The sequence below is a fragment of the Patagioenas fasciata genome, unplaced genomic scaffold (assembly GCF_037038585.1).
Source record: "Patagioenas fasciata isolate bPatFas1 unplaced genomic scaffold, bPatFas1.hap1 Unplaced_5, whole genome shotgun sequence".
NCBI classification, from domain to species: domain Eukaryota; kingdom Metazoa; phylum Chordata; class Aves; order Columbiformes; family Columbidae; genus Patagioenas; species Patagioenas fasciata.
The window spans coordinates 1,828,268-1,970,553 of record NW_027288767.1 but is presented as its reverse complement, the minus strand read 5'-3'; the positions used below and the strand labels follow the sequence as shown (position 1 = coordinate 1,970,553).

General features: G+C 54.8%; 3 protein-coding genes across 5 annotated transcripts; all 3 read left to right on the top strand.

Moving 5' to 3' along the window:
* The first annotated feature begins 22,487 nt into the window (after nt 1–22,487).
* On the top strand, nt 22,488–60,646 carry LOC139826875 (dynein axonemal heavy chain 9-like). The gene is made up of 6 exons (XM_071803267.1): nt 22,488–22,520; nt 55,736–55,932; nt 56,586–56,744; nt 58,227–58,357; nt 59,990–60,201; nt 60,395–60,646. Exons 1-6 carry the CDS (start codon nt 22,488–22,490, stop codon nt 60,644–60,646), a joined length of 984 nt encoding a protein of 327 aa, XP_071659368.1.
* Nucleotides 60,647–66,191: 5,545 nt separating this feature from the next.
* Nucleotides 66,192–108,051, top strand: LOC139826874 (dynein axonemal heavy chain 9-like). The gene is made up of 23 exons (XM_071803266.1): nt 66,192–66,271; nt 67,251–67,364; nt 69,192–69,260; nt 70,208–70,334; nt 72,223–72,492; nt 78,774–79,192; nt 81,183–81,405; nt 83,673–83,839; nt 84,206–85,076; nt 88,107–88,237; nt 89,349–89,475; nt 92,869–93,021; nt 94,233–94,358; nt 94,990–95,229; nt 96,320–96,480; nt 97,513–97,669; nt 99,072–99,176; nt 101,826–101,983; nt 102,288–102,426; nt 103,631–103,918; nt 104,394–104,604; nt 106,875–107,002; nt 107,477–108,051. The coding sequence occupies exons 2-23, from the start codon at nt 67,273–67,275 to the stop codon at nt 107,648–107,650; spliced, it is 4,536 nt and encodes a 1,511-aa protein (XP_071659367.1). The 5' UTR covers nt 66,192–66,271; nt 67,251–67,272; the 3' UTR covers nt 107,651–108,051.
* A 5,320-nt stretch (nt 108,052–113,371) lies between these two features.
* On the top strand, nt 113,372–119,634 carry LOC139826878 (uncharacterized). Of its 3 annotated transcripts, none has more exons than XM_071803269.1 (3): nt 113,372–113,487; nt 115,329–115,575; nt 119,531–119,634. In XM_071803269.1, the coding sequence occupies exons 1-3, from the start codon at nt 113,431–113,433 to the stop codon at nt 119,563–119,565; spliced, it is 339 nt and encodes a 112-aa protein (XP_071659370.1). In that variant the 5' UTR covers nt 113,372–113,430; the 3' UTR covers nt 119,566–119,634. The 3 variants fall into 3 exon arrangements, with proteins under 3 accessions (XP_071659370.1, XP_071659369.1, XP_071659371.1); XM_071803268.1 differs by having other exon boundaries at nt 115,329–115,578; XM_071803270.1 differs by lacking the exon at nt 119,531–119,634 and adding an exon at nt 117,242–117,363.
* The last annotated feature ends 22,652 nt before the right edge of the window (nt 119,635–142,286 follow it).

Sequence of the window (142,286 nt, the reverse complement as noted above, 5' to 3'; positions counted from 1 at the left end):
AGGGCTGGGGGTGCAGGATTTGGGGGTGAAGGGGTTGTGGGGTGCAGGGTTGTGGGGTGCAGGGTTTGGGAGATCGGGACGTGGGGCTGGAGGATTTGGGGGTGCAGGGTTTGGAGCAGCAGAATCTGGGGGTGCAGAGTTGGGGGGTGCAAGATTGGGGGTAGCAGGGTTTTGGGGAGCAGGGTTTCGGGGTCAGGCTTTAGGGGGACAGGGTTTGGGGGGCAGGGTTGGGAGGGATGATTTTGGGGTGCAGGGTTTAGGGCAGCAGGATCTTGGGGTGAAGGGGTTTGGGGTGAAGGGTTGGGTAGGACAGGATTTGGGGTGCAGGTTTTTAGGGTGCAACTTGTGGGGGTCAGGATTTGGGGTACAGGGTTTGGGGGTGCAGGGTTTAGTGGTGCAGGGTTTGGGGGTGCAGGTCTTGGGGAGGCAGAATTAGGGTGCAAGACTTGAGGGTGCAGGGTTTGGGGGTTTGGGACATGGGGCTGGAGGATTTGGGGGTGCAGGATTTGGGGTGCAGTGTGTGGGGGTGTGTCCTGGTTTTGTTAAAAACAAGTTTCTCTTTTAGTGAATTTGCCTGTCAGCTCAAGCCTTCATGTCAGCTGCATTTTCCTGGAGAACCAGACACATGTTTTGGCAAACCCAGCAATGGAATGAAAACTTATTGATAAGCACGGATGGACATCTCGCGAGAGGGGCAACGAGAAAACTGATGTCCGAGAGACTGACCAACGGTGAATAACATTCCATTCACGTGAATACTTCATATAAAAGTGGGAGATCACGAGGATCTCGTCCCCTTTGCCTTTTCCCTTTTCTCCTCATGGCTGACATTAGGAGAGGACCTTGCTGGTCGTCCCTGCGAACGGAGGCCAGTGAGAGACTGAATCCAGCTCCGGTTGGCTGCAGAGTCTGATCCAGGACTTTGGGTGCTGGCTCTGCAGTTGCTGAGACTTACAAGATTGGTTTTGTATATTTTGTATTATTTTCTCGATTCTCATCAGTAGCATCAGTAAAACATCTTGAACTTTTCCAGCTCTCTCCCCTCTGTGCTTCTTCCCCTCCCGATCGCCTGTGCTGAGTGGGAAGGGGGGAGAGGGAGGGGCAAAAGGGGGAAGTGGGGGGGAGAAGAGGTTGACAACACATCTGCCAGGGTTTGATTGTCACCCCGCAATCCTAACCCTCGACAGATAATTGGCGCCCAACGTGGGGCCAGAGAACGGGGTAAATTTGGAGATTTTTGGCTTTTCTACTGCTCTGACGTACCTTTCAATTTTCTTGGCACGGTGCTAGCTCATAGAGTTGTGATACTCGCGCGTCTGTTTGATTCGGATATTATTTAGTCGTGATGATGATCCTGTGTGGTTTGGCACTGGTTTATTTCATTATACTGCAGCCGCTAATGTATTTTTACTCGTTTTTGCTTTACCTTGAAAAACCTCCAGGAGAGATTAAAGAGCAGAATGGCTCTATATTTGCTAATTGGTCAAGCGAATCTTTAGAAAGGCTGACTAACAATACTTTTGTGATTTCGCTGGGACAGTTTGCAAATGTGTTAGAGAACTTTGAATATCCTTGGAGCTTTGATAGAACTGTGATGGTGTTATCTGGTTTGCTGAATGTGTGTCAGTTTGTGTTATTGTTAAGAGAAATAAGGTTCAATAGGAGGTTTGCGTCTCTTCTTAGTCCTGAGATTTGCGGTGCGCCTTCGGAAGCTTTAGCAAAAAGCACTCCTGGCCGCTCGAGAAAAGGCAAAACAGCCAAAGCTGCTGCTGCAGCCACTGCCCCCCCAACCGCGGCTTCGCAGGCTGAAGCTCCAGCTCCTCCGCATTGCTCCTCTGCCAAGGGCGCTGCAGATAACGTTACTTCTCCAGCCTCAAAGGCTGACAAGGCAGCCCCCCCGCCTTCACACACTGGGCACTGTTGCTGCTGTAACCACAGCAATCACTGTGACAGTCATTCAGACTCTGGAAATGAATCAGATGATGGTGAACCCATATCAGCATCAGTTGCTGGTTGTAAGAAAGTCACTAGAAAGACCACCCGTGCAGCAGGTGATGGCACAGGGCCAACATCAACCCAAGAGGCATCATCACCAGGACAGGGTGGAGATGAAGTGACCACCACTCGGTCCTTTTCTCCAGGTGAGCTGAGAGATCTGCGAAAAGACTTCAGTCGTCGTGAAGGCGAGAATATTTTAACCTGGCTGCTGCGATGCTGGGACAATGGGGCAGAAACAATTGAATTAGAAGGTGGTGAAGCCAGGCAGCTGGGATCTCTGTCAAAAGATTCCACCATTGATAGGGCAATTTCAAGAGAGTCTAATGCCGCTACTCTCTGGACCCGACTCCTGCAGCTATGAAAGTCAGATTTCCCTACAAGGAAGATTGTATATCCAAGTTAGGGAAATGGAATACAATGGAGAGAGGTATCCAGTTCCTGAGAGAATGAGCTGTGCGAGAGATCATCTATCTAGGACCAAACAGCCAAGAGGGGACAGACCCAGATAGAATCAATTGTACACGATCTATGTGGCGCAGATTTGTACAAAGTGCACCACCTGCATATGCTAAGTCATTGGCAGGAATGGTCTGGTCAGCTAGAGGTGTACAAGAAATTAATGAAGTGATTGAGCAGCTCCAGTACTTTGAGGACAGCCTTGCTGGTTCTCTACGGGCTTGTGTCTCCGCTGTGGAGAAACTGTGTGAAAAATCTGATGACCGGTTTGAAAAGCTGTTGCAAGAAATCCAAGAGCTCAGAGCAGACTCGTACCGTTCACGACCTGCACAAACCTATGTTTCAGCTGTTAGGAGAAGGCGTTTCCAATCTCGAGAGAGAGGGCAGAGGCAGCCCACAAAAAGAGGTTCACTGTGGTTCTTCCTACATGAGCAGGGAGAAAACATGAACAAGTGGCATGGAAGGCCGACCTCAGAACTTCAGGAACGAGTACGTGAGATAAAAGGAAAAACTCCTAGGAAGGTGGCTGCTCCAGTTTACAAAAGGAGCAGAAGAGATTCTGATGCTCTTGAAGGAACCTCTAATTCACACCCAGAGACTGTGCAAAACAGGAATTAGAGGTGCCCTGCCTCCAACCAGGTGGAGGAAAGGGATAACAGAGTTTATTGGACTGTACAAATACTATGGCCTGGTACAACACAACCCCAGGAGTACAAAGCTTTAGTGGACACTGGTGCTCAGTGCACAATAATTCCTTCTGATTATAAAGGAACACAATCCATCAATATTGTTGGAGTGACTGGGGGATCCCAGGAGCTGACTGTTGTAGAGGCTGAAATGAGCCTAACTGGAAAAAACTGGCAAAAGCATCCCATTGTGACTGGTCCAGATGCTCCGTGCATCCTTGGCATAGACCACCTCAGGAGAGGGTATTTTAAGGACCCAAAAGGGTATAGGTGGGCATTTGGTATAGCAGCTGTGGACACTGAGAAAATTGAACAACTGTCTCATTTACCGGGTCTTTCAGATGACCCCTCTGTTGTAGGACTGCTGAGGGTTGACGATCAGCAGGTGCCAATTGCTACCACGAGGGTGCATCGCCGGCAATATCGCACCAGTCGAGACTCTTTGATTCCTATACAGAAGCCGATCCGTCAATTGGAAAGCCAGGGTGTGATCAGTAAGACCCGCTCACCTTTTAACAGCCCAGTCTGGCCAGTGCGTAAGTCTGGTGATGAGTGGAGACCAACTGTAGGCTATCGTGGCCTGAATGAAGTTACAGCACACTGAATGCTGCTGTGCCTGACATGCTAGAACTGCAATTTGAACTGGAGTCAAAGGCAGTGAAGTGCGATGCTACAATTGACATTGCTCATGCATTTTCTCTATTCCTGCAGCAGCAGAGTGCAGGCCGCAGTTTGCTTTCACCTGGAGGGGCATCCAGTACACATGGAATCGCTTGCCCCAGGGGTGGAAACACAGTGCTACCATCTGCCATGGGCTGATCCAGACCACGCTGGAGCAAGGTGAAGCTCCAGAACACTTGCAATACATTGATGACATCATCGTATGGGGCGACACAGCGAAAGAAGTCTTCAAAAAAGGTGAGAGAATAATTCAGATTATTTGGGATGCTGGTTTTGCCATAAAACGAAGCAAGGTCAAGGGACCTGCACGGGAGATCCAGTTTTTAGGAATAAAATGGCAAGATGGCCGTCGTCAGATCCCAATGGAGGTGATCAACAAAACTGCAGCAATGTCTCCACCTACTAATAAAAAGGAGACACAGACTTTCTTGGGCGTTGTAGGTTTTTGGAGAATGCACATTCCTGACTACAGCCACATTGTGAGCCTCTCTATCGAGTGACTCGTAAAAAGAACCAATTTGAGTGGGGCCCTGAACGCCAAGCCTTTGAACAAATGAAGCGTGAGATAACTCATGCGGTGGCCCTTGGACCAGTCCGAACTGGACTAGATGTTAAAAATGTGCTCTACACCGCAGCCGGAGATAATGGACTTACCTGGAGCCTCTGGCACAAAGCACCAGGAGAAACCTGAGGTCGACCCTTAGGTTTTTGGAGTCAAGGATACAAAGGATATGAGGCCAACTGTACTGCAACTGAAAAGGAGAGACTGGCAGCATATGAAGGAGTTCGAGCTGCTTCAGAAGTGATGGGCACTGAAGCACAGCTCCTCCTGCACCTCGACTGCCGGTGCTGAGCTGGGTGTGCAAAGGGACGGTTCCCTCTCCACATCATGGCACCGAAGTTACATGGAGTAAATGGATTGCACTGATCACGCAATGAGCTCGGATTGGAAGTCCCAACCGTCCAGGGATATTAGAAGTGATTACAGACTGGCCAGAAAGCAAAGACTTTGGGATGTCTGCAGATGAGGAGGAAGTAAAACGTGCTGAAGAAGCACCACCATATAATCCGCTTTCAGAGACTGATAAGCAGTGTGCACTGTTCACAGGTGGATCCTGTCGTCTGTAGGAAAACATCGAAGGTGAAAGCTGCTGTGTGGAGTCCCACACGACAAGTTACAGAAGCCACTGAAGGACAAGGTGAATCCAGTCAGTTTGCAGCAGTGAAAGCCATCCAGCTGGCTTTGGACATTGCCGAACGAGAGAAGTGGCCAATGCTTTGTCTCTATACTGACTCATGGATGGGAGCAAATGCCTTGTGGGGGTGGCTACGGCAATGGAAGAAAAGCAACTGGCAGCGCAGAGGTGAAACCATTGAGAACCACGCTGTGGGAAGACATTGCTGCTCGGCTGGAGAGCCTGCCTGGGGAAGTTGGTCATGTAGATGCTCATGTGCCTAAAAGTCGAGCCACCGAGGAACATCGAAACAACCAACAAGCAGATCAAGCTGCTAAGATTAAAGTAGCTGAGGTGGACTTGGACTGGCAACATAAAGGTGAACTTTTCCTAGCTCGGTGGGCCTATGGTGCTTCAGGGCATCAAGGTAGAGATGCAACATACAAATGGGCTCGTGATCGAGGGGTGCATTTAACTATGGACACTGTTTCACAGGTTATTCATGAATGTGAAACTTGCGCCGAAATCAAACAAGCAAAACGGTTAAAACCTGTATGGTATGGGGGGCGATGGTTAAAGTATAAGTATGGAGAAGCTTGGCAGATTGATTATATTACACTTCCACAAACACGTCAAGGTAAGCGTTATGTACTTACAATGGTGGAAGCAACCACTGGATGGTTGGAAACATCTGCCGTACCTCCTGCTACAGCCCGAAATACCATCTTGGGCCTTGAGAAGCAAGTCCTTTGGTGGCCGGGTACGCCAGAAAGAATTGAATCAGACAATGGTACTCATTTCAAAACCACTATTATAGACAACTGGGCCAAAGAACATGGTATTGAGTGGGTGTATCATATTCCATATCATGCACCAGCCTCTGGGAAAACTGAAAGGTGCAATGGTTTGTTAAAAACTACACTAAAGGCACTTGGTGGTGGAGCCTTTAAAAACTGGGATTCACATTTAGCAAAAGCCACTTGGTTGGTCAACACTAGGGGATCAACCAATCGAGCCGGGCCTGCCCAATCAGAAATTCTATGGACTGTAGAAGGAGATAAAGTCCCTGTAGTACACATGAAAAATATCTTAGGAAAGGCAGTCTGGGTTCCTCCTGCCTCAGGCACAGGCAAACCTATTCGTGGGATTGTTTTTGCCCAGGGACCTGGCAGCACCTGGTGGGTGATGCTTAAGGATGGAGAAGTTCGGTGTGCACCTCAAGGGGATTTGATTTTAGGTGAAAATGTGCAATGCTGAACTGTACGATGTGAATTGCCGCACTAACAATGTTTAATAAGTGTCTTTCAGATCAAGACAATGGTGATGAAACCAGCGCTGGCTTCTTCGAGTGGCGCCCGACACCTTCTTGGAAGTTGGTGTCCTTAACCCACCAACAGGGGTCATGAGATGCACTTGGACCATTTTCCCTGCCCTGGGAGACTGTGGTGACAAAATGAACTTAATGAACTTTTCAAAGGATGGTCCACTGATTAATTACTCCTGTGTATATATGTACATATATATATATATATATATATATATATATATATATAGTAGTGATTAATTAGATTGTATTGATAGATTGTATTGATAAGGTTTAAGTATTCAGTGAATGTCATATGATAAGGGGTGGAATGTCCTGGTTTTGTTAAAAACAAGTTTCTCTTTTAGCGAATTTTTGCCTGTCAGCTAAAGCCTTCATGTCAGCTGCATTTTCCTGGAGAACCCAACACATGTTTTGGTTAAACCCAGCAAGGGAATGCAAACTTATTGATAAGCACGGATGGACATCTCGCGAGAGGGGCAACGAGAAACTGGTGATCGAGAGACTGACCAACGGTGAATAACATTCCATTCACGTGAATACTTCATATAAAAGTGGGAGATCACGAGGATCTCGTCCCTTTTTCCCTTCCCTTTTGCCTTTTTCCTTCCCTTCTGCTCATGGCCGACATCAGGAGAGGACCTTGCTGGTCGTCCCTGCGAACGGAGGCCAGTGAGAGACTGAATCCAGCTCCGGTTGGCTGCAGAGTCTGATCCAGGACTTTGGGTGCTGGCTCTGCAGTTGCTCAGACTTACAAGATGGGTTTTGTATACTTGTATTATTTTCTCTGTTCTTATCAGTAGCATCAGTAAAACATCTTGAACTTTTCCAACTCTCTCCCCTCTGTGCTTCTTCCCCTCCCGATCGCCTGTGCTGAGTGGGAAGGGGGGAGAGGGAGGGGCAAAAGGGGGAGTGGGGGGGAGAGGAGGTTGACAACACATCTGGCAGGGTTTGATTGTCACCCCGCAATCCTAACCCTCGACAGGGACAAAGGGGGTCCTGGGATGTCACAATGGGCCCTGGGGACAAAGGGCGGTCGCCAGGATATCACAATGGGCTCTGGTGACAATGGGGTCCCCAGGATGTCACAATGGGCCCTGGGGACAAGTTGGGGTCCCCTGAATTTCACAATGGGCCCTGGGGACAAAGAGGGCTCCCCAGCATATCACAATGGGCCCTGGGGACAATGGGGGGTCCTGGGACGTCACAATGGGCCCTGGGGACAAGGGGGGGTCCCCAGGATGTCACAATGGGCCCTGGGGACAAAGAGCGTCCCCAGCATGTCACAATGGGCCCTGGGGACAAAGGGGGTCCCCACGGTATCAGAATGGGCCCTGGGGACAAAGGGGGGTCCCCTGAATGTCACAATGGGCCCTGGGGACAATGGGGGGTCCTGGGATGTCTCAATGAGCCCTGCGGACAAGGGTGGTACCCACGGTGTCACAATGGGCCCTGGGCACAACGGGGGGTCCCCATAGTGTCACAATGGGTCCTGGGGACAATGGGGGGTCCTGGGACGTCACAACGGGCCCTGGGGACAAGGGGGGGTCCCCAGGATGTCACAATGGGCCCTGGGGAAAAAGAGGGGTCCCCTGAATGTCACAATGGGCCCTGGGGACAAGGGGGTGCCGAGGATGTCACAATGGGCCCTGGGGACAATGGGGGGTCCTGGGATGTCACAATGGGCCCTGGGGACAATGGGAGTCCCCAGGGTGTCACAATGGGCCTTGGGAACAAGGGGGTCCCCCAGATATCACAATGGGCCCTGGGGACAATGTAAGGTCCTGGGATGTCACAATGGACCCTGAGGACAAGGGGGCTCCCCAGAATGTCACAATGAAGTCTTGGGACAAAGGGGGTCCCCAGGATGTCACAATGGGCCCTGGGGACAAAGCGGGGGTCCTGGAATCTCACAATGGGCCCCAGTGACAAAGGGGGTCCCTATGGTGCCACAATGGGCCCTGGGGACAAAGGGGGTCCCCTGGATGTCAAAATGGGCTCTGGGGACAAGGAGGGTCCCCAGGATGTCACAATGGGCCCTGGGGACAAAGGGGGTCCCCACGGTATCAGAATGGGCCCTGGGGACAAGGGGGGTCCCCTGAATGTCACAATGGGCCCTGGGGACAATGGGGGGTCCTGGGATGTCACAATGAGCCCTGCAGACAAGGGTGGTACCCACAGTGTCACAATGGGCCCTGGGCACAAGGGGGGGTCCCCATAGTGTCACAATGGACCCTGGGGACAAGGGGGTGCCGAGGATGTCACAATGGGCCCTGGGGACAATGGGGGGTCCTGGGACCGCACAATGGGCCCTGAGGACAATGGTGGGTCCCCTGAATGTCAAAATGGGCCCTGGGGACAAAGGGGGGTCCCCAGGATGTCACAATGGGCCCCGGGGACAATGTGGGGTCCTGGGATTTCACAATGGGCCCCAGTGACAAAGGGGGTCCCCTGAATGTCACAATGGGTCCTGGGGACAATGGGGGGTCCTGGGACGTCACAATGGGCCCTGGGGACAAGGGGGGGTCCCCAGGATGTCACAATGGGCCCTGGGGACAAAGAGGGGTCCCCTGAATGTCACAATGGGCCCTGGGGACAATGGGGGGCATCCAGGATGTCAGAATGAGTCATGAGGACAAGGGGGGGTCCCCATGGTGTCACAATGGGTCCCCAGTGACAAGGAGGGGTCCCCATGGTGTCACAATAGGCCCTGGGGACAAAGTGGGGTCCAAGAATGTCACAATGGGCCCTGGGGACAAAAGGGGTTGCCATAGTGCCACAATGGGCCCTGGGGTCAAAGGGGGTCCCCATGGTGCTACAATGGGCCCTGGGGACAAAGGGGGGTCCTGGAATGTCACAATGAGCCCTGGGGACAAAGTGGGTGTCCCCATGGTGCCACAACGGGCCCTGGGAGGAAGGGGATGGCCAGGATGTCACAATGGGTCCTGGGGAAAATGGGGGGTGCCCAGGATGTCACAATGGACCCTGAGGACAAGCGGGGGTCTCCATGGTGTCACAATGGGCCCCAGTGACAAAGGGGGTCCCCTGAATGTCACAATAGGTCGTGGGGACAATAGGGGGTCCTGGGACGTCACAATGGGCCCTGGGGACAAGGAGGGATCCCCAGGATGTCACAATGGGCCCTGGGGACAATGGGGGGTCCTGGGACGTCACAATGGGCCCTGGGGACAAGGGGGGGTCCCCAGGATGTCACAATGGGCCCTGGGGACAAAGAGGGGTCCCCTGAATGTCACAATGGGCCCTGGGAACAAGGGGGTGCAGAGGATGTCACGATGGGCCCTGGAGACAAAGGGGGGTCCTGGGACATCACAATGGGCCCTGGGGACAAGGAGGGATCCCCAGGATGTCACAATGGGCCCTGGGGACAATGGGGGGTCCTGGGACGTCACAATGGGCCCTGGGGACAAGGGGGGGTCCCCAGGATGTCACAATGGGCCCTGGGGACAAGGGCGTGCCGAGGATGTCACAATGGGCCCTGGGGACAATGGGGGGTCCTGGGATCTCACAATGGGCCCTGGGGACAAGGTGGGGTCCCCAGGATGTCACAATGGGCCTTGGGAACAAGGGGGTCCCCCAGATATCACAATGGGCCCTGGGGACAATGTAAGGTCCTGGGCTGTCACAATGGACCCTGAGGACAAGGGGGGACCCCAGGATGTCACAATGAAATCTTGGGACAAAGGGGGTCCCCAGGATGTCACAATGGGCCCTGGGGACAAAGGGGGTCCCCAAGATATCACAATGGGCCCTGGGGACAAGGGGGGTCCCCTGAATGTCACAATGGGCCCTGGGGACAATGGGGGGTCCTGGGATGTCACAATGAGCCCTGGGGACAAGGGTGGTACCCACGGTGTCACAATGGGCCCTGGGCACAAGGGGGGGTCCCCATAGTGTCACAATGGACCCTGGGGACAAGGGGGTGCCGAGGATGTCACAATGGGCCCTGGGGACAATGGGGGGTCCTGGGACCTCACAATGGGCCCTGAGGACAATGGTGGGTCCCCTGAATGTCAAAATGGGCCCTGGGGACAAAGGGGGGTCCGCAGGATGTCACAATGGGCACTGGGATAAAGGGGGGGTCCCCATGGTGTCACAATGGGCCCAAGTGACAAGGAGGGTCCCCACGGTGCCACGATGGGTCCTGGGGACAAGGGCGTCCCCCAGATGTCACAATGGGCCCTGGGGACAATGGGAGGCCCCAAGGTGTTCAGAACGAGCCCTGGGGACAAAGTGGAATCCTGGAATGTCACAATGGCCCCCAGTGACAAAGGGGTTCCCCATGGTCCCACAATGGGCCGTGGGGACAAAAGGGGTCCCCAGGATTTCACAATAGCACTGGGGACAAAGGGGGGTCATGGGATGTCACAATGGGCTCCAGTGACAAAGAGGGTCCTCATGGTGCCACAATGGGCCCTGGGGACAAAGGGGGTCCCCTGGATGTCACAATGGGCCCTGGGGACAAGGAGTGTCCCCAGCATGTCACAATGGGCCCTGGGGACAAAGGGGGTCCCCACGGTATCAGTATGGGCCCTGGGGACAAAGGGGGGTCCTGGGACGTCACAATGGGCCCTGGGGACAAGGAGGGATCCCCAGGATGTCACAATGGGCCCTGGGGACAATGGGGGGTCCCCCAGATGTCACAATGAGCCCTGGGGACCAGGGGGGGTCCTGGGATGTCACAATGGGCCCCAGTGACAAAGAGGGTCCTCATGGTGCCACAATGGGCCCCAGTGACAAAGGGGGTCCCCTGGATGTCACAATGGGCTCTGGGGACAATGGGGGGTCCTGGGACGTCACAATGGGCCCTGGGGACAGGGAGGGCACCCCAGGATGTCACACAGGGCCCTGGGGACAATGGCGGGTCCTGGGACGTCACAGTGGGCCCTGGGAAGAAGGGGGGGTCCCCAGGATGTCACAATGGGCCCTGGGGACAAAGAGGGGTCCCCTGAATGTCACAATGGGCCCTGGGGACAAGGGGGTGCCGAGGATGTCACAATGGGCCCTGGGGAAAATGGGGGTCCTGGCACGTCACGATGGGCCCTGGGGACAAGGAGGGATTCCCAGGATGTCACAATGGGCCCTGGGGACAAGGGGGTGTCCCCAGGATGTCACAATGGGCCCTGCGGACAAGGGTGGTACCCACGGTGTCACAATGGTCACTGGGACAAGGGGGGGTCCCTATAGTGTCACAATGGGTCCTGGGGACAAGTGGGGTCCCCTGAAAGTCACAATGGGCCCTGGGGACAATGTGGGGTCCTGGGATGTCACAATGGGCCCCAGTGACAAACGGGGGCCCCTGAATGTCACAATGGGCCCTGGGGACAATGGGGGGTCCTGGGACGTCACAATGGGCCCTGGGGACAATGGCGGGTCCTGGGATGTCACAATGGGCCCTGGGGACAAGGGGGGGTCCCCAGGACGTCACAATGGGCCCTGGGGACAAAGAGGGGTCCCCTGAATGTCACAATGGGCCCTGGGCACAAGGGGGTGCCGAGGATGTAACAATGGGCCCTGGGGACAATGGGGGGTCCTGGGATGTCACAATGGGCCCTGAGGACAATGGTGGGTCCCCTGAATGTCACAATGGGCCCTGGGGACAAAGGGGGGTCCGCAGGATGTCACAATGGGCACTGGGGACAAAGGGGGGCGTCCCCATGGTGTCACAATGGGCCCAAGTGACAAGGAGGGTCCCCACGGTGCCACGATGGGTCCTGGGGACAAGGGCGTCCCCCAGATGTCACAATGGGCCCTGGGGACAATGGGGTTGCCCAGGATGTCACAATGGGCCCTGGGGACAATGGGAGTCCCCAAGGTGTCAGAACGAGCCCTGGGGACAAAGTGGAATCCTGGAATGTCACAATGGCCCCCAGTGACAAAGGGGTTCCCCATGGTGTCACAATGGGCCGTGGGGACAAAAGGGGTCCCCAGGATTTCACAATAGCACTGGGGACAAAGGGGGGTCATGGGATGTCACAATGGGCTCCAGTGACAAAGAGGGTCCTCATGGTGCCACAATGGGCCCTGGGGACAAAGGGGGTCCCCTGGATGTCACAATGGGCCCTGGGGACAAAGGGGGTCCCCACGGTATCAGTATGGGCCCTGGGGACAAAGGGGGGTCCTGGGACGTCACAATGGGCCCTGGGGACAAGGGGGGGTCCTGGGACGTCACAATGGGCCCTGGGGACAAGGGGGTGCAGAGGATGTCACAATGGGCCCTGGGGACAATGTCGGGTCCTGGGACGTCACAATGGGCCCTGGGGACAAGGGGGGGTCCCCAGGATGTCACAATGGGCCCTGGGGACAAAGAGGGGTCCCCTGAATGTCACAATGGGCCCTGGGGACAAGGGGGTGCAGTGGATGTTACAATGGGCCCTGGGGACCATGGGGGGTGTCCAGGATGTGAGAATGAGTCCTGAGGACAAGGGGGGGTCCCCATGGTGTCACAATGGGTCCCCAGTGACAAGGAGGGGTCCCCATGGTGTCACAATAGGCCCTGGGGACAAAGTGGGGTCCAAGAATGTCACAATGGGCCCTGGGGACAAAAGGGGTTGCCATGGTGCCACAATGGGCCCTGGGGTCAAAGGGGGTCCCCATGGTGCTACAATGGGCCCTGGGGACAAAGGGGGGTCCTGGCATGTCACAATGGGCCCTGGGGACAAAGGGGGTGTCCCCATGGTGCCACAACGGGCCCTGGGAGCAAGGGGGTGGCCAGGATGTCACAATGGGTCCTGGGGAAAATGGGGGGTGCCTAGGATGTCACAATGGACCCTGAGGACAAGCGGGGGTCTCCATGGTGTCACAATGGGCCCCAGTGACAAAGGGGGTCCCCTGAATGTCACAATAGGTCCTGGGGACAATGGGGGGTCCTGGGACGTCACAATGGGCCCTGGGGACAAGGGGGGGTCCCCAGGATGTCACAATGGGCCCTGGGGACAAAGAGGGGTCCCCTGAATGTCACAATGGGCCCTGGGGACAAGGGGGTGCAGAGGATGTCACAATGGGCCCTGGGGACAATGGGGGGTCCTGGGACATCACAATGGGCCCTGGGGACAAGGAGGGATCCCCAGGATGTCACAATGGGCCCTGGGGACAATGGGGGGTCCTGGGACGTCACAATGGGCCCTGGGAAGAAGTGGGGGTCCCCAGGATGTCACAATGGGCCCTGGGGACAAGGGGGTGCCGAGGATGTCACAATGGGCTCTGGGGACAATGGGGGGTCCTGGGATGTCACAATGGGCCCTGGGGACAAGGGTGGGTCCCCAGGATGTCACAATGGGCCTTGGGAACAAGGGGGTCCCCCAGATATCACAATGGGCCCTTGGGACAATGTAAGGTCCTGGGCTGTCACAATGGACCCTGAGGACAAGGGGGGTCCCTAGGATGTCACAATGAAGTCTTGGGACAAAGGGGGTCCCCAGGATGTCACAATGGGCCCTGGGGACAAAGGGGGTCCCCACGGTATCAGAATGGGCCCTGGGGACAAGGGGGGTCCCCTGAATGTCACAATGGGCCCTGGGGACAATGGGGGGTCCTGGGATGTCACAATGAGCCCTGGGGACAAGGGTGGTACCCACAGTGTCACAATGGGCCCTGGGGACAATGGGGGGGTCCCCATAGTGTCACAATGGACCCTGGGGACAAGGGGGTGCCGAGGATGTCACAATGGGCCCTGGGGACAATGGGGGGTCCTGGGACCGCACAATGGGCCCTGAGGACAATGGTGGGTCCCCTGAATGTCAAAATGGGCCCTGGGGACAAAGGGGGGTCCCCAGGATGTCACAATGGGCCCTGGGGACAATGTGGGGTCCTGGGATTTCACAATGGGCCCCAGTGACAAAGGGGGTCCCCTGAATGTCACAATGGGTCCTGGGGACAATGGGGGGTCCTGGGACGTCACAATGGGCCCTGGGGACAAGGGGGGGTCCCCAGGATGTCACAATGGGCCCTGGGGACAAAGAGGGGTCCCCTGAATGTCACAATGGGCCCTGGGGACAGGGGGGTGCAGTGGATGTCACAATGGGCCCTGGGGACAATGGGGGGCATCCAGGATGTCAGAATGAGTCATGAGGACAAGGGGGGGTCCCCATGGTGTCACAATGGGTCCCCAGTGACAAGGAGGGGTCCCCATGGTGTCACAATAGGCCCTGGGGACAAAGTGGGGTCCAAGAATGTCACAATGGGCCCTGGGGACAAAAGGGGTTGCCATAGTGCCACAATGGGCCCTGGGGTCAAAGGGGGTCCCCATGGTGCTACAATGGGCCCTGGGGACAAAGGGGGGTCCTGGGATGTCACAATGGGCCCTGGGGACAAGCGGGGGTCCCCAGGATGTCACAATGGGCCCTGGGGACAAAGAGGGGTCCCCTGAATGTCACAATGGGCCCTGGGGACAAGGGGGTGCAGAGGATGTCACGATGGGCCCTGGAGACAATGGGGGGTCCTGTGACATCACAATGGGCCCTGGGGACAAGGAGGGATCCCCAGGATGTCACAATGGGCCCTGGGGACAATGGGGGGTCCTGGGACGTCACAATGGGCCCTGGGGACAAGGGGGGGTCCCCAGGATGTCACAATGGGCCCTGGGGACAAGGGCGTACCGAGGATGTCACAATGGGCCCTGGGGACAATGGGGGGTCCTGGGATGTCACAATGGGCCCTGGGGACAAGGTGGGGTCCCCAGGATGTCACAATGGGCATTGGGAACAAGGGGGTCCCCCAGATATCACAATGGGCCCTGGGGACAATGTAAGGTCCTGGGCTGTCACAATGGACCCTGAGGACAAGGGGGGACCCCAGGATGTCACAATGAAATCTTGGGACAAAGGGGGTCCCCAGGATGTCACAATGGGCCCTGGGGACAAAGGGGGTCCCCAAGATATCACAATGGGCCCTGGGGACAAGGGGGGTCCCCTGAATGTCACAATGGGCCCTGGGGACAATGGGGGGTCCTGGGATGTCACAATGAGCCCTGGGGACAAGGGTGGTACCCACGGTGTCACAATGGGCCCTGGGCACAAGGGGGGGTCCCCATAGTGTCACAATGGACCCTGGGGACAAGGGGGTGCCGAGGATGTCACAATGGGCCCTGGGGACAATGGGGGGTCCTGGGACCTCACAATGGGCCCTGAGGACAATGGTGGGTCCCCTGAATGTCAAAATGGGCCCTGGGGACAAAGGGGGGTCCGCAGGATGTCACAATGGGCACTGGGGATAAAGGGGGGGTCCCCATGGTGTCACAATGGGCCCAAGTGACAAGGAGGGTCCCCACGGTGCCACGATGGGTCCTGGGGACAAGGGCGTCCCCCAGATGTCACAATGGGCCCTGGGGACAATGGGGTTGCCCAGGATGTCACAATGGGCCCTGGGGACAATGGGGTTGCCCAGGATGTCACAATGGGCCTTGGGAACAAGGGGGTCCCCCAGATATCGCAATGGGCCCTGGGGACAAAGTAAGGTCCTGGGCTGTCACAATGGACCCTGAGGACAAGGGGGGTCCCCCAGATGTCACAATGGGCCCTGGGGACCAGGGGGAGTCCTGGGATGTCACAATGGGCCCCAGTGACAAAGAGGGTCCTCATGGTGCCACAATGGGCCCCAGTGACAAAGGGGGTCCCCTGGATGTCACAATGGGCTCTGGGGACAATGGGGGGTCCTGGGACGTCACAATGGGCCCTGGGGACAAGGAGGGCACCCCAGGATGTCACACAGGGCCCTGGGGACAATGGCGGGTCCTGGGACGTCACAGTGGGCCCTGGGAACAAGGTGGGGTCCCCAGGATGTCACAATGGGCCCTGGGGACAAAGAGGGGTCCCCTGAATGTCACAATGGGCCCTGGGGACAAGGGGGTGCCGAGGATGTCACAATGGGCCCTGGGGAAAATGGGGGTCCTGGCACGTCACGATGGGCCCTGGGGACAAGGAGGGATTCCCAGGATTTCACAATGGGCCCTGCGGACAAGGGTGGTACCCACGGTGTCACAATGGTCACTGGGACAAGGGGGGGGTCCCTATAGTGTCACAATAAGTCCTGGGGACAAGTGGGGTCCCCTGAAAGTCACAATGGGCCCTGGGGACAATGTGGGGTCCTGGGATGTCACAATGGGCCCCAGTGACAAACGGGGGCCCCTGAATGTCACAATGGGCCCTGGGGACAATGGGGGGTCCCCAGGATGTCACAATGGGCCCTGGGGACAATGGCGGGTCCTGGGACGTCACAATGGGCCCTGGGGACAAGGGGGGGTCCCCAGGACGTCACAATGGGCCCTGGGGACAAAGAGGGGTCCCCTGAATGTCACAATGGGCCCTGGGCACAAGGGGGTGTCGAGGATGTCACAATGGGCCCTAGGGACAATGGGGGGTCCTGGGATGTCACAATGGGCCCTGAGGACAATGGTGGGTCCCCTGAATGTCACAATGGGCCCTGGGGACAAAGGGGGGTCCGCAGGATGTCACAATGGGCACTGGGGACAAAGGGGGGCGTCCCCATGGTGTCACAATGGGCCCAAGTGACAAGGAGGGTCCCCACGGTGCCACGATGGGTCCTGGGGACAAGGGCGTCCCCCAGATGTCACAATGGGCCCTGGGGACAAAGGGGGGTGGGCAGGATGTCACAATGGGCCCTGGGGACAATGGGAGTCCCCAAGGTGTCAGAACGAGCCCTGGGGACAAAGTGGAATCCTGGAATGTCACAATGGCCCCCAGTGACAAAGGGGTTCCCCATGGTGTCACAATGGGCCGTGGGGACAAAAGGGGTCCCCAGGATTTCACAACAGCACTGGGGACAAAGGGGGGTCATGGGATGTCACAATGGGCTCCAGTGACAAAGAGGGTCCTCATGGTACCACAATGGGCCCTGGGGACAAAGGGGGTCCCCTGGATGTCACAATGGGCCCTGGGGACAAGGAGGGTCCCCAGCATGTCACAATGGGCCCTGGGGACAAAGGGGGTCCCCACGGTATCAGTATGGGCCCTGGGGACAAAGGGGGGTCCTGGGACGTCACAATGGGCCCTGGGGACAAGGGGGGGTCCTGGGACGTCACAATGGGCCCTGGGGACAAGGGGGTGCAGAGGATGTCACAATGGGCCCTGGGGACAATGTCGGGTCCTGGGACGTCACAATGGGCCCTGGGGACAAGGGGGGGTCCCCAGGATGTCACAATGGGCCCTGGGGACAAAGAGGGGTCCCCTGAATGTCACAATGGGCCCTGGGGACAAGGGGGTGCAGTGGATGTTACAATGGGCCCTGGGGACAATGGGGGGTGTCCAGGATGTGAGAATGAGTCCTGAGGACAAGGGGGGGTCCCCATGGTGTCACAATGGGTCCCCAGTGACAAGGAGGGGTCCCCATGGTGTCACAATAGGCCCTGGGGACAAAGTGGGGTCCAAGAATGTCACAATGGGCCCTGGGGACAAAAGGGGTTGCCATGGTGCCACAATGGGCCCTGGGGTCAAAGGGGGTCCCCATGGTGCTACAATGGGCCCTGGGGACAAAGGGGGGTCCTGGGATGTCACAATGGGCCCTGGGGACAAAGGGGGTCCCCATGGTGCTACAATGGGCCCTGGGGACAAAGGGGGGTCCTGGGACGTCACAATGGGCCCTGGGGACAAGGAGGGATCCCCAGGATGTCAGAATGGGCCCTGGGGACAAAGAGGGGTCCCCTGAATGTCACAATGGGCCCTGGGGACAAGGGGGTGCAGAGGATGTCACAATGGGCCCTGGGGACAATGGGGGGTCCTGGGACATCACAATGGGCCCTGGAGACAAGGAGGGATCCCCAGGATGTCACAATGGGCCCTGGGGACAAGGAGGGATCCCCAGGATGTCACAATGGGCCCTGGGGACAATGGGGGGTCCTGGGATGTCACAATGGGCCCTGGGGACAAGGGTGGGTCCCCAGGATGTCACAATGGGCCTTGGGAACAAGGGGGTCCCCCAGATATCACAATGGGCCCTGGGGACAATGTAAGGTCCTGGGCTGTCACAATGGACCCTGAGGACAAGGGGGGTCCCTAGGATGTCACAATGAAGTCTTGGGACAAAGGGGGTCCCCAGGATGTCACAATGGGGCCTGGGGACCAGGGGGGGTCCCCAGGATGTCACAATGGGCCCCAGTGACAAAGGGGGTCCTTATGGTGCCACAATGGGCCCTGGGGACAAAGGGGGTCCCCTGGATGTCACAATGGGCTCTGGGGACAAGGAGGGTCCCCAGGATGTCACAATGGGCCCTGGGGACAAAGAGCGTCCCCAGGATGTCACAATGGGCCCTGGGGACTAGGGGGGGTCCTGGGATGTCACAATGGGCCCTAGTGACAAAGGGGGTCCCTATGGTGCCACAATGGGCCCTGGGGACAAAGGGGGTCCCCTGGATGTCACAATGGGCTCTGGGGATAAGGAGGGTCCCCAGGATGTCACAATGGGCCCTGGGGACAAAGAGCGTCCCTAGCATGTCACAATGGGCCCTGGGGACAAAGGGGGTCCCCATGGTATCAGAATGGGCCCTGGGGACAAAGGGGGGTCCCCTGAATGTCACAATGGGCCCTGGGGACAATGGGGGGTCCTGGGATGTCACAATGAGCCCTGCAGACAAGTGTGGTACCCACGGTGTCACAATGGGCCCTGGGCACAAGGGGGGGTCCCCATAGTGTCACAATGGGTCCTGGGGACAAGTGGGGTCCCCAGGATGTCACAATGGGCCCTGGGGACAATGTGGGGTCCCCTGAATGTCACAATGGGCCCTGGGGACAATGGGGGGTCCTGGGACCTCACAATGGGCCCTGAGGACAATGGTGGGTCCCCTGAATTTCAAAATGGGCCCTGGGGACAAAGGGGGGTCCGCAGGATGTCACAATGGGCACTGGGGACAAAGGGGGTGTCCCCAGGATGTCACAATGGGCCCTGGGGACAATGTGGGGTCCTGGGATTTCACAATGGGCCCCAGTGACAAAGGGGGGCCCCTGAATGTCACAATGGGCCCTGGGGACAATGGGGGGTCCCGGGACGTCACAATGGGCCTTGGGGTCAAGGAGGGATCCCCAGGATGTCACAATGGGCCCTGGGGACAATGGCGGGTCCTGGGACGTCACAATGGGCCCTGGGGACAAGGGGGGGTCCCCTGGATGTCACAATGGGCCCTGGGGACAAGGAGGGATTCCCAGGACGTCACAATGGGCCCTGGGGACAAGGGGGTGTCCCCAGGATGTCACAATGGGCCCTGCGGACAAGGGTGGTACCCACGGTGTCACAATGGGCACTGGGCACAAGGTGGGGTCCCTATAGTGTCACAACGGGTCCTGGGGACAAGTGGGGTCCCCTGAAAGTCACAATGGGCCCTGGGGACAATGTGGGGTCCTGGGATGTCACAATGGGCGCCAGTGACAAACGGGGGCCCCTGAATGTAACAATGGGACCTGGGGACAATGGGGGGTCCCGGGACGTCACAATGGGCCCTGGGGACAAGGAGGGATCCCCAGGATGTCACAATGGGCCCTGGGGACAAGGAGGGATTCCCAGGACGTCACAATGGGCCCTGGGGACAAGGGGGTGTCCCCAGGATGTCACAATGGGCCCTGGGGACAAGGGGTTCCGAGGATGTCACAATGGGCCCTGGGGACAAGGGAGATCCCCATGGTGTCACAATAAGCCCTGGGGACAAAGTGGGGTCCTGGGATGTCACAATGGGCCCTGGGGACAATGTGGGTCCTGGGACGTCACAATGGGCCCTGGGGACAATGGGGGTCCCCACGGTGCCACGATGGGTCCTGGGGACAAGGGCGTCCCCCTAGATGTCACAATGGGCCCTGGGGACAATGGGGTTGCCCAGGATGTCACAATGGACCCTGGGGACAAAGGGGGGGTCCCCATGGTGTCACAATGGGTCCCCAGTGACAAGGAGGGTTCCCCATGGTGTCACAATAGGCCCTGGGGACAAAGTGGGGTCCTAGAATGTCACAATGAGCCCTGGGGATAAAGGGGGGTCCTGGGATGTCACAATGGGCCCTGGGGACAAGAGGGGATTCCTAGGATGTCACAATGGGCCCTGGGGACAAATGTGGTCCCCACGGTGTCACAATATGTCCTGGAGACAAAGAGGGGTCCCCAGGATGTCACAATGGGCCCTTGGGACAATGGGGTTCCTGGGATGTCACAATGGGTCCCCAGTGACAAAGGGGGTCCCCAGGATGTCTCAATGGGCCCTGAGGACAATGGGAGGTCCCCATGGTGTCACAATGGGTCCCCAGTGACAAGGGAGGTCTCCACGGTGCCAGGATGGGTCCTGGGGACAAGGAGGTCCCCAGGATGTCACAATGGGCCGTGGGGACAAAGAGGCTCCCCAGGATGTCACAATGGGACCTGGGGACAAGGGGGTCTCCAGGAACTCACAATGGGCTCTGGGGACAATGGAGGTTCCCCAGGATGTTCACAATAGGCCCTGAGGACAAGGGGTGGTCCCCATGCTGTCACAATGGGTCTCCAGTGACAAGGGGGTCCCCAAGGTGTCACAATGGGCCCTGGGGACAATGGGGGGTCCTGGGACGTAACAATAGGCCCTGGGGACAAGGGGGTTCCCCACAGTGTCACAATGGGCCCTGGGGACAAAGGGGGTCCGCACGGTGTTACAATGGTCCCGGGGGACAAAGGGGGATGCCCAGGATGTCACAATGGGCCCTGAGGACAAGGGGGGGTCCCCATGGTGTCACAATGGGTCCCCAGTGACAAGGAGGGTCCCCATGGTGTCACGATGGGTCCTGGGGACAAGGGGGTCCCCAGGATGTAACAATGGACCCTGGGGACAATGGGGGGTCCTGGGACGTCACAATGGGTCCCAGTGACATGGGGGTCCCCAGGATGTCACAATGGGCCCTGGGGACAATGTGGGGTCCTGGGATGTCACAATGGGCCCCAGTGACAAAGGGGGTCCCCTGAATGTCACAATGGGCCCTGGGGACAATGGGGGGTCCTGGGACGTCACAATGGGCCCTGGGGACAAGGAGGGATCCCCAGGATGTCACAATGGGCCCTGGGGACAAGGGGGGGTCGCCAGGATGTCACAATGGGCCCTGGGGACAAAGTAAGGTCCTGGGATGTCACAATGGGCCCTGGGGACAAGGGGGGGTCCCCAGGATGTCACAATGGGCCTTGGGAACAAAGGGGTCCCCCAGATATCACAATGGGCCCTGGGGACAATGTAAGGTCCTGGGCTGTCACAATGGACCCTGAGGACAAGGGGGGTCCCCAGGATGTCACAATGAAGTCTTGGGACAAAGGGGGTCCCCAGGATGTTCACAATGGGCCCTGGGGACCAGGGGGGGTCCTAGGATGTCACAATGGGCCCCAGTGACAAAGGGGGTCCCTATGGTGCCACAATGGGCCCTGGGGACAAAGGGGGTCCCCTGGATGTCACAATGGGCTCTGGGGACAAGGAGGGTCCCCAGGATGTCACAATGGGCCCTGGGGACAAAGAGGATCCCCAGCATGTCACAATGGGCCCTGGGGACAAAGGGGGTCCCCACGGTATCAGAATGGGCCCTGGGGACAAGGGGGGTCCCCTGAATGTCACAATAGGCCCTGGGGACAATGGGGGGTCCTGGGATGTCACAATGAGCCCTGCAGACAAGGGTGGTACCCACAGTGTCACAATGGGCCCTGGGCACAAGGGGGGGTCCCCATAGTGTCACAATGGACCCTGGGGACAAGGGGGTGCCGAGGATGTCACAATGGGCCCTGGGGACAATGGGGGGTCCTGGGACCTCACAATGGGCCCTGAGGACAATGGTGGGTCCCCTGAATGTCAAAATGGGCCCTGGGGACAAAGGGGGGTCCGCAGGATGTCACAATGGGCACTGGGGACAAAGGGGGGGTCCCCAGGATGTCACAATGGGCCCTGGGGACAGTGTGGGGTCCTGGGATTTCACAATGGGCCCCAGTGACAAAGGGGGTCCCCTGAATGTCACAATGGGTCCTGGGGACAATGGGGGCTCCTGGGACGTCACAATGGGCCCTGGGGACAAGGAGGGATTCCCAAAATGTCACAATGGGCCCTGGGGACAAGGGGGTGTCCCCAGGATGTCACAATGGGCCCTGCGGACAAGGGTGGTACCCACGGTGTCACAATGGGCACTCGGCACAAGGGGGGGTCCCTATAGTGTCACAATGGGTCCTGGGGACAAGTGTAGTCCCCTAAAAGTCACAATGGGCCCTTGGGACAATGTGGGGTCCTGGGATCTCACAATGGGCCCCAATGACAAACGGGGGCCCCTGAATGTCACAATGGGCCCTGGGGACAATGGGGGGTCCTGGGACGTCACAATGGGCCCTGGGGACAAAGGGCGGTCCTCAGGATATCACAATGGGCCCTGGGGACAAAAGGTGGTCGCCAGGATATCACAATGGGCTTTGGTGACAATGGGGTCCCCAGGATGTCACAATGGGCCCTGGGGACAAAGAGTGTCCCCAGGATATCAGAATGGGCCCTGAGGACAAGTTGGGGTCCCCTGAATTTCACAATGGGCCCTGGGGACAAAGAGGGCTCCCCAACATATCACAATGGGCCCTGGGGACAATGGGGGGTCCTGGGACGTCACAATGGGCCCTGGGGACAAGGAGGGATCCACAGGATGTCACAATGGGCCCTGGGGACAATGGGGGGTCCTGGGACGTCACAATGGGCCCTGGGGACAAGGGGGGGTCCCCAGGATGTCACAATGGGCCCTGGGGACAAAGAGGGGTCCCCTGAATGTCACAATGGGCCCTGGGGACAAGGGGGTGCAGTGGATGTCACAATGGGCTCTGGGGACAATGGGGGGCGTCCAGGATGTGAGAATGAGTCCTGAGGACAAGGCGGGGTCCCCATGGTATCACAATGGGTCCCCAGTGACAAGGAGGGGTCCCCATGGTGTCACAATAGGCCCTAGGGACAAAGTGGGGTCCATGAATGTCACAATGGGCCCTGGGGACAAAAGCGGTTGCCATGGTGCCACAATGGGCCCTGGGGTCAAAGGGGGTCCCCATGGTGCTACAATGGGCCCTGGGGACAAAGGGGGGTCCTGGGATGTCACAATAGGCCCCAGTGACAAAGAGGGTCCCCAGGATGTCACAATGGGCCCTGGGGACAAAGAGGGGTCCCCTGAATGTCACAATGGGCCCTGGGGACAAGGGGGTGCAGAGGATGTCACAATGGGCCCTGGGGACAAGGGTGGTACCCACGGGGTCACAATGGGCCCTGGGCAAAAGGGGGGGTCCCCATAGTGTCACAATGTGTCCTGGGGACAATGGGGGGTCCTGGGACGTCACAATGGGCTCTGGGGACAAGGGGGGGTCCCCAGGATGTCACAATGGGCCCTGGGGACAAAGAGGGGTCCCCTGAATGTCACAATGGGCCCTGGGGACAAGGGGTTGCAGTGGATGTCACAATGGGCCCTGGGGACAATGCGGGGTGTCCAGGATGTGAGAATGAGTCCTGAGGACAAGGGGGGTCCCCATGGTGTCATAATGGGTCCCCAGTGACAAGGAGGGGTCCCCATGGTGTCACAATGGGCCCCAGTGACAAAGGGGGTCCCCTGAATGTCACAATAGGTCCTGGGGACAATGGGGTGTCCTGGGACGTCACAATGGGCCCTGGCGACAAGGAGGGATCCCCATGATGTCACAATTGGCCCTGGGGACAATGGGGGGTCCTGGGACGTCACAATGGGCCCTGGGGACAAGGGGGGGTCCCCAGGATGTCACAATGGGCCCTGGGGACAGGGGGGTGCAGTGGATGTCACAATGGGCCCTGGGGACAATGGGGGGTGTCTAGGATGTCAGAATGACTCCTGAGGACAAGGGGGAGTCCCCATGGTGTCACAATGGGTCCCCAGTGGCAAGGAGGTGTCCCCATGGTGCCACAATAGGCCCTGGGGACAAAGTGGGGTCCAAGAATGTCACAATGGGCCCTGGGGACAAAAGGGGTTGCCATAGTACCACAATGGGCCCTGGGGTCAAAGGGGCTCCCCATGGTGCTACAATGGGCCCTGGGGACAAAGGGGGGTCCTGGGATGTCACAATGGGCCCTGGGGACAAAGGGGGGTCCTGGGATGTCACAATGGGTCCTGGGGACAAAGGGGGTGTCCCCATGCTGCCACAACGGGCCCTGGAAGCAAGGGGGTGGCCAGGATGTCACAATGGGTCCTGGGGAAAATGGGGGGTGCCCAGGATGTCACAATGGAGCCTGAGGACAAGCGGGGGTCTCCATGGTGTCACAATGGGCCCCAGTGACAAAGGGGGTCCCCTGAATGTCACAATAGGTCCTGGGGACAATGGGGGGTCCTGGGATGTCACAATGGGCCCTGGGGACAAGGAGGGATCCCCAGGATGTCACAATGGGCCCTGGGGACAATGGGGGGACCTGGGACGTCACAATGGGCCCTGGGGACAAGGGGGGGTCCCCAGGATGTCACAATGGGCACTGGGGACAAGGGGGGGTCCCCAGGATGTCACAATGGGCACTGGGGACAAGGGGGGGTCCCCTGAATGTCACAATGGGCCCTGGGGACAAGGGGGTGCAGAGGATGTCACAATGGGCCCTGGGGACAATGGGGGGTCCTGGGACATCACAATGGGCCCTGGGGACAAGGAGGGATCCCCAGGATGTCACAATGGGCCCTGGGGACAATGGGGGGTCCTGGGACGTCACAATGGGCCCTGGGGACAATGGGGGGTCCTGGGACGTCACAATGGGCCCTGGGGACAAAGGGCGGTCCTCAGGATATCACAATGGGCCCTGGGGACAAAAGGTGGTCGCCAGGATATCACAATGGGCTTTGGTGACAATGGGGTCCCCAGGATGTCACAATGGGGCCTGGGGACAAAGAGTGTCCCCAGGATATCAGAATGGGCCCTGAGGACAAGTTGGGGTCCCCTGAATTTCACAATGGGCCCTGGGGACAAAGAGGGCTCCCCAACATATCACAATGGGCCCTGGGGACAATGGGGGGTCCTGGGACGTCACAATGGGCCCTGGGGACAAGGAGGGATCCACAGGATGTCACAATGGGCCCTGGGGACAATGGGGGGTCCTGGGACGTCACAATGGGCCCTGGGGACAAGGGGGGGTCCCCAGGATGTCACAATGGGCCCTGGGGACAAAGAGGGGTCCCCTGAATGTCACAATGGGCCCTGGGGACAAGGGGGTGCAGTGGATGTCACAATGGGCCCTGGGGACAATGGGGGGCGTCCAGGATGTGAGAATGAGTCCTGAGGACAAGGCGGGGTCCCCATGGTATCACAATGGGTCCCCAGTGACAAGGAGGGGTCCCCATGGTGTCACAATAGGCCCTAGGGACAAAGTGGGGTCCAAGAATGTCACAATGGGCCCTGGGGACAAAAGCGGTTGCCATGGTGCCACAATGGGCCCTGGGGTCAAAGGGGGTCCCCATGGTGCTACAATGGGCCCTGGGGACAAAGGGGGGTCCTGGGATGTCACAATAGGCCCCAGTGACAAAGAGGGTCCCCAGGATGTCACAATGGGCCCTGGGGACAAAGAGGGGTCCCCTGAATGTCACAATGGGCCCTGGGGACAAGGGGGTGCAGAGGATGTCACAATGGGCCCTGAGGACAAGGGTGGTACCCACGGGGTCACAATGGGCCCTGGGCAAAAGGGGGGGTCCCCATAGTGTCACAATGTGTCCTGGGGACAATGGGGGGTCCTGGGATGTCACAATGGGCTCTGGGGACAAGGGGGGGTCCCCAGGATGTCACAATGGGCCCTGGGGACAAAGAGGGGTCCCCTGAATGTCACAATGGGCCCTGGGGACAAGGGGTTGCAGTGGATGTCACAATGGGCCCTGGGGACAATGCGGGGTGTCCAGGATGTGAGAATGAGTCCTGAGGACAAGGGGGGTCCCCATGGTGTCATAATGGGTCCCCAGTGACAAGGAGGGGTCCCCATGGTGTCACAATGGGCCCCAGTGACAAAGGGGGTCCCCTGAATGTCACAATAGGTCCTGGGGACAATGGGGTGTCCTGGGACGTCACAATGGGCCCTGGCGACAAGGAGGGATCCCCAGGATGTCACAATTGGCCCTGGGGACAATGGGGGGTCCTGGGACGTCACAATGGGCCCTGGGGACAAGGGGGGGTCCCCAGGATGTCACAATGGGCCCTGGGGACAGGGGGGTGCAGTGGATGTCACAATGGGCCCTGGGGACAATGGGGGGTGTCCAGGATGTCAGAATGACTCCTGAGGACAAGGGGGGGTCCCCATGGTGTCACAATGGGTCCCCAGTGGCAAGGAGGGGTCCCCATGGTGTCACAATAGGCCCTGGGGACAAAGTGGGGTCCAAGAATGTCACAATGGGCCCTGGGGACAAAAGGGGTTGCCATAGTACCACAATGGGCCCTGGGGTCAAAGGGGCTCCCCATGGTGCTACAATGGGCCCTGGGGACAAAGGGGGGTCCTGGGATGTCACAATGGGTCCTGGGGACAAAGGGGGTGTCCCCATGGTGCCACAACGGGCCCTGGAAGCAAGGGGGTGGCCAGGATGTCACAATGGGTCCTGGGGAAAATGGGGGGTGCCCAGGATGTCACAATGGAGCCTGAGGACAAGCGGGGGTCTCCATGGTGTCACAATGGGCCCCAGTGACAAAGGGGGTCCCCTGAATGTCACAATAGGTCCTGGGGACAATGGGGGGTCCTGGGATGTCACAATGGGCCCTGGGGACAAGGAGGGATCCCCAGGATGTCACAATGGGCCCTGGGGACAATGGGGGGACCTGGGACGTCACAATGGGCCCTGGGGACAAGGGGGGGTCCCCAGGATGTCACAATGGGCACTGGGGACAAGGGGGGGTCCCCAGGATGTCACAATGGGCCCTGGGGACAAAGGGGGGTCCCCTGAATGTCACAATAGGCCCTGGGGACAAGGGGGTGCAGAGGATGTCACAATGGGCCCTGGGGACAATGGGGGGTCCTGGGACATCACAATGGGCCCTGGGGACAAGGAGGGATCCCCAGGATGTCACAATGGGCCCTGGGGACAATGGGGGGTCCTGGGACGTCACAATGGGCCCTGGGGACAAGGGGGGGTCCCCAGGATGTCACAATGGGCCCTGGGGACAAGGGCGTGCCGAGGATGTCACAATGGGCCCTGGGGACAATGGGCGGTCCTGGGATGTCACAATGGGCCCTGGGGACAAGGTGGGGTCCCCAGGATGTCACAATGGGCCTTGGGAACAAGGGGGTCCCCAAGATATCACAATGGGCCCTGGGGACAATGTAAGGTCCTGGGCTGTCACAATGGACCCTGAGGACAAGGGGGGACCCCAGGATGTCACAATGAAGTCTTGGGACAAAGGGGGTCCCCACGATGTCATAATGGGCCCTGGGGACAAAGGGGGGTCCCCTGAATGTCACAATGGGCCCTGGGGACAATGGGGGGTCCTTGGATGTCACAATGGACCCTGGGGACAAGGGGGTGCCGAGGATGTCACGATGGGCCCTGGGGACAATGGGGGGTCCTGGGACCTCACAATGGGCCCTGAGGACAATGGTGGGTCCCCTGAATGTCAAAATGGGCCCTGGGGACAAAGAGGGGTCCGCAGGATGTCACAATGGGCACTGGGGATAAAGGGGGGGTCCCCATGGTGTCACAATGGGCCCAAGTGACAAGGAGGGTCCCCACGGTGCCACGATGTGTCCTGGGGACAAGGGCTTCCCCCAGATGTCACAATGGGCCCTGGGGACAATGGGGTTGCCCAGGATGTCACAATGGGCCCTGGGGACAATGGGAGGCCCCAAGGTGTTCAGAACGAGCCCTGGGGACAAAGTGGAATCCTGGAATGTCACAATGGCCCCCAGTGACAAAGGGGTTCCCCATGGTGTCACAATGGGCCCTGGGGACAAAAGGGGTCCCCAGGATTTCACAATAGCACTGGGGACAAAGGGGGGTCATGGGATGTCACAATGGGCTCCAGTGACAAAGAGGGTCCCCATGGTGCCACAATGGGCCCTGGCGACAAAGGGGGTCCCCAGGATGTCACAATGGGCCCTGGGGACAAAGTGGGATCCCCTGAATGTCACAATGGGCCGTGGGGACAATGGGGGGTCCTGGGACGTCACAATGGGCCCTGGGGACAAGGGGGTGCAAAGGATGTCACAATGGGCCCTGGGGACAATGTCGGGTCCTGGGACGTCACAATGGGCCCTGGGGAAAAGGGGGGGTCCCCAGGATGTCACAATGGGCCCTGGGGACAAAGAGGGGTCCCCTGAATGTCACAATGGCCCTGGGGTAAAAGGGGGTCCGCATGGTGCTACAATGGGCCCTGGGGACAAAGGGGGGTCCTGGGATGTCAAAATGGGCCCTGGGGACAAAGGGGGTGTCCCCATGGTGCCACAACGGGCCCTGGGAGCAAGGGGATGGCCAGGATGTCACAATGGGTCCTGGGGAAAATGGGGGATGCCCAGGATGTCACAATGGACCCTGAGGACAAGCGGGGGTCTCCATGGTGTCACAATGGGCCCCAGTGACAAAGGGGGTCCCCTGAATGTCACAATAGGTCCTGGGGACAATGGGGGGTCCTGGGACGTCACAATGGGCCCTGGGGACAAGGAGGGATCCCCAGGATGTCAGAATGGGCCCTGGGGACAAAGAGGGGTCCCCTGAATTTCACAATGGGCCCTGGGGACAAGGGGGTGCAGAGCATGTCACAATGGGCCCTGGGGACAATGGGGGGTCCTGGGACATCACAATGGGCCCTGGGGACAAGGAGGGATCCCCAGGATGTCACAATGGGCCCTGGGGACAATGGGGGGTCCTGAGACGTCACAATGGGCCCTGGGGACAAAGAGGGGTCCCCTGAATGTCACAATGGGCCCTGGGGACAAGGGGGTGCCGAGGATGTCACAATGGGCCCTGGGGACAATGGGGGGTCCTGGGATGTCACAATGGGCCCTGGGGACAAGGGGGTCCCCCAGATATCACAATGGGCCCTGGGGACAATGTAAGGTCCTGGGTTGTCACAATGGACTCTGAGGACAAGGGGGGTCCCCAGGATGTCACAATGAAGTCTTGGGACAAAGGGGGTCCCCAGGATGTCACAATGGGGCCTGGGGACCAGGGGGGGTCCTGGGATGTCACAATGGGCCCTGGGGACAAAGAGGGGTCCCTATGGTGCCACAATGGGCCCTGGGGACAAAGTGGGGTCCAAGAATGTCACAATGGGCCCTGGGGACAATGGGGGGTCCTGGGACGTCACAAGGGGCCCTGGGGACAAGGGGGGGTCCCCAGGATGTCACAATGGGCCCTGGTACCAAGGGGGTGCCGAGGATATCACAATGGGCCCTGGGGACAATGGGGGGTCCTGGGATGTCACAATGGGCCCTGGGGACAAAGGGGGGTCCCCAGGATGTCACAATGGGCCTTGGGAACAAGGGGGTCCCCCAGATATCACAATGGGCCCTGGGGACAATGGGGGGTCCTTGGATGTCACAATGGGCCCCAGTGACAAAGGGGGTCCCTATGGTGCCACAATGGGCCCTGGGGACAAAGGGGGTCCCCTGGATGTCACAATGTGGTCTGGGGACAAGGAGGGTCCCCAGGATGTCACAATGGGCCCTGGGGACAAGGGGGGGGCCCCAGGATGTCACAATGGGCCTTGGGAACAAGGGGGTCCCCCAGATATCACAATGGGCCCTGGGGACAATGGGGGGTCCTTGGATGTCACAATGGGCCCCAGTGACAAAGGGGGTCCCTATGGTGCCACAATGGGCCCTGGGGACAAAGGGGGTCCCCTGGATGTCACAATGTGCTCTGGGGACAAGGAGGGTCCCCAGGATGTCACAATGGGCCCCAGTGACAAAGGGGGTCCCCTGGATGTCACAATGGGCTCTGGGGACAAGGAGGGTCCCCAGGATGTCACAATGGGCCCTGGGGACAAAGAGCGTCCCCAGCATGTCACAATGGGCCCTGGGGACAAAGGGGGTCCCCACGGTATCAGAATGGGCCCTGGGGACAAAGGGGGGTCCCCTGAATGTCACAATGGGCCCTGGGGACAATGGGGGTCCTGGGATGTCACAATCAGCCCTGCAGACAAGGGTGGTACCCACGGTTTCACAATGGGCCCTGGGCACAAGGGGGGGTCCCCTTAGTGTCACAATGGGTCCTCGGGACAAGTGGGGTCCCCAGGATGTCACAATGGGCCCTGGGGACAATGGGGGGTTCTGGGATGTCACAATGGGCTCTGGGGACAAGGGGGTGCCGAGGATGTCACAATGGGCCCTGGGGACAATGGGGGGTCCTGGGATGTCACAATGGGCTCTGGGGACAAGGGGGTGCCGAGGATGTCACAATGGGCCCTGAGGACAATGGTGGGTCCCCTGAATGTCAAAATGGGCCCTGGGGACAAAGGGGGGTCCGCAGGATGTCACAATGGGCACTGGGGACAAAGGGGGGGTCCCCAGGATGTCACAATGGGCCCTGGGGACAATGTGGGGTCCTGGGATTTCACAATGGGCCCTGGGGACAATGGGGGTCCCCAGGATGTGACAATGGGCCCTGGGGACAATGGGGTTGCCCAGGATGTCACAATGGGCCCTGGGGACAATGGGAGTCCCCAAGGTGTCAGAACGAGCCCTGGGGACAAAGTGGAATCCTGGAATGTCACAATGGCCCCCAGTGACAAAGGGGTTCCCCATGGTGTCATAATGGGCCCTGGGGACAAAAGGGGTCCCCAGGATTTCACAATAGCACTGGGGACAAAGGGGGGTCATGGGATGTCACAATGGGCCCTGGGGACAAGGGAGATCCCCATGGTGTCACAATAAGCCCTGGGGACAAAGTGTGGTCCTGGGATGCCACAATGGGCCCTGGAGACAAAGGGGGTCCCCAGGATGTCACAATGGGCTCTGGGGACAAGGAGGGTCCCCAGGATGTCACAATGGGCCCTGTGGACAAAGAGCGTCCCCAGCATGTCACAATGGGCCCTGGGGACAAAGGGGGTCCCCACGGTATCAGAATGGGCCCTGGGGACAAAGGGGGGTCCCCTGAATGTCACAATGGGCCCTGGGGACAGTGGGGGGTCCTGGGACGTCACAATGGGCCCTGGGGACAAAGGGGGGTCCCCAGCATGTCACAATGGGCCCTGGGGACAAAGAGGGGTCCCCTGAATGTCACAATGGGCCCTGGGGACAAGGGGGTGCAGTGGATGTCACAATGGGCCCTGGGGACAATGGGGGGTGTCCAGGATGTGAGAATGAGTCCTGAGGACAAGGGGGGGTCCCCATGGTGTCACAATGGGTCCCCAGTGACAAGGAGGGGTCCCCATGGTGTCACAATAGGCCCTGGGGACAAAGTGGGGTCCAAGAATGTCACAATGGGCCCTGGGGACAAAAGGGGTTGCCATGGTGCCACAATGGGCCATGGGGTCAAAGGGGACCCCATGGTGCTACAATGGCCCTGGGTACAAAGGGGGGTCCTGGGATGTCACAATGGGCCCTGGGGACAAATGGGGTGTCCCCACGGTGCCACAACGGGCCCTGGGAGCAAGGGGGGTCGCCAGGATGTCACAATGGGGCCTGGGGACCAGGGCGGGTCCTGGGATGTCACAATGGGCCCCAGTGACAAAGGGGGTCCCTATGGTGCCACAATGGGCCCTGGGGACAAAGGGGGTCCCCTGGATGTCACAATGGGCTCTGGGGACAAGGAGGGTCCCCAGGATGTCACAATGGGCCCTGTGGACAAAGAGCGTCCCCAGCATGTCACAATGGGCCCTGGGGACAAAGGGGGTCCCCACGGTATCAGAATGGGCCCTGGGGACAAAGGGGGGTCCCCTGAATGTCACAACGGGCCCTGGGGACTAGGGGGGGTCCTGGGATGTCACAATGGGCCCTAGTGACAAAAAGGGTCCCTATGGTGCCACAATGGGTCCTGGGGACAAGTGGGGTCCCCAGGATGTCACAATGGGCCCTGGGGACTAAGAGGGGTCCCCTGAATGTCACAATGGGCCCTGGGGACAAGGGGGTGCAGAGGATGTCACAATGGGCCCTGGGGACAATGGGGGGTCCCCTGAATGTCAAAATGGGCCCCAGTGACAAGGAGGGATTCCCAGGATGTCACAATGGGCCCTGGAGATAAGGGGGTGTCCCCAGGATGTCACAAGGGCCCTGGGGACAATGTGGGGTCCTGGGATGTCACAATGGGCCCCCGTGACAAACGGGGGCCCCTGAATGTCACAATGGGCCCTGGGGACAATGGGGGTCCTGGGACGTCCCAATTGGCCCTGGGGACAAGGAGGGATCCCCAGAATGTCACAATGGGCCCTGGGGACAAAGAGGGGTCCCCTGAATGTCACAATGGGCCCTGGGGACAAGGGGGTGCCGAGGATGTCACAATGGGCCCTGGGGACAATGGGGGTCCTGGGACGTCACAATGGGCCCTGGGGACACAGAGGGGCCCTAGGACGTCACAATCAGTCCTGGGGACAAGGAGGGGTCCCCTGAGAGTCACAATGAGCCCTGGGAAGAGAGGGGGCTCCCAAGGACATCACAATGGGCCCTGGGAACAATGGGGGGTCCTGGGACGTCACAATTGGCCCTGGGGACAAGGGGGGGTACCCATAGTGTCACAATGGGTCCTGGGGAAAATGGGGTCCCCAGGATGTCACAATGGGCCCTGGGGACAACGTGGGGTCCTGGGATGTCACAATGGGCCCCAGTGACAAAGGGGATCCCCTGAATGTTACAATAGGTCCTGAGGACAGTGGGGGGTCCTGGGACGTCACAATGGGCTCTGGGGACAAGGAGGGATCCCCAGGATGTCACAATGGGCCCTGGGGACAACGGGGGGTCCTAAGACGTCACAATGGGCCCTGGGGCCAAGCAGGGATCCCCAGGATGTCACAATGGGCCCTGGACACAATGGGGGGTCCTGGGACATCACAATGGGCCCCGTTGACAAGGGGGCATCCCCAGGATGTCAAAATGCGCCCTGGGGCCCAGGGGGGTCCTGCGATGTCACAATGGGCCCTGGGGACAAAGGGAGTCCCCTGGATGTCACAATGGACTCTGGGGACAAAGGGGATCCCCACGGTATCAGAATGGACCCTGGGGACAAAGGGGGGTCCTGGGATGTCACAATGAGCCCTGCGGACAAGGGTGGTACCCACGGTGTCACAATGGGCCCTGGGAACAAGGGGGGGTCCCCATAGTGTCACAATGGGTCCTGGGGACAAGTGGGGACCCCAGGATGTGACAATGTGTCCTGGGGACAATGTGGGGTCCTGGGATGTCACAATGGGCCCCAGTGACAAAGGGGCCCCCTGAATGTCACAATGGGTCCTAGGGACAATGGGGGGTCCTGGGACGTCACAACGGGCCCTGGGGACAAGCAGGGATCCCCAGGATGTCACAATGGGCCCTGGGGACAATGGGGGGTCCTGGGACGTCACAATGGGCCCCAGTGACAAGGGGGGGTCCCCTGAATGTCACAATGGGCCCTGGGGACAAAGAGGGGTCCCCTGAATGTCACAATGGGCCCTGGGGACAAGGGGGTGCAGTGGATGTCACAATGGGCCCTGGGGACAATGGGGGGTCCTGGAATGTCACAATGGGCCCTGGGGACAATGGGGGTCCCCAGGATGTGACAATGGGCCCTGGGGACAATGGGGTTGCCCAGGATGTCACAATGGGCCCTGGGGACAATGGGAGTCCCCAAGGTGTCAGAACGAGCCCTGGGGACAAAGTGGAATCCTGGAATGTCACAATGGCCCCCAGTGACAAAGGGGTTCCCCATGGTGTCACAATGGGCCCTGGGGACAAAAGGGGTCCCCAGGATTTCACAATAGCACTGGGGACAAAGGGGGGTCATGGGATGTCACAATGGGCCCTGGGGACAAGGGAGATCCCCATGGTGTCACAATAAGCCCTGGGGACAAAGTGTGGTCCTGGGATGTCACAATGGGCCCTGGGGACAAAGGGGGTCCCCAGGATGTCACAATGGGCTCTGGGGACAAGGAGGGTCCCCAGCATGTCACAATGGGCCCTGGGGACAAAGGGGGTCCCCACGGTATCAGAATGGGCCCTGGGGACAAAGGGGGGTCCCCTGAATGTCACAATGGGCCCTGGGGACAGTGGGGGGTCCTGGGACGTCACAATGGGCCCTGGGGACAAGGGGGGTCCCCAGGATGTCACAATGGGCCCTGGGGACAAAGAGGGGTCCCCTGAATGTCACAATGGGCCCTGGGGACAAGGGGGTGCAGTGGATGTCACAATGGGCCCTGGGGACAATGGGGGGTGTCCAGGATGTGAGAATGAGTCCTGAGGACAAGGGGGGGTCCCCATGGTGTCACAATGGGTCCCCAGTGACAAGGAGGGGTCCCCATGGTGTCACAATAGGCCCTGGGGACAAAGTGGGGTCCAAGAATGTCACAATGGGCCCTGGGGACAAAAGGGGTTGCCATGGTGCCACAATGGGCCATGGGGTCAAAGGGGACCCCATGGTGCTACAATGGCCCTGGGTACAAAGGGGGGTCCTGGGATGTCACAATGGGCCCTGGGGACAAACGGGGTGTCCCCACGGTGCCACAACGGGCCCTGGGAGCAAGGGGGTGGCCCCAGGATGTCACAATGGGTCCTGGGGAAAATGGGGGGTGCCCAGGATGTCACAATGGGCCCTGGGGACAATGTAAGGTCCTGGGCTGTCACAATGGACCCTGAGGACAAGGGGGGTCCCCAGGATGTCACAATGGGGCCTGGGGACCAGGGCGGGTCCTGGGATGTCACAATGGGCCCCAGTGACAAAGGGGGTCCCTATGGTGCCACAATGGGCCCTGGGGACAAAGGGGGTCCCCTGGATGTCACAATGGGCTCTGGGGACAATGGGGGTCCCCAAGATGTGACAATGGGCCCTGGGGACAATGGGGTTGCCCAGGATGTCACAATGGGCCCTGGGGACAATGGGAGTCCCCAAGGTGTCAGAACGAGCCCTGGGGACAAAGTGGAATCCTGGAATGTCACAATGGCCCCCAGTGACAAAGGGGTTCCCCATGGTGTCATAATGGGCCCTGGGGACAAAAGGGGTCCCCAGGATTTCACAATAGCACTGGGGACAAAGGGGGGTCATGGGATGTCACAATGGGCCCTGGGGACAAGGGAGATCCCCATGGTGTCACAATAAGCCCTGGGGACAAAGTGTGGTCCTGGGATGCCACAATGGGCCCTGGGGACAAAGGGGGTCCCCAGGATGTCACAATGGGCTCTGGGGACAAGGAGGGTCCCCAGGATGTCACAATGGGCCCTGTGGACAAAGAGCGTCCCCAGCATGTCACAATGGGCCCTGGGGACAAAGGGGGTCCCCACGGTATCAGAATGGGCCCTGGGGACAAAGGGGGGTCCCCTGAATGTCACAATGGGCCCTGGGGACAGTGGGGGGTCCTGGGACGTCACAATGGGCCCTGGGGACAAAGGGGGGTCCCCAGCATGTCACAATGGGCCCTGGGGACAAAGAGGGGTCCCCTGAATGTCACAATGGGCCCTGGGGACAAGGGGGTGCAGTGGATGTCACAATGGGCCCTGGGGACAATGGGGGGTGTCCAGGATGTGAGAATGAGTCCTGAGGACAAGGGGGGGTCCCCATGGTGTCACAATGGGTCCCCAGTGACAAGGAGGGGTCCCCATGGTGTCACAATAGGCCCTGGGGACAAAGTGGGGTCCAAGAATGTCACAATGGGCCCTGGGGACAAAAGGGGTTGCCATGGTGCCACAATGGGCCATGGGGTCAAAGGGGACCCCATGGTGCTACAATGGCCCTGGGTACAAAGGGGGGTCCTGGGATGTCACAATGGGCCCTGGGGACAAATGGGGTGTCCCCACGGTGCCACAACGGGCCCTGGGAGCAAGGGGGGTCCCCAGGATGTCACAATGGGGCCTGGGGACCAGGGCGGGTCCTGGGATGTCACAATGGGCCCCAGTGACAAAGGGGGTCCCTATGGTGCCACAATGGGCCCTGGGGACAAAGGGGGTCCCCTGGATGTCACAATGGGCTCTGGGGACAAGGAGGGTCCCCAGGATGTCACAATGGGCCCTGTGGACAAAGAGCGTCCCCAGCATGTCACAATGGGCCCTGGGGACAAAGGGGGTCCCCACGGTATCAGAATGGGCCCTGGGGACAAAGGGGGGTCCCCTGAATGTCACAACGGGCCCTGGGGACTAGGGGGGGTCCTGGGATGTCACAATGGGCCCTAGTGACAAAAAGGGTCCCTATGGTGCCACAATGGGTCCTGGGGACAAGTGGGGTCCCCAGGATGTCACAATGGGCCCTGGGGACTAAGAGGGGTCCCCTGAATGTCACAATGGGCCCTGGGGACAAGGGGGTGCAGAGGATGTCACAATGGGCCCTGGGGACAATGGGGGGTCCCCTGAATGTCAAAATGGGCCCCAGTGACAAGGAGGGATTCCCAGGATGTCACAATGGGCCCTGGAGATAAGGGGGTGTCCCCAGGATGTCACAAGGGCCCTGGGGACAATGTGGGGTCCTGGGATGTCACAATGGGCCCCCGTGACAAACGGGGGCCCCTGAATGTCACAATGGGCCCTGGGGACAATGGGGGTCCTGGGACGTCCCAATTGGCCCTGGGGACAAGGAGGGATCCCCAGAATGTCACAATGGGCCCTGGGGACAAACGGGGTGTCCCCACGGTGCCACAACGGGCCCTGGGAGCAAGGGGGTGGCCCCAGGATGTCACAATGGGTCCTGGGGAAAATGGGGGGTGCCCAGGATGTCACAATGGGCCCTGGGGACAATGTAAGGTCCTGGGCTGTCACAATGGACCCTGAGGACAAGGGGGGTCCCCAGGATGTCACAATGGGGCCTGGGGACCAGGGCGGGTCCTGGGATGTCACAATGGGCCCCAGTGACAAAGGGGGTCCCTATGGTGCCACAATGGGCCCTGGGGACAAAGGGGGTCCCCTGGATGTCACAATGGGCTCTGGGGACAATGGGGGTCCCCAAGATGTGACAATGGGCCCTGGGGACAATGGGGTTGCCCAGGATGTCACAATGGGCCCTGGGGACAATGGGAGTCCCCAAGGTGTCAGAACGAGCCCTGGGGACAAAGTGGAATCCTGGAATGTCACAATGGCCCCCAGTGACAAAGGGGTTCCCCATGGTGTCATAATGGGCCCTGGGGACAAAAGGGGTCCCCAGGATTTCACAATAGCACTGGGGACAAAGGGGGGTCATGGGATGTCACAATGGGCCCTGGGGACAAGGGAGATCCCCATGGTGTCACAATAAGCCCTGGGGACAAAGTGTGGTCCTGGGATGCCACAATGGGCCCTGGGGACAAAGGGGGTCCCCAGGATGTCACAATGGGCTCTGGGGACAAGGAGGGTCCCCAGGATGTCACAATGGGCCCTGTGGACAAAGAGCGTCCCCAGCATGTCACAATGGGCCCTGGGGACAAAGGGGGTCCCCACGGTATCAGAATGGGCCCTGGGGACAAAGGGGGGTCCCCTGAATGTCACAATGGGCCCTGGGGACAGTGGGGGGTCCTGGGACGTCACAATGGGCCCTGGGGACAAAGGGGGGTCCCCAGCATGTCACAATGGGCCCTGGGGACAAAGAGGGGTCCCCTGAATGTCACAATGGGCCCTGGGGACAAGGGGGTGCAGTGGATGTCACAATGGGCCCTGGGGACAATGGGGGGTGTCCAGGATGTGAGAATGAGTCCTGAGGACAAGGGGGGGTCCCCATGGTGTCACAATGGGTCCCCAGTGACAAGGAGGGGTCCCCATGGTGTCACAATAGGCCCTGGGGACAAAGTGGGGTCCAAGAATGTCACAATGGGCCCTGGGGACAAAAGGGGTTGCCATGGTGCCACAATGGGCCATGGGGTCAAAGGGGACCCCATGGTGCTACAATGGCCCTGGGTACAAAGGGGGGTCCTGGGATGTCACAATGGGCCCTGGGGACAAATGGGGTGTCCCCACGGTGCCACAACGGGCCCTGGGAGCAAGGGGGGTCCCCAGGATGTCACAATGGGGCCTGGGGACCAGGGCGGGTCCTGGGATGTCACAATGGGCCCCAGTGACAAAGGGGGTCCCTATGGTGCCACAATGGGCCCTGGGGACAAAGGGGGTCCCCTGGATGTCACAATGGGCTCTGGGGACAAGGAGGGTCCCCAGGATGTCACAATGGGCCCTGTGGACAAAGAGCGTCCCCAGCATGTCACAATGGGCCCTGGGGACAAAGGGGGTCCCCACGGTATCAGAATGGGCCCTGGGGACAAAGGGGGGTCCCCTGAATGTCACAACGGGCCCTGGGGACTAGGGGGGGTCCTGGGATGTCACAATGGGCCCTAGTGACAAAAAGGGTCCCTATGGTGCCACAATGGGTCCTGGGGACAAGTGGGGTCCCCAGGATGTCACAATGGGCCCTGGGGACTAAGAGGGGTCCCCTGAATGTCACAATGGGCCCTGGGGACAAGGGGGTGCAGAGGATGTCACAATGGGCCCTGGGGACAATGGGGGGTCCCCTGAATGTCAAAATGGGCCCCAGTGACAAGGAGGGATTCCCAGGATGTCACAATGGGCCCTGGAGATAAGGGGGTGTCCCCAGGATGTCACAAGGGCCCTGGGGACAATGTGGGGTCCTGGGATGTCACAATGGGCCCCCGTGACAAACGGGGGCCCCTGAATGTCACAATGGGCCCTGGGGACAATGGGGGTCCTGGGACGTCCCAATTGGCCCTGGGGACAAGGAGGGATCCCCAGAATGTCACAATGGGCCCTGGGGACAAAGAGGGGTCCCCTGAATGTCACAATGGGCCCTGGGGACAAGGGGGTGCCGAGGATGTCACAATGGGCCCTGGGGACAATGGGGGTCCTGGGACGTCACAATGGGCCCTGGGGACACAGAGGGGCCCTAGGACGTCACAATCAGTCCTGGGGACAAGGAGGGGTCCCCTGAGAGTCACAATGAGCCCTGGGAAGAGAGGGGGCTCCCAAGGACATCACAATGGGCCCTGGGAACAATGGGGGGTCCTGGGACGTCACAATTGGCCCTGGGGACAAGGGGGGGTACCCATAGTGTCACAATGGGTCCTGGGGAAAATGGGGTCCCCAGGATGTCACAATGGGCCCTGGGGACAATGTGGGGTCCTGGGATGTCACAATGGGCCCCAGTGACAAAGGGGATCCCCTGAATGTTACAATAGGTCCTGAGGACAGTGGGGGGTCCTGGGACGTCACAATGGGCTCTGGGGACAAGGAGGGATCCCCAGGATGTCACAATGGGCCCTGGGGACAACGGGGGGTCCTAAGACGTCACAATGGGCCCTGGGGCCAAGCAGGGATCCCCAGGATGTCACAATGGGCCCTGGACACAATGGGGGGTCCTGGGACATCACAATGGGCCCCGTTGACAAGGGGGCATCCCCAGGATGTCAAAATGCGCCCTGGGGCCCAGGGGGGTCCTGCGATGTCACAATGGGCCCTGGGGACAAAGGGAGTCCCCTGGATGTCACAATGGACTCTGGGGACAAAGGGGATCCCCACGGTATCAGAATGGACCCTGGGGACAAAGGGGGGTCCTGGGATGTCACAATGAGCCCTGCGGACAAGGGTGGTACCCACGGTGTCACAATGGGCCCTGGGAACAAGGGGGGGTCCCCATAGTGTCACAATGGGTCCTGGGGACAAGTGGGGACCCCAGGATGTGACAATGTGTCCTGGGGACAATGTGGGGTCCTGGGATGTCACAATGGGCCCCAGTGACAAAGGGGCCCCCTGAATGTCACAATGGGTCCTAGGGACAATGGGGGGTCCTGGGACGTCACAACGGGCCCTGGGGACAAGCAGGGATCCCCAGGATGTCACAATGGGCCCTGGGGACAATGGGGGGTCCTGGGACGTCACAATGGGCCCCAGTGACAAGGGGGGGTCCCCTGAATGTCACAATGGGCCCTGGGGACAAAGAGGGGTCCCCTGAATGTCACAATGGGCCCTGGGGACAAGGGGGTGCAGTGGATGTCACAATGGGCCCTGGGGACAATGGGGGGTCCTGGAATGTCACAATGGGCCCTGGGGACAATGGGGGTCCCCAGGATGTGACAATGGGCCCTGGGGACAATGGGGTTGCCCAGGATGTCACAATGGGCCCTGGGGACAATGGGAGTCCCCAAGGTGTCAGAACGAGCCCTGGGGACAAAGTGGAATCCTGGAATGTCACAATGGCCCCCAGTGACAAAGGGGTTCCCCATGGTGTCACAATGGGCCCTGGGGACAAAAGGGGTCCCCAGGATTTCACAATAGCACTGGGGACAAAGGGGGGTCATGGGATGTCACAATGGGCCCTGGGGACAAGGGAGATCCCCATGGTGTCACAATAAGCCCTGGGGACAAAGTGTGGTCCTGGGATGTCACAATGGGCCCTGGGGACAAAGGGGGTCCCCAGGATGTCACAATGGGCTCTGGGGACAAGGAGGGTCCCCAGGATGTCACAATGGGCCCTGGGGACAAAGAGCGTCCCCAGCATGTCACAATGGGCCCTGGGGACAAAGGGGGTCCCCACGGTATCAGAATGGGCCCTGGGGACAAAGGGGGGTCCCCTGAATGTCACAATGGGCCCTGGGGACAGTGGGGGGTCCTGGGACGTCACAATGGGCCCTGGGGACAAGGGGGGTCCCCAGGATGTCACAATGGGCCCTGGGGACAAAGAGGGGTCCCCTGAATGTCACAATGGGCCCTGGGGACAAGGGGGTGCAGTGGATGTCACAATGGGCCCTGGGGACAATGGGGGGTGTCCAGGATGTGAGAATGAGTCCTGAGGACAAGGGGGGGTCCCCATGGTGTCACAATGGGTCCCCAGTGACAAGGAGGGGTCCCCATGGTGTCACAATAGGCCCTGGGGACAAAGTGGGGTCCAAGAATGTCACAATGGGCCCTGGGGACAAAAGGGGTTGCCATGGTGCCACAATGGGCCATGGGGTCAAAGGGGACCCCATGGTGCTACAATGGCCCTGGGTACAAAGGGGGGTCCTGGGATGTCACAATGGGCCCTGGGGACAAACGGGGTGTCCCCACGGTGCCACAACGGGCCCTGGGAGCAAGGGGGTGGCCCCAGGATGTCACAATGGGTCCTGGGGAAAATGGGGGGTGCCCAGGATGTCACAATGGGCCCTGGGGACAATGTAAGGTCCTGGGCTGTCACAATGGACCCTGAGGACAAGGGGGGTCCCCAGGATGTCACAATGGGGCCTGGGGACCAGGGCGGGTCCTGGGATGTCACAATGGGCCCCAGTGACAAAGGGGGTCCCTATGGTGCCACAATGGGCCCTGGGGACAAAGGGGGTCCCCTGGATGTCACAATGGGCTCTGGGGACAAGGAGGGTCCCCAGGATGTCACAATGGGCCCTGTGGACAAAGAGCGTCCCCAGCATGTCACAATGGGCCCTGGGGACAAAGGGGGTCCCCACGGTATCAGAATGGGCCCTGGGGACAAAGGGGGGTCCCCTGAATGTCACAACGGGCCCTGGGGACTAGGGGGGGTCCTGGGATGTCACAATGGGCCCTAGTGACAAAAAGGGTCCCTATGGTGCCACAATGGGCCCTGGGGACAAAGGGGGTCCCCTGAATGTCAAAATGGGCCCCAGTGACAAGGAGGGATTCCCAGGATGTCACAATGGGCCCTGGAGATAAGGGGGTGTCCCCAGGATGTCACAAGGGCCCTGGGGACAATGTGGGGTCCTGGGATGTCACAATGGGCCCCAGTGACAAACGGGGGCCCCTGAATGTCACAATGGGCCCTGGGGACAATGGGGGTCCTGGGACGTCCCAATTGGCCCTGGGGACAAGGAGGGATCCCCAGAATGTCACAATGGGCCCTGGGGACAATGGCGGGTCCTGGGACGTCCCAATGGGCCCTGGGGACAAGCAGGGATCCCCAGGATGTCACAATGGGCCCTGGGGACAATGGCGGGTCCTGGGACGTCACAATGGGCCCTGGGGACAAGGGGGGGTCCCCAGGATGTCACAATGGGCCCTGGGGAAAAAGAGGGGTCCCCTGAATGTCACAATGGGCCCTGGGGACAAGGGGGTGCTGAGGATGTCACAATGGGCCCTAGGGACAATGGGGGGTCCTGGGACGTCACAATGGGCCCTGGGGACAATGGGGGGTCCTGGGATGTCACAATGGGCCCTGGGGACAAAGGGGCCCCCTGAATGTCACAATGGGTCCTGGGGACAATGGTGGGTCCTGGGACGTCACAATGGGCCCTGGGGATAAGGAGGGATCCCCAGGATGTCACAATGGGCCCCGGGGACAATGGGGGGTCCTGGGACGTCACAATGGGCCCCAGTGACAAGGGGGGGTCCCCAGGATGTCACAGTGTGCCCTGGGTACAAAGAGGCGTCCCCGGAATGTCACAATGGGCCCTGGGGACAAGGGGGTGCCCTGAATGTCACAATGGGGCCTGGGGAAAATGGGGGGTCCTAAGACGTCACAATGGGCCCTGGGGACAATGGGAGTCCCCAAGGTGTCAGAACGAGCCCTGGGGACAAAGTGGAATCCTGGGATGTCACAATGGCCCCCAGTGACAAAGGGGTTCCCCATGGTGTCACAATGGGCCCTGGGGACAAAAGGGGTCCCCAGGATTTCGCAATAGCACTGGGGACAAAGGGGGGTCATGGGATGTCACAATGGGCCTTGGGGACACAGAGGGGCCCTAGGACGTCACAATCAGCCCTGGGGACAAGGGGGGGTCCCCTGAAAGTCACAATGAGCCCTGGGAACAGAGGGGGCTCCCCAGGACATCACAATGGGCCCTGGGGACAAGGGGGGGTCTCCAGGATGTCACAATGGGCCCTGGGGACAAAGAGGGGTCCCTAAAGAGTCACAATGGGCCCTGGGGACACAGAGTGGCCCTGGGACGTCACAATCAGCTCTGGGGACAAAGTGGGGTCCTGGGATGTCACAATGGGCCCCAGTGACAAAGGGGGTCCCCATAGTGCCACAATGGGCCGTGGGGACAAAAGGGGTGCCCAGGATGTCACAATGGGCCCTGGGGACCAGGGTGGTCCTGCGATGTCACAATGGGCCCTGGGGACAAAGGGTGTAGTGGCAGAGCCCCCCCCCGCCCCAGGGGGATGGGGTTGTCGCCAGCCTGGCTTAGAGGTGAAGCCAGAGACAAAAGAGACTAAAGGAGCACCATTAGAATGTAATAATGAGTGAGCAATCGCCGGACACATGCGTGCAGAGCGCGTGGACAGTACATGCAGCCTATCATGTTATTGTATAGCACGAGTTACAACCAATCACGTTGTTGTAAGGCGCGTGGACAGGGCAGCTTTGCTATAAAGCCAGCCCGGTCCGACAATAAAGCGAACTCTGTGAACATCACATTGGTGTGTCAGGTTCCGTGGCTCGCATGGATAAAGCAACACTTTGGTGACCCCGACGTGATCCTTCGTATCGAAGCAAGATCGCCGGAAGTGAAGACGCGAGGACGCCACCTGGGGGCGACACCAGCCCAGCGCTCAATCATAGCGGAAAGTAGGCCTACGAAGAAGCAGGTGGCATGGGAAACACGGCATCCGTGGAAGAAAAAATAATAGTGAGAAGTATTCTGCAGCTGGCTGCAAGAACAGGAAGAATTTTGGAAAAAGACGCGGTGGAGCGCCTTTTACTATTCGCCCAGCGTAAGGGCTGTGTTCGTTCGACGGACGAATTTTTTTCTCCCGGTACATGGGAGGACATAGGGACCGAACTATGGGAAGCGGTTACAAGGGGGAGCCGCGAGGCTTGCGATCTCGCCGGACCCTGGCGGGAGGTCAGGCAGCTGATGCAGGAAGTCTCAGAGGAGCCGGAGCTGTGTGCCGTCCCCTCGGAGCCGCCCGCTGCGAGCTGCCCACCCTCCAAGAACTCCGAAGAATCAACACCGCTGGTGTGTCCCGTATCAGATCTGGAGTTCTGGGGCGGAGAGCAAATTCTACCCTCTGCGCCCGTTGAGCCATTGCCTGGCTCCGACAACGAATGGCAGCAACCGGCAAGTTTCAACAAGCCAGGACAAGTTAATCCAGCCGACGTGCCTTTGCCGGAGGACCCGATGGAACACCGGGACGGAGCACCGCAGAATCGCCCTGACTGCCAGGAGGAGAGCCACGTGCAGAGCCTGAAGGACTTACTGAGACGGCAGGAGAGCCAGATGCAAGAAGTTCTAGAAGCTATGAAACGACTAGATGGCGGTAACAGTAAAACTTCGCGGTTAATAGCATATAAAAAGGCGTCAGATGCAATTAAGGACGGGCTGGAGGCAATTGGCAGGGAATGTGAAAAACGGGGAAAACAGGAAAGGGAGGGGGTGGAATTAGACCTCACTCCGGAGGAGCTCCGTATCAAAAGGGAGCGAATACAAAAATGGGCTAGACAATGTGTTGAAGATGGGATGTGGTCTGTAAGAGAAGCAGATGAATATTTGAGAGCGCGATATGGAAAAGGGCTGGAGACTGGGTTAGCAGATCGGTTTGCAAATATGCGTCGACTTACTGATCCACAGGGAAACACAAGGGAATTGTATAGCAGTGATAATAATGATAATTTGGGTGCTGCCCCTGTGCATCAGGGTAGAGATATTCCTCGAGATCATTCTTATAATGCAGGGCAACGTTGGCAAGGGGTAATCAGAGATGCAACTATTGAAGGGATCATGTTACCTGGTAGTATTACAGCAATGCCAGTGCACATAGATAATAGAGGACAAAGGCAGTGATCGCCTTTTGATTGGAAAACGGTTAAGCAATTGCAAAGTGCAGTTATGCAATATGGTATGGATAATAAGCATGTGATGCAGCTAATCAATTCATTTTTCAAGGGGCAAGTACTAACTCAAACAGATATTAGGGCATTGATGGAGTTATTGCTTCCTCCAACGGGGTATTTGCTGTTCTTGGACAAGTGGCAGGGGAAAGTGGAATTGGCAGTATTAGAAAATGTTCGTTTACCAGCTGATGATCCGTTGCGGTTAGCGAGCATGGACCAGTTACTGGGTCGTGGGCAATATGCGGATGGTGCTACTCAGGCAGCACTTCATCCAAGGATTTTGCAGCAAACGCAAGGGCTTGCCTTGGCAGCAGTGAAAGAATTGCCAAATAGAGGTAACCCTGTGCCACCCTATTCTACAATAAAGCAGGATCCTGGGGAACCATATATGAAGTTTGTAGATCGTTTGAAAGAAGCTATAGATGCCTGTCCTAACTTGACTCCAGAGGCAAAAGCTGCTGTGGGGAAAGATTTGGCTATGATGAATGCAAACACCCAATGCCAACAGATACTAGCCGGTTTGGGAAAAAGTGCTTCTTTAGCAGAGATGGTGGAAGCTTGCACACGGGTACCAATTATGCAACAGGAGGTAGAAAAAGCAAAAATACATGCTCAAGCCCACGCTGCGGCCTTGGCTGCAGCACTTAAGCCTGCAATGAAAGGTCGAAGCCCTTCTTCTCGCGGCCTAGCATGTTTTACTTGTGGACAAACAGGACATATTAGAAGAAATTGCCCTCAGTATACTCGGAGAGGGGGACCTAGTAATGGCACTAGTCAGTCACCAGCCCCTCTCAATAATTTGCGCTTTGATGGCACGTGCAGTCGGTGTCATAAGTATGGACACCGAGTAGTGGAGTGTCGATCAAGATTTAAAAAAGATGGGACACCGCTGCCGGGAAACGGGAGGACCAGCGCCAGGGGCTGGGGCGCGATGACACCACAATACCAGCCGAGAGGGGGAACAGCCATGGTTGCTTGTCCGAGCTCAGGGCAGCAACCTCAGGAAGCGCAGGCGTCGATCTGGCCGTGGGAACAGACGTCACAATAACAGACCGGTCTGTACATGTAGTTCCATCTACAGTAACAGGGCCCCTAGGGTATGGATTGAGTGCACTTTTAATAGGTTGTTCTTCTGCTTCAAGACAGGGGTTGTTTGTTTTGCCAGGATTAATAGACTCTGATTATGTTGGACCCATAGGTATTATGTTGCAAGTCTTAACACCCCCTGTGACTATTAAACAGGGGACCCGTATAGCACAATTGGTACCTTTTAAAGCATGTGTTCCAAAGGCTTTAAATACAGAAAGAGGTCAGAAAGGTTTTGGTTCTACTGGAGCCCCTGTGGTTGCTTTCACGGAAAAACTGACTTTGGACAAACCATCTAGGGTAGTTTCCATTATTGGGCCTGGCAGTGAGATTAAGAGGAAAAGAATGCTTTTAGATTCAGGCGCAGATGTGACGATTATCCCTCGCACTGACTGGCCTTTGTGTTGGCCTTTAGAAGCAGTAAATACCATGGTAGTGGGGATAGGGGGGGCCACTCCCACCCACATCAGCACACATATGGTTAAGATAAGGGAGGAGGGCGAGGGCTTAGAGGCATGGGTACGACCTTATGTTCTAAACACAACAATTGCATTATTGGGAAGGGATGTGATGTCTCAGTGGGGAATAGTTATGCAGTCACCTTTTTAATAATGGCCATTGCAGCGAGCGACACCCGGCCATGTATGAAGCTGAGTTGGGAAACAAATGATCCTGTCTGGGTGGATCAATGGCCATTACCAAAAGAAAAGCTCGCACATTTAGAGGAGCTGGTTGAAGAGCAACTCAGTCTCCGACATTTGGTCCCTTCCACCAGCCCGTGGAATACACCTGTTTTTACTATCCAGAAGAAATCAGGGAAGTGGCGTTTGTTACAGGACCTCAGGGCAATTAATGCAGTAATGAAAGATATGGGGGCACTACAACCAGGTCTTCCTACCCCAACCATGCTTCCAAAAGATTGGGATATAACTGTCATTGATCTGAAGGATTGTTTTTTCACGATTCCTTTACACCCAGAGGATTGTGAAAAATTTGCCTTTACTGTTCCAGTGCTTAATCATCAAGCTCCCACAAAAAGATATCATTGGGTAGTGCTACCTCAGGGAATGAAAAATTCTCCTACTATTTGCCAATGGTATGTAGATTTGGCTTTAAAATCATTCAGGCAACAACACCCTCAGATGATCATCTATCATTATATGGATGATATCCTTTTGTGCAATAAAGAGAAAATTAGTAAGGACATAATAACTCAGTTGACAAAGCAATTAGGTCAATGGGGTCTGGTTGTGGCACCAGAAAAGGTACAGCAAACCGCACCATGGAAATATTTAGGATATGAACTAACTCAGGCCATGATTAGACCTCAGAAGCTTACTGTGAAAGCAAAGATAGCAACCCTTCACGATGCAATGAAGTTAGTAGGGGACTTACAGTGGATAAGAAATGTTGTGGGTATTACAAATACAGATTTGCAACCGCTGTTTAGTCTCCTCCGTGGGGGACGAGACCCCCAAGAACCACGGTGCCTCACACCAGAAGCACAGAAAGCGCTTGAGCAGATTGCAAGAAAAGTTTCACAGAATACTGCTCAGCGGGTAAGATCAGAATTGCCTGTTACTCTCTATGTCTATAATACCAATAAGGAAGTGGCAGGACTTTTGGCCCAGTGGAGCACGGAAGAAAAGGATCCATTGGTAATATTAGAATGGATATTTTTAAACAGCCAAAAACAAAAAACCATCATTCAGAGGTGGGAAGCCATTGCCCAAGTGATAGTGAAAGGACTAAGCAGATTTCTGACATTGTCTGGACTATATGTTGCTAAAATTGTGATCCCTATTTCCCTCAATTTGTTTGAACAGATCCTTCTCAAACATGACGATCTTGCCTCAGCTCTTGCCCGGATTCCGGTGCAGGTGGACAATCATTATCCACCACATCCTATATTTAAGACCAACCTCCCCTTAGAGCCTATGTCAATTTTTAGTGAGCATCCACTAGATGCTATAACCATTTTCACAGATGCGAGTAGTCGCTCATGCAAAGGAGGCTTTGTATGGTTTGAGAATGGTCAGTGGCATTCACAGATTGTCATAGCTGAAGGATCGGTTCAAATTTTAGAATTGCGAGCGGTGACAGCAGCATTGCAAAAATGGCATAACTCTCCAGTTAATCTGGTAACAGATTCTCTTTATGTTGTGGGAATTGTACAAAGAATACATAGAGCACTTTTGCAGCGAGTTTCCAATTCCTTATTGTTTGAAGCATTGTTAGATTTGTGGAACGTATTAGATTATAGGACAGCACCAGTATTTATCATGCATATAAAAAGCCATACTAACATACCAGGTGGTCTAGTAGAGGGAAACAGCATCATAGACAAACTTGTGGCAGTAGCAGATATATCCCCTTTTGAACAAGCCAGACAAGCTCACGAATTCTTTCATCAATCCTCAGCAGCACTCCGAAAGCAGTTTACAATTACAAAGGAACAAGCTCGAGCCATTATCGCAGCTTGTCCTGATTGTGCCCGCATAGTCCCTCTCCAACAAAAGGGAGTAAATCCTCGGGGCTTGCAGCCAGGTCAGTTATGGCAAACTGATATTACTGAATTTGCACCATTTGGCAGACAAAAGTACATTCATGTCTCCATAGATACCTGTTCAGGACTGCTGTGGGCTACAGCCTTGACCTCAGCAAATGCAAAGGCAGTAAAACGTCATTTACTACAAGCTTTTGCTGTCATGGGTGTCCCTACACAAATCAAAACAGATAATGGTCCTGCATACCACTCTGACAGACTTGCAGCCTTCCTCACCCAGTGGAAGGTACAGCACCTGTTTGGAATCCCTTATAATTCTACTGGCCAAGCAATTATTGAGCGTGCACACCGTGCATTAAAAATCTCTTGTCTGTTTTGAAAAAACAAGGGGGAATTGGTGTGAGCCCAGAAGAGGTATTGATGAAGGCATTGTAGGTGCTGAACTGGCTTAATCCTAAAAGTGAAACTGAAATGGAACCGGTTGTTATGCACCAAATCAAAAATGTCAAAGATTTTTCCGAAAATGTGCCTAAGGTTAGTGTGTTTAATCCGACAACACAACAATGGGAAGGTCCTATGTCACTAATAACCTGGGGAAGGGGATATGCTTGTGTTTCTACAGGTAACCACAAAAATTCATGGATCCCAGCAAAGTGGGTGAGACCTTGGCTAGCTAACAGAGAAGAAACCGGTTGCAGTGATGACAACCCTTAACCTCAGACTTGTTATCGCTTTAAGCAATGAATGTAGCCAATGTTGAGAATACCACTTTGTAAAACAGAGCAGCAATTAATTTTTTGTTATTGGACATGTTCACAGTTATGAAGAGTTTGATTGTATGTGTTGTTTGAACTTAAAAGATAAAAAGATAGAAGATTTGCAGAACAAGAAAATAACAGAAGATACTGGGTTTTTTGGGGTGAATGCCTTGTTTGGTTAAAAGGAATATTGAAAACAGGTTTGTTCTTGTTAATTGTAATTGTATCAGCCTTAATGTTCTTACCCTGTATTTCACACTGTATTTAAAGCATGATATGGCGTATTGTTAATATTAAATAAAAGAGGGGGAGATGTAGTGGCAGAGCCCCCCCCGCCCCAGGGGGATGGGGTTGTCGCCAGCCTGGCTGAGAGGTGAAGCCAGAGACAAAAGAGACTAAAGGAGCACCATTAGAAGGTAACAATGAGTGAGCAATCGCCGGACACATGCGTGCAGAGCGCGTGGACAGTACATGCAGCCTATCATGTTATTGTATAGCACGAGTTACAACCAATCACGTTGTTGTAAGGCGCGTGGACAGGGCAGCTTTGCTATAAAGCCAGCCCGGTCCGACAATAAAGCGAACTCTGTGAACATCATATTGGTGTGTCAGGTTCCGTGGCTCGCATGGATAAAGCAACACCTGGGCAGTGCCAGGCGGTGTGAGCAGGACAGAGCTGAGCACACAGCGGGTGGGACGGGGTCTGTGACACGGACAGGGAGCAGACCCAGGGACAGAGACACAGCTGCAGGAGCACAGCCATGGGCAGGAAGAGTTAACTGCTACCAGAAATGCTGTGGATGGGATTTAGGAACCTCTCTCACATCCCCTGCAGTGCAGACACATTTCCCAGTGCAACCCCTGATCTCCTCTCCTCTCCATCAGAGCCTCTGCCCCGAAGCCATGGGGTCCAGGTCCTGAGTCTCCACCTCAGCAGCTGGACCTCCAGGGGAAGGGTTCCTGGAACGTGAAACACAAAAAAGGTGCTAAAAGTACTTGCTCTACAGTGTCATTTCATGAGTGGCAGCAGCACAGTCGGGTAAGGAGAAGGTTCCACAGCATGCCCGTCTGCCTTTCTGTCCTTGCTTTATTTCTCAGAAGCACTGCAGTGTCCTTCCCTGTTTCTCCACCTGTTCCTGGAGCTCTTGCTCTCTGGGGTTGGGGTGGGACATGCAGCTGAAATATTCCCATGGTATGCATGGTCTTAGGAGCAAAGCACCGTGACTCAGCCTAAGTAGATCTGCCGCTTATTCTTTTGTACTGCCAGCAGATTGTGGAAGTAGAGTATAAAACCCATCCTTATGGAGAGATCTGTGCATTTTAGGCTTAGTCTAAGTAAGTGGGACCGGCGGGCAAGGACTGAACCGGAACGGCGGGGCGGTTGGTCCTACGCAGGGACAGGAGCTGGACGCGACCGAGCGAGCCTCTCGCGGGTGGCTGCGGGACAGTGTACGCGACTCTACGAGTCGAGCTTTTCGACCCTCGCGATCCGTGCACACGCTCGGCGAGTCCGTGTCTGGAGTTTCGGGGCTCGCGCGTGGCGTGGGGATGCGGGTTTCGTGGCGGTGGTTTTTTTTTTTTTGGTGGGGGTTTATTTCGGCAGGGGCGGCGGGGTCGTGGTGGTGTCGTCGTGCCCCCCACCCGCACCTGCCGCCGCCGCCGCCGTATAATTTCACTTCGTGTTCCGGCTCAGACTGCACGGCGAGCACAAACACCCCCCCCCCCGCCCGCACCCCAAAGCGCGGTCTCTCCCGCCCTCGCCTTGCCCCCCGCCCCCTCCGGCCCACCCGCGGGAAGGGCCGGAGGGGGTCGGCAACTGCGCGCGCCGCGCATGCGCGCTCTCCCCGGCAACCGGCCCCCTGCCCCCCGCCAGGTGCCCAACGGTCAGTCGCTCGGAGTCAAGCCCGTCGGGCGGGCGGTCGCGGGGAGGCCAGCGCGGGAGCGTCTTGCCGATCGGCCGAGGAACCCCGCGCGCGGGTAGGCAGGGAGGCAGGCGGGCCGGGACGGGGACACGGGGACGGGGACGCGGTGTCTCTATGCCTCCCCGGGGGGAGGCAAAGCCGCTGGCGGGGTCGGTTTCTTCTTCAGCCCGCGGCCGGGGCGGGCAGCGGGCCGAGGGACCGAGCGAGCGAGCCACCGAGGAAGAAGCGCGGGAGGCGGCAGCACGGGCAGGTGAGGGGGTTAGGCCTCCGACAGCGGGGCTGAGAAACCGCGGGACGCCCGCGTGCCCCCCCCCCCCCCCCCGTCCACCCCCCCCCGCCGTCCACCCCCGTCCACCCCGGGCACGGAGCCGGCAGGGACGCCCCGGCTTCGCGGGGGGGAGGCGAACTCGCTGGCGGGGGGTGGGGAGGACTTGGACTACTGAATGTATTAACTGAACAAAGCGCGGGGTCGTACGTGGCACAAACAGTAAACCCAGAAATGCACATACTATCATGAAGCCTATTTTCTTCCACCAGGCTCCCCCAAATAAGTTACCCCACCAATGGCTAGTAAGTATAGAATTGCATTTCTGTACTGGTACATGTGCAACGCGTTTTATCTCCTCTGCTATTTTCATTATGGCTTCCCCATCGTTATCTCTTTCCAAACAACACTCCGAAGTATTCAGTTTCCCACAGACGCCCCCCTCTCTTCAGCTAAAAGCCAATCTCACGCTCCCTGATTTTGGTACACTGCAGCTCTGGTCTGAGACAATTGTCTCGCTATGAGATTCGGTGCCTCAGCCGTCTGGTTGCTTATTATTTCAACCACTGCTTGCAACCGAATAATTTGGTTTAGCATATATATAGGGGTACGGGATCCCCAGTTTCCACCCCCCGCAGTGAATCACTCCCTGACAGCCGGGCAGGATGGGGGTCTCGGGCCCGGTCCCACTGCCCTGGGCGCTGAGCAGGCAGCAGCTGCAATAAATGGTGATGGGCAACCAAGCACTGGTGTGGTCTGAGTGGGGTTCCATGGGGCAGGATGGGAGAAAGCCCCACTGTGTTTGCTTTTTCAGGAGAAAAATAAGTGCTAAAAAGCCACTTTGGGGGTGCCCAGGTGGATCCAGTGGTATCCAGACCCCCCCCAGAGGGAGCATCCCCCAGCACCCCCAAGTCCTTCGCAGGGCTGCTCTCAGGCCCTCCATCCCCAGCTTGTGTTGATAGCCGTGGTTGCCCGGGGCAGCTGCGTCTCCCAGGCGAGCTGGGTCCCGCCCCGGCCCGCCCCCGGCTCCTCGCAGTGTCCCTTCCCCCGGGCAACGCGGCTCTTCCCCGCAAACACCCGCCGGTGCCGGCCGGATGGAGCAGGCGGTGGAGCCGGTGCCCGGCGCCGAGCGGCTGTGCCGGTGCGCGGCGCGGGGGCTGGGGGTGCCGGCGGAGCGCTGGGAGCGCTGGGCAGGCGGGGAGGCGGCGGGGCCGCTGCTGCAGAGCTTCCTGGCGGGGCCGGCGGGGCCGGCGCTGCTGCTCTGGCGGGGCCCGGCCGGGGAGCTGGAGCTGGGGCCGCCCCCGCCGCCCCCCGCCGCCCGCCGCAAGGGGCTGTTCTTCCTGCGGGCCCCCGGCGCCGGCCCCGGGGAGCTGCTCTGCGGGGACCTGCCCGCCGATGCCCTGCGGCACTTTGCCGCCCTCGTGGAGGAGGTGAGGATGAGGGGCCACGGGGGCAGGCTCAACATGAGGAGAAATTTGTTTGCTAGGAGGTGCCAGAGCCTGGCCCAGGCTGCCCAGGGCGGGTGTGGAGTCTCCTTCTCTGAGACATTGAAACTCGCCTGGACCCACCTGTGTGATCTGCTCTGTGACCCTGCGTGAGCAGGGCTTGGACTGGGGGATCTGCAGAGATCCCTTCAACCTAACCAGGCTGGGATCCTGTGAGGCCTGGGCAGCCCCGGAGGTGCAGAGGGAGCCCTGGCACCCATGAGTACCGGGTGCCCCTCGCACATGGCAGCGGGGAAGGTGTCCCCTCCTACAGACAGGCTCCTTGGCCTCCCTCCCTTCTCTGCTGATGCACTTGTACCCTTAACTCTGCCCTTTGCAGTACCATGGACGGCTTTAGAACTCATATAAACCACCTGAATGCTGATCCACATCAGCTCTGTCTATCAGTGGGGTCCTTGTGGGACTGATGTACCCACAGGTGCTGGAGGGGACATCTGCAGGTCACCTACTCCAAACCCCTGCTCAAGCAGGGCCATCCAGAGCCAGTTGCCCAGGGCCATGTCCAGGTAGCTCTTCATTATCTCTAAGGATGGAGACTTCACAACCTCTTTGAGCAACCTGGGCCAGTGCTCGATTACTCTCATAGTGAAAAAGTGTTTTGTGATGTTCAGGAGCCTCCTGTAGCTCAGTGTCGGGTTATCTCAGGTGGGCTGATGTTTTCTTAAAGAGATCGTCAAGAGGTTCGAGTGCTTTTGCTTTGCTGTGTTATTAGCCTGAACTAGACAATGTTGTTTCGGTTTATTCCTGATGGCTCCTCGCCTGGAGAAGTCTCAGGAATGAGGCTGTAATGGGAAAGCAGAGGAGCTGCTGGATTTGAGAAGCTCTGATCATGATGTTTGGTATATTAAGATGGTGACTGATAGATTGGATTCCCAAGAGCAGGCTGCCAGACTGGTTATCCTGGTTTTGTGAGAAAACACATTATTTATACGGGGAGCTTTTGTTTTGATGAGCCCCGTGGTCTTGCGAAGTCTGCACAAACAGTGGTTTTGCATCACGGCTGGCCAATAGCATTGCAAGCACCGTCTGCTATGGGTAGATGGTGGGGTAGGAACACTTTGGCAGATCCTGTTAAATCCTGTTTTCTGAATGCCTTTGGGAGCCGGGATTGTGCGTCCCAGCTGCGTGTTTGCAGGCTTTGCTCTCCCCTGTGCAGACATGCAGTATTTCTGCAGGGAGCAGATTGTGCCTGGTTTTCATCCTATTTTCCTCTCAAGCTTCACTTGAAGGCAAAAGCAGCGGTGGTGCTGGGTCAGGCAGATGGGGTGGGTCTGCGTGAAGGTGAAAAAGGTCTTGAATTTCCTGGGGTTGGGGTCGTGTGTTCCTCTGCCCACACTTTGTCTTTATTCGGTGAGGGGTCACAGCTGGTGACCTTGTCCACTTGTTGCTTCACTCCTGCGGTGCCGAAGGGAACACACCTGCTCTGTGGGCTGGGGCTTCATCCTGAGTCCAGTTATCATTTTAACAGTCAGAAAGAAAATGAACGGCTATCATTTGCCTGGTTACAACATCACTGGCATTAGCAGTCCACGTGCTTTAAGTAATAGAGACACATCTTGCTAATAATGCAGCTAAAACTGCTGAAGGTGAACTCGTCAGCACCTGCCCGTGTGTTCCCTGGGGTTGTGCTCCCCCTTCCCACGGCTCCCTGGGCACGAAGGTGGCTGGTCGGGTCTTCTTCGGGTCTACAGAGCCAGCCACAGTTCCAAAGAGTCTTCAGCATCCTGGGACAGCACCATGGAGGTGCTGAGCTGCTTTATTCCGTTTCAATTTTATGTCCATTTGCAGCTATTTTTATGCCTTTAGTCACCTCCCCCCCCTCCCCTACCCCCACCCTGAGTCCAGTAACACAAAGGGCTGTTGTTTGTCACTAGGGACAACCTGGCTTTGTTAGGCTGTTGCCACAGGCTGGTCCCAGTGCAGAGCCAGCCAGGATAGGTGACAGACACGGTGTTGCTGTCACAGCTCAAACAAGCCAAAAGCAGCTCAAATCTGGGCAAACCCCGACCAGCCCCACAACCCCATGCTGCCGGGTCAGTAAAAGTGCTGATAAAGGCAAAGCTCCTGTTTGGTGGGCTGCAGCTGGGACCTGGGGGACCCTCACCACCAGTGTATCCCAGGGGGTACCAGCAGACCTTCCCTTGCAGCACACTGAGCTCAGCCCAGCCCTGGCAGGCTCAAAGGGCAGCCTGACGGCTGTGCCCATGGGCAGGGACATGGGGACCAAGCACCGGGGACAGTTGTGAGGGCAAGGGACAGCAGCCCATGGGGCCATCTCCAGTTGCGGGCTTGAAAGGCTGGGAGAGCCTGGGGATGGGGCTGCTCACTTTGCCTACTGGCTTCCACCCTCCTTGGCTGCTTGGATTTGGGGAAAAGGGTGTTCTGCTGTATAAAGTGGGCCTGTAGAGATGCCCATTCATCATCAGCTGCCTCTATTTCACATGGGAACTGCTTGAGACAGCAATGAATATGGGTCTCCAGGCTTGGCCAAGCACAGACCTCAGAGCCTGGTGGCCCGTCCGTCTCCTGCTGCACTTTTTTCTCCATTGGTCTTCCGTGACTCCCGCTGTAGGTGATCGTGCCCATCCTAACGAACAAGAAGAACCATCAGGGCTGGCCACAAGTGGTGTCACAAGACATCGTGCGTCATGTCCACAACCTCAAAAGTACCATTTTCACAGTTGTTGGCCAAGTAGACGGCAAGACCTTGCTGCCTCTCCCAGCTGGCTCAGAGGGAATTGAGGACATTGATCTGGAAAATGAGAAATCGTGAGTACCACCCCAAAATAACAGGTTCTGGAAGGTCCAGAGAAGCAGATGCGTTTGTACATCAAGTTGTCATCGTGTCTGGGCTGCGTGCGTGCCCCTGTGGAACCCCAGGAGATGTGTGGGTGCAGTGGAATGAATCACTCCTCAGACAGGACGTGGTGCGGGTGGGATTTTGTGAGAAGTTACTGCTTCCAAGGCAGTGGGGTGACCTGTCCTCAGCTTCCCAGCCCACTTGGTGGTGTTTCTTGCTGAATTAAGTGAGTTAATGACTGCAGGGATGTAGAATATTTTGAGGGAGAATGGTATGGGGAGAGAGAATCTTGCTGGATGTGTGAGTCTCCAGGTCAGATCCTGAACCTGAATGGATCTGATGTGACAATGACTGGCTGTGCAGAGAGGTGGCGACTGGCTCTTCATTTCCACCATTCACTTTATGAACAGTGTTGTTGCCCACACTGCTGCAGACGTTCAGCCATTTTCTCCAGAGTGTAATTCCTATATTAAACCAGTGACAAAATCTTATGGGGTTTGATTGTTTTGTGGTTTTGAAATGTGAAACCCTGTAAAATCCAGCTGCCCACACGGCCATTGGAAGTAGATCCAACTGAGCAATGCACATCAACAAAGTTAATCACGTACTCTGTTTACTACAGCATGGAACGGATAGATAAATCTCTGGTGTATGCCATGGAGTCGGCCATCATAGACTGGAGCCACCAGATCCAGGAGGCACTGAAGAAAGAGTCTTCAGAGCCTCTCCTGCAAGGCAGCAATCCGAACCCGAAGGTGGAGCTGGAGTTCTGGAAGAACAGGTACCCAGAGCAGCCTGGCCAGTGCATGGTGCCCTGTGGTGCTGGTTTTGTGTAGAGGGAGAGTGCTGGTGGTGGAGCTGCTAATTCCATGAGTTGAGAAGAACAGGCCACTTGGGGTTCATGTAGGCTTCAACTAAGGAAAATTGCTCCCGCACAGAAAATCATCATGATCTGCAAAGTGCCTGGGAGGTCACTGGGCAGCTGGCTGTGTTTTAACTTAGCCCCACCACAGGGGCTACACCTCAAGGGACTTTTTTCAGAAATGCCCTTTACAGGATCCCAGGCTGGCTGGGCTGAAGGGACCTCTGCAGATCCCCCAGTCCAAGCCCTGCTCACGCAGGGTCACAGAGCAGATCACACAGGTGGGTCCAGGCGGGTTCGAATGTCTCAGAGAAGGAGACTCCACACCCGCTCTGGGCACTCTTTCGTCACTGTTCACTAGGAGCCATCCACAGGGGTAATTGCTGATGGACACCTGCTGGGGGCTGTCTGGAAATGGTGCATCTCAGCTGGCTGCTGTTCATCTGTCAGGGCCAGAGGGGCTTTAGATGCTCAGGAGCCTGGGAGTGGTATTTCCTCCTGCCCTTTGAAAACCTTTGTGCTGTACTGGTTCAGGCTGACTCGGGGCAAAGCCCTGCTGGCTGGAGAGCTGTTGCTAATGCCTGCAGAAACACGATGGCTTTTTTTCAGCGATGTTCTGTCAGTAGCAGAGCTGCTGTCATGCTGAACTCAGCACTTTCTGTCCTGTAGGGTTTGTCTGTGCCTCATGCAGCTTTCTCCCATTTCCACAGTCCATGTGTAGCTGGAGGAAGCCCTGAATCAGGCCCAGGGGAAACAGATGATGTTGGGGGACAGCTGATGGCCCAGTGTAGGTGGGTAACATGGCCACCAGCATCCTGGTGTGCATCAAGAACAGTGTGGCCAGCAGGCCCAGGGCAATGACTGTCCCACTGTACTCAGCGCTGGGGAAGCCAAACCTCAAATCAGTTTTGGGCCCCTCAGGCCAAGAAAGACCTTGAGGTAGTGGAGTGAGTTGAGAGAAGGGAATGGAGCTGGTGAGGGGCTGGAGCACAAGTGTGATGGGAGTGGCTGAGGGACCTGGGGGGTTCAGCTGGAGAACAGGAGCTGAGGGGAGACCTTCTGATCTCTGCACTGCCTGAAAGGAGCTTGGAGCCAGGGGGGGTCGGGCTCTGCTCCCCAGGAACAAGCGCCAGGATGAGAGGAAACGGCCTCAAGTTGCGCCAGGGGAGGCTGAGGTTGGATATTAGGAAACATTTCTTCCCAGAAGGGGTTGTGAAGCATTGGAACAGGCTGCCCAGGGCAGTGGTGGAGTCACCATTCCTGGAGGGGTTGAACAGTCACAGAGATGACATTCTCAGGGACACGGGGCAGTGCCAGGGGTTAGGTTATGGTTGGACTCGATGATCTTGAGGGTCTCTTCCAACCAACTGATTCTGTGATTCTGTGTCTCGGTTGCTGTAGGTGTGATGACCTGGAATGCATTTACAACCAGCTGACAACGAGGAAGGTCAGGAACATGATGGAGCTGCTGGAGAGAGTTGAGAGCAGCTACATCCCAGCCTTCGAAACCATGCTAATGGATGTTGAGGCAGGTGAGATGCTGGGGCAACTTTACCACAGTGCTGGCTTCTGGCCTTTCTTCATGGCCTGGTGTGACTGATTTCAAGCCAAATCTTTCTAGTTTGTGAATTGAGACTGGGCTGCTTGTGCTTGAGTCTAGGCTTTTGTTTCCAGGCTGGGACAAGCTCCATCGCTGGTCTGTTGAGCCAGACTCTTGCCAAAGTTCAGGGTGAATGGGTTTGGGAGTTTATTCTGCTGTAATAAAGTGTTTGCATTACTCTAACAGGACTCACGTCAACTTCCACCAGCTCCTCTGGTGTTATTATGCAGGAACGGGAGTTCAGACTAAGAGGACAGATCTTGTACCTAAGACTGCTTTGTTAGAGCGCTGCTTCTCAGGCTTTGGCCACTGCAGCCCGAATTTCCTTGCTTTGCTTTGCTTAGGGGAGTTGAGCGCAGCCCAAGGAAATATTGCAAATCCCTGTCTGTAGTGAAAAACAGTGTAGTCCTGCTGGTCTGTCCCTGCAGACCAACACAGCTGGACATCCATGTCCAACCCAGCTGCTCTCTGGCACAATGAAACCATCTAGACTGTGTTAGCTGTGCACGTGCTGGCAGAAAACACTGTTCTTCACCACTTCACGTGCAAACATTGAATCTCTTAAGGATCTGTGTCACACTCTGCATTGTGCAGTTTAAATGGGCTGGAGAAACACCCCTTATATAAGGAGCCAAGGGTTCATTGTTAAACTAATTAATACTTTAAGGGTTTAATCAAAATACAACAAATATTTGGTTTTAATCCGGCTACAGCGATACTAACCCTAATTGGATAATTTGGACTATAATTGTTAATTTCCATTACAGCGCAGTTCAGATTTGTGTGCACCTGCTTTTAAGTCTCTGCCCCTTTCCCTGGCATTGTACTGGTGTGGCTGCTGTTGGTGGATTTGCTGGGAGGGTGATGCTGATAGTGGGAGTCTCTTCTTCCTTGGTCTTGGGCCTTAGGGGTTATTTTTGCATGCATTCAAGCACTTCTGTCACTTCTTGTTGGTCCACAGGTTTAATTGCACAACGATCTGGTTTTATTAATGCTTGCGCTCTGGGGTAATTCTTCAGGGTAAAACCACAGAGCTGTACAGAGCTAAGCTAAAGCTTTCGACGAGTCAGACATCAGTTGCTTTACTGTTGACAGGTTTTCTATTACAGTCAGGACTAGTGGGGCCGTCGTCATCTGCCCACTGGACAAGGAGTTGCTTGAGCCAAAACTGAGCTAAAAAGGGCTCAGGCCAAGGCTGTACAGCCTGTCGTGCTGTACAGCAAGGCCGTGGCTCACAGCCATGGCAGCACTGTATTTTTGGTGCTGTTGGGCAAATTCCGTGTGACTTTTTAGCAGTTGTGGACTCAGGCTCTCCACGAAGCCCTGTCCCAGCTCCCTGTCCCCTGCCATCACATCAGCTTATTTCTGTTCTGGTTACTGCCGCAGGTGAGTGATGTTCACGAGTGAGTGACCTGCAGCACACAGGTGGCTGAGGGTGCTCAGTGCTTGTCAGGACAGTTTCTTTTCCCAGGCACTTTTCCATGTGGTGAGGCCAGCACCTAGCTGGGAACCCAGCACACCGCAGCTGGGTGGTTCTTACCGCTTCTCACGTCTCTCAACACAGCTTTGACTGAAGCTCAGGACGTTCACCTGCACCTGACACCCCTCAAGCGCCGCTTGGAAGACGTAGAGAGGGTTGAGTTCAGCGAGGTGAAGCCTTTCCTGCTCCCCCTGCTCCACGTGGTGTGTTTGATCTGGGTCACCTCCAAGCACTACAACATGCCCGTGCGGATAGTGGTGCTGCTCCAGGAGATCTGCAACCTTCTCATTGAGCAGGTCTGTGGCTGTGATGCCTGTGTTTGCAGTCCCCTGTGTCCCCTCTCCCCTTCTTCCTATTGTCCTTCCCTGGAAAAGTGATTCTTTAGGCAACATTTAACTTAATAAACAGGTTCAAATGTGTTCAACACAAGAAGTCCTTGTTTTCCATGATGGCAGAAGTGACCTCTCAGGTGTGATTTTGCTCTTCCAGGCCCTGGTGTACCTGTCTCCAGAAGACCTTCTGAAAGGGGACATGGAGGAGAGCCTGGGCAAGGTGCGAATGGTGCTCGGTATCCTGAACATGTTCAAAGAGGCATTTGAGGAGAGAAGGGAAAAACTGCACATGTATTATGAACCAGGCCAAGAAGTGAGGGAGTGGGACTTCAGCTCCACGATGGTGTTTGCGAGGCTGGACACCTTCCTGAAGAGACTGGAGATGGTGGAGGTGAGACTCTGGTCTTGAAAAACATTGCAAACCGTCAGGAGAACTCTGTAGCCAGGAGATCACTTGCTGGCATCTTTCCTTTCTATAGCTTCACCTGATACCAGGGAATGGGGCCACTCTTTTGCTGTTAGGTCTCCTGTTACAGCGAGTCTAAGACTGTGTTTTACTATGTCCTGCTCAGTGCATATGTAAGCTGGTCAGGTTGATAGGTGTGTTTTTTGCTCTCAGGAGTCCCGTTGGACTCCTTGCTCCTGTTGGGGCAAGAAAAGGAGGATTACTGGAGGTGTGGTTTGCACAGCTGTAAATAAAGCAATGTAATCTCCCAGGTCTCCTGGTGCCATCAGAGACAGATTTAGGTTATGGTTGGACTCAATGATCTTAAGGGTCTCTTGCAACTGAAATGGTTCTATGATTCTATGACACCCTAGAGCTGGGTCCTGCCTGTCTTGGAGAGGCCAGATGGCAGGATCCCCTTGGCTGTGCCACGTGGGCCTGGGGAGGAGCAGGGACACGTTCCTCACCAGGTTGTCCCTTCGCATCCTCATAGTCCATCAAACTGGGGTGCTGTGGCTCAGGGGTGTCCCTGTTTGCCAGATCTGTCACCTGAGGCAGGGACGTTGGGGTGTCATCCCTGAGCTCCCAGTGTGGCCAAGGGCTCCTTGAGCCACAGGAGATGTTCTGCAGAGAGCAGGTCTGAGTGTGAATGTGGGAGCTCCCTATGCTCTCCTTACCACATGGCTGTGTCTGGAGACCACAGACATACAGACACCATATGTACCTGTTATACAGACACTGTATATACCTCTTATACAGATACTGTATGTACCTCTTGTACAGACCTTGCATGTACCTGTTATCTCTCACGTGGCTAACCACACACATTCATCTGCTCTCCACACACATCCCAAATGAATTTCTTTGTTGATTGTTGCTGCGTTCTCAGTGTGTAGGGTTGGATGGCCAGTGTACAGGTTGCTGGTGTTTGCAGTTTTACTGCTTTAAATGTGCCATATACTTTTATGTGTTCCTTAATTAACTATGTTGAAAACTGTCATGACTGGTGCCTATTTTAAAAGTATTCATAATGATGGTTTCCAGTAGGGTTTGATGTGAAATAAACCAAATTATGCTGGTCAGTGTAGAGAGGAATATAAATAGACACAGGAATAACTGCAGGTTATCATGAGGACAGTGTTGGTGACAGGTTTACTGGGACCCTGTAAAGGCTCTGGGGCACTGACTGCTGGGATTCCATGGATGCCATGGGCACACTGTGGATATGGGCTGCAGACAAAAGCCAGTGGGGAGGTTTTGAGCTGGGGCACTGTGCGTTTTGACCAGTGTCTGTTTCCTCCTTCCGTGGCTGTCCCACACTCCAGGGACAGTAGAAGCTGCAGTATCTGGAGTCAGAGGGAGAGCCTGCGGAGTGAGCTGTAAAACAATAATTAAAAGCATAGTGCACACCAGCCTTTTAATGAGGAAAACTGCTGCATCTCTCTCCGTCTCAATTTCCCCTCATCACTTCATTTCAAGCAACCTTGCAAGACAAAGCAAGGGACAACTGGTATTTCCACATTATTTTTTTGCCTTACTAGGTATTTGTTCAAGCGGATGTGCTGGTGTGTCGAAGTGAATATGAATGCATATGTGCATTTGTTTTCGAATTTTCATAAAAGCTGCAGTTACACTGGTGCATGGGTAGCCCATGAGCACGTGAAGAGGGAAGGATCCCTTTCCTTTGGTTCGTTGCACTGTTTCATATTACGTGTCTGTGGTAAAACCTGCTGCCCTGCTCGGGTGGCCCCAGGACAAGTGCAAGCAGAGAGTGGCCACCAGTACATTCCTGTGCACATTTCTCCTGGTCCTCTGAGACAATGGATGTTCAACCAGCCCTTACTTGGCCCTACCTAGGGAGACAGATGAGGTGGGATGGCAGCAGAGCTGCCCAGTGCTGCCACCACCACTGGGGGAGCGGGACATTTTCCCAAGAGGTGACACTGCCAGGCTGCAGAGGATGGGAAGGGAAGGGAAGGGAAGGGAAGGGAAGGGAAGGGAAGGGAAGGGAAGGGAAGGGAAGGGAAGGGAAGGGAAGGGAAGGGAAGGGAAGGGAAGGGAAGGGAAGGGAAGGACCCGTGTGCCACCTCAGCAGAGAGGGCCAGCGGGGCAGGTGCTGCAACACCCACTTGGACACGTGGAGGTTTGACTGCGCAGGAGCTTTGGACAGTTTGGGTACCTGTAAACATTAGAAATCTGTCCTTGGTTAATACCTATAAAATTGGGATTCTTAGCTATGCTGGATGACATATAAGAGTCTCATATCCTGCTTTGGATCTGTCCTTTAAATACACTTAAAAGCGATTTTACAGTTGTCATGGTATTTCTAGTGGCTGCAGCAGGTCTCACTGGGCAGGGACGTGTTATGAGCAGCCACTGATGCTCAGGACAGGCAGATCAGGCTCCCCCCTTCCCATCCCTGCCACCCAGCCTGAGCACCAGCGCTGTGCTTGGGAAGGTCCCTCAGCAAGTGCAACTCTGTCGTGACAACTGTTGTCATCTTCTTTTGTCAACATCATGACCTGTGTCTCCCTCCGTTGACTTTGAAGGATCTCCTGGCAACTTCCTTGGACTTGATGAAGCTGGAGAAAATTGAATTCAGTGGGATTAAAGGGAAGACCCTGGGCCAGCAGGTCCTGGACATGTATGAGGAATTCCAGGAGGCATACAAGGTGTTTTCAGAGCGAACCTATGACTGTCTTGACCTGACCAACACGGTAGGTGGGACCAGTTTGCGGGAACATCAGGAACATGTGCATGTTTCCAAAGCAGCAGTTTCCTGCTATCTTCTTCCCAGCTCTTTCCTCCTTTCATTATGATCTGATCTGGTACTGGAGGGAACAGGGAGCCGCTGGCCTTTCCTGCAGAGATTTGGGACTTCTTGCACGTCTATATCTAACATATCTTGCTAGATCAGCACCTTAGATCAGTGCAGCTGGGAAACTGGGATTTCCATGAGTTATGCACAAGCTTTTGCTGTACATGGTGCTTGCTGAGGTATAAGAGCTATACCAACACCCACATCTCTTTGCTTTCCTGCTCTTGGTATTTACCATGTTTCCCCAAAAATAAGACCTACCCCAAAAACAAGCTATAGCATGATTTTTCAGGATGCTTGAAATATGAACCCTATTCAAAAAATTAGCCCTAGTTACAGTTCATAAAAAAGTCAATTTAAATAGGGTCCAGGCAGCTATACATGTAAAAAAGTAAGCATCTTTTGCAGCAAAAATTAATATAAGACTCTGTCTTAGTTTTGGAAAAACAAGGTAGTTTGCCTGATGAGGGCCAACTCAGATCATCTCTGGGATGTGTTCGCTCCTGCCTAGATGAACACATGGCATCTGGGGCTCTCAGAATTCAAGGATGCTCTATTTTATGATCAGTAGTGCTTTAATTAAAGGAATATTCCCAGCCCTCTGGGACCTGCCTGGTGTGGGGATGGGTGGCTCGTGCTTTGCTTCCTGCAGCTCCCAGTACATCTCTGCAGGGGGTGGCACGTCCCCAGTGTTTCTTGCTGGAAAGCTGCTTGCTCCATAGCACCCCTCCTTCAGCAGGGCAGGCACAGAGGAGAGGTGACAGTGGCTCTGCAGGAGGTGGCTTGGGTTTGGTGACCCCATGGCCATTTGTGTGACTCTGAGTCATGTTTGTTCTTTCAGTGCTCTAGTTTTGCACCCTCTGCCACTGCTGGAGCCGTTTTTTTTAGCTAAAACATGGCATCTGGATCTGCTGGAGCTCAGCAGTAGCAATAGTAAAAGCTATTTCCTTGCACTTTGTCCTTTGGAAAAGAGACACATGACCTCATTTTTAGTGGTTTTGTCCAAGCTAGAACAGAAGGACTGTCACGGACTGTCAAGTTCAGTCTTTGATTTGGACTCTTTTACGTGTAGGAAAACAAATATAGATGTTACTCTTGAAGTTCAAAGGATTTATTACAATTGAAGCAAGAAAAGCAGTGCAAGAAGATGATGGAAATTACAGAAACCCAGTACTGTTGAGTTTGAAAAGGACCTCTGGAGATCACCCAGTCCACCTTCCCTGCTCAAAGCAGGCTCAGCTAGAGCAGGACTGTGACTGGTCAGGTGAAATATCTCCAAGATTACCTATGTCCAAGTGTGGAGACTCCACAGCCTCTCTGGGCAACCTGTGCGAGTGTTTTGAAACTGCCTCACTCACAACCAGCTCACCATGGAACCACAGGCTTGTTTTGACTTGAAAGTAGGTTGGATTTGGGACTCAGCAGGTGCATCCGTGGGTTTTCTGGATGATGGTGTGGTCTTCAGGCCAAGTGGTGGGGGAGAGGGTGTGGAAATAGTCCATCTTGCCTGTAGGCTGAAGATAGTGCCATGTGGGCTGTGGAAAGCCCTCAGGACCAAAGGGTCCCTCCCAGAGAAAGGGCCAACATCTCAGCCATGGGACAGCACAGAAATGTTCTCAAGCTTCGTGAGGACTTTGCCACGTTGCGATGGCTGAAGATTGGCCAGAGGAGTGGCTTAGTTCACGGTGAATAAGAGAGGGCATCTCTGGATCGAGGAGTTACAGGTACCTTCCTAGTGCCATCTTGCAGCCTCACAGCTTGTGTTTTGCCTTTGTGCAGGACTTTGAGCAGGATGCCTTTGGTTTCCAGCAGAAAGTAGAAGACATGGACCGTCGGCTGGGCACCATTTTCATCCAGGCTTTTGATGACGCCTCCAACTTGGACCACGCCTTCAAGGTTTGTTTATCGCTCCCTTGCTCTTCCCTAAAAGGGAAATCAGGGCACCCGGCTCGGTGAGAATCACGCTGAGGAGACCAGGCAGTGCTGGAGCCACGGGCACATGGGGCTGGTGTTTGCTGGTGGGACAGTGGGACTTGTAGCTTTTGGGCTGCTCTTGGTTTGGGATGCTCAGGCTGGTGGGTCCCTCACAAAGCTTTTGGATGCCAGGAGATATATTTGTGTCTCTCTCTGCAAGTTGGGGGAAATCATGCTTTTTCTAGGATTTCCTGGTGAGAATTGATATTGTTAGTATCAATTTGTTAATATTATTAATACATGGATCTGTTTCAGTTTTGGAAACAGGTTTTCTAGAAACAAAGCTGGTTTATTTATCAATTAATCTATCTTGCAGAAATAATAAATGGTATTTTTTTTAAAAAATCAATATAAGCATTTGTAGAAAAGACTTTAGCAAGTGACAGTGTTTATCTTTGTAAGTTTTTTGAAAAAAATAGAAAATCTTGAAGCATTTGAAGAACAACAGTTGGAATGTGGTCCAACCCCAGAGAAAGTCTGAGAGGCCCCGTAACAAAGGGAGCAAATTTCCTTTTTCCAAAGTGCCCATCGGTGCGGACAGTATTGAAGCCTCTGGGCTGGGGAGGAAGGTCCCAGCTGATCTCTCTGCAGGAGTCGGGGTTGTAAATTTTTCCCCTCTTCTTTTCCTGCGTGTTCACCCCAACAGCTGCTGGACATGTTCGGGAGCCTTTTGGAGCGACCGGTAGTCGCTGCAGATGCTGCTGGCAAATACTCCGTCCTCATCAGCATGTTCAGCAGGGCCCTGGACCACGCCAGGCTGATCTACTCCCGGCACATCCAGGCAGAGCTGAAGCTCGGTAGGTAGAACGTGCTGAGTAAAATGGGTTTTACAGGGAGTTTGATTGAGATTAATTTGGGGGGGAAATGATTTATTTTTCTAAGGAACCCAAAACTTTACAAATTGCAGATGTTTTCAGCCTCTGTAGCTCCTAGTGGCAATGGAAATGCCTGGGAAAGCTCTGTTCTTAGTATTAAAGCAAATAATTGGTTAGGAGTAAAAATACCCTTTTTCAAATGTGTATGCATGATATGTGACTGGGAATGGAGACACATGCTGAGCTTTTCTCCCAGCGAGGCTGTGACAGGAGGTTTCTCTCCACATTTGTGTGCTGCCTCCAACACCCCATGGGACCTGCAAACCCACTCATGTGCTCCTCAGAATGAATTTATTTTGTTTCCCTTACAATGCTTAAAATGCAAAGTATGCGAGTGGGACTTTGTAACCAAGGGTTTAATCAGCCTTTTCCAAGTTTATTATTCCCCGTGACTGTTGGCACAGGGGGGAATGGGTGGATTTCTATCAGATTATGAGGATTCAAGTGTGTCATTTTGAACAATAACCTATTTACTTGCCTCAGAAAGATCATACTGGAACGAGACAAGTCCTGGACTGGAGAGAATCATGGAGAGAATCATTTGCTGTGAATTTGTGGTTATTGTTCTGTGGCTGTTAGATAAGACGGACAGAAGTAACTCCTGGTCAGAAATCCCTATGTCAGTGTTTGTGAGGGGCGGGGAATGTGTCCCAGGCAAGGGACACCTCACATCAGCTCAGGTTTGGACATAGTCTGGGCTTCTCGTTCGATCTCAGCTCCTTATTCAAGATCCAGAGGCACTTGCCTTGGTCACAGACCTACATCAGTGTGGCAGATGTTGGATTTAAGGAAGGAAGCTGGGAAATCAGAGCAGTTTTCTGCAAATGAGGTTCTGTTGTTGCATCTTTGGGGTTACAAGTGCAGTGTTCAGTCAAATGCTGTTCCAATGTGCCCTCCCCAGGATCCCCCCTGTGCACAAGAACATGCCGCCGGTGGCTGGAGCGCTGCGCTGGGCGCAGGAGCTGCGAGCGCGAATCCAGGTGCCGTTTGATCACTTCAGGCACATCCCACATCTGTGCGTGTCTGTTCCAGCTAAGTTGCTTTATGACCACCTTGCTATCTTCTCTGTAATCAATCTGATTTTCTTTCTGTGGTGAACATTATCCCATGGTTATAGCTGAAATAATTCTTAGTCAAAGAGGTGTGAAGTGGTTGCACTGGTGCTTTTCAGCTTCCTTGTGATCATTATTTTTTTTAAGAAACTCATTAACTGGATTTGTTTTGAAGCGATTAAGAGGCACAGTGGGCTATTCAGCTTTCAGACATAGTTCCCGGGTTGCAATTGAAAGAGGTATCAGAACCTTTCCTGCTGCAATCCCACTCAGCATGTTCTCCAGGACCTCCTCAGCTGCAAGTCCTGGTTCTGGCATCATCCAAACTGTGAATAGCAGAGAAGTGCTGGGCTGGACTCAGCTGAGATGGGTCGATGGAGCTGGGTTTGCATGTTGGGGAGCAGACGAGCATTTTGTTGGGCAGAAGAAAACTTTCTCAGCGTTAAACAAAGGAGCCATCTCCCAAGATCAAGGAAAGAAACCAATGCTGGTATATTTATCACCCAAATGCTTGTTATAACGGATGGTGTCAGGGAAGTATGGCCTCATACTCACAGCTGGCACCACATGAGACAACATTTAAGAGCTCTGTAAGCAAGGCAGTGTTGGACTTATGACAACTGAGGATGTTCCAGGGACTGCACCTGGTAGCTCACAGGAATGGCTTCACGTGTGCTGGTCAGGATTCTGTGTAAATGGATCCACTTTTTTAATGTACTTGACCAAAATAACTTGACCGTCACTGTACCATGTTTGTAACCTTCTCTCACTGTATCTTGCCATTAAGTGTCTTTAAGTGCACAGTTATTCTGCAGCAGCAAAGACATTGGTGCAATGAAACAAACTCTTGGGCTGTTCCCAGCACAGAGCCCAAGTTATCATGTCTGATTTGAACCTAAATGGCAAATTTTTGTCCACCATGAAGGACCCACATCTGCATTTCACACTGATTTTCTGTCCTCTGTTTAGAGTAGTTAATAACATGCTCTGCAACGGTGGTGACATGATGCTGTTGAAAGGGAAAAAGGATTAAAAAGGAGAAACAAAAGTGGTTTTGCTGGGATTTACTTGGATTTGCTCAGAGGACTTGTTTACTTCCAGCAGGTTTCTCAGCACTTGCCCAGCGGTGACTGCTCAGGCGCTCCTTTTTTCCAGCTTTTGGTTAAGTTAATTCAAGTTTTGTCAATATGTCCTCCAAAATCAACAACCATCTTGAGGAAAACTTGGATATTGTAGATGAAACAGTGGGGAAAAGACAGCATGATAAGAATTCCTCTGGCCTGCTGTTCCCTGGGCTGTACAGCCCTGGCAGCGTGGCCAGGGCTCTGCCTCCCGCACTCTGGGGCACCTTTGCTCTTCGGTTTGAGGGGCATGAATTGGGCACCGCCAAGAGCTTCATCTGCCGGGAGCCACACTCTGCTTCTTTCTGTGCCTCTTTGACCTCAGAAAGTGGTGGCTGGTGAGCAGAGGTTGCCCTGCTCTGTGCAAACACCGGAGCATTGAGTATGTTACGGAGACCAGTGTTCCTCCAGCAGCTCTGGGCCCTTGTTCTTCCCCCAGGACGTGGTTCGCATTTGCCAGTTGCCATGCAAACACCCGCAAAAGGGCGCACTGGGGCTTGGAGAGCTTTTGTGCAGTGAAATGGTTTTGGGCGATATGGTGGGGTTGGAATGTAAGATCCCCAGCCAGGCTCTGCCTGCAAGGTGGTGGGTGGTTTTGGGAAGGGGTAAATAGAGACTGCAGCCTCACAGGGCTAAATGTAACGCTGAGCTTGTCTGTTGTGCCACCAGCTGCTTGGACTCTGCTGAAGGAAGAAGGGTGGTAGAGAAGTATGAAGAAATGATCCAGCTGCTCGACAGGTAAGTGGTGGCTCAGGCATGACTGTAACTATATGAAAAAAAGCCAAACCTTATAGAATCATAGAATTGTTTTGGTTGGAAGAGACCCTCATGTCCATCCATTAACACAACCCTGGCACTGCCCCGTGTCCCTGAGAACCTCGTCTCCACGTCTGTCCACCCCTCCAGGGATGATGACTCCACCACTGCCCTCGCAGCCTGTTCCAATGCCCGACAGCCCTTTGGGGAAGAAATGTTTCCTAATATCCAGTCTGAACCTCCCCTGGTGCAGCTTGAGGCCATTTCCTTCTCCTTCTCTAAACCACCTTTCAGCACATTTGCAAGCCCAGGGCCTGAGAATGTCTCTTTCTAAGCCAGAAGGAATTTTGTGATGAGAGAGGAGGAGGAATCCTTTGCTACACACCACAGTCTTTCTGTGATATCTTGAAATGAGAAGTTTGCATGGGAGGGACAGGGGCTGTGCAGCCCAGCAGAAATGTTGGAACGAGATTCTTTTGGATGTAGGAGATGCTGTGGTAGAAAACCTGAGCTGACCAGAAGTCTCAATCCACTTGTGCCCATTCACAGTGTACTTACCGTGGCTGTAATGTGTGTATTCCACAAGTGGGAGTGGGATTCGTTGCACCTCACTTAATATCTTAATGTTTGATGCTAAAACTGAACTGATTGCTCTGAGCTTTTGAATGTTTGTCCCCAAATTTGAATCCTCTGCTAAGAATGGTACTTGGGGGATCTTTGTTTTCCTGACTTGATGCTGTCACTGGTTTTCAGGTGTTTGTCTTTGAAGCCAAGATCTTTATGGAGGTGGTGTGGGTGGGTTTTAAATATTCCTTGATGTTCTTCAGCCCTCAGAAGTGGACTTGGCTTTTATTTGGTTCTATGTCTTGGTGTGCGGGCTTGGCAGCTACGTGGTGGATGTTTTAATTTGTTTGTTTGTTTTTCGGCAGGTATCAGGAGAAGCTCTATGCAGACTGGTCCCAGACAGTCTCTGAAAAATCACAGTACAACCTTACTCAACCGCTTATCCGGCGAGATCCAGAAACCAAACTGATCACAGTTAATTTTGATCCCCAGGTAAGAACTAGCTTTCCTGTCTGCTGGAGGGCACGTCTCCAAGCTGTGCCCCACCGTGCATGGCAAGTCTGGTGGGATCACTACTAGATCTGTTCTGCTGAGGTCCCTGGAGCATCTGTTATGGGTGACATGAATTAACCATCCCCTTTGTGGGCTCTGTCTCCTGGTAAAATATCAGGATTACAGTTTAAGCAGCGCAGATTGTAATTAAAGCCAGAAAGTCTGTGAGTAGCCAGATGTTAACTGGTGTCAACATCTCCAGAGCAGGTTGGTTTGACGCTGGTGTGGGGAGCGTAGGAGCATCATCCTACAGACGTGGGTTCGTGTTATGTTTACCTGAAATCTGAGCTTCCTGAAAGGGTATAAAAATCCCAGGAAAGGTTTGTTTTGTTACTTCAGTGTTGTGGCTGTTGGATTTCCTTAATTGTGGTGCAGGAGGCTTCCAGTAGGTCTCTGTTCCCTAGGGCTGCCCTCTCCAGCACAGGGAGGCCTGACCATCCCCCTGCCCAAAGCAGAGGCAGGGTCCAAGCCAGCAGAGTGCAGAGGTGGATTCAAAGGTTCTGGGGCCTGATGAGAGCTGGGGCCTCTCAAATGTGAAATGCCATTTGCTGCGGAGGTGCTGAATCTCAGGGGCCTGGGAAAACATCAAACACTTCCCCCTTTCCCTGGGACTTGCTGCTGTTAGAGAAAAGTGTTGAGGTTCCAGAGCTCATTCCAGCTTGGCTCTCAGACAAAGGATTTGTCCAGCTCCTTGGAATCTCCTTGCTAAGGTGGGAAGCAAATGGCCCCAGGGGATGTTTTCCACCCTTCACCCTGGTGCCAGGGTTTGGAGCCTGTGACGTGCTGAGCATGTTCTCAGCTCCAGTCTCTGAGTGCTTCTGCGCTGCTCTCAGCTTTCCATACTGAGGCCTGCCTCATGTCCTCAGGTGCCTGCTTAGCAGCCCCTTCATGCCCTTCAGAGCAGATAGGAGCACCTCATTTTGCCTAAAGGGAGGATGTATTTGCAACCCTTCAACATTAAAGAATCTTCCAGAGCTCACCTTCCATGGAGGAGAGGGAAAGAGGGTAAGACATCCTTGACACCATGGTGGGGATGTCTCAGACATTCCAGTGCATAAAAGGGAGGGGAGTTTGGTTCTATCTCACTTGGCCTCCTGCTCCCTCAATCCCCTGCTTTTCCCTTCCTCCCATCCCATCCTCTTCCATCCACCTCCTCAAACTGCTCCCTTCACCCTTCTGCGCTCTGTCTTTCTTTCCTCTTCTTGTCATTGTGGACATAGTCACTTTAGTATTGTAGATACTCCTCACCCCTGCCATTGCCCATACAATATACTGAATTTCTGTCACCCAGCCAAAATGTGCAGTTTCAGGAGCATTTTCCCTCTCACAAGCCACTAAACTGAGCAAAGATTTTTTTTTTTTGTCTTAGAAGTGATATATTGCGTTGGAAGACCTTGCTGCTCCGTTTGTTGCAGGGACTCACTTCTACTTGGGTTTATAGTTTAATAACCCACTCAATCCCGTTCCATCACAACTCAAAGATGCTTTTGGTTGTGCCTCCTCCTGCAGGCACAGTATTGCTGAAAGACTGTATTGATGAGGATAGCTGAGAAGACCAGAGATCATCATGGCTTTTAGAGGCTGCACAGGGTTTGCTGGCTGGGTAGTTAACAGAGCTATATGTCTTTGATTGGGAAGCAAATCAGAGGCAAAGATCAATGGGAGGGAGATGGTCTGGACTAGGAGGTGTCCAGGCCCTTCTCAGAGCGTGCTGCTTTGTGAATAAAACAGCAGGAACCCCCTAAGATCCCCAGAATTGACGGGAGGGTGTCTACCAGGTGAATGGGGAGGATTGTCTCACATTCAGCTCTCTGCCTTGTTTCTGCAGCTGGTGTCGGTGCTGAGGGAGCTGAGCTACCTGTCTGGCAGCCGGCTGGGAGCCATCCCACCCACGGCAGCAGAAATCTATTCCTCCAAGGAGTCATACCGGCAGCTGGCGGCCAACTTGGAGCTGATGGTGAACAGATACAACAAGGTCCTGAAGACAGTCCTGGAGGTCGAATACCCTCTCATACAGGAGCAGCTGTGGGATATTAACTTGAAGCTGAAGAAGGCAGAAGAAACACTCAACTGGAAGATGGAGGGTGAGCTAGCTCTGTGTTAGGGCAAAAGAGGCCGTACAGGATTTCACAGAATCCCAGACTGGTGAGGGCTGAAGAGACCTCTGGAGATCTCCCAGTCCAACCCCCCTGCTCACGCAGGGTCACAGAGCAGATCACACAGGTGGGTCCAGGCGGGTTTCAATGTCTCAGAGAAGGAGACTCCACACCCGCTCTGGGCAGCCTGGGCCAGACTCTGGCACCTCCCAGCAAACAAGTTTCTGCTCATGTTCAGATGGAGCCTCCTGTGTTTCAGTCTGTGCCTGTTGCCCCTCACCCTGGTGCTGGGCACCACTGAACAGAGTCTGGTCCATCCTCTGACAGCCACCCTGAGATATTGATCCCATTGATCAGATCCCTCTCAGCTTCTCTTCTCCAGCTCAACAGCCCCAGCTCTCTCAGCCTTTCCTCAGAAGAAAAATGCTCCAGACCCCTCAGCATCTTGGTAGCCACCGCTGGGCTCTCCCCAGTAATTCCTTGTCCTTCTTAAAGTGGGGTGCCCAGAACTGGACACACCGCTCAGATGGGGCCTCACGAGTGCAGAGCAGAGGGGGAGGATTCACCTCCCTCGACCTGCTGGCCACACTCCTACTCACGCAGCCCAGGTACCATCAACCTTCTTGGCCACAGGGCACATTGCTCATGGTTAACCTGCTCACTTGGGTCTCATCAGATTCCTCCCATGTCCCCAGCCTCCATCACCTGGTTCCCAGTGACAGTTCACAGCAGGGCAGGGGACTCTCCAGCAGAGCCAGCACTGGGGAGACAAAGGGCAGCCCCCAGCCTGCCTGCTCCTTCCCATCTTACCTTGATCTGCTTGGGCTGGGGACAGGATCCTGATCCCTTCAGCTTCCCTCTGGGCTTTTGGGGAAGAGAGGCTGCCCTGTAAGCAGTGATGCTGAGGAAACGGCAAGATTGGGGTTTGTGAGAGCTGGCAAGGCTGGGGTTGAAGAGTCTGCTCCCTGCCCGTGCCAGCCCAAGTGACCCACTGTGTGGTCATGTCCCTGTGTCCCCAAGGCACTGCTTTCTCCCTGAGTTGTGCAGGGACTGGGACCCCTTGGCCCAGCCATCTGGCTTGGGACAGACTTCTCCCGGTGGGGGCCAGGGCCACCTCGTTATCCTTTCCAGCCAGATGAAATACTGTGGTTAGTGGTGAGGTTTGTGCACCGTGACTTTGGGATGATTTAACCAGTGTTCTTGCTTGATCAGTTTTAACTGCAAAGCAGAATGGAGGAAGACAATTTGTTTCCTCTTGGTGAAAGCAAACTGCTCGCTGTTGGAATATATATTTCTGTCATCAGGCTTGTGGTATGAACAGGAACAAGTGTCCTCCCTTGGGAACTTGCAAAGCAGAATTCCTCATGCTGAAAAACTCTTTCTCCATTGCACAACAAAGATGAAGGGACTTTCCTGCAGATGAAGTTCCCTGAATCTAAATGCAGCCCTCGCTGGTACCTTGGGCTGTCACAGCCTGTGTTTGTGGGGCTGTGGGTCCCTGCTCTAGTGACAGTGGCAGGAACACTCAGCCTGTTGTCCTTGTTCTCTCTCTGGTAGCAGATTAAATCTGGGTACGGGAAAGGGGGAAGTGTCAGACGTCCCCACGGTGCTGGTGCTCCTGGCAGAAAACAGAGGCTGCAGCTGTACCATGGATTGTTGGGGTAGGAGGGAGCTAGAAGTGACTCTTTTGGTTGAGGTGGTAAGTCTCTTGTGTTAATGATGGGTGAGAAATACATGAAACCGTGGGGGAAAAGTCTTATGGAGAGTGCACAAGAGCTTGGCCATGCAGCTCTGAAAAAAAGTAGTCAATCATCTCATTTTTTACCAGGTGTCTGGGATCACATCTCCATGGTGATGGATGATGTCCATGACCTCGAGCAGAGGATACAGAAAGCCAAAAACAATGTTGAGGAGATCCAGACCATCGTGGGATCGTGGGCGTCGCCCATATTTGTGAGAAGAGATTGTAAAAGAGAATCGCTGCTGAGCCTGGAGGACTGTCAGGACCGCCTGGAACGGCGTTACAGCCTTGTCCGAGAGTCAGGGCAGAGGATTCATCTGCTGGTGAAGGTGAGGGGGGACCTTCTCCAGGGGTTTGTTGACTCTTCATAGGCTCTGGGTGTCTCTCCGCTCTGGTGAAAATGTCCAGAGCTGCTTCACCTTAAAATTAACTCCCTTAACTCATTTGAAAAACTTACCCGTTGTTGATTAAGGAATACTTTGATGGGTGAGCTGGTACAGCTGAGTGTGCGGGGCTGCTGACCAGGCACCGAGTTTGGAGCAGGAGTGGGAGCCGATGCAGCCCAGTCTGGCTCCCAGTCCTGGTTCTTGTGAAGCCACTAGAGGGGAGTCGTGCATCAGGCTTTGGGATCCTGCTCAGAGGAAAAACTCCTCCGAAATATTCACCTTAAAATGGAGAGGCAGCTGGCTGTGGCTGACCTTTCTGCTTTAGGCTTGTTGTTCCTCTGTGGGAGCAGGAGGTGACGCTGTCAGTCCAGGGAGAAGCTGAGTAACAAGAAAAAAGCTGCTGTCTGAACCCTGGGTTTTTTCCAGTGGCTTTGCCAGAGCTGAGAGTCCTCTTTGCAGAGCAGGAGAAAGCCCAAATCTCTGCGCCTCACCTGCCCAGAGGTTTTAGCGTGTCAGGGACAGCACCTTGGCTGGAAGGCAGATGGATTTTAGGTCCAGCCCACTCCTGAGGGTCACCATCTGGCCTTGGACTCTGGAGAGACTGGGCTGACCCTCTCTGGGACACTGAGCCCTTGTTGCTCACCTTACTTCACTGTCTGCACTCAGCCTTGGGCTTCTGACCCACTTCTGTACCCTCTGAACCCACGGCGAGGATTTTACTATGCCCACGTTGTCCTGCTGCTACAGCTGTGACAGGCTCAACCACCTCCAGCTACACCCAAAAGATGGGAACACTTCCTAAATTGACCGGAGAGAACATGGGGCTGTGGCCAAGGCAGAAGGGCTGGCACCGCTGCTCTGGTGGCTCACAGGGCAGGACCAACTGCAAAGCAGCATGAAGGTCCTGGGGAGGGAAAGGCACCGTGGCCCAAAATAGGATGTCCCCATGCCTCTGTCCTGCTGTGCTGGTCAAACCTGGAGGAACAGCAGCAAAGGGGCCAAGAGCTGGTCTGCTGTGTTTCCCTTGGGTGTTCAGGTCTTCTTTTGAGCAGGTGAGTCTTGAGGCTGCTGAGAGAAGAGCAGAGAGAGTTTGGGTACGTGCACCCACAAGCACAGGCAGGACAGTGAGATGCTGGCTTGCATTGCCCTTTTGCACCAGGATGAGGCCTCTGGAGTAAAGGTTCAGTAGAACACCAGTGACAAGGGGGCATTGTCAAATACAAGGGCATGGGACGGTGAAGAGGGGGTGGTGCTTTCAAATGGGCATTCCCATAGTGTTCAGTCCTGTGAAGTTCCCCTTTCTCTTGTGTCAGCAAAATGTGGAGGTGAGTCTGCAAGGCACCAGAGCCCTGGCTTGCTCTGTTAACAGTTTAATCACTCAGCGTTGATGGGTAAAGTTGGGGAGCAGCAACTCTGGGTTGACTCAAGCCCAATTGGCAATGCCACTCTATCTTGAGGAGGCTGAGGCCAGACCTTCTTGCTCTCTGCAACTGTCTGAAAGGAGGTTGGAGCATGGAGGGGGTTGGTCTCTTCTCCCAAGTAGTAAGAGATAGGATGAGAGGAAGTGGCCTCAAGTTGCACCAAGGAAAGTTCAGATTGGATATTAGGAAAAAATAATTCACAGAGAGGATTGTGAAGCTTTGGAATAGGCTGCCCAGAGCAGTGGTGGAGTCACATCCCTGGAGGTGTTAACAAATGTACAGATGGGGTTCTTAGGGACATGGGTTAGTGGTGGAGTTAGGTTATGGTTGGATTCGATGATCTTGAGGGTCTCTTCCAACCAGAATGATTCTATGATCTCATGTGTGCCAAGCTGCCATGCCACTGGGAATGGCACCCTCTCCTGTGTCCCCAGAGATGAAATACAGCCAGCTTTGAACCCCTGGCAGCAGACTGCAAGCTGGACCTTACGTTTTTTTTGAGCCCGTGCCTGTGTTGAGAGCCCCTGGCAGGCTTAGGAGAAAGAGCCCTCAGAGGGCATAGCAAGGCCGGAACAGGATCACGGCAGAGCCTGGGAGGTGCAGGGGATGGATACCCAGGCTGGTCTTGTGGGTGTGGAAGAGGAGACGCAAGAAGGATGGGGCCATTCTGTGGCCTAGAAAACCGTGAATTTCCTGACTGTGAACTTGCCTGGAGGTAAGGAACGCAATAAGCTGAGAAGGGAGGCTGTAAGCCAACCCTTTGTCTTCTGATCCCAATCTTTAACTATTTTCACTTGGTTTATTTAAAAACCCTTTTCTGAATTTTAAAGTTCTCTTGTTTTGAGATGACCATTTGTAGGGCAGAGGTGTAAGCAGTCCACTTGGAAGGACTCATCCACCCAAGGTAACATTATACAGGCCACAAGGACTGAGGCTTCATGCATTGGGATGAGCCTTTGGCCCAGGTCTGCAAAGCACCCTTGAGCCCTTTGGCCTCAGAGAAGAGGGAGGAGAAGGTTGCAGGGCTGCTAAGTCTCTCACGCACTCCATTTTTACCTTGTGATTATTTTGAGTTGCTTCAGATGACAAAGCAGCCCTTGACAGAAGGAGAAAATTGTGGCCATGCTACCAGCAGCAACATCCGTCTGTCTGGTTTCTCACCCCCCGCAGGGCTGGTACCTGTGTGCTCATTGCCATGAGTCCTCAGCTGTGGGCAGCTCTTGTAGGACAGACTCAGCCCCGCTGTATTTCAAAGTGTCGTCTTTTTCTTCCAGGAAAACCAGAGCCTCTTACTTGCAGACCCAGCATCTGACATCTGGAAGGCCTATGTGGATTACGTGGATGAGATAGTTCTGGATGGATTCTTCACTGCCATTGAGTGCTCACTCAAGTACCTCCTCGAAAACACAGGTAACTGCTGGTTCCTCAGCTCTGGCCGTGATACCATCTTCAGTCTCACCAAAAGGAAGTTTCTGTTTTGTGCTTTGACTTGTGGTGGTCTTTCTACTCTGCCTCTTGCATTGTCTACAGCAAGTGCTGGAGGAGCCTCCAGACTCAGAGGGTAACTCTGTCCCCTGGTCACTGGAGCAAAGCCTTGCTCAAGGGAAGGGACAGAGATGACTGTGCACCATTTGCTGGGATTTGTGAACAGACAAAATTGAGGCATCATTCCAAGTCTGTTCTTGGGCATCAGCCATCTCCTGACCTCCCATGCACAAAGCATCAAGGTGACACAACCTTTCGTTTGTGGAGAGTCTCAAGAGTTGGTTCTGTGGATGAAAGACATGAAAGAAAAACCTCCATCGCTGAGGAGTGAGGAGAGGGGTCACCAAAGCAGAGCTCCTGCCTAAGGCTGCCACGGAGGGTCACTCTGCTGAGAGCAGCTGTGTCCAGCTAAAGCACATCTTCAGAACGCTTCCCTCCTGGATGTGGAGGCACACTGAGCTGGAGAATTGCATCCAGTTCCTCACCATCTTGTTAAAAACAAGCACAGAATTTCACATTTGTGAAACCAGTTGGTGTTTTATTTTTTCATGCCTTTCTCCACTAAATTAAAGAGCCTCTTGGTTCCTGTTGTTTTTCTCCTCTTTAAGTACTTATGCGCTGTAATTGTTCAGCTCTCAGACTCCCTTTTGATTAGCTGAAGAGCCTGGTCTCTTTAAGGCTTCCCTCCACAGCATTTTTCCGGTCCTTAAATCACTTGTGTCTCATCTGTTCTCCAGTATCTCCTGTGGGTACCAGAACACCAGCTGGTTTGGCAGCCTCCCCTCTGCGTTGTATGCAGACACAATGTCACTGGACCCAGCGAGTGGGTGTCCCACCTGCCTGGTGTCCCTGTGGGGCATGTGTGTGTCTTGTGGTGGGATGTTAGTGGTGGCTCTAGATCACTTTTCTCCCCTTCAAAAATAACCTGGCACCTCTGTTCTTCCCTACCAGATCCCAAGGCAGGGCTTCCTCCCCTGTTTGAGGTGCAGCTGGATTTGGTGATCCCAGATTTGATATTTCAACCCTCCTTGGACCCTGGCACAAACGATGGCTTCTACGACGTGGTGGAAGGTCTTCTCAACGACATCTACCGGATCTCATCGCTGGTGCCCAGGCTGGCTGAGCACAGCGGCTTCCTCCACTACCGGGTCCGTGGCTGTGGAGCTCCCTCACGCTGTGTGGCAGTGAGGAGGTGCCACGCTGCCCCCGCATCACTGCGAGCTCCTCTCCTCTTCTCTCCAGGCTGACATGGAGGTAACATGGCTGACCTGGCCGACATGCGCCATGAGCTGATGGGGCGTGTGCAGGCCGTGATGGCGGCCTGCTGTGATTACCGCAGTGCCTTCGACCACTACTCCTACCTGTACGGGGAGGACAGAAAGGAGTTCTTCCGCCAGTTCCTCCTCTACGGGCACATTCTCACTGCGGCAGAAATCGAGGCCCATGCAGAGAACGGGGTCCCTGAGTCACCTCCCACGCTGCAGCAGTTCCGAGAGCAGATTGACTCCTACGAGAAGATCTATGAGGAGGTGAATCGCATCGAGCCCATCAGCATTTTCCAGAGTTGGATGAAAGTTGATGCTCGGCCTTTCAAAGCGTCTCTGCTGAATGTGATTAAACGGTGGAGCTTGGTGTTCAAGCAGCATCTCATGGACCACGTCATGCACAGGTAGGAACCGTTCTACCTCTTCTTCCCAGAACCAAAGTGGGTTTCTCTTGTGTTGGCTGGGCTTTATCATTTCACACTGATAAGCAAAAGGCTAATACAGGAGCAAGAGGAGGGGGCACACACCCCCTGCCAGCTCCATCGCATCTCTGCTAACTTTCATCCCCTCGTCTCTGCTGGGAGCAGCTGGTCCAGCTGAGTGTGTAAAGTGCAAACAGTTCCACGAACTCGGTACCATCGACATCCTGCGAGCTGATGCTCCTACGACCTACTGTGTGGTGTTGGACAGGATGTCTGTTTGTCTGTTCATCCTGGTCCAACTAATCTAATCTCTTCTAGGGCTCTATGCTTATTTTGTTGAATTTGCCATCAGTAAAGCTGCATTAATGCCATGAGATACTTGCTCCGTTTCTAAATGCAGTGCTCTTTTGAGTGCACTCTCTGTAAAAAAAGTAATTTGGGTTGCCTGGCATGAGCAGTCATGGGGAGGCAGTTTCAAGGTTACAAAAAGGAGGAGCTTTGGATGTAAGTTTTGAATTAACATGTGTTCCCTGCTCTGAATAGCTGCTCAGCCGCCTGGTCTCTGCAGGATGATGTGTTAGGTGATTTGAGTAGTAGCAGCTGAAGGATGCCACAGGGCTTGGATGCTTACGAAGAAATATTTACAGACATATGTACTAGTGAAGGCTGCTGCGTGTGGTGGCTGCTGTGATCTCTTGTGTTCTTTTCAGCACGATAATTCCTGTGCAAAGAGGTTTTTGCATAGGTTAGAACAGGCATTTAGGAGTTCTTATTAAGAGCTCCTGACTCAGCAGTTTAGTCTTTAATAGGTGAAGTGTTTAGGGCTATGTTTTGGTCCAGCAGCATCCACAGAATTTAAGCGGGCACTTCAAAAGTAAGCGTTTTGAGAAGGGAAGAATGGAAAGGACCAAAGATCCAGGAGCCCATCAAGCTCTGCTAACAGTGTCCAGCAGCTGGTGAGATCAAGAAGCAGGTAGGGAAACTTCCCCCAAATAGTCTCCTTGTCTCTAACCATTCATACCTGAGGCCTTTGAGAGTCATGGGTTGTACCTTTGTATCTAAAGACCTGGATGGATTTTTTTTTCTCCCACAAAAGTTCGGTTGCTTTTCTGAACCGCTGTGAATTTTTAACATCTGCATCCTTCTGCAGCAGAGACTTACCCTCTGAAATAAGGCAGCGTGCGAAGAAGAATCCCTGTTTGTTGTAGCTTTACAACCTACCAGGTTCATTTGTTGAATTCTTGTATTGGAAGAGATGACATGAAAACTGTCCTTTCAAATTCACTCTCTTCAGACCACAGACCCGAGCTCACAGGTCTCCCTTATAGAATCATAGGATAGAGTCATAGAATCTGTTTGGTTGGAAGAGACCATCAAGATCACAGAGTCCAACCATAACCTAACTCTGGCGCTACCCCATGTCCCTGAGAACCTCATCTATATGTCTATCCAACCCCTCCAGGGATGGTGACTCCACCACTGCCCAGGGCAGCCTGTTCCAGGGCCCGACAGCCATTTCTGTGAATAATTTTTTTCCTAATACCCAATCTGAACCTCCCCTGGAGAAATTTGAGGCCATTTTATCTTATCACTTGCTACCTGAGAGAAGAGACCAACCCCCTCCATGCTCCAACCTCCTTTCAGACAGTTGCAGAGATCAGGTCTCCCCTCATCTCCTGTTCTCCAGGCTGAACAGCCCCAGCTCCCTCAGCTGCTCCTCGTAAGACTTGTGCTCCTCAAATGCCTTTTCTCCAACCTGTGAAGTCCCAACCCATTTATCCGTTCCTCACAGGAAGCTGTACCACATCTATGGATCCCTGTGAGCATGAACTGTGGTTCTGATGCCCTCAGCATGTTGCCATGTGATGGGCAGAGTTAGCCAGGCCTTTCCCTCTCCGTGCCAGTCCAGCTGCCTGGATGATTCCGGTAGGAACTGCTCTCATTTGGTGCTTTCCTGTTTTGTGTTCTACAGCTTGTCTGACCTGGACGAGTTCATAAAAACTGCTGACAAAGGTTTGAGCAAAAAGGTTGAAAAAGGCGATTATGATGGTTTGGTGGAGATCATGGGGCATCTCCTGGCCGTTAAGGAAAGGCACAGTGTCACCGATGCCATGTTCGAGCCCCTGAAGCAAACCGTCGAACTGCTGAAGACGTATGAGCAAGAGCTGCCGGAGGAAGTCTATAAGCAACTGGAGGTGGGTGAAAAGCTGCGGTGGACACGGCGGTTTGCCGAGTAGCCAGCGTCAAAGAGTATGAGCTTAAGAGCATTGCAGGAATATTTAAAGCCCCACTCCCTGTCATTAGAGGGCCTCAGTGGATAGTATTTTACTATTGTGGGATGTGCCTTAATAGCTCTAAATTTTGGAGTTATATTGAGGTTTTTCTTTTAAAGCAGAGATTAAGCCTTTTGTTATGTATGAAAAACATAGAATTGCCTGCTCCAACTCTCAGCGATTACTCTTGAAAAAAATTAATGCATTTTCAAATACATCTGTTAATTAGTTTGAATTATAATTATTTTTAAATAAGCCAGTTCTTGGCAACTGTGGAGATGGGAAGGATAATGTTGGCAGAGGAGTCGCCTTCTCATAGGACTTCAGTCCTCCACTAGGTCTATAACACCCAATCTGCTTGACCCAGAGGACATCACTGGGAGCACGTTATGAAAGTATTTCAGCACCTTTCCACATCTGGCCCTGATGAATCAATTTTTCTTTGGGGAATTCTTCTCATTTCTGGACAGGGGACCATGAGGTGACGGTTGGAAAAGCCTGTGGGATGCCCAGCCAGCCTTGGGGAACTGGCAGCAGTCACCATGTTACGGTGGAGGAGCGTGTGGCTACGTACTGATGGATACCCCTTAGTCACGGGGCGTTGTGTGCAGAGGGCTCTGTGTAGGACACCAGGTTTAAGGCAGAGCTTTTTGGGGAGAAGTTCCTCCCTCTGCTGCAGGCTTGGATGGGACCTGAGCGGGGTTCAGCAATCCCCCAGTTTTCTGCTGGTGCAGCCGTGATCCACGGATGGTTGTATCACCAAATCTGACACGGGTAAGGGTCCTAAAGATAACTGGATTCCTACAGACACCCTGAAAAACAGAAGAGCTGCATTAAATGAATGTTTTGGCTGCTACAGCAGCTTCAGTTCAGCATAAAAAATGGTGCTATGGGGAACCCAGCTCTGCTGATTCCTCTGCCCAAGAGCTGCTTGCTTGGTGCCTGTTTGTGCGTGTAGATTTGAACAACTGATTTATTTTTCTGACAGAAGAAATGAGGTATGCAGGGCAGCCATTCAGATGTAGGAGATAACAAAACAGTTTCCTTCTTTCTGGCAAGTGACAGCAACACATAGTTGAATAATTCATTCACTGCTGTACACAGTAGGAAAACCAAAGTAAGTTCCTCCAGGTACCGCTCCCTCCATGGCCATGAAGATGGATGGGCTGGAGCTGATAGTTTGTATGAGAAGGACAAGGAAGCAGCTCCATGTGTGCCCTGCTATGGTCATGGATAGTGATTTCTACAGAGACTGGAACATGAAGTGCCAGAAAGAGACCCCTCAGGAGGGACTGGCCCTGCTCTGGCCGCCTCTGCTGCCTCCAGGTTATTTCGCTTCTTTGCATAGTGTTGGTGCATCTCCATTAGTCTTCTCAACTATGTGCACTGGGATGAAAAGAAGCCCAAAGTCTTTCCTGTAGGCTGGCACAGTACCTGGGGAAGTGGGAGAGCAAAGCTGTGGGACTTGAGGACAGCAGAGCCCTGGCTGGTGTCACTGTCTGGGGTGAGGATTTGGCTCGAGAAGTCTAGTGAGAAGAGAAGAAATCAAATCTCTTTCTAAATAAAATCCCAGGTGCAAAGGGTGGATTGTTAGCAGTGCTGTGCACCAGCAGCTTGGATGCAGTCCTGAGAAAAAAACTGTCTTATTTAGTACTAATATTATACAGGCAGGCTGGAGGGATTTGCCCCAGAAAGCTCTGTAGAAGTCCTTCTGGCATAATATCTTCTGCTCTAAGAGCTGGCTGGAAATTTCCCAGGCTCTGTTTCTTAATTAGCTCTGGGAAGCCGGACGATCTGATGAACTTGCATCCTCAGCCCACCCTCCTGCCTCCAGCCAGCTCTGGGTCCCGCTGGGCTCGGTGTCAGGAGAACTGTGCTCTCTCAACCACCGAGCCATCCTGGGAGCCCAGGATCTGGTCTGGGACCCTTCTTCTGAAGTTATTTAACATGTTTTTGCAATCAGAGCAGTCAGTTTTAAAGTCTCAGTCTTCATTCGTCTTCAAAATTGTGGATAACTGATAAGTTTTATCCCAAATTGTGTTTAGCTTTTGCATCACAACAAAACTTCCTTGCAGTTTTAGGCATGGAATCTGTTGCTTTTCCTGTTCTGTGATTGTCCGTAAACAGATCAGTCACATCTTATATCAAATAGCAAATACTGCCTACCGTCATTTAAATTTTGCTTGCAGGAGCTGCCAGAAAAATGGAACAATATAAAGAAGCTGGCGATAGCTGTGAAGCAGCATGTGGCTCCTCTGCAGGCGAACGAAATGACAGTTGTGCGCAAGAGCTGTGCGGCGTTTGATGTTGAGCAACACAGATTCAGAGAGCGATTTCGGAAAGAAGCACCATTCAGGTACAGTGAAATTATAACATCAGAGAAGCCCTGAGGAAGAAAAGCTTCATGGGATCATCTCGGAGTGTCCTGAGGATGTGTTCTTGAACCCTTGCATACATTTCCTACCTGCTCACGGTGTTGTATCTGTTATGCCCTGGGTGTTTTGTCCCTGCAAACACTGTAAGGTGTTAGCAAGAGATTCAATCTGGATGCTGAGTGCACAATATTGCTTAAAGGGGTTGTCAGCAGTGCCATGTGGCTGCACCATCAATGGGTACTATAGATGTATCATGTCTGCTTTGTGTCTCAGAGGCACCATTTGTTCTATGTTTTCTTTAGAAGTTGTTACAATATCACTTATGAAGAATAAACATTTCTTTCTAGGTTTGACACCAAAAAGCCTTATCAACTGCTGGATACAAAGCACATTGAGATTAAACAAATGGAGTCAGCCATGACCTCGATTTATGAATCAGCTGGTCTGTTTGAAGTCATAGTGCCAGACTATAAACAACTGAAGCAGTGCCGAAAGGAGCTGTGTCTTCTCAAAGAGCTCTGGGATATGATCTCCCTTGTGGGCACTTGCCTTGATGACTGGCAGACCACCAAATGGGCGGATATTAACGTGGAAAACATGGATCTGGAGTGTAAAAAGTTTGCAAGAGAGATTCGGAATTTGGATAAGGAGGTGAGGGCGTGGGATGCTTTCACTGGGCTGGACAGCAAGGTGAAGAACATGCTGACGGCCCTGAAAGCTGTGGCAGAACTTCAAAATCCCGCCATTAGGGAAAGGCACTGGAATCAGCTGATGCAGGTGACGGGTGTGAGGTTTGTGATGGACTCGGACACCACGCTGGCTGACCTCCTGAAGCTCAACCTCCATAACTTTGAGGATGAGGTTCGTGGCATTGTGGACAAAGCGGTACGAGAAATGAGTATGGAGAAAGTCCTGAAGGAGCTAAAAATGAGTTGGAGCACCATGGAGTTTCAGTATGAGCCTCACCCCCGGACGAACATCCCGTTGCTGAAGTCAGACGAGGAACTCATAGAAACTTTAGAAGACAACCAGGTGCAGCTGCAGAATTTAATGACATCCAAATGTATTGCTTTCTTCTTGGAGGAAGTGTCCATATGGCAGAGGAAGCTGTCCACAACAGATTCCGTCATTTCTCTCTGGTTCGAAGTGCAGCGTACGTGGTCTCACTTGGAGAGCATATTCATAGGCTCAGAAGATATACGGGCACAGCTTCCTAAGGTATGAAATCCCAAATCCTATTTTTCCTGTGTGGAAAGCGTTGAAGAAGAGCCTCCATTACACAGAAGAAGGTTGTCTATATTGCCGTGTTCCCCCAAGCAGGACTGTTCTCTTGCTGCATTGCTTTCTTGGAGGCTCCCTTAATGCTACAGCAGTTTCCCCAGTGTTGCCCCAGGCTGTTTTTGTACTGTTGGTTGTGCCTGAACCCTGCTGAGAAACTGTTTTTCCTCCCCTCCACCATTGCACAGCAGATGCAGAGTTCCTGGAGGCTGAGCAGGAGGCTGCTGGCTTCCTTCAGTGATACAGGCATGTTCCCTCTTTCCTTGGAGGGGAGAAGACGGAGATAATTACTCAGATGGTGCAAATTGTCAAATCAGAGCTGGACCAGGCAGCTTTGCAGTATCCGCTTCCCTGCCTCCAGTGCTGGTGCAGCAGGAGAGCAGCTCTTCTCCCACTTCAGCTTCAGAAAATTGAGCAGAGTTGTCACTGATGCCCTCCTCAGGGTTGTGACCTCCTCAGGGCTGTCTTTGAGTCCAGCTTCCAGTCTTATTCCCTATTCTCTTGATTATTTAGAAAATCTTCCAAGCTTGTTCCTGGCCCCGCTGGACCACTCGCAGCCCTGTGGAGGAACCTGCCTTTCACTCACGAGTGACCCACAGTTGGCTGTGTGACCCCCGTCCCTGTTCACGAGCAGCATCGCTGACAGCACCACTGTGGGACGAACACCCACGAGGGGATGTGCGCAGCCCATTGACCCCTGGACAACACACTGTTCTGTCTCCAACCCTGCACTCTGCTCTGCTTGGACTGTTCCTCCATCTGCTTCAGAGAGCACGCTGTGCTGAGTGTCCTGGGGGCAGTTTTTGGCCCCTCACACCAAGAAAGCCCTTGTGGTGCTGGAGCAAGTTGAGAGAAGGGAATGGAGCTGGTGAGGGGCTGGAGCACAAGTGTGATGGGAGCGGCTGAGGGACCTGGGGGGTTCAGCTGGAGAACAGGAGGTGAGGGGAGACCTTCTGATCTCTGAACTGCCTGAAGGGAGCTTGGAGCCAGGGGGGGTCGGGCTCTGCTCCCCAGGAACAAGCGCCAGGAGCAGAGGAAGCGGCCTCAAGTTGCGCCAGGGGAGGCTGAGGTTGGATCTGGGGAACAATTTCTTCCCCAAAGGGCTGTGGGGCATTGGAACAGGCTGCCCAGGGCAGTGCTGGAGTCACCATCCCTGGAAGATGTATAGATGAGGAACATGGTTTAGTACTAGATTTAGGTTATGGTTGGACTCAGTGATCTCAATGGTCTCCTCCAGCTAAATGATTCTATGATTCTGGGCACACCTCGCTCACTGGGCAATATATACAGGTGCTGATAACCAGTGCCCTGAGGCTGTACCATGTGCCAGCAAGCTCTTAATATCCAGGAGCTATCTAATGTCATGTATGAAATTGCATCATGATTTACATTTGCATCCTGCTGGGCAGCTGTCTGCATCTCAGTAGCTGTCTGGCAGTGGTATGAACCATAGAACCATAGGATGTCCTGACTTGGAAGGACCCATCAGGATTGTCAAGTCCAACTCCTGTCCCTGCACAGGACACCCCACAATTCACCCTGTGTGTCTGAGGACGTTGCCCAGTCTCTCCTTGAACACTGTCAGGTTGGGGCTGTGACCCCTCCCTGGGAGCCTGTTCAGTGTCCAGCACCTCTGGGTGAAGAACCTTTTCCTCATGTCCCACTGCCCTCCCTGGCACATCTTCTGCCATTCCCTGGGTTCTGTCACTGTCACAGAGAAGAGCTCAGCCCTGCCCCTCCTGCTCCTGCTGAGGAACCTGCAGCCCCATGAGCTCTGCCCTCAGTCTCCTCTGCTCCAGCTGAGCAAACCCAGGGACTTCAGTCGCTCCTCATACGGTTTCCCCTCCGAACCCTTCACCAAGTTCATGTCCCTCCTCTGGACACCCTCCAGTAGCTTTATCTCCTTTTCTCCTGTGTCCCCAGCCCTGCACACAGTGAATGCTGCAGGTGAGGCCGCCCCAGCACAGAGCAGAGCGGGACAATCCCCTCCCTGCCCGGCTGGCCGTGCTGTGCTGGATGCACCAGGACACGGGGCCCTCTTGGCTCCAGGGACACAGGTGGCTCAGTCAGCAGCTTCTCTTCCGTAAAAGAAAGACTGAAGCTCAAAGTCTCTGTAGCTGAGCACCCTCAGGATGCATCCAGGGCTGGGGGGATGTGCTGACAGGCTGTGGGATGCTCACCTGGAGCTGGATCTGTGGCGTGAGTGTAGGGAGGGCTCAACCTTCCAGATGGAGCCTTGCTCCTGGGGCTGAACACAGGGTAGCGTGGAAGTGTTACCTGGACTGCTTGGAACACTTGTTCAGTGTCCCGCCTCACTTAGGAGGCCTGACCTGGGAAGAAGGGAGGAGCAGAGATGTTTTGAACATAGCTTGCTTTATTCTTCAGTGTTTAGCTCCAGAAATTCAGAGTCCCTGTTAGATATGGAGCATAATTGTTGATGAGGGCCTCCGGTGCTGACGTGGGGTTTCCATACCCTCATTGAAGGCAAGGAAGGGCTCTCCTCTACAAGAGTCATCATACCCGTTTTGTGGATGGGTGTTGGGATTCCTGTGCTGTAGCAGGAGGGGAGGAGTGCACTCACATGAGGCTGGGAGCCTTTCCACGGTGTGGGAGCATCTCCTGCTGCTGCAGCCAGGGAAACTTGGTACTTCACCTGGACATGGGAGAGAGAGATTTATGAGGTTTTCCAAGGGGAATTAAATCCCATGAAAATGGTTGGTCCTAGACATTGCCTCCTGCATGGAGCACTTTATCCACAACCCCTTTGGGATACAGTGACAAGAAGGCAAGTGCCTGTTTGCAGACTAGTTTCAGGCAAGTCAGTGGAAGAGCCATTCTGGAATGGTGGAGGGGTCCCTGTCTGCACTGGACAGAAGGTTTTCCCCTCAACCCAAAGACAGCACCCAGAGGATGGAGACCTTTAGCACAAAATCCATGTTTTACCATGAACATGTTTGTGTTGCTTTTTAGGACTCCAAACGCTTTGAAGGGATTGATGTGGACTTTAAAGAACTGGCCTATGAAACTCAGAAAACCCCAAATGTGGTTGAGGCCACCAATAAACCAGGTCTGTCCCAACAACTGGAGGACATTCAGAGTAGGTAGGTACAACTTCAGTCCCAGGATTTTGTCAGAGACTGGGATCAGCTCTAATAAGTTGGTTTAACCTGTGCTCCAAGGCTTTCCTTCTGGACTGTGCGTTCTTTGCATTCACACATTGAGTCTTTTTATTCATGATCCATCACCCTGAAGCCCCCAAGGTGGATTCTGGCTTTGCGTATGTGCAAACTCTTATCTTGAATATTGATTTGCACACATACAAAGCTAGGCACTCAGTTGGTTTTAATAACATGTGGCCTCACTGCCACCCCAAATTTGGTGTCTTAAATATCTATTTAGCAGTCCAAGCAGGGATATCTGCAGCAGAGCTGATCCCATGTGCTTTAATTAACAAAATTATCTTTGTGTGTGTACCCTTCACAGATGGTATAACTAAACTCCCTGAGAAAGACCTTCATGTCCAGAGATGGATACAGTTCTCACCTAACATATGAGCTACTCTACCTGGAACACACCTAACAAGTTAACGTGATAGCTGTTGTGTCAGTAATAACTATCCATTTAAAATAGAGATCTAATTTTACTTCCTAAACAGATAAGGCCCGTGTTCCCCACAGAGGACTCACTGCATGTTATTTATGAACTTTGAAAGCTCAGCAGCAGTTTAACATGTAAACACTGAGAGATTCATTTTAGAACGGAGCAAACAAGTTTCTTTTCAGGCTTCACAAGCACAAAAAGCTGAGTAGGTTTGAATCAGACTTTAAAATGTGCTCATTAGAATAAAAGCAGTTTTGGAAACTTTCATCCTAGTGTGAAATCACCTGTGGCAGTTGAGAGCTTGTCTAAAACAGTAAGTCAGACTGCAAAGCCTTTCTAGCCTCTTCTTCCACCTGTGTTTCTGCTTTTTGGTGAGGATTCTCTGACTCTTTGTCTGTTTGACCCTTGGGAGTGGAGAGAGATCTATGAGTTACTATGTGCTTTGTTATCTATTTGGAAAATGCTGTAAAGGAGCAGCCTGCAGGCTCAGCTCATGTCTGGCATTTCCCCATGGGAGGGGAGAATCTGCTCGATAACCCAAACTGTAGCACGACACATTAAAGGATATTCACCCGCCTGTCCTGGGCTCTATTTTTCTGCTCTTCTCCCCAGGTTGTCCCTGTGTGAGAAGGCTTTGGCTGAATATTTGGACATGAAAAGATTGGCCTTTCCCAGATTTTACTTTGTTTCTTCAGCAGATTTATTGGCTATTCTTTCCAATGGCACCAACCCACAGCTGGTAAGCCTTGCACTATGTCACCTTCACATTTTCCAGCTGTCAGTAATGTCAGGGTGGAAGATGCTGTCTAGGGACTCAGCTGTAGCTTATCCTTTCTTGAGTGCCTTTTCTCCCACCCTCACTTGGATTAACAATAACTCTTTCACTGCTGGCCTTCATCTGTCGTCTCTGAAAGGCAATGCGCACACCGTATGTTGTCCCATCTGTCCCTGGTGATGCTTGCAGATGGTTCTGAAAGCACTGCACAGAGCAGAGCTATGTTCTTGATACCATAAAAACAGTGGGTTTGTTTCTGCTGGGATACAGTGAGGTTGGGGGAAACCATTTCTTGAGGATCTCAGCCAAAACTTGTTGCTGAGCTTGGTTCCCCAAGCTGGGATGCCAGCAAACAGCATCTGTTGTTGAAAGAGCCACAGACCGGTCATTCAAATGTGACAGTGTTGACAACCGAGGGCTTGGAGACGTCTCTGTTTTTAGGCAGAGGAGACATCTGCTAGTCAGCCACTTCTTCCTTCCCCCATGCAAAGGTCTTTGGGATGGCCTGTTTACAGGGGAAGAGCAGAACACAGCCTGGAAGAGGTAAGACAGCTGGTGGTCAGACAGTGGCTGTGGCCAAGGCAGGACTTCCTTGGGTTGCCACCCACCCCTGCACAGCTCTGCTTGGCCTTGTTTGGGACGCATCTTTTATTCAGAGGTTGGTGCATAAAACCAGTCAAAACGTTCACAGCAAAAGGCGAGTGTTGGATGATGAACAAAGTCCTAATTCTGTCTTTTGGTAGCGAGTATTTTCACTTTCTTCAGGCTTTCCACCATTTTCAGTATTGATGTGAGCACAGGAATGGAGCAGGTTTGCATGTGTATTTGGAAATGCTGTTGTTTACCTCTAACCTTTAACGCTGCTTCTATCTGTGTCTGCTGCTGGGTGATTTCAGCCCACAGAGTATCATAAATACATAGTTGATTGATATTTAAAATGAAGAGGAAAAAAAAAACACAGGAAGCAAAGATACTGTGTTGAAATGCTCTGTTGAGTAAGAAGAAATTCCTGGTGTTTTCTGTTATTCAAAAGTATTTGCAGTAAAATCAAAGTAAATGTCAAGCAGTATCATACATAGATACACTCTCAGCCTTCCCAATGTAGTTTCAAAGTCTGATGATTCCTAAAGGAGGATTAAATACACAATGACATTATCCTCGTGAACTGGGTGCTGAACTTGTGCAGATTCAGGTGCGCTCGGGCTCTGGCAGCAGGATCGCAGCAAGTGCTGGGGTTGTGTCCGAACCCTCCAGACTGGACAGGGTCTGGGAAGGGGCAGCTGGGGATTTGTGACCAGAAGCTTCTACATGTAAGAAAAAGTTTCTACGGTTTACTTACGGTTTGAAAAGAGATAAGCTTATGGCCTCAAGATACGCTTAATGGCCTCAAGTTGTGCCAGGGGAGGTTCAGATTGGATATTGTAAAAAAATTCTTCCCAGAAAGGGCTGTGGGGCATGGGAACAGGCTGCCCAGGGCAGTGCTGGAGTCACCATCCCTGGAGGGGTTTAAAAGACATTTAGACGAGGTTCTTAGGGACATGGATTAGTGCCAGAGCTAGGGTATGGCTGGACTTGATCCTGAGGGTTTCTTCCACCCAAAATGATTCTGTGATCTGGGGGGATGCTGAGTGCCCTGTGCTTCTCAGAGTCACTTAGCACCTCCCAGGGTTTGGCCCTGCTTGTATGTGTGTGAGAAGCTGCGTCCACTTGCAGCACAGCTCATGAGAGGGAGGGTTGTAGTTCTTTGTGAGTCAGTGAGTCAGAATTAGATGGACAAATCCACCTCCACCCTTCCTTCTCTGAAAGCATCAGAGCATTGGGCATCTCACGCAGAATCCCAGAATGTCAGGGGTTGAAGGGCCCTGGAAAGCTCATCCAGTGCAATCCCCCCATGGAGCAGGAACACCCAGCTGAGGTTCCACAGGAAGGTGTCCAGGGGGTTTGAATGTCTGCAGAGAAGGAGACTCCACAGCCTCCCTGGGCAGCCTGGGCCAGGCTCTGACACCCTCACTGAGAAGAAGTTTCTTCTCAAATTTAAGTGAAACCTCCTGTGTTCCAGTTTGAACCCATTCCCCCTTGTCCTATCACTGGTTGTCACCGAGGAGAGCCTGGCTCCATTCTCCTGACACTCCCCCTTTAGATATCTGTAAACATGAATGAGTCCCCCCTCTGTCTCCTCTTCTCCAGCTCCAGAGCCCCAGCTCCCTCAGCCTTTCCTCACACGGGAGATGCTCCACTCCCTTCAGCATCTTGGTGGCTGCGCTGGACTCTCTGCAGCAGTTCCCTGTCCTTCTGGAGCTGAGGGGCCACAACTGGACACAATATTCCAGATGTGGTCTCACCAGGGCAGAGCAGAGGGGCAGGAGAACCTCTCTGACCTACTGACCACCCCCTTCTAACCCACCCCAGGTACCATTGGCCTTCCTGGCCACAAGGGCCCAGTGCTGGCTCATGGTCACCCTGCTGTCCCCAGGACCCCCAGGTCCCTTTCCCTCATTTCTCATCTCCCCTATGGGAGTTTTTCTACCTCTCTGCTGTAATTGAGAGAGGCAGCTCCTGTCTGGGACTGCTTTGGGAGCTTCCCCTTTCTGTGGGGACGTCAATCCTAGGAGAATCTCACCTTCATTGGCGTGGGGCGCGCAGTGATGCAGTTGTGTGTTACGCAGTGGTCTGGAAGAAGTGCTGGTGACCTGCTCAGCTCCCAGCAGGCAGATGCTGATGTTGAGAGCCCACAGCATCTCCCTGTTGGCTTTGCAGACTCAGATGGAGGTGAACAGGAAAGAACTGAATTATTCTTTTCCTTCTGGAAGAGTGCTTTTGGTGAACATGGTTGTTCTATAGGAGGTCTGGGCTGTTTATCATAGGTCTTAGGCAGAAATAAAGATCTTTCTTCTCCATGAAAGAGAATTTAGGATATTTCACTAGCACAAAATCAGTTTCTAGTAGTGGAAAAACAGGAAAGTTCATAGTGAAGAAAACTCCACGTTGTGCTGAGAATAGGATGAGGTGGAGAAATGGCTACAGACTTCTCATCACTACATGTAGGGAAATTTGGGGTAGGAGTCATGAGGTGTTTCAATGTTTTCTATGCTTTTGCTCTGTATGGAAGATTTCCCAATGGAGAAACATGATTTATTAAGGCATGTCTGTTTTCTAAATTACGTAGAAATAGGTGGAAGTATTACAAGAGACAGCAAGAGGCTTTTGTTGGCAGTATGTTGGCCACATTTGAGAAGATGTGGTGCTACCTAAATATCCAAGATATTTTGTTAACATGATTTTGCTTGTGACATGTATAGTGATCTTCATTCCGCTCGTCCTATCTCGGTTGCTTTATTTACACAACCCGTTTTGCAGGTGCAACGTCATCTTTCCAAACTCTTTGACAGCTTGGCCAGGATGAAATTCCAGCTGGACTCTGAGCAAAAGCCAACCAAGGTTGGCCTGGGAATGTACAGTAGAGAGGAGGAGTACGTCAGCTTCAGCGAGCCCTGTGACTGCAGTGGGCAGGTGAGAGGGAAGTCCTTGTCTATCAAAACTGTCCGGTGGAGTCTGCTCCCCTGCCCCTCGTGTGAGATCCCTTGCCAAGACGTCACAGAGCTTCACTGCTCTCCCTTGGTGCATGAGAAAAGCTGGAAGAGGTGGTGATTTAGTACCTCCTTACACCACAACCTTTCGTGTCACTCTGGATAGGTCCTCACTAAGGGGGGACGTGGATGTCGCAGTCCACTGTGAGAGAAAGAGCTGTGCCATTTTTCTGACTAGGTTCTTAATTTGATTTTTTCTAAGACCTTTTGAAGGTTAGTCTTAAAGCTTGCTACAAATATCCTCGGTGAGGGAGGGGATGCAGACTGAAAAGAGACTAAGCTATTCCATAGTACCTCTGCACGGGTGTGTTTGGCAGGAGAAGGCCTTTTACCTGTTTCTCAAGTCTTCATTATTTCATACCACGAGTGAAAGTATGAAATGTAAGAATCAAGCTACTGCTCAGCTTATCTATCCTGGTAGTTTCACCTTTCTGCATGGTCTATTACAGGAAGCTAAAGTACGTAATACTGGCTACTGAGCTCCCCAGCAATGGAGCTTGCTGCGTTCAGTCTGTCTTCTTGTTGAGGGCTTTGCCTGTGAAATATGAAATTCAGCAGGAATTGTGTTCCCAAGTTTGGCAGCATCTTTCTTCTGCTGCTGGCAGACTGCCCACATCCCACCAGGGATTCTGTCATGGCCTGGAGGTGGAACACACCTGACCAAATTATTCATTGACGGAGTTCATTTTGGTTCCTCCTGTAGCTAGAGTTCAAGAAAAAAATCTGTCTTCTGTTCTTGGTGTCTGGAAGTAGATGCTAATCCTACAGTACCAGAATTAGCCAAATCTACCCAGTCTGAAGGAGGCTGTGAGGTTTGGTTAACTCATAGAATGTCCTGAGCTGGAAGGGACCCACCAGGATCATGGAGTCCAAGTCCTGTCCCTGCAGTGACAACCCCACAGGTCACCCCGTGTGTCTGAGGACGTTGTCCAGTCTCTCCTTGAACACTGTCAGGTTGGGGCCGTGACACCTCCCTGGGAGCCTGTTCAGTGTCCAGCACCTCTGGGTGAAGAACCTTTCCCTCATGTCCAGTCTAAAGAGAACTGAGATGCTTGCCTCATTTCCTATCTTCACTAATTACCAAAGGCACTTAAGAAGAGCAAATGTGTTACTGGGATTTAATCTCTTTTCCAGGTTGAAGTCTGGCTCAGTCATGTACTAGACAGCATGAGGGCTACTGTGAGAGATGAGATGACAGAAGCCGTCATGGCTTATGAGGAAAAACCAAGGGAACAATGGCTCTTTGACTATCCTGCCCAGGTATCTGCCACTGCTTCTTATCACCACTCAGGCTGGCTCGTGGAAAGGTAGCTCTTGGGTTCCCCATCAGTCCTGCCCTTCCCTTCTTTCAGCAGCTGTGGACAGGCATGTTTCTGGCCTCCACCTTGCTATCCAGGAGAGAGGGAGGATGAGTTGTCCTTTATCCTGGCGGTCTCCTGATGGAGTTTTCAGGCTGAGCTCCATGCTCTGGTTGGGGCTCTTGGTTGGGTGACAGAGCCAGGGGGCTTGGGCAGTGCAGTCTGTACAGCCAGAGCAGTGAGAGGTGCAGCAGGAAGGCAAAGTGGTGAGGCCTGATAAGAGTGAAGAGCCCCTCAGATGCACCTCTGACAACCTCGTGGTCTCCAACTCTTCCTCTTCTGCTGTGTCAGGCATGTGAAAGGTGCTGATTTACTTATAACTAGCTGCTAAATGTGTCTATCACTGATATGGTGTTTTAAATGAATGTCATGGAGCAGATCCTTGTTGTACTGTCTGCTGTGACTACTGTATGAAAAAATACTTAATTTCATGTCACGGATGTTTCATCCTTGATCTCCCTGTGGATCCGACACTCTTGAACATAAGGAAGCTTTGGTATTTTCCCTGATACTGAACCAGCCTATTTCCCTAGGTGGCGCTTTGCTGCACCCAGATCTGGTGGACAACCGAGGTTGGGATTGCCTTTGCCAGGGTGGAGGAAGGCTACGAGAAGGCGATGAAGGAATATCACAAGAAGCAAGTGACCCAGCTGAACACCCTCGTTACCATGCTGATCGGGCAGCTCTCCAAGGGCGACAGACAGAAAATCATGACCATTTGCACCATCGACGTGCATGCTCGGGATGTGGTGGCAAAGATGATAGCACAGAAGGTTGGTGTTGGCAGTTCAGCACAGTTCTGTGGGTGCTGGAGAGGGGGCTTCAGGGGGCCCAACCACTGGCCATTCAGATCACTGCCGGTCTCAGTGGGAGACGTATGACTAAATTTATTTCTACAATGTTTGTAGTAAGTGTGCAGAAAGCCCCTGTAAGCCTGCAGAGCTGTGCTGTGTCATGGCCCTGCAACACCAACTTGTAGTTGCTGCAGATTCACACCAGGAGTGAGAGCGCGGCACTGCGTCCTGGTGCCAAGACATGTGCTGGTGGATGATGGTGGTGTGTTGGGAGGCTGCTGGACTCAGTCTCAGTTTTGACTTTAGAAAGTAAGAAAAAGCATTCAAGCTTTGTTCTTTGTAGCGTCCTTTGTCTGGTGTGGGGCCACAGGGACTTATGTGGGACTCCCTTCTCCTGCAACACCTCTCCCACACTACTCCCCTGTCCCTGACACCATGCCAAGTGTTTAGCCTTGCAGGTGGGTGGGAAGATGCCCTGAATGTATTGGGTTGTGGCTCTTCCCTCATCTGTGTCATCTCAGAGGCAGCCAGGCTGCTCACAGGGTTTCTGTCTTCAAGGCTCAGCTGGGCTCAGTGGTGCCTCGGTCCAGCCTGGGGTGAAGTGATGCATCTGGACCTGCCTGCTGGTTGTGCAGAGAGCGCTGGCCATGCCTGTCTTTGTCCACCTGTCCCCAGTCTGTTTCCTTGGTGCTGTCTGCAACCTCTTCCTTGTCTAGATGGCCTCTGCTCCTTCTCTCACTCTGGTTGCGTTATGAGACCTTCTTCATGACTTGCTGCTTCTTAAATCTATTCAGGAGTCTTTTTGTAAGGCTCTTTCTCTTGGCCATTAATTTTTTCCTCTCCCACCAATGTGGTCACTAATTTGGTTCCTCCCCTTTACTGATGGGAGATGGGGAGGTGACATTTCTCACCGCATTGCAAGGAGGCGGCCTTCCTCACCACACCTGCCTTGCAGTGAGGACCAGTCATCCCCCATGAAAATTTTATAGCAGTCGCTATTTTGGCCCCCGAGCTGCATGTGTCTGGCATCCCCGGCCTTCCTGTGATGGTGTTTGTGGGTGTGTTGCAGGTGGACAAAGCCCAGGCCTTCATTTGGCTGTCACAGCTCCGGCACAGATGGTCAGATGAGGAACGGCACTGCTTTGCCAACATCTGTGACGCCCAGTTCCTGTACTCCTATGAATACCTTGGCAATACCCCTCGGCTTGTGATCACTCCGCTGACCGACAGGTAAGTCCCTGGGACACAATGTCATAGCTGGGCTTTGCCACACAGGTAGAGAGAGAGATGCCAACCAAAGATGGATTTAGTTCAGACACCTGTATCCCTCTTGTTCTGTCTCCATGTCCCAGCACTCCAGTGGTCGAGCTCTAACTCTTATCTGGTTTTTGGTGGTACCCTCTGGGGAGTTTGTACATCAGATCCCTGGGTGGGATTCAGCTCACACATTAAAACACTTGTGGGTGTCTTCCTGTGCACAAGATGTCCGCAGTCCATAAAGCTGGTGAGTCTAGAGAGCTTTCATCCCATCTTGAAGCAGACATCTACCTGGTTGCCTCAGTGGGGACACCTAGGGTTACTTGAGATACTCTGTGTTGTCCCACCTGGCTTCCAGCTGCCAATCCAGAAGTGTAAAAGTCTCCTATGGACCCCTTGTCATATCTCTCCACCCTATGTGACATTTCAGCAACCAAGAGCATCTCAGGTGGCTCTAGTCACCTGTGTTAGTCAGCTGCGTCAAGCCCCCAGGTATCATCAGGTTTTGTTGGCTATATTGACTACACCTCTGTGGCTTATACAGGTAGTATAGATACTCACATGTGGACACCACCCCAGTGTCCATCATCAACATGATGGAGAAACTTTGGGACTTGCTGCAGCTTTGAGTTGGGTTCACTCATAGGCCACCTGAGCAGGTTTCTGTCAGTGACAGGTCTTCCAGAAAAGCTGTCCTTTTCTCATACTGCCTGAGATGTGCCCAATATCCATGAGTTGTATGAGGATCCAGAGAGAACACAAGCTGGACATGAAGAGGTTTGGGCAGACCTTGGTGGAAGATGAGTATCTCTTGGAGAAAACAGAGCTGAGCAGAGGTGGTAATTAATGCCAAGAAGGCTTTCAGCTCAGACATGACCCCTGCTCACGTACAGCTTTTCAGAGGAGAGGCTCTGCTGAGTGCAATGCTCTAGTGCTATTGCCCTGCAGCCCACAGTTGACCTATTGGACATATTTCCTTTTTTCATTCATCATTCACTGTGAAAGATGTTACATCACCCTGACCCAGTCACTGCACCTGACCATGAGCGGAGCACCTGCAGGCCCTGCGGGCACTGGCAAGACGGAGACTACGAAAGATTTGGGGCGAGCCCTGGGCATCATGGTGTACGTGTTTAACTGCTCCGAGCAGATGGACTACAAGGTATGGCTCCCACCTCGGCTGCAGTGCGGTCACATGGGGCTGGGGATGCTCAGGGCCCGAGCAAACCTGAAGGATGAGAGTAATCCAATGGTACCTGGGGTGCATTAGGAGAGGTATGACCAGCAGGTCAAGGGAGGTTGTTCCTTCCGCTCTGCTCTGCCCTGGTGATGCCACATCTGGAGTTGTGTCCAGTTCTGGGCTCCCCAGTTTAAGAAGGAATAACTGCACAGAGTCCAGCAGTGGGCGACAAAGATGCTGAGGGGTCTGGAGCTTCTTTCTTGTGAGGAGAGACTGAGAGAGCTGGAGCTGTTGAGCTGGAGAAGAGAAGCTGAGAGGGATCTGATCAATGGGATCAATATCTCAGGGTGGCTGTCAGAGGATGGACCAGACTCTGTTCAGTGGTGCCCAACGCCAGGGTGAGGGACAACGGGCACAGACTGAAACACAGGAGGCTCCATCTGAACATGAGCAGAAACTTGTTTGCTGGGAGGTGCCAGAGCCTGGCCCAGGCTGCCCAGAGCGGGTGTGGAGTCTCCTTCTGTGAGACATTGAAACCCGCGTGGACCCACCTGTGTGATCTGCTCTGTGACCCTGCGTGAGCAGGGCTTGGACTGGGGGATCTGCAGAGGTCCCTTCAGCCCCACCAGGCTGGGATTCTGTGATCACCTCTCTCCAAATCCCTGCTACACTCCTTTAAGCTGAATGCCTTTTCCTTCTCCTCCCGTTCCTTCTCTAAGATTTGCACAAGGTTCTTCAGGAGGCAGAGACCCGAACTATCTTCTCTGCCTCATTATGCATTTCCCTTCCTTTCTGGAGTTAGATTTCATGTGTAATTCTTCAAAAATGTTGGTCTGTTCAGTTGAGACCAAGGCTGTGCTGATAGTTGGACCCTGGTCGTTTCTTCTCGGCGTGCTCGCGACCTGGCAGCCCCTGGCACGGGGAGGGACCTGTCCTGGTTTTCTCAGGATCCTCTCCCAGAATAAACCCAAAACATAGTGAACCTTCAGCCGCTACAGAGCACTGAATCATTAGGCTGAGTCTTGCTCTCTGCCAGTCTGGCACGGTACAGTGATTTTGGTAGCCTCGGATCATATTTCATTTAGCTTATGGGCTCTCCCAGGAAACGGGACCATCAGTAATTCAGCACAAGTGACCTTTAAATGAAACTGGTGCACAGATATATCGAGAAAGTGCAATTAGCAGATAAAGTGGCAAGCTGCGCAGAGCTATAAATATTATAATTGAGTTGTGCCTGCTGTTTCCATGCACTTTTCTAAATACCCACAATAGACTGTAAATTGCTATAAATAAACAGGCTGGGAAATAAAATCAATTTTTTGCTGGAGTTGATTCCATTTATGATTTCACTCTTGTGATCTTTGTTTTTGTTTTGTTTTTCCAGTCTTGTGGGAATATTTACAAAGGCCTTTCCCAGACGGGAGCCTGGGGCTGTTTTGATGAATTTAACAGGATCTCAGTTGAGGTCCTTTCTGTGGTTGCTGTACAGGTGAGTGGAGAAACACTCATAAATAAATACAAACAGAGCAGAGCCATTCTGCAGTCTTTGGAGCAAGGGTAAAAATGGCAATTGCATATTGCCGGTTTCAGTTCTGTGTATAGGCAGGTGTGGGATTAGATCTCAAGATTAATCACATGAATATCACAGCACTGCCAAGATGTCGCAGTTACGTGCTGCAAAGATATTTGTCACTTTTCTTGCCCCAGTTACAGCATTTGTGCCAAGACAATTCTTTGTAGCATCTTTTCCCAGACCACTACGCACCATGGCTCTGTACCTGTTCCTCCTCAGGAAAGCACTCGTGTCATTAATCTGCTGTGAGATAATTGCAGCACATCGTTTCAAGACAGAGAAGCTGCCTTGACTTGCGGCTGCTCAGTCTGCAATGTAGGGAATAATTTTCACAGAGGGGAAGAGGGGTGTTTGGGGCAGATCCGCTGGACTTCTGGGGGTTCCTTATCACCCCTGGTCAGGCACAGGTTGTGTGTCATACTCAGGAAATGGGAATACATTCAGGATTAATTTTCTTAACCTGTCTCCAAAACTATATGGCTGTGGATTTAGTTCTGGTGTCTGTAACGACAGCTCTGCCAAGTGGCTTTGGAAGGTATTCCTGGCCAACTGGCACCATTCCTTGGAGGAATGTGTGCAGCCCCGTGGTGCTCCCAAAAGCCAGTGTCAGCTGGTGACACTCGGGAGCTGGAATCTGGGGCAGATCTGCGGCCCTTGCTGACGCGCTTGCCCAGGGTACCCTGACACCGTGGGATTAAACCTGGGACAGAGCTATTGGAGCGGTGCCCAGCTGGGCATGGGTGTTTCCCCTGGCGAATGGTTTCTCATCTCCTCTGTAGTTTAGCTGCTCAGTGCATTGTGTTGGTGAGTCTCGTGTGAAGCGCAGCAGCATCCCTGGAGAAGGGCTGGAAGGGAGACTGGCCTCCCCATCGTGCCAGAAAGTCCTGTGCTCTCGTGCTTATATATATAATCTGTCACTTCGCGTCCTCCTTCCCCTCCTCTTACCAGCCCATGAGGAAACCTGGCATTATTTTATACAGGGGAAGCCTTGGGGGGCTTCAGTGCAGAAAACTGAGGTGCCAAAGTGCCCAAGTTCTTCAGGATCCAACTGTCAGCTGAGTGCGTGTTTTAGGATCCTAATATCTGATTGAGGTGCTGAATTGTTCCTGGACTCCCTTTTGGGCTCAGTGTTATAGAAAGATATAAAGCTCAGAAGTTTCTACACTTCTGTAAATGTTTCGGTCAAAGACATTGTTCTTAACCCCTCCATGAACTCCTCATTCTTCTCATCTGTTTCACTCATAATTGGTACCTTATGTGGCATCCCAGAGAAGCCCCAGGCAGGTACAAGAGTTTATGTATCATTCCCTCTCAATTTCTCTTCCGTCAGGTCCTAGTTTAAAGTTGTCATTGAAAAAAAGTCTTTGAGGATCTTGAAATAAAAAGGGAAGCTGAACAAAAGAAGCCCAGGAATGACTCAACTGCTAATGGTTCCCTCGCTCCTGGCTGGAGCGTGGCAGCTGAAGAAAGCGGCACGGCCGTCATTCCATCATGGTGTCTCCTGGCTGCTGTTAGGAGTGTTACCATGGCCATGTTTAATTGGCTGTCTTACTCATGCAGCTGATGTCGATATGGTTCCTTACAGGGAAAAATTCGATTAATTGCTTTACTTTGAGATGGCAAACAGTAGTGAGGTTAGAGCGGTGAATAGAGAGAGATTTGCCCCTCGCTGAGGTGCTGTTTGCAGAGAGGTGAACTCCTCGGAAGGAGAGGAATGAGCAGAACAAAGCTGCAGTCAGGCAAATATAAAAAACAATATAATATTAGTGAGTGAAGGTGTTAGGAGAGGTTTTACAGCTTCTGCCTTCTGGTTTTGGTTTTAAATCAAACATCTGATGTCCCAAAATCTTTAAAAGTGATATCAAGTGGTCAGTTTACAACTGAGCTGAGGCCAAGCTTATTGGGAGGTGCTACCCCTTCTCTGGGCCTGGTCAGGGAACGGAGCAGGCACAGGAGGGTTTTGGGATGTCCTGAAGAGCAACGCTGTGTGGGGAGAGGTGAGATGGGTAAAGGGAATAATGGGCCCATATTGTGATAGACTTTGGGGAGTGCGTTTGGGTGTTGGCTGTGTTGTGGATACCTGTACTGCCCTGTGTCTCTCTCACACATCAGACCTCTGCTGGGCTGGCTGGTTCAGAGATGGTGGAGCCTCTGGTGGTGTTTTTGCTGTGAGATGTGCTGAGCAGTGTCCCACAGGTGATGTCAAAAACCAAGGTGAATGCAGGCAGTGCTGGGGACATTTCCCGCTCCTGAGTTGCTCTTCCTGACCCACGTTCATCATTGTCTCATGGAGCAAAGGTGTGAAGTCTTGCAACTCCTTTGCATTTTGACTTTCCACTCTCTTCAGCTCTTTTTTCTGCTTTGCCAGAGTTTGACTGAGATGGGAAATTGATATTGCCATGCTGATGTACTCCAAACAGTGTATAAAGCTTTATGCTGCCGGTAAAAAATAAAACAGTGATTAGCCCCATTTGTCACGAGGCCAAGAGTAACGAAGGAAGCACCGTTGTCTGATGTGTTTTTCATAAGTGAACGCTGATACTATAGTACTGTCTTGATTTCTAGGTGAAGAGCGTGCAGGATGCAATACGGGAGAAGAAGAAATCCTTCAATTTTCTTGGAGAAGACATCAACTTAGTACCATCAGTAGGCATTTTCATCACCATGAACCCTGGTTACGCAGGGCGAACAGAGCTACCTGAGAATTTAAAAGCTCTCTCCAGGTGAGTCCAGGTCAGGGTTTGTGACCTGGCAGAAACTGTCTTTTGGAACATCCAGGCTCGACCTCATGTCCTTGGGGAATTCACTTGCACAGGGCATTCGCAGGTAGTTTAAGCCTTGCACAACAGGCCTGGGTCTGGGCACGCACAGGCAGGGCAAAGGAGCTCTGTCCCTTGTCGTGGGGAAGGCAGAGGGTGACCTGGCTCATAAAAGAAGGCCTAGAAGATGAAGCTGCAAATGCGCTGCCTGTAAGACCTGTAGTCAAGAAATACTTGTTCTGCAATGCCTCCTCACCTGTCATTTTAGGCCGTGTGCGATGGTTGTGCCAGACTTTGAGCTGATCTGTGAAATTATGTTGGTGGCTGAGGGATTCATCGAGGCCCGGGTGTTAGCCAGGAAGTTCATTACTCTCTACCAACTCTGCAAAGAGCTCCTGTCCAAGCAGGTGAGCCTGGTTCTGTGGCTGAGTGGTATGATGAATCTCCAAAATCAGCAGAAACATGGCACTGTGCTGCTCAGCTCCATGGCTAACGTTTCACAGCTTTTATTTAATGGCTGCATTTGCACTGGCTGCTGGGGGAGGAGAGGGTTGGTGATCATCGGAGCAATAAAATTTTCAGACTGCTTTACTGGAGCATCTGCAGGGACAAAAGCATTTGACCAGCTGCATTAATGGGAGACCTTTCAGTGAGTTTAAATGACACCATGTTTGGGGTAGTATTCAGTGACCTTTTGCTTTCCAGTCTCTTCCTGTTGATTCTCCTGCCTGCAAAGGGTTTATGGTGTCCCTCTCTGAGTTCAGCCTTAGGCTGGTTCCAGGTCTTGTTAGAGTTGCTGTCAGTGCAAAGCAAATCAGATTTTTCCTTGTCATTATTTGTGTAGATCGAAGCTGGGTCCAGAGGAGACCTGAATCAGGATTCCTGATGATACAAACCTGATCTTGGCTGTGCCAGCATGAGGCTGGGTGGGATATGCTCTGTCGCAGAAACTTGGTGCTGTGCCTTGAGGGGCCTGGTGGAAGCCATGGCCTCCCACACAGAGCAGTCAGCTGTCGAGCTGTGCTCTGGAGGGTGTTAACAGGACAGAAATATGAACAGTTGTTTGTTGGCTTGAGAGTTCTTCCCATGCCGTTTTGTGGTACTTTTTCAGCAATGTCTTTACTGACCCCTTATTCCTGGACCTCCTCTGAGACCAAACAGGCTTGTCATCTTGTGATGGGCAGGGTGGAGAAACTTGGGTCTTTGGGGCCTCATAATGGACTCACAAGCCTTTCACCTTGGTGGCTCCTGCAGATGCAGGGGGCTGGCTGGCCTTGCTATAGGTGCTTTATGATTTAGGTGAAACAAATTGCTTTGGTCTCTGGAGTGCAAATCCTGCTGCTGTCTTACTGCCAACTGTGAGCCCATGTGATGGTCTGAACAGCTGAATTATTTGACTCTTTAATACTGTCCCTGACGGGAATCTCACCTACTGAGATGGAAACCAGGTCACTCAGGCTGGAGAAGGTCTCTGGCCACAATGCAAATAGCAGATTTAGATGTATTTTCATTGCTTACTAGTCTGGCAGTTTGGGAATGGTGGTTCTTCACCCTACATGGTACTGTCTAAGCATAAACTCATGCCTCTTTTTTTTTCTTCCTCTGGTGTAGGATCACTACGACTGGGGCTTGCGTGCCATTAAGTCAGTGCTAGTTGTTGCTGGCTCCCTCAAGCGAGATGACCCAGAGCGACCCGAAGACCAGGTTCTGATGCGCTCTCTTCGTGACTTCAACATCCCCAAGATTGTGACGGATGATGTGCCGGTGTTTATGGGGCTGATTGGGGATCTGTTCCCTGCACTGGATGTGCCTCGGAAGCGTGACCTGAATTTTGAGTCGTTTGTGAGGCAGGCTGTGCTGGACCTCCGGCTGCAGGCTGAGGACAACTTTGTGCTCAAAGTAAGACCAAGAGATCTTCTGCTACACCCACATCGCCATCAAATCATTTGGGTTTTCTCAAACAGCTTTGCTTCTACAAAGAGAGCTCTGCACAGCATTGTCCTTGCAGGCAGATCTCGCTGGAGGGCAGTCAGCTGTGCTGGGTCTGAGGCAGTTGCACCTGCTCCTGAAGTCAGCACTGGATCAGTCTCTGGGCTTCCAAAGGGGCCAACTTTTGTAGGCTCATGAAAGTGTAGCCCCTGGAGAGCAGGGCCTCATCAGGTGGTGGTTGTCAAGTATAAACAGCGCTGAAAGTTTATCTGCAGGCTGAGGATTTCACCCATTGTGATTAGAGTGGCTGGACCAAACTCAATTGTCAAATCTGCTTGTGTCTCAGGGTCACGTCTTTCTAAAGAGGTGGCCCAGTGGGACCTATTTTATAGACCTGAACTTCAGTTTGGCATCTTTGTCTAAAATTTGGGAGTGTTTTTCTCAGGTGGTGCAGCTGGAGGAGTTGCTGACGGTCCGGCACTCTGTCTGCGTGGTGGGTAACGCGGGCACGGGCAAGTCTCAGGTGATGAGATCCCTGAACAGGACTTACCAGATAATGAAGCGACGTCCTGTCTGGACAGACCTCAACCCCAAGGCAGTCACCAATGATGAGCTCTTTGGCATCATTAACCCAGCAACAAGAGAATGGAAAGACGGTAAATGTCATTTCATGTCTGAAATATGTAGATAAAGACGGGTATTTTTAATGAATTTCCCGAGCAGCAGCAGGGTGACTGGTTCTTCATGTGCAGGTCTGAGAGCCCAGGTGCTTGTCTGCTGCCTACAGCCACATGACAGTTTGTTGTTGAAAGGATACACAGGATGTTTTAGCTCTTTGATCTTCACATGGGAAATATAGCATAAGCCTACTTGATCCTATTGCCCTAAGAATAATTTTAATGCCCATTAATACCAACACTTACCAGTTCCTAAGTGGGGCAGGCAGGTTTTGGGAGTTGGCTGGACCAGTGATGGAAGAGATGTCCCTCCTGCACTGTGGTGTGCACTGGGACCCCAAAAAATGTCCCATCCCCAGGTTTTCATTGCTGATAGCACGCACAGCAGCCTTAACGTCAGTTTTTCCACTCAGTATGGCTGCCCGATCTCTGTAGCACACCAGCGTTTGCCAAGCTGTTGATCCTGCTTACTCCTGAGGAACATTTCAAACTTGCTGGAAGATTACAGAAAATCTGGAGTGGAAATGTTGGGTTGTGACTGATACATAAAGGCAGCTTCGATTTACGTGTGCGGCGGGTTTGGGAGGTGTGGGGGAGGTGAGGGAAGACATTACCATGAATCATCCACAGCAGCAGATGAGCTGCCACCCACCTCCCCTGGCCCCGCCATGGACCCTTCCCGACCCCCTGCTTTGCTCCAATGCCAGGTTAATTTCTTTCTAATTGTAATTAGGGAGCCTAAATCAAAGTGGCAGAGGGACGTGCAGGGTACAGCCTGAACTGTGCAGACTGGCTGCAGCAGTGGCTGCAGATCGAGGGCAGCGGTGACACCGAACAGCAGGAGGGACATTTTACAGGTGACTGTCCAGTGGTTTCTGGCCTGCGATGGTTTAAATGAAATAGTGGCACTCCTCCCTGAGCTTTCAAGGCAGATATTTTCTGCAGTAACCATTCCTGAAAATGTTGTTTCATGTTGTCAAAGACCAGCAAGGCAATCTTCACCACAGCCTAGCAAGAGGTGACCTGTTCCCTTACAGATCAGCCCCTGCTTTTCCGCTCCCCAGTTTTATCCTGTCACATTATCAGAAGTTGAAAAGGTCCTACATGTTAGGTGGTAAAAGGTCCCATATGGGAATCCCAAAAGTGTTCTTTGCAGAACAAAACTCTTCTTTTAAACCCCAAGAGAGCCGTGTGCTGTGGATGCACAAGGTCAGGACAGAGGCGCTTTCCTCTCCCCGCTGCCGCGGTGTATCCGAGGGAAGCCCCGATGCCCTGAGACAGCAACTGTTTCTGATGCTAATAATGTCGGAGTGGTTCCCAAGGCGTGTGTCCAACACGTAATGAACTGGCTGGAGGCAGAGGCGCTGAAGCGTTATTTTTGTTGACCCAGTCTCGGGATCACACGCCTGTTCCAGGTGAGCCGTTCTGCATTTGCTGAGCACAAGCTTTGTCTTCAGTCAGATGGTGCCACTAGCTGTTCCTGATCTGGATCACAAAGAAATAGCTTGTCCTGGAGAAAAAAAGAAAAAAAAAAGAGTTCTTGTCACAATTCACTGGAAGAGAGGCTTTTTTTTAATGTTTGCCTGATGTTTTTTCATGAAGACCAGCATCTCCCGAGGTATTTTCACATGTAGAGGAGAGCAATAGTTTTGTGGAGTTTTCATTTGCTCTGCAGTGCTGCTGCTCTATTCCCAGCCTTCGTGGTCTTCTTAACATTCATTATTTACTCCCCTTGAGACTCTGTATCCTCTCTCTCCTTGATTTTACCAACATTTTGTTCTGTCATTCAATGTCATTCTGTGCTTGTTCTCCCCTCAGTCTCACTAAAGCCATGACCCAGCGTTTAATGCATCTTGATTGCCCTGATATACTTTGAGCCACAAAAAAATATTTATAAGGATTTCCTAGGCATATTCAGGTGGTTTTCTCTGCATTGTATAACTCATGCCGCCTTTTGCCTTTGAGTAGCTACTCTACGTTTTTCTTATCCCTTATGATTCTCGGTGGGAATGAAGCTCGTGCGTAGGTCTGCAATCATTTTCAGTAGTGATAACTGATAACCCTTTTTTCACTTTAAAGCAAACTAGAACCGTATTGTGATATAGTAATATTTACGTATAGGCACATAGAGTTTTGCATGTTTGAGAGGAAAGCATTAATTAGAGTAATTTTTACTGTGTTGCTGGAGAAAACCGTTAGAGCAGGTGTCAAGTTCAGTGTTCATCACCATCTTCCTGTCACCCTCCCAGGCCTGTTTTCATCAATCATGCGAGAGCTGGCCAACATCACGCATGACGGTCCCAAGTGGATGGTACTAGATGGAGATATTGATCCAATGTGGATTGAGTCTCTTAATACTGTGATGGATGATAATAAGGTAATGAATATAAGTTAAAGAAGGAGATATTCTTTGACTGCATGGCATGGTTCAGCCTAAAAATGCAGATGCTGAAATAACACCTCCTAGAATAATGCGGTTGTGTTTCTTCAGATACACCAAACAATATCACATATAGAAAATGGTGCATGAGGGGAAATAGCTCAAATCATGGTTTCATTGTAATTTCCCTTCCTGGAACTGGGCTCATGGATAATCACAGATGTCCTGATTGTAACTCCAGGCCCTTCAAAAATAGGGTGGGGTCATAATTCCACACCTTTTTCCGCCGCTCGAAGGGAGTGCTGTTCCTTTGAGTCATGGAAGACAGTTCTACTGCCTGCTGGAAATCAGCTGCATTCCCTCAAGGAACTGTGCTGGCAGCAACCAAGCTTTTTAGTGCAAAGTGCTGAATGCTTTTCATTCCTGTTCCTGGGGAAGATGTCATTCTGTCTGTCTGTCTGCCCAATGCAGGTGCTGACCCTGGCGAGCAATGAGAGAATCCCTCTGAACCCAACGATGCGGTTGGTGTTTGAGATCAGCCACCTGCGCACAGCCACCCCAGCAACCGTGTCCCGAGCGGGTGAGTCCTGGCCTGAGCTCCGCACTGGGATTTGCCGTGAACCCAGGAGGATCTCGTGCCATTAACCAGTCTTCTGTTGGCCAACTTGACTCCTGTTGCAAGTACCCAACCTGAGATCACAGCGGCCGTGGGTGGACAGGGCAGGTTTCTGACAGACAAACTGAGGATCCTGACCCCAAATGCACATGTGGAGCTGTCATCATCCTGGAGATTTACCCAGAGCACTCTGACTGTTGGTGGGTGATCATGGCTTCAGCGTTGCTGAGTGCTCCTGTTGTGCAAAGCCCTTTGGATGGACTTTATGAGGAGAAGGACAGTATCTGTCTCAAAGAGTTCTTGATCTTCTGAAGAAGTGCATGAAGTATGGGAGAAGGGAATGGAGGTGTCCCCTAGTTTTACACATGGGGAAATGGGGCCCAGAGCAATGAAACTGCTCAGACAAGACAATGTTCTGAATTTAGGGCAAGGTCATGAAAAGCGCCGTGGTTTCACAGAATCACAGAATTGGCTAGGTTGGAAAAGACCTCAGAGATCATCAAGTCCAACCCTTGGTCCAACTTCAGCCCATTTACTAGATCATGGCACTAAGAGCCATGTCCAATCTCAGTTTAAAAACCTCCAGGGACGGTGAGTCCACCACCTCCCTAGGCAGGCCATTCCAATGCCTGATCACTCTTTCCGTAAAGAACTTCTTCCTAATATCCAGCCTAAACTTCCCCTGGCAGAGTTTAAGCCCATGTCCCCTTGTCCTATTGCTAACTGCCTGGGAGAAGAGACCAGTTCCCACCTGACTATAACTTCCCTTCAGGTAGTTATAGAGAGTGATGAGGTCACCTCTAAGCCTCCTCCTCTCCAGGCTGAACAACCCCAGCTCCCTCAGCCTCTCACCATAGGTCATGTGCTCAAGTCCCTTCACCAGTCTTGTTGCTCTTCTCTGGACCCGCTCCAGCACCTCAATATCTTTCCTGAACTGAGGGGCCCAGAACTGAACACAATACTCCAGGTGTGGCCTCACCAATGCAGAGTACAGGGGAAGGATCACTTCCCTTGTCCTGCTGACCACACTATTTTTATACAGGCCAGGATACCATTGGCCTTCTTGGCCACCTGGGCACACTGTTGGCTCATGTTGAGCTTCCTGTCAATCAGTACCCCCAGGTCCCTTTCTGTCTGGCTGCTCTCCAGCCACTCTGTGCCCAGCCTGTAGCGCTGAAGGGGGTTGTTGTGGCCAAAGTGCAGGACCCGGCACTTGGCCTTGTTGAACTTCATCCCATTGGAATCAGCCCATTTTTCCAGTCTATCCAGATCTCTTTGCAGAGCCCTCCTGCCTTCCAGCAGGTCAACACTGCCCCCCAACTTGGTGTCATCAGCAAATTTGCTGATGGTGGTCTCAATCCCCTCATCTAAATCATCAATAAAGATGTTAAACAGGACTGGACCCAACACTGACCCCTGGGGGACACCACTAGTGACTGGCCGCCAGCTAGATGCAGCCCCATTTACCAGCACTCTCTGGGCCCGGCCCTCCAGCCAGTTCTTAACCCAGCAGAGAGTGCACTTGTCCAAGCCATGGGCTATCAGCTTTTGAAGGAGTATATTATGGGAGACAGTGTCAAAGGCTTTGCTGAAGTCTAGATAGATCACATCTACAGCTTTCCCCTCATCCGCTAGGTGGGTCACCTGATCATAAAAGGAAATCAGGTTGGTCAGACAGGACCTGCCCCTCCTAAACCCATGCTGGCTGGGTCTGATCCCTGGTCCATCCTGGAGGTGCTGTGTGATTGCATTCAGGATGATCTGCTCCATCACCCTGCCAGGCACCGAGGTCAGGCTGACAGGCCTGTAGTTGCCAGGGTCAGCTTTGCAGCCCTTTTTGTGGATTGGGGTAACATTTGCCAGTTTCCAGTCATTTGGGATCTCCCCAGTGAGCCAAGACTGTTGGAAGATGATGGAGAGCGGCTTGGCGAGCTCTTCTGCTAGCTCCCTCATCACCCTAGGATGGATCCCGTCTGGTCCCATAGACTTATGAGGATCCAGATGGCTCAGTAAGCCACCAACTATTTCCTCTTGGAATACAAGGGGACTATTTGGCTTCCTATTCCTGTCAACCATCTCCAGAGGCCAGTTATCCTGAGGGCCATCTGTTTGACTGGTAAATATTGAGGCAAAGTAGGTATTAAGTACCTCAGCTTTCTCCTCATCTTTGTTAACTATATTTCCCTCAAAGTCCAGTAGAGAATGGAGGTTTTCCTTGCCCCTCCTTTTGTTATTAACATATTTAAAGAAGGGCTTTTTATTATCCCTAACAGAATTGGCCAAATTAACTTCAAACTGCACTTTTGTTTCCCTGATTTTTTTCCTGCACGATCTAGCTATTTTCCTAAATTCTTCATAGGTAGCCAGCCCTTTTTTCCACAGTCTGTAAACTCTCTTTTTATTTCTGATTTCCTTCAAAATCTCCCTGTTTAGCCAAGCCGGTTGTCTTCCCTGTCGGCTAGCCTTTCGGCGCACTGGTATAGCCTGATCCTGTGCCCTCAAAACCTCCCGCTTGAAGTATGTCCAACCCTCCTGGGCCCCCTTGTTTTTAAACATTGTTTCCCAGGGTATGCTCTGAACTAGACTTCTGAATAGGCAAAAATCTGCCCTCCGGAAGTCCAGTGTAGAGGTTTTATTGGTGGCTCTCCTTGCATCTCTAACTATTGAAAATTCTATTATTTCGTGGTCGCTATGCCCCAGGCGGTCGCCAACCACTACATCTCCCACCAGCCCTTCTTTGTTTGTAAACAGTAGGTCTAGCAAGGCCTTACCCCGGGTAGGCTCATTTACCAGCTGATGAAGGAAATTGTCCTCTATACACTCTAGGCAATTCCTAGACTGCCTCTTCTGTGCAGTATTGAGCTCCCAGCAGATATCTGGCAGGTTAAAGTCCCCCACAAGAACAAGGGCTGTCGATTTTGAGACATCTGCCAGCTGCTTGTAGAATAATTCATCTCCTTCATCATCCTGGTCGGGTGGTCTATAACAGACACCCACAAGGACATCAGCCTTGTCGGACTTGCCCCTGATTCTGGTCCACAGGCACTCAACCTTGTCACTACTGACCTCAAGTTTAACAGAGTCAAGAGACTCTCTAACATATAAAGCCACCCCTCCACCTCTCCTGCCCTGCCTGTCTTTTCTGAAGAGCCTGTAGCCACCCATAGCAGCACTCCAGTCATACGAGTCATCCCACCACGTTTCTGTGATGGCAACTATGTCATAGCTTTCCTGCTGCACGATGGCTTCCAGCTCCTCTTGTTTGTTGCCCATACTGCGTGCATTAGTGTACATGCACTTCAAGTGGGCTGCTGATTTCACTCTTAATTCAGGCTTTTTGTCCTTAGGCTGATCTTTGGAGAGCCCAGTTTCAATCCCTTCCCCCTTCAAACCTAGTTTAAAGCCCTCTTGATCAGTGCTGCCAACTTATGGGCTATAGTCCTCTTGCTCTTCCCAGAGGGATGAAGCCCATCTGATTTCATGAGACTTTGTGCTGCTTTCCAGATGTCAGCTGAGAACATCACTGCCTTTGCTACCAGGGCAGGTGGTCTGTGATCAGGGGTGCGGACTTGCATAGCAGTGCTTTAATGAACATTTTATGGTCTTGCCACTTCAAAGCCCTTCATTTTCCTAGAAATTTGAAGATGGCATTTCTCATTCGGAGGTTCAGACTTCGGTTGGACTTGATGTTGAATGGTCCATACAATGGGGTGCATAAAAGAAGAATCTCGCTTCCTTGTTGTTGTTGTTTTCTAACGCTGTCTGAATTTGGTAAGCAAGAGGAAGAGTGGCTTGCAGTGTCTGCTTTTGAGAGGAACGTATTCCTGACTGTCTCCATCTCTGTATGGTGAAGCTTTCTGCCTGCACTATGATTTTGCTGGGCTGTGAGGCTGTGTTGGAGCAGCAGAGGTCAGAAGTGGTGGCTTTAAAGGCATTGAAGCTGTGGTCAAACTAGCAGGAAAAGCTGGTTTCTTCCCAGAGAGCTGCCTGACAAATATAGCTACAAGTAAAGACCCTTGAAGTTGGCTTTTTTTATTTAAATTTACTATTAATATGTAGCTTTTGGGATTGATTGATTGATTGATTTCTGGGAAGCAAGAAGTGAGAGCCTGTGCACTCCCACAGGCAGAGCTGCCTCCCAAAATAGGTGCCCCCTTCTCCACTTCTGTTCCTTCCATGCTGGTGTAGCACAAGGCCATGCAGCAGTGTGCAGATGTGGTGATTCCAATGTGACTGTGAGGTCAGAGCCCCTCGGTGACGTGCTGTGCTGTGTCTTGGCAGCAGCAGCATCATGGGGCGAGCGTGGGGGCCATGGTCCTCACCCTGTTCCTCCTCCTGGTGTCCCTGCCAGCCCGGGACACCCAGGCTGCTCCAGCCGAGCGCAGGGAGCAGGTGGGCGAGCAGGGGCAGCACCCAGCCCCGAGCAGCTCAGCAGGGCAGCAGTGGGGCCAGGGCTGGGGCTGGGGCCGGGAGAGCAGCCGGGCTGGGCCGGGCAGGGCGAGCCAGGCAGCACCAGGGTGTGGGCAGGGGGCAGACACCCGCAGGGAGGGGAGAGGGGCTGCGGCTGCTTCAGGGGCAGGTTCTGGGCAAGCAGGGGCTGGGAGTGCTGGCACAGGGCAGAAACCAGCACTGAGTCCCTGTGGGGCCCTCCCTGCCCCCCAGCCTCGTGCCACACAGACCCATCCCAGGGCGCGCTTTGAGCCTTTGGGCCCGTTTCAAATCAAAGCTGGGATTGCTTTGGCACTTTGGGCCACTTTAGAGCTAAACCTGGGCACATTTGTGCCCTTTGGGATCGTTTCTGCCTATATCTGGGAGTTCTTTGGTTTTTCAGTTTTGCTTATACCCAAATCTGGGGGTGTTTGGGCCATTTTTGGCCATTTTTTTACCCAAATCTGGGCATACTTCGACTCTTTGGTCCAGTTTCACCCTGAATCTGGGGATGTTATACCCCTTTTTGGCCAGTTTTGCTCAAATCTAGTGGTGCTTTGGTTTTTTCTGCCTCTCTTGACCCGATATACTCAGGTGCTTTTGCCCATTTTTTCCCCTGATATGGGCACTGTGATCCCAAATGTGGGATGTTTTCATGTTTGCCGACAGCTTTGCACCCAAGTGTGGATGTTTTTGCCTCTTTGGGCCACTTTTTGCCCAAATACTCAGATTGTTTTGCCTGTATTGACCAATTTAGCACCCAAATATTTGGAATATTTTGTCGTTTTGCCAGTTTTTTCCCCAAATACGGCTATTTTTCTGCAAGATATGGGCACTGTTGTCCTAAATATGTTGTGTTGTGTTTTGTTTTTTCTCTCTTGTCTATGTCCTCTTTTACCTGGAATGCAGGAGTGTTGCTCGGTGAGCCTGGAAACCTCTCTGATCTGTGCTTGACTCCAGGACATGGCCTTGGCAGAGTTGATCGAGCTTCTCAGCTGGGTCCTGGTTAGGAGCCTTGGGCTGTCCCAGAGGTGAGTTGTCACTGTCTGTCTGCTTGAGCGAATAAACACTCGTGTTTTAATAGGTTATTCATGTGTGATTGTACCCAAGATCCTCTCAGAGGCTTTCCAAAAGCTTTTTGTGCCTTGGTGGTATTACACAGACAAGTCATGAATGTTCAATTTGCCTGAAAACCTGCTAGGTCTCAGCAAAAAGGTCACCCGTGCTCTGTTTCTAGCTGTGGGAACACACACCTCTGTATGTGTCTCGTGTCATTATCTCACCCTCTCCCATCACAGCAGGTGACTGAGGAAGCAGGAGATCACAACGTGCCATGGAAGCTCCCACCCGTGTTTGACTCCCTGTTTGGTTCCTGCAGTCCATGCTGATCAAGCCTCTTGGTGTAATCCTGTTCCTGAGCCTGAGGGGAATCGCAGGGGTAAGTGTTCAGTGTTCATTGGTTACTGGCCTTTTGCGTTTGTTAGTATTTGGTTTATTATTTGTGAACGTTTTCTTGCAATAGTTGACCTTGCAGTAGCCAGCAGGCTCTGATTTAGGAGAAACATGGATGATCATTTTTTGCCCTGGTGCTCCATGCTCCCACGTTAGTGTGGGTTTCCTTTTGTGTGTGTGAGAGATCTCCTGCCTTGCTTTAGGATTACAGTAAGTGATTGGACTAATATTAGAAGTTTAGATGAAGGGATAGGTGTTAGGGGTAGGGTTAGGGTTATTATTAGGGTTTGATTAGGATTAGGTTTAGGGTTTATGGGTAGGGATGTGGTTAGTGATAAGGGTTAGTATTAGGGTTAATGTTAGGAGTAAGGATTAAGGTTAGGGGTTAGGGAATAGTGTTTGTGTAAGCAGTAAGACTTCAGGTTTAGGGGGAAAGGGTAGGAATATGGTTAAGGTTGGCATAGGGTTAGGAGTTTGGGTTAGGGTTAGGCTTAGGTTTTGGAGTTTGGGTTAGGGTTAGGCTTAGGAGTTTGGGTTAGGCTTAGTCTTAAGCTTAGGAGTTTGGTTTAGGCTTAGACTTAGGGTTAGGAGTTTGAGTTAGGATTTAGGGTTAGTCTTAAGGCTAGGAGTTTGGGTTAGGGTTGGGCTTAGGCGTCTGGGTTGGGTTTAGGCGTCTGGGTTGGGCTTAGGCGTCTGGGTTGGGCTTAGGCGTCTGGGTTGGGCTTAGGCGTCTGGGTTGGGCTTAGGCGTCTGGGTTGGGCTTAGGCGTCTGGGTTGGGCTTAGGCTTAGAGTTAGGAGTTTGGGTTAGGGTTAAGGGATTGGGATAAGGGTTAAGAGATTGGGTTAGGGTTAAGGGATTGGGTTAGGATTGGGTTTAGGGTTAGGAATTAGGCTTAGGTTTAGGATTAGGATTAGCGTTATGGTCTGGGGTTAGGAATCTTAACCCTCGACAGGGACAAAGGGGGTCCCCACGGTGTCACAATGGGACCTGGGGACAATGGGAGTCCCCAGCATGTCACAATGGGCCCTGGGGACAGAGAGGGGTGCCCTGAATGTCAGAATGGGCCCCAGTGACAAAGGGATCCCCCATGGTGCCAAAATGGGCCCTGGGGACAAAGTAAGGTCCTGGAATGTCACAATGGGACCCAGTAACAAAGGGGGTCCCCATGGTGCGAAAATGGGCCCTGGGGACAAAGGGGGTCCCTAGGATGTCACAATGGGCTCTGGGGACAATGGGGGGTACTGGGATGTCACAATGGGCCCTGGGGACAAGGGGGAGTCATGGGACGTCCAATGGGCCCTGGGGACAAAGGGGGTCCCCAGGATGTCACAATGGGCTCTGGGGACAATGGGGGGTGTCCAGGATGTCACAATGGGCCCTGAGGACAAGGCGGGGTCCCCATGGTGTCACAAAACAACGTCCTCAGGGATATGGGTCAGTGCCAGGGGTAGGTTATGCTTGGCCTCCATGACCTCGAGGGTCTTTTCCAACCAAAATGAGTTCTTAGGGTTTATCCCAAACGATGGGAACCCCCGCTTCCATCTCTGCTCTTCACCAAACACCTTTTAGAGGATGAAGAGGAAGGAGACGCAACACCTCAGCATACGGAGGGTCTTCCCCAAAGGGGTGGTCTGGGGTATCCAAAACACAAGGGGTGGTCTGGGGTATCCAAAACACAAGGGGTGGTGTGGGCATCCAAAGCACAAGGGGTGGTCTGGGGTATCCAAAACACAAGGGGTGGTGTGGGCATCCGAAGCACAAGGGGTGGTCTGGGCCATCCAAAGCTCTCCTGGAGCGACTGCTGCTTCTTCTTGCTTTCCATCAGCTTCTTGATGTCTTCCCGCGTGGGGATGCGCTCGTCATCTTCATCATCTTCGTCATCTTCATCATCTTCGTCATCTTCATCATCTTCGTCATCTTCGTCATCTTCGTCATCTTCGTCATCTTTGTCATCTTCATCATCTTCATCATCTTCATCATCTTCCTGCCCAGCATCCCAGGCCCATCCGCAGCTGCTGGAGCTTCCATGAAAGGCCTGGAGCCACGCGCCGCTCCAGCTTCATCCAAAAGAGGTGGTGAGCTCCAAAAAGGAAGGAAGGAGGGAAGGAAGGAAGGAAGGAGGGAAGGAAGGAAGGAAGGAGGGAAGGAAGGAAGGAAGGAGGGAAGGAAGGAAGGAAGGAGGGAAGGAAGGAAGGAGGGAAGGAAGGAAGGAGGGAAGGAAGGAGGGAGGGAAGGAAGGAGGGAAGGAAGGAAGGAGGGAAGGAAGGAAGGAGGGAAGGAAGGAGGGAAGGAGGGAAGGAAGGAAGGAGGGAGGGAAGGAGGGAAGGAGGGAAGGAAGGAGGGAAGGAGGGAGGGAAGGAAGGAGGGAAGGAGGGAAGGAAGGAAGGAGGGAAGGAAGGAAGGAGGGAAGGAAGGTGGGAAGGAAGGTGGGAAGGAAGGAGGGAAGGAAGGAAGGAAGGAGGGAGGGAAGGAAGGAGGGAGGGAAGGAAGGAAGGAGGGAAGGAAGGAAGGAGGGAGGGAAGGAAGGAGGGAAGGAAGGAAGGAGGGAAGGAAGGAAGGAAGGAAGGAGGGAAGGAGGGAAGGAGGGAAGGAGGGAAGGAGGGAAGGAAGGAGCCGGGGGTTCCCATCATTTGGGATAAACCCTAAAAACTCATTAATCACTTTGGTTGGAAAAAAGCACCCACCTCCATAGGACCCCATAGGGACCCATAGAGACCATAGAGGCCCATAGGGAGCCACAGAGCCCCATGGAACCCCATAGAGACCCATACGGACCGTAGAGCCTGTAGAGACCCATAGGGACCCATAGAGACCCATAGGGACCCATAGAGACCCAAAGGGACCCATAGAGAGGGAGGGTTTTAGGACCCTGGGGGTTCCATAGAGACCCATAGAGCATCAAGGAGCCCCATAAGGACCCATAGACACCCATAGGGACCCATAGAGCCCCATAGAGGCCCATAGGAAACCACAGAGCCCCATGGAACCCCATAGGGACCCATAGAGCTCCATAGGGACCCATAGAGACCCACAGGGACCCATAGAGAGGGAGGGTTTTAGGACCCCGGGGGTTCCATAGGGACCCACAGAGCCCCATTGGGACCCACAGAGACCCATAGGGACCCAAGGAACCCCATAGCGATCCTAGAGACCCATAGGGACCGTAGAGCCTGTAGAGACCCATAGGGACCCATAGAGACCCATAGAGCTCCATAGGACCCCATAGGGACCCATAGAGGCCCATAGGGAGCCACAGAGCCCCATGGAACCCCATAGAGACCCATAGGGACCCATAGAGACCCATAGGGAGCCACAGAGCCCCATGGAACCCCATAGAGCTCCATAGGGACCCATAGAGACCCATAGGGGCCCATAGAGAGGGAGGGTTTTAGGACCCTGGGGGTTCCATAGAGACCCATAGAGCATCAAGGAGCCCCATAGGGACCCATAGAGCCCCAAAGAGCCCCATAGGGACCCACAGACACCCAAGGAGCCCCATAGAGACCCATTAAGACCCATAGGGACCCATAGAGGCCCATAGGAAACCACAGAGCCCCATGGAACCCCATAGGGACCCATAGAGCTCCATAGGGACCCATAGAGACCCACAGGGACCCATAGAGCTCCATAGGGACCCATAGAGAGGGAGGGTTTTAGGACCCCGGGGGTTCCTGCTGGGCTCAACTATGGCAAGAAAACCTTAATGAATAATTAACCAAATATTAATGAATGCAAAAGGCCAGGAACCAATGAGGAGTGAGCACTGAGCCCTGGGACAACCTGGGACAGCGGGGACAGGGACAGCGGGAATGTGACCCTGGGACCCATTGACCCCCATTGACCCCCATTGACCCCCATTGACCCCATTGATCCCCATTGATCCCCATTGATCCCCATTGACCCCATTGACCCCATTGACCCATTGATCCCCATTGACCCCATTGCCCCCCATTGCCCCCCATTGACCCCATTGACCCCATTGACCCATTGATCCTCATTGACCCCATTGATCCCCATTGACCCCATTGACCCCCATTGACCCCATTGATCCCCATTGACCCATTGATCCCCATTGACCCCATTGACTCCCATTGCCCCATTGCCCCATTGCCCCATTGATCCCCATTGACCCCCATTGACCCCCATTGACCCATTGACCCATTGACCCTATTGACTCCCATTGATCCCCATTGACCCCATTGACCCCATTGACCCCATTGACCCCCATTGACCCCATTGACTCCCATTGACCCATTGATCCCCATTGACCCATTGACCCCATTGACTCCCATTGCCCCATTGACCCCATTGCCCCATTGACCCCCATTGCCCCATTGACCCCCATTGACCCCCATTGATCCCATTGATCCCATTGACCCATTGACCCCATTGACTCCCATTGACCCATTGGCCCCATTGACCCCATTGATCCCCATTGACCCCCATTGACCCATTGATCCCCATTGACCCATTGACCCCATTGACCCCATTGCCCCATTGACCCCCATTGATCCCATTGACCCCACTGATCCCCATTGACCCCATTGACCCCGCTGACTCCCATTGACCCCCATTGACCCCCATTGATCCCATTGACCCATTGATCCCATTGACCCATTGACCCCATTGACCCCCATTGACCCAATTGATCCCATTGACCCCATTGACCCATTGACTCCCATTGACCCCCATTGACCCCGTTGACTCATTGCCCCCATTGACCCCATTGACCCCATTGACCCCCATTGACCCCATTGACTCCCATTGACCTATTGATCCCCATTGACCCCATTGACCCCATTGACCCCGCTGACCCCCATTGACCCATTGATCCCCATTGACCCCATTGACCCCCATTGATCCCATTGACCCATTGACCCCATTGACTCCCATTGACCCCATTGACCCCCATTGATCCCATTGACCCATTGACCCCATTGACCCCATTGACTCCCATTGACCCCCATTGACCCATTGATCCCCATTGACCCATTGACCCCATTGACCCCCATTGACTCCCATTGACCCCATTGATCCCATTGACCCCATTGACCCATTGACTCCCATTGACCCCGTTGACTCATTGCCCCCCATTGCCCCCCATTGATCCCCATTGACCCCATTGACCCCCATTGACACCCATTGACCCCATTGACCCCCATTGATCCCATTGACCCATTGACCCCATTGACTCCCATTGACCCATTGACCCATTGATCCCCATTGACCCCATTGACCCCCATTGACCCCATTGACTCCCATTGACCCATTGACTCCCATTGACTCCCATTGCCCCATTGACCCCATTGACCCCATTGCCCCATTGACCCACATTGACCCATTGATCCCCATTGACCCCATTGACCCCCATTGACTCCCATTGACCCCATTGACCCATTGATCCCCATTGACCCCATTGACCCCTATTGACCCCATTGACCCATTGATCCCCATTGACCCCATTGACCCCCATTGATCCCATTGACCCCATTGACCCCGCTGACCCCCATTGACCCATTGATCCCCATTGACCCCATTGACCCCCATTGATCCCATTGACCCATTGACCCCATTGACTCCCATTGACCCCATTGACCCCCATTGATCCCATTGACCCATTGACCCCATTGACCCCATTGACTCCCATTGACCCCCATTGACCCCGTTGACTCATTGATCCCCATTGCCCCCCATTGCCCCCCATTGATCCCCATTGATCCCCATTGCCCCCCATTGATCCCCATTGCCCCCATTGCCCCCCATTGATCCCCATTGTCCCCATTGACTCCCATTGCCCCCCATTGCCCCCATTGTCCCATTTCAGGTAAAAGAGGACATAAACAAGAGAGAAAAAACAAAACACAACACATTTGGGCACTCCTGGGTCCTTTGGGGCACTCCTGGGTCCTTTGGGGCACTCCTGGGTCCCTCCTGAACTCCTGGGTCCTTTGGGGTACTCCTGGGTCCCTTGGGGTACTCCTGGGTCCCTCCTGAACTCCCCATAGACCCCCATAATTTCCCCCTTAGGGACCCAGGAGTGCCCCATAGTGACCCATAAGTGACTCATGGAGCCCCCTAAGTGCGTTCGGGTCCCCTCGGGTCCCTTCGGGTGAGTTCGGGCCCCACTCGGGTCCCTTCGGGTCCGTTCGGGTGTGTTCGGGTCCCCTCGGGTCCCTTCGGGTGCGTTCGGGTCCCACTCGGGTCCCTTCGGGTGTGTTCGGGTCCCCTCGGGTACCTTCGGGTGCGTTCGGGCCCCACTCGGGTCCCTTCGGGTGCGTTCGGGTGCCTTCGGGTCCCCTCGGGTGCGTTCGGGCCCCACTCGGGTCCCTTCGGGTGCGTTCGGGTCCCTTCGGGTGCGTTCGGGTCCCTTCGGGTGCGTTCGGGTCCCCTCGGGTCCCTTCGGCTCCCTTCGTGTATCTTCGGCTCCTCTCGGAGCCGCCTCCGCGCACGCCACGCACAGTGGGCGTGGCCACGCACCCCCCCACTCTTCCCATTGGCCGCCGCCTGAGGAAGGGGGCGTGGCCTCGCTCGCAGCCGCCGCCGCGGCGGGAAACGATCGTGAGGCGGGAAAAGCGGGAGAAAGTTGGGGGGGGAGGAAGAGGAGGGGCCGGGGGGGGAGCGGAACACGGGTTTTGGGGTAAAAAGGGGGGGATTTGGGAGTTTGGCGCCTTTTGGGGCACTTTCGGGTGGGTTCGGGTCCCTTCGGGGAGACTTCGGGCCCCTTCGGGTGGGTGCGGGTCCACTCGGGTGGGTTCGGGCTCCTTCGGGTGGGTTCGGGTCCACTCGGGTGGGTTCCGGTCCACTCGGGTGGGTTCGGGTCCCTTCGGGTGGGTTCGGGTCCACTCGGGTGGGTTCGGGTCCCTTCGGGTGCGTTCGGCTCCACTCGGACCCCTTCGGGAAGACTTCGGGTCCCTTCGGGTGCGTTCGGCCCCGGCCGGGACTCCGGCGCCGTTTGGCTCCGCTCGGGCGCCGTTCGGCTCCGCTCGGGCCCATTCGGCTCCGCTCGGGCCCATTCGGCTCCGCTCGGGCGCCGTTCGGCTCCGCTCGGGCCCATTCGGCTCCGCTCGGCTCTTTCCGTCTCCGCTCGTTTTCCCGCGCTTTCCCTCAGAGCGCGAAACGAAGCGCGGGGACCCCCGGGGCCGCTTTTTTCGCGCTTTTCCCGAGGTGACAACAGCGGGGGCTTTGGGGACACAGCTCGGGGAGCCTCAGCGGGAGGGTTTTGGGTTGAAAAAGCGCTATTTTGGGTCAATTTTGAGGTGGTTTGTGGCCCTCCCGGCGGGGCAAGATGGCGGCTCCGGACATCGAGGGGCTGCTGGGTGAGTAATGAGGGGGAATTAGGGGTGATTAGCGCGAATTTGGGGGTAATTAGGGGGCAGCGGGGATACGGGGGGGTGGGGGGGGTGTTAATTAGCGCTGCTGAGGGTGTTAATTGTTAATGAATGCAGAGGAGGAGCCGTTGCAGGAGCTGCACCCCGGGCTGGCCCCGCTGAGGGGGATTGGGGGGGTGGGAGCGGAGCTGGAGAGGGAGGTGAGACAGGTAAGGGGGCATTGGGGACAATGGGGACAGAGAGAGAGAGTGTGTGCGGATCAGCAGTGATCACCCCAAACCTGCCCCGCAGACACGGCACCCAAAATCCTGCACCCCAAAATACTCTTCCCAAACCTGCACCCCAGATCCTGACCCCAAGCCCTGCACCAAAACCCTGCCCCTCAATCCTGCATCCCCAAATCCTCCACCCCCGATCCTGTCTTCCCAAACCCTGCACCCCAGATCCTGCACCCCCAAATTCGGCCCTACCAAACTCTGCACCCCTAAACCCTACAACTGAAACCTTGCACCCCCTAATCCTGCCCTCCCTACCTTCCTGAACCCCGAAACCTGCACCCCAAACCCTGCATTCCCAAATCTTTCCGTCCTATACCCTCCACCCCTAAACCTGCCCCCAAACCCTGCACCCCAAAGAATTCCCTCCCAAACCCTGCACCTCCAAATCCTGCACCTCAAAGGCCTGGCAACCCAAACCCTTCAACCCCATCCCTGCAACACCAAATCCTGTACCCCAAACCCAGCACCCCAGAATCCTGCACCCCAAATCCTGCCTACCAAACCTTTCACTGCAAACCCCTGCACCCCAAGATTGTGCTGCCCTAAACACTGAACCCCCAAATCCTGCAGACCCGGATCCTTGCCTCCCAAAACTCTGCACCCCCAAATCCTGCACCCAAATCTCTCACCCCCACCACCCTGCACTCCCAACCCCTGCACCCCAAAACTCCACACCTCCAAATCCTGAACCCTGAAACCCCGCACCCCCAAATCCTGTGCCCCAGTCCTGTGCACCCCACACTCTGCAACCTTAAATTTCCCCCCAAGCCCCTGCACCCCAAACGCTGCACTCTTAGACCTGACTTCTAAACCCCAAGGGCCCATTGTGACATCCCAGAACCTCCTATTGTCCCCAGGGCCCATTGTGACATTCAGGGGACTCCTCTTTGTCCCCAGGGCCCATTGTGACATCCTGGGGACCGCCCCTTGTCACTGGGGCCCATTGTGACGTCCCAGGACCCCCCGTTGTCCCCAGGGTTCATTGTGACGTCTTAGGACCCCCCATTGTCCCCAGGGCCCATTTTGACATCCTGGGGACCTCTCTTTGTCCCCAGGGCCCATTGTGACATCCTGGGGACCCCCCCTTGTCACTGGGGCCCATTGTGACGTCCCAGGATCCCTCCTTGTCCCCAGGGCCCATTGTGACGTCTTAAGACCCCCCATTGTCCCCAGGGCCCATTGTGACATTCAGGGCACCCCCTTGTCCCCAGGGCCCATTGTGACATTCCGGGGACGCCTCTTTGTCCCCAGGGCCCATTGTGACATCCTGGGGATCCCTCCTTGTCCCCAGAGCCCATTGTGACATCCAGGGGACCCCCTTTGTCCCCAGGGCCCATTGTGACATCCTGCGGACCCCTTTTGTCCCCACGGCCCATTGTGGCACCATGGGGACCCCCTTTGTCACTGGGGCCCATTGTGACATCCCAGGACCCCACTTTGTCCCCAGGGCTTATTGTGACACCATGGGGACCTCCCTTGTCCCCAGGGCCCATTGTGACATCCCGTGACCCCCCTTTGTCCCCAGTGCTATTGTGAAATCCTGGGGACCCCCTTTGTGCCCAGGGCCCATTGTGGCACCATGGGGAACCCCTTTGTCACTGGGGGCCATTGTGACATCCCAGGATTCCACTTTGTCCCCAGGGCTCGTTCTGACACCTTGGGGACTCCCATTGTCCCCAGGGCCCATTGTGACATCCTGGGCAACCCCATTGTCCCCAGGGCCCATTGTGACATCTGGGGGACCCCCTTGTCCCCAGGACCCATCGTGGCACCGTGGGGCCCTCCTTGTCACTTGGGCCCATTGTGACACCATGGGGACGCCCCCTTTGTCCCCAGTAGCAATTGTGACATCCTGCTACCCCCCTTTGTCCCCAGGGCCCATTTTGACATTCAGGGGACCCACCATTGTCCCCAGGGCCCATTGTGACCTTCAAGGGACCCCCATTGTTCCTAGGGCCCATTGTGACGTCCTGGGGACCCCCTCTGTTCCCAGGGCTCATTGTGACTTTCAGGGGACCCCCCCCTTGTCCCCAGGGCTGATTGTGACGTCCTAGGGCCCCTCTGTGTCCCCAGGGCCCATTGTGACACTTTAGAGACCCCTCTTTGTCCCCAGGGCCCATTGTGACGTCCCAGGACCCCCCATTTTCCCCAGGATCCATTGTGACATTCAGGGGGCCCCTTTGTCACTGGGGCCCATTGTGACATCCCAGGACCCCACATTGTCCCCAGGACACATTGTGACATCGTGGGGATCCCACTTGTCCCCAGGACCCATTGTGACACTATGGGGTCCCCCCCTTGTTCCCAGGGCCCATTGTGACACCGTGGGTACCACCCTTGTCCGCAGGGCTCATTGAGACATCCCAGGACCCCCCTTTGTCCCCAGGGCCCATTGTGACATCCAGGGGACCCCCTTTGTCCCCAGGGACCATTGTGACATCGAAGGACCCCCCTGGTCCCCAGGGCCCATTATGACATCCTGGGGATGCCCCCTTATCACTGGGGCCCATTGTGACGTCCCAGGACCCCCCATTGTCCCCAGGGCCCATTGTGACATCCTGGGGATCCCTGTTTGGCCCCAGGGCCCATTGTGACATCCCAGGACCCCCCCTTGTCCCCAGGGCCCATTGCGACATCCTGGGGATCCCTCCTTGTCCCCAGGGCCCATTGTGACGTCCCAGGACCCCCCATTGTCTTCAGGACCCATTGTGACATTCAGGGCACCCCCTTTGTCACTGGGGCCCATTGTGACATCCCAGGACCCCACATTGTCCTCAGGGCCCATTGTGACATCCTGGGGACCCCACTTGTCCCCAGGACCCATTGTGACACTATGGGCACCCCGCCTTGTTCCCAGGGCCCATTGTGACACCGTGGGTACCACCCTTGTCCCCAGGGCCCATTGTGACATCCTGCGGACCCCTTTTGTCCCCACGGCCCATTGTGGCACCATGGGGACCCCCTTTGTCACTGGGGCCCATTGTGACATCCCAGGACCCCACTTTGTCCCCAGGGCTTATTGTGACACCATGGGGACCTCCCTTGTCCCCAGGGCCCATTGTGACATCCCGTGACCCCCCTTTGTCCCCAGTGCTATTGTGAAATCCTGGGGACCCCCTTTGTGCCCAGGGCCCATTGTGGCACCATGGGGAACCCCTTTGTCACTGGGGGCCATTGTGACATCCCAGGATTCCACTTTGTCCCCAGGGCTCGTTCTGACACCTTGGGGACTCCCATTGTCCCCAGGGCCCATTGTGACATCCTGGGCAACCCCATTGTCCCCAGGGCCCATTGTGACATCTGGGGGACCCCCTTGTCCCCAGGACCCATCGTGGCACCGTGGGGCCCTCCTTGTCACTTGGGCCCATTGTGACACCATGGGGACGCCCCCTTTGTCCCCAGTAGCAATTGTGACATCCTGCTACCCCCCTTTGTCCCCAGGGCCCATTTTGACATTCAGGGGACCCACCATTGTCCCCAGGGCCCATTGTGACCTTCAAGGGACCCCCATTGTTCCTAGGGCCCATTGTGACGTCCTGGGGACCCCCTCTGTTCCCAGGGCTCATTGTGACTTTCAGGGGACCCCCCCCTTGTCCCCAGGGCTGATTGTGACGTCCTAGGGCCCCTCTGTGTCCCCAGGGCCCATTGTGACACTTTAGAGACCCCTCTTTGTCCCCAGGGCCCATTGTGACATCCTGGGGACCCCCCCTTGTCCCCAGGGCCCATTGTGACATCCTCGGCACCCCCTTGTCCCCAGGGCCCATTGTGACATTCAGGGGACCCCTCTTTGTCCTCAGGGCCCATTGTGACATCCTGGGGACCTCCTCTTGTCCTCAGGGCCCATTGTGACGTCCCAGGACCCCCCATTGTCCCCAGGGCCCATTGTGATATCCTGGGGATCCCTCCTTGTCCCCAGGGCCCATTGTGACGTCCCAGGACCCCAGATTGTCCCCAGGGCCCATTGTGACATCCTGGGGACCCCCTTTGTCACTGGGGCCCATTGTGACGTCCCAGGACCCCACATTGTCCCCAGGGCCCATTGTGACATCCTGGGGACCCCCTTGTCCCCAGGACCCATCGTGACACCATGGGGACCCTCCTTGTCACTGGGGACCCATTCCGACACCCTGGGGAGCCCCCCTTGTCCTCAGGGCCCATTGTGACATCCTGGGCATCCCCCTTTTTCCCCCTGGACCATTGTAACACCGTGGGGACCCCCTTTGTCCCCAGGGCCCATTGTGACACTGTGGGACCCCCCCTTTGTCCCCAGGGCCTATTATTCCGTCCCGGGACCCCCATTGTCCCCAGGGCCCATTGTGACACTTGGGGACCCCCCTTGTCACTGGGGACCCATTGTGACACCATGGGGACCACTCCTTGTCCTCAGGGCCTATTGTGAACATCCTAGGGAACCTCCATTGTCCCCAGAGCCCACTGTGAGTCCTGGGGACCCCCTTGTCCCCAGGTCCCATTGTGACATCCTGGGGAGCCTCTTTGTCCCCAGGGCCCATTGTGACGTCCCAGGACCCCCCATTGTCCCCAGGGCCCATTGTGGCATCCTGGGGACCTCCTTGTCCCCAGGACCCATCGTGGCACCGTGGGGACCTCCCTTGTCACTGGGGACCCTTTGTGACACCATGGGGACCTCCCATTGTCCTCAGGGCCCATTGAGACATCCTGGGGACCCCCTTTGTCACTGGGGACCCATTGTGACATCCCAGGAGCCCCATTGTCCCAAGGGCCCATTGTGACATCCTGGGGACCCCTCTTTGTCTCCAGGACATATTGTGACACCGTGGGGACCACATTAGTCCCCAGGGCCCATTGTGACATCCTAGGAATCCCCTCTTGTCCCCAGGGCCCATTGTGACATCCCAGGACCCCCCTTTGTCCCCAGGGCTCATTGTGACATTCTAGGACCCCACTTTGTCCCCAGGGCCTATTGTGACACCATGGGGAAGCCTCCTTGTCACTGGGGACCCATTGTGACACCATGGGGACCCCCCCTTTGTCCCCAGTGCCCATTGTGACATCCTGCCCACCCCCCTTTGTCCCCAGGGTCCATTGTGACATCCTGGGCAACCCCATTGTCCCCAGGGCCCATTGTGACATCTAGGGGGACGCCCTTGTCCCCAGGACCCATCGTGGCACCGTGGGGACCCCCATTGTCCCCAGGGCCCATTGTGACATCCCAGGAACCCCATTGTGCCAAGAGCAGATTGTAACATCCTGGGGACCCCCCTTTTTCTCCAGGGCGCATTGTGACACCGTGGGGACCTCATTAGTCCCCAGGGCCTATTGTGACATTGTAGGGACCTCCCTTTGTCCCCAGGGCTCATTGTGGCACCATGGGGACCCCCCCGTGTCACTGGGGACCCATTCTGACACCATGGGGACCCCCCCATGTCCTCAGGGTCCATTGTGACATCCTGGGCACCCCCCATTGTCCCCAGGGCCCATTGTGACATCCTGGCCACCCCCTTCTCCCAGGGCCCATTTTAGCACCATGGGGACCGCCTTTGACCCCAGGGCCCCTTGTGGCAGCATGGCAACCACTTTTGTCCCCAGGGCCTATTGTGACACCATGGGGACCCCTCCTTGTCACTGGGGACCCATTGTGACACCATGGGGACCCCCCCATGTCCTCAGGACTCATTTTCACATCCTGGGCACCCCCCATTGTCCCCAGGGCCCATTGTGACATCCCAGAACCTCCTATTGTCCCCAAGGCCCATTGTGACATCCTGGGGACCCCCATAGTCCCCAGTGCCCATTGTGACATTCCAGGACCCCCCATTGTCCCCAGGGCCCATTGTGACATCCTCGGCACGCCCTTGTCCCCAGGGCCCATTGTGACATTCAAGGGACCCCTCTTTGTCCTCAGGGCCCATTGTGACATCCTGGGGACCCCCCCTTGTCACTGGGGCCCATTGTGACGTCCCAGGACCCCCCATTGTCCCCAGGGCCCATTGTGACATCCTGGGGATCCCTCCTTGTCCTCAGGGCCCATTGTGACGTCCCAGGACCCCACATTGTACCCAGGACCCATTGTGACATTCAGGGGACGACTTTGTCACTGGGGCCCATTGTGACATCCCAGGACCCCACATTGTCCCCAGGACCTATTGTGACATCCTGGGGACCCCACTTGTCCCCAAGACCCATTGTGACACTATGGGGACCACCCCTTGTGCCCAGGGCCCATTGTGACACTGTGGGTACCACCCTTGTCCGCAGGGCTCATTGTGACATCCCAGGACCCCCATTGTCCCCAGGGCCCATTGTGACATTCAGGGGACCCCCCTTTGTCCCCAGGGCCCATTCTGATACCGTGGGGACCCCCTTTGTCCCCAGGGCATATTGTGACATCCTGGGGACGCCCTTTGTCCCCAGGACCCATTTTGACACCGTCGACACCCCCGTTTGTCCCCAGGGCCCATTGTGACATCCTGGGGACACTCCTTGTCCCCAGAGCCCATTGTGACATCCAGGGGACCCCCTTTCTCCCCAGGGCCCATTGTGACATTGCAGTACCCACCCTGGTCCCCACGGCCCATTGTGGCACCATGGAGACCCCTTTTGTCACTGGGGCCCATTGTGACATCCCAACACCCCACTTTGTCCCCAGGGCTTATTGTGACACCATGGGGACCTCCCTTGTCCCCAGGGCCCACTGTGACATCCCATGACCCCCATTTGTCCCCAGTGCTATTGTCAAATCCTGGGGACCCCCTTTGTCCCCAGGGACCATTGTGGCACCATGGGGAACCCCTTTGTCACTGGGGCCCATTGTGACATCCCAGGACCCCACATTGTCCCCAGGACCCATTGTGACATCCTGGGGACCCCACTTGTCCCCAGGACCCATTGTGACACTATGGGGACCCCACCTTGTTCCCAGGGCCCATTGTGAAACCATCGACACCCCCCTTGTCCGCAGGGGTCATTGTGACATCCTGGGGACCCTCCTTGTCCCCAGAGCCCATTGTGACATCCAGGGGACCCCCTTTCTCCCCAGGGCCCATTGTGACATCGCAGGACCCCCCTGGTCCCCAGGGCCCATTGTGACATCCTGGGGATCCCCCTTTGTCCCCAGGGTCCATTGTGACATCCTGGGCAACCCCATTGTCCCCAGGGCCCATTGTGACATCTGGGGGACCCCCTTGTCCCCAGGACCCATCGTGGCACCGTGGGGACCCTCCTTGTCACTTGGGCCCATTGTGACACCATGGGGACCTCCCCTTTGTCCCCAGTGCCCATTGTCACATCCTGCGGACCCCTCTTTGTCCCCAGGGCCCATTTTGACATTCAGGGGACCCACCATTGTTCCCAGGGCCCATTGTGACCTTCAAGGGACCCCCATTGTTCCCAGGGCCCATTGTGACGTCCTGGGGAGCCCCCTCTGCTCCCAAGGCTCATTGTGACTTTCAGGGGATCCCCCCATGTACCCAGGGCTGATTGTGACGTTGTAGGGCCCCTCTTTGTCCCCAGGGCCCATTGTGATGTCCCGGGACCCCCCATTGTCCCCATGGCCCATTGTGACATCCTGGGGATCCCTCCTTGTCCCCAGGGCCCATTGTGACGTCCCAGGACCCCCCATTGTCCCCAGGGCCCATTGTGACATCCTGGGGATCCCTCCTTGTCCCCAGGGCCCATTGTGACGTCCCAAGACCCCCCCATTGTCCCCAGGGCCCATTGTGACATTCAGAGCACCCCCTTTGTCACTGGGGACCCGTTGTGACACTATGGGGACCTCCCATTGTCCTCAGGGCCCATTGAGACATCCTGGGGACCCCCTTTGTCACTGGGGACCCGTTGTGACATCCCAGGAACCCCATTGTCCCAAGGGCCCATTGTGACATCCTAGGGACCTCCCTTTGTCCCCAGGGCTCATTGTGGCACCATGGGGACCCCCTTTGCACTGTGTCACATTGTGATATCCAAGAACCCCACTTTGTCCCCAAGGCCCATTTTGACATCCTGGGGACCCCCTTTCTCCCCAGGGCCCATTGTGACATTCAGGGGACACCCCCCTTGTCCCCAGGGCCCATTGTGACTTCCCAGGACCCCCCATTGTCCCTAGAGCCCATTGTGACATTCAGGGGACCCCCTTTGTCACTGGGGCCCATTGTGACATCCCAGGACCCCACATTGTCCCCAGGGCCCATTGTGACTTTCAGGGGACACCCCCCTTGTCCCCAGGGCCCATTGTGACGTCCCAGGATCCCCCATTGTCCCCAGGGCCCATTGTGACATTCAGGGGACCCCCTTTGGCACTGGGGCCCATTGTGACGTCCCAGGACCCCTCATTGTCCCCACGGCCCATTGTGACATCCTGGGGACCCCCCTTTTTCACTGGGGCTCATTGAGACATCGTGGGGACCAACTTTGTCCCCAGGGCCCATTGTGACGTCCCAGGACCTCCCGTTGTCCCCAGTGACCATTGTGACATCCGAGGAGCCCACTTTGTCCCCAGGACCCATTTTGATATTGAGGGGAACCACGTTTGTCCCCAGGGCCCATTGTGACACCATGGGGACCCCCCCTTGTCACTGGGGACGCATTGTGACACCATGGAGACCCCTGCTTGTCCTCAGGGTCCATTGTGACATCTTGGGCACCTCCCATTGTCCCCAGGACCCATTGTGACATCCTGGGGACCCCCCTTGTCCCCAGAGCCCATTGTGACATTCCAGGACCCCCCATTGTCCCCAGGGCCCATTGTGACATCCACTGCACCCCCTTGTCCCCAGGGCCCATTGTGACATTCAGGGGACCCCTCTTTGTCCCCAGGGCCCATTTTGACGTCCCAGGACCCCCCATTGTCCCCAGGGCCCATTGTGATATGCTGGGGATCCCTCCTTGTCCCCAGGGCCCATTGTGACGTCCCAGGACCCCCCATTGTCCCCAGGACCCATTCTGACATTCAGGGGACCCCCTTTGTCACTGGGGCCCATTGTGACATCCCAGGACCCCACATTGTCCCCAGGGCCCATTGTGACATCCTGGGGACCCCACTTGTCCCCAGGACCCATTGTGACACTATGGGGACCCCCCCTTGTCCCCAGGGCCCATTGTGACATCCTGGGGATCCCTCCTTGTCCGCAGGGCCCATTGTGACGTCCCAGGACCCCCCATTGTCCCCAGGGCCCATTGTGACACTATAGGGACCCCCCCTTGTGCCCAGTGACCATTGTGACACCGTGGGTACCACCCTTGTCCGCACGGCCCATTGTGACATCCTAGGGACACCCCCTTGTCTCCAGGGCCCATTGTGACATTCAGGGGACCCCTCTTTGTCCCCAGGGCCCATTGTGACATCCTGGGAATCCCTCCTTGTCCCCAGGGCCCATTTTGACATTCAGGGGACCCCCCATTGTCCCCAGGGCCCATTGTGACATCCTCTGCACCCCCTTGTCCCCAGGGCCCATTGTGACATTCAGGGGACCCCTCTTTGTCCCGAGGGCCCATTGTGACATCCTGGGGATCCCTCGTTGTCCCCAGGGCCCATTGTGACGTCCCAGGACCTCCCATTGTCCCCAGGACCTATTGTGACATTCAGGGGAGCCCCTTTGTCACTGGGGCCCATTGTGACACCATGGAGACCCCCGCTTGTCCTCAGGCTCCATTGTGACATCCTGGGCACCCCCCATTTTCCCCAGGACCCATTGTGACATCCTGGCCACCCCCTTGCTCCCAGGGCCCGTTGTGGCACCATGGGGACACCCCCTTTGTCCCCAGGACCCATTGTGACATCCCAGGAACCCCCTTTGTCCCCAGGGCCATTGTAGCACCATGGGGACCCCCTTTGACCCCAGGGCCCATTGTGGCACCATGGCAACCCCTTTTGTCCCCAGGGCCCATTGCGACATTCTTGGACCCCACTTTGTCCCCAGGGCCTATTGTGACACCATGGGGACCCGCCCTTGTCACTGGGGACCCATTGTGACACCATGGGGACCCCCCCTTGTCCTCAGGAGTCATTCTGACATCCTGGACACCCCTCATTGTCCCCAGGGCCCATTGTGACATCCACTGCACCCCCTTGTCCCCAGGGCCCATTGTGACATTCAGGGGACCCCTCTTTGTCCCCAGGGCCCATTGTGACATCCTGGGGACCCCCCCTTGTCCCCAGGGCTCATTGAGACGTCCCAGGACCCCCCACTGTCCCCAGGGCCCATTGTGACATTCAGGGGACCCCCTTTGTCCCCAGGGCCCATTCTGATACCGTGGGGACCCCCCATTGTCCCCAGGGCCCATTGTGACATGCTGGGGACGCTCTTTGTCCACAGGGCCCATTGTGACATCCTGGGGACCCTCCTTGTCCCCAGAGCCCATTGTGACATCCAGGGGACCCCCTTTGTCCCCAGGGCCCATTGTGGCACCATGAGGACCCTCTTTGTCACTGGGGCCCATTGTGACATCCCAGGACCCCCCTTTGTCCCCAGGGCCCTTTGTGACATCATGGGGACCCTCCTTGTCCCCAGAGCCCATTGTGACATCCCAGGACCCCACTTTGTCCCCAGGGCTTATTGTGACGCCATGGGGATCTCCCTTGTCCCCAGGGCCCATTGTGACATCCCATGACCCGCCTTTGTCCCCAGTGCTATTGTGAAATCCTGGGGACCCCTTTTGTCCCCAGGGCCCATTGTGACACTGTGGGGAACCCCTTTGTCACTGGGGCCATTGTGACATTCCAGGATTTCACTTTGTCCCCAGGGCTCGTTCTGACACCTTGGGGACTCCCATTGACCCCAGGGCCCATTGTGACATCCTGGGGACCCCCATTGTCCCTAAGGCCCATTGTGACATTCCAGGACCCCCCATTGTCCCCAGGGCCCATTGTGACATCCACTGCACCCCCTTGTCCCCAGGGCCCATTGTGACATTCAGGGGACCCCTCTTTGTCCCCAGAGCCCATTGTGACATCCTGGGGACCGCCCTTCTCACTGGGGCCCATTGTGACGTCCCAGGACCCCCCATTGTCCCCAGGGCCCATTGTGACATCCTGGGGATCCCTCCTAGTCCCCAGGGCCCATTGTGACTTCCCAGGACCCCCCATTGTCCCCAGGACCCATTGTGACAATCAGGGGGCCCCTTTGTCACTGGGGCCCATTGTGACATCCCAGGACCCCACATTGTCCCGAGGACACATTGTGACATGCTGGGGACGCTCTTTGTCCCCAGGGCCCATTGTGACATCCTGGGGACCCTCCTTGTCCCCAGAGCCCACTCTGACATCCAGGGGACCCCCTTTGTCCCCATGGCCCATTGTGGCACCATAGGGACCCCCTTTGTCACTGGGACCCATTGTGACATCCCAGGACACCCCCTGGTCCCCAGGCCCCATTGTGACATCCTGGGGACCCCACATTGTCCCCAGGGCCCATTGTGACATCCTCGGCACCCCTTTGTCCCCCGGGCCCATTGTGACATCCTGGGGACCCCCCTTTGTCCCCAGGGCCCATTGTGACGTCCCAGGACCCCCCATTGTCCCCAGGGGCTATTGTGACATCCTAGGGATCCCTCCTTGTCCCCAGGGCCCATTGTGACATTCAGGGGACCCCTCTTTGTCCCTAGGGCCCATTGTGACATCCTGGGGATCCCTCCTTGTCCCCAGGACCCATTGTGACGTCCCAGGATCCCCATTGTCCCCAGGACCTATTGTGACATTCAGGGGACCCCCTTTGTCACTGGGGCCCATTGTGACACCATGGAGACCCCCGCTTGTCCCCAGGGCCCATTGTGACATCCCAGGACCCCCCTTTGTCCCCAGGGCCCATTGTAGCACCATGGGGACCCCCTTTGACCCCAGGGCCTATTGTGGCACCATGGCAACCCCTTTTGTCCCCAGGGCCCATTGTGACATTCTTGGACCCCACTTTGTCCCCAGGACCTATTGTGACACCATGGGGACCCCTCCTTGTCACTGGGGACCCATTGTGACACCATGGGGACCCCCCCTTGTCCTCAGGACTCATTCTCACATCCTGGACACCCCCCATTGTCCCCAGGGCCCATTGTGACATCCACTGCACCCCATTGTCCCCAGGGCCCATTGTGACATTCAGGGGACCCCTCTTTGTCCCCAGGGCCCATTGTGACATGCTGGGGACGCTCTTTGTCCCCAGGGCCCATTGTGACATCCTGGGGACCCGCTTTGTCCCCAGGGCCCATTGTGGCACCATGAGGACCCTCTTTGTCACTGGGCCCCATTGTGACATCCCAGGACCCCCCTTTGTCCCCAGGGCCCATTGTGACATCCCAGGACCCCACTTTGTCCCCAGGGCTTATTGTGACACCATGGGGATCTCCCTTGTCCCCAGGGCCCATTGTGACATCCCATGACCCCCCTTTGTCCCCAGTGCTATTGTGAAATCCTGGGGACCCCTTATGTCCCCAGGGCCCATTATGACACCATGGGGAACCCCTTTGTCACTGGGGGCCATTGTGACATTCCAGGATTCCACTTTGTCCCCAGGGCTCGTTCTGACACCTTGGGGACTCCCATTGTCCCCAGGGCCCATTGTGACATCCTGGGGACCCCCATTGTCCCCAGGGCCCATTGTGACATTCCAGGACCCTCCATTGTCCCCAAGGCCCATTGTGACATCCACTGCACCCCCTTGTCCCCAGGGCCCATTGTGACATTCAGGGCACCCCTCTTTGTCCCCAGGGCCCATTGTGACATTCAGGGGACCCCTCTTTGTCCCCAGAGCCCATTGTGACATCCTGGGGACCGCCCTTCTCACTGGGGCCCATTGTGACGTCCCAGGACCCCCCATTGTCCCCAGGGCCCATTGTGACATCCTGGGGATCCCTCCTAGTCCCCAGGGCCCATTGTGACTTCCCAGGACCCCCCATTGTCCCCAGGACCCATTGTGACAATCAGGGGGCCCCTTTGTCACTGGGGCCCATTGTGACATCCCAGGACCCCACATTGTCCCGAGGACACATTGTGACATGCTGGGGACGCTCTTTGTCCCCAGGGCCCATTGTGACATCCTGGGGACCCTCCTTGTCCCCAGAGCCCACTCTGACATCCAGGGGACCCCCTTTGTCCCCATGGCCCATTGTGGCACCATAGGGACCCCCTTTGTCACTGGGACCCATTGTGACATCCCAGGACACCCCCTGGTCCCCAGGCCCCATTGTGACATCCTGGGGACCCCACATTGTCCCCAGGGCCCATTGTGACATCCTCGGCACCCCTTTGTCCCCCGGGCCCATTGTGACATCCTGGGGACCCCCCTTTGTCCCCAGGGCCCATTGTGACGTCCCAGGACCCCCCATTGTCCCCAGGGGCTATTGTGACATCCTAGGGATCCCTCCTTGTCCCCAGGGCCCATTGTGACATTCAGGGGACCCCTCTTTGTCCCTAGGGCCCATTGTGACATCCTGGGGATCCCTCCTTGTCCCCAGGACCCATTGTGACGTCCCAGGATCCCCATTGTCCCCAGGACCTATTGTGACATTCAGGGGACCCCCTTTGTCACTGGGGCCCATTGTGACACCATGGAGACCCCCGCTTGTCCCCAGGGCCCATTGTGACATCCCAGGACCCCCCTTTGTCCCCAGGGCCCATTGTAGCACCATGGGGACCCCCTTTGACCCCAGGGCCTATTGTGGCACCATGGCAACCCCTTTTGTCCCCAGGGCCCATTGTGACATTCTTGGACCCCACTTTGTCCCCAGGACCTATTGTGACACCATGGGGACCCCTCCTTGTCACTGGGGACCCATTGTGACACCATGGGGACCCCCCCTTGTCCTCAGGACTCATTCTCACATCCTGGACACCCCCCATTGTCCCCAGGGCCCATTGTGACATCCACTGCACCCCATTGTCCCCAGGGCCCATTGTGACATTCAGGGGACCCCTCTTTGTCCCCAGGGCCCATTGTGACATGCTGGGGACGCTCTTTGTCCCCAGGGCCCATTGTGACATCCTGGGGACCCGCTTTGTCCCCAGGGCCCATTGTGGCACCATGAGGACCCTCTTTGTCACTGGGCCCCATTGTGACATCCCAGGACCCCCCTTTGTCCCCAGGGCCCATTGTGACATCCCAGGACCCCACTTTGTCCCCAGGGCTTATTGTGACACCATGGGGATCTCCCTTGTCCCCAGGGCCCATTGTGACATCCCATGACCCCCCTTTGTCCCCAGTGCTATTGTGAAATCCTGGGGACCCCTTATGTCCCCAGGGCCCATTATGACACCATGGGGAACCCCTTTGTCACTGGGGGCCATTGTGACATTCCAGGATTCCACTTTGTCCCCAGGGCTCGTTCTGACACCTTGGGGACTCCCATTGTCCCCAGGGCCCATTGTGACATCCTGGGGACCCCCATTGTCCCCAGGGCCCATTGTGACATTCCAGGACCCTCCATTGTCCCCAAGGCCCATTGTGACATCCACTGCACCCCCTTGTCCCCAGGGCCCATTGTGACATTCAGGGCACCCCTCTTTGTCCCCAGGGCCCATTGTGACATCCTGGGGACCCCCACTTGTCACTGGGGCCCATTGTGACATCCCAGGACCCCCCCTTGTCCCCAGGGCCCATTGTGACATTCCGGGGACGCCTCTTTGTACCCAGGGCACACTGTGACATCCTGGGGACCCCCCCTTGTCACTGGGGCCCATTGTGACGTCCCAGGACCCCCCATTGTCGCCAGGGCCCATTGTGACATCCTGGGGATCCCTTCTTGTCCCCAGGGCCCATTGTGACGTCCCAGGACTCCCCATTGTCCCCAGGACCCATTGTGACATTCAGGTGGCCCCTTTGTCACTGGGGCCCATTGTGACATCCCAGGACCCCACATTGTCCCCAGGACACATTGTCACATCCTGGGGATCCCACTTGTCCCCAGGACCCATTGTTACACTATGGGGACCCCCCCTTGTTCCCAGGGCCCATTGTGACACCGTGGGGATCCCCTTTGTCCCCAGAGTCCATTGTGACATCCAGGGGACCCCCTTTGTCCCCAGGGCCCATTGTGACATCGCACGACCCCCCTGGGCCCCAGGGCGCATTTTGACATCCTGGGGATGCCCCCTTGTCAACGGGGCCCATTGTGACGTCCCAGGACCCCCCATTCTGTCCAGGGCCCATTGTGACATCCTGGGGATCCCTGCTTGGCCCCAGGGCCCATTGTGACGTCTTAGGACCCCCCGTTGTCCCCAGGGCCCATTGTGACATCCTGGGGATCCCTCCTTGTCCCCAGGGCCCATTGTGACGTCCCAGGACTCCCCACTGTCCTCAGCACCTATTGTAACATTCAGGGGACCCGCTTTGTCACTGGGGCCCATTGTGACATCCCAGGACCCCACATTGTCCCCAGGGCCCATTGTGACATCCTGGGGACCCCATTTTCCCCAGGACCCATTGTGACACTATGGGTACCCCCCCTTGTCCCCAGGGCCAATTGTGACGTCTCAGGACCCCCCATTGTTCCCAGGGCCCATTGTGATGTCCTTGGGAGCCCCCTCTCTTCCCAGGGCTCATTGTGACTCTCAGGGGACCCCACCTTGTCCCCAGGACTGATTGTGACGTCCTAGGGCCCCTCTGTGTCCCCAGGGCCCATTGTGACGTCCCAGGACCCCCATTGTCCCCAGGGCCCATTGTGACATCCTCGGCACCCCCTTGTCCCCAGGGCCCATTGTGACATTCAGGGGACCCCTCTTTGTCCCCAGGGCCCATTGTGACATCCTGGGGACCCCCTCTTGTCCCCAGGGCCCATTGTGACGTCCCAGGACCCCCCATTGTCCCCAGGGCCCATTGTGACATCCTGGGGATCCCTCCTTGTCCCCAGGGCCCATTGTGACGTCCCAGGACCCCCCATTGTCCCCAGGGCCCATTGTGACATTCAGGGGACCCCCTTTGTCACTGGGGCCCATTGTGACATCCCAGGACCCCACATTGTCCCCAGGGCCCATTGTGACATCCTGGGGACCCCCATGTCACTGGGGCCCATTGTGACGTCCCAGGACCCCGCATTGTCCCCAGGGCCCATTGTGACACCTTGGGGACCCCCTTGTCACTGGAGACCCGTTGTGACATCATGGGGACCACCCCTTGTCCTCAGGGCCTATTGTTACGTCCCAGGACCCCCCATTGTCCCCAGGGCCCATTGTGACACCTTGGGGACCCCCTTGTCACTGGAGACCCGTTGTGACAGCATAGGGACCACCCCTTGTCCTCAGGGCCTATTGTGAACATCCTGGGGAACCTCCATTGTCCCCAGAGCCCATTGTGAGTTCCTGGGGACCCCCTTGTCCCCAGGTCCCATTGTGACATCCTGGGCAGCCTCTTTGTCCCCACGGCCCATTGTGACATCCTGGGGACCTCCTTGTCCCCAGGACCCATCCTGGCACCGTGGAGACCTCCCTTGTTACTGGGGACCCATTGTGACACCATGGGGACCTCCCATTGTCCTCAGGGCCCATTGAGACATCCTGGGTACCCCCTTTGTCACTGCGGACCCAATGTGACATCCCAGGAACCCCATTGTCCCAAGGGCCCATTGTGACATCCTGGGGACCCCCCTTTGTCTCCAGGACATATTGTGACACCGTGGGGACCACATTAGTCCCCAGGGCCCATTGTGACATCCTAGGGATCCCCTCTTGTCCCCAGGGCCCATTGTGACGTCCCAGGACCCCCCATTGTCCCCAGGGCCCATTGTGACCTCCTCGGCACCCCCTTGTCCCTAGGGCCCATTGTGACATTCACGGGACCCCCCTTTGTCCCCAGGACCCATTGTGACATCCTGGGGACCCTCCTTGTCCCCAGAGCCCATTGTGACATCCAGGGGACCCCCTTTGTCCCCAGGGCCCATTGTGACATCCTGGGGTCCCCCCTTTGTCCCCAGGGCCTATTGAAATGTCCCAGGACCACCGTTTGTCCCCAGGGTTCATTGTGACATCCTGGGGACCCCATTTGTCCCCACGGCCCATTGTGGCACCATGGGGACCCCCGTTGTCACCAGAGCCCATTGTGACATCCCAGGACCCCACTTTGTCCCCAGGGCTTATTGTGACACCATAGGGATCTCCCTTGTCCCCAGGGCCCATTGTGACATCCCATGACCCCCCTTTATCCCCAGTGCTATTGTGAAATCCTGGGGACCCCTTTTGTCCCCAGGGCCCATTGTGGCACCATGGGGAACCCCTTTGTCACTGGGGGCCATTGTGACATCCCAGGATTCCACTTTGTCCCCAGGGCTCGTTCTGACACCTTGGGGACTCCCATTGTCCCCAGGGCCCATTGTGACATCCTGGGCAACCCCATTGTCCCCAGGGCCCATTGTGACATCTGGGGGACGCCCTTGTCCCCAGGACCCATCGTGGCACCGTGGGGACCCTCCTTGTCACTTGGGCCCATTGTGACACCATGGGGACCCCCCCTTTATCCCCAGTGCCCATTGTGACATCCTGGGGATCCCTCCTTGTCCCCAGGGCCCATTGTGACGTCCCAGGACCCCCCATTGTCCCCAGGACCCATTGTGACATTCAGGGGACCCCCTTTGTCACTGGGGCCCATTGTGAAATCCCAGGACCCCACCTTGTCCCCACGGCCCTTGTGACATCCTGGGGACCCCACTTGGGGACCCCACTTGTCCCCAGGACCCATTGTGACACTATAGGGACCCCCCTTGTGCCCAGTGCCCATTGTGACACCGTGGGTACCACCCTTGTCCGCAGGGCCCATTGTGACATCCTGGGGACACCCCCTTGTCCCCAGGGCCCATTGTGACATCCTGGGAATCCCTCCTTGTCCCCAGGGCCCATTTTGACATTCAGGGGACCCCCCATTGTCCCCAGGGCCCATTGTGACATCCTCGGCACCCCCTTGTCCACAGGGCCCATTGTGACATTCAGGGGACCCCACATTGTCCCCAGGGCCCATTGTGACATCCTGTGGACCCCACTTGTCCCCAGGACCCATTGTGACACTATGGGGACCCCCCCTTGTGCCCAGGGCCCATTGTGACACTGTGGGTACCACCCTTGTCTGCAGGGCTCATTGTTTCATCCCAGGACCCCCCATTGTCCCCAGGGCCCATTGTGACATTCAGGGGACCCTCCTTGTCCCCAGAGCTCATTGTGACATCCAGGGGACCCCCTTTGTCCCCAGGGCCCATTGTGGCACCATAGGGACCCCCTTTGTCACTAGGGCCCATTGTGACATCCCAGGACCCTTCCTAGTCCCCAGGGCCCATTGTGACGTCCTGGGGACGCTCTTTGTCCCCAGGGCCCATTGTGACACTATGGGGACCCTCCTTGTCCCCAGAGCCCATTGTGACATCCAGGGGACCCCCTTTGTCCCCAGGGCCCATTGTGGCACCATAGGGACCCCCTTTGTAACTGGGCCCCATTGTGACATCCCAGGACCCCCCCTGGTCCCCACGCCCCATTGTGACATCCTGGGGACCCCATTGTCCTCAGGGTCCATTGTGACAGCCCAGGACCTTACATTGTCCCCAGGGCCCATTGTGATATCTCGGGGAACCCCTTGTTCCCAAGGCCCATTGTGACATCCTGGGGACCCACCCTTGTCCCCAGGGCCCATTGTGACATCCCAGGACCCCCCATTGTCCCCAGGGCCCATTGTGACGTCTCACGACCCCCCATTGTCCCCAGGGCCCATTGTGACATCCTGGGGATCCCTCCTTGTCCCCAGGGCCCATTGTGATGTCCCAGGACCCCCCATTGTCCCCAGGGCCCATTGTGACATCCTCTGCACCCCCTTGTCCCCAGGGCCCATTGTGACATTCAGGGGACCCCTCTTTGTCCCCAGGGCCCATTCTGACATCCTGGGGATCCCTCCTTGTCCCCAGGGCCCATTGTGACGTCCCAGGACCCCCCATTGTCCCCAGGACCTATTGTGACATTCAGGGGACCCCCTTTGTCACTGGGGCCCATTGTGACACCATGGAGACCCCCGCTTGTCCTCAGGGTCCATTGTGACATCCTGGGCACCCCCCATTTTCCCCAGGACCCATTGTGACATCCTGGCCACCCCCTTGCTCCCAGGGCCCGTTGTGGCACCATGGGGACACCCCCTTTGTCCCCTGGGCCCATTGTGACATCCCAGGACCCCCCTTTGTCCCCAGGGCCATTGTAGCACCATGGGGACCCCCTTTGACCTCAGGGCCCATTGTGACACCATGGCAACCCCTTTTGTCCCCAGGACCCATTGTGACATTCTTGGACCCCACTTTGTCCCCAGGGCCTATTGTGACACCATGGGGACCCCTCCTTGTCACTGGGGACCCATTGTGACACCATGGGGACCCCCCCTTGTCCTCAGGACTCATTCTCACATCCTGGACACCCCCCATTGTCCCCAGGGCCCATTGTGACATCCTGGGGACCCTCCTTGTCCCCAGAGCCCATTGTGACATCCAGGGGACCCGCTTTGTCCCCAGGGCCCATTGTGACATTCAGGGGACACCCCCCTTGTCCCCAGGGCCCATTGTGACGTCCCAGGATCCCCCATTGTCCCCAGGGCCCATTGTGACATTCAGGGGACCCCCTTTGGCACTGGGGCCCATTGTGACGTCCCAGGACCCCTCATTGTCCCCACGGCCCATTGTGACATCCTGGGGACCCCCCTTTGTCACTGGGGCTCATTGAGACATCGTGGGGACCAACTTTGTCCCCAGGGCCCATTGTGACGTCCCAGGACCTCCCGTTGCCCCAGTGACCATTGTGACATCTGAGGAGCCCACTTTGTCCCCAGGACCCATTTTGATATTGAGGGGAACCACTTTTGTCCCCAGGGCCCATTGTGACACCATGGGGACCCCCCCTTGTCACTGGGGACCCATTGTGACACCATGGAGACCCCTGCTTGTCCTCAGGGTCCATTGTGACATCTTGGGCACCTCCCATTGTCCCCAGGACCCATTGTGACATTCTGGGGACCCCCTTGCTCCCAGGGCCCATTGTGGCACCATGGGGACATCCCCTTTGTCCCCAGGGCCCATTGTGACATTCCAGGACCCCCCATTGTCCCCAGGGCCCATTGTGACATCCACTGCACCCCCTTGTCCCCAGGGCCCATTGTGACATTCAGGGGACCCCTCTTTGTCCCCAGGGCCCATTGTGACGTCCCAGGACCCCCCATTGTCCCCAGGGCCCATTGTGACATCCTGGGGATCCCTCCTTGTCCTCAGGGCCCATTGTGACGTCTTAGGACCCCCCATTGTCCCCAGGGCCCATTGTGACATTCAGGGGACGCCTCTTTGAAACCCAGGGCACATTGTGACATCCTGGGGACCCCCCCTTGTCCCCACAGCCCATTGTGACGTCCCAGGACCCCCCATTGTTCCCAGGGCCCATTGTGACATCCTGGGGATCCCTCCTTGTCCCCAGGGCCCATTGTGACACTATGGGGACCCCCCCTTGTTCCCAGGGCCCATTGTGACATCCTGGGTACCACCCTTGTCCGCAGGGCTCATTGTGACGTCCCAGGAGCCCCCATTGTCCCCAGGGCCCATTGTGACATCCTGGGGATCCCTCCTTGTCCGCAGGGCCCATTGTGACGTCCCAGGACCCCCCATTGTCCCCAGGGCCATTGTGACATCCTGGGGACCCCCTCTTGTCACTGGGGCCCATTGTGACGTCCCAGGACCCCCCATTGTCCCCAGGGCCCATTGTGACATTCAGGGGACCCCTCTTTGTCCCCAGGGCCCATTGTGAAGTCTAAGGACCCCCCATTGTCCCCAGGGCCCATTGTGACATCCTGGGGATCCCTCCTTGTCCCCACGGCCCATTGTGACATCCTGGGGACCCTCCTTGTCCCCAGAGCCCATTGTGACATCCAAGGGACCCCCTTTGTCTCCAGGGCCCATTGTGGCACCATGGGGACCCCCTTTGACACTGGGGCCCATTGTGACACCGTCGACACCCCCCTTTGTCCCCAGGGCCCATTGTGACGTCCTGGGGACCCCCCTTGTCCCCAGAGCCCATTGTGACATCCAGGGGACCCCCTCTTGTCCCCAGGGCCCATTGTGACGTCCCAGGACCCTCCATTGTCCCCAGGGCCCATTGTGACATCCTGGGGATTCCTCCTTGTCCTAAGGACCCATTGTGACGTCCCAGGACCCTGCATTGTCCCCAGAGCCCATTGTGACATCCTGGGGATCCCTGCTTGGCCCCAGAGCCCATTG

Coding starts and splice junctions, on each gene's coding strand:
- LOC139826874 (XM_071803266.1), top strand. CDS start 67,273: ATGCCGCCGGTGGCTGGAGCGCTGCGCTGGGCGCAGGAGCTGCGAGCG. Junction 89,476..92,868: donor ATGGCACCAACCCACAGCTG/GTAAGCCTTGCA, acceptor CCCGTTTTGCAG/GTGCAACGTCATCTTTCCAA. Junction 94,359..94,989: donor TCTTTGACTATCCTGCCCAG/GTATCTGCCACT, acceptor CTATTTCCCTAG/GTGGCGCTTTGCTGCACCCA.
- LOC139826875 (XM_071803267.1), top strand. CDS start 22,488: ATGGGTCCTGGGGACAAGTGTAGTCCCCTAAAA. Junction 56,745..58,226: donor CTGGAGTTCTGGAAGAACAG/GTACCCAGAGCA, acceptor CGGTTGCTGTAG/GTGTGATGACCTGGAATGCA. Junction 58,358..59,989: donor GCTAATGGATGTTGAGGCAG/GTGAGATGCTGG, acceptor CTCTCAACACAG/CTTTGACTGAAGCTCAGGAC.
- LOC139826878 (XM_071803268.1), top strand. CDS start 113,431: ATGCTGATCAAGCCTCTTGGTGTAATCCTGTTCCTGAGCCTGAGGGGA. Junction 113,488..115,328: donor GCCTGAGGGGAATCGCAGGG/GTAAGTGTTCAG, acceptor GCTTTCCATCAG/CTTCTTGATGTCTTCCCGCG. Junction 115,579..119,530: donor AGCTTCATCCAAAAGAGGTG/GTGAGCTCCAAA, acceptor TTTCCCCCTTAG/GGACCCAGGAGTGCCCCATA.